Genomic DNA, 125,559 nt, shown 5'->3' with positions numbered 1-125,559 from the left:
ACTTTATGACTGCTGTCATTATAAGTATGAAATGTCTCGACAACATTGCATGAGCTCTGTACTATGTTTGTAAGTGTAGTGACGTTGTTGTTTTACTTTTTAGAAAAACTGATTTAGAAGAACTTCTCTGGAACAATATTTGGAGAAGTTGGAGCGTTTTACTTACATGTTAGTGATAAAATGCTTATCTCATATCTCGTACACTATCAACCCCCTGAAAGTGTTTATCACAAAGTCACATTCCATCTTACTGTGCCGTACAGTTAGATCCGTGTCAAGGCTGAATAGAACAATAAAAAATATATATGGGAGGCTCGGGTTCGACTTCACAACTACCCTACGGGAAGTCGAATTTTGAAGGTCGAAGTGTGGGATGTATTAAGTTTATTTTCCTTTTCGACGTTTGAAGGTCATTACGTAGGTTGCGATTTTTTATCACTAAAATCGTTTTTTTTTGTAGACTCTATACATGCTGTCAAACTAATGAATTACGCCATTTTCTAATTTCTTTGCAGGCTCTGTATGCTGCCAGTCTATAGAACAGTTAATTTTAAAGAAACTGTTAGCGAGATATTAACTTGAAAATATTTGATTTTTTTCCTCCTTTCAACATTTTAATTCGTTTTCTTTCTTTTGTCTTTTTAACACTGTATTAAAACAATGAACCGAAACCGTATCGGATTAACACCTTAAAAATACTAATTATAGTACAATTAACACCTTACGAAATAGTGCTTGTAATTAAGCACAATGCGCTATCTATGCTCTACTCGCTACGGGTATCGAAACACGGTTTCTAGTGTTGTAAGTCTGAATACATACAGCTGTACCACTGTAGATGGGAGGAAGTCATGAAAACAGTGAACGAGAATCAACCCGGATCATTTACAACTGTATTCACTGTACTGGATTAAACCAGGAATTTTACTTTATCTAATAATAAATGTCAGGAATTGAAGTACAGAAAAAAGTGAAAACAAACAGTTAGGTTCGTTTTCGCAGGCTTTATAAAAACAGACTTCGTTCGGATAGTTTAGTAAGTACTGTAATTAACAATGTCTTGTGGTTTATCTGATGACCCATTAAAAACTAACCTATGAATTTTGTATCTCCTATGCACGTGAAAATACCGGCACTGAACGCAGGTGAACGACTTGAAAGCTGAGACTTGATGTCCTGTTTTAAATGATAAGACAAAAAAACATATTACATAAAATAAAAACTTTAAACTAGGAGAAAGGAGACAAAATAGTGCTGAAAATATTTTTATTGTTAAATTAACTGACACCAGTTTGTGATTCCTTCTGGCAAAAAAAAAAATTATCTTTTTAAATCAATAGACCCGACATGGCTCGACTCGTAATCTGAGGGTCGCGGGTTCGAATCTCCGCCACACTAAACATGCTCCCCCTTTCAGCTGTGGGGGCGTTATAATGTCACGATAAATCTCACTATTTATTGATAAAAAGAGTAGCCTAAGAGTTGGCGGTGGGTAGTGATGACTAGCTGTCTTTCCGCTAGTCTTATACTGCTAAATTAGGGACGGATAGTGGAGATAGCTCTCGTGTAGCTTTGTACGAATTTCACAAAACAAACTCTCTCCTTATTGATAAAGTAGCTAAAGCAGAAATTAGGAACAACCCTCGTATAGCTTTGCACAACATTCGAAACAACCATTACAAAATATCCCTGGTGGAATATTTTAAACTTAAATGAGTACATCTATTTTTTTCTCTTGCAGTATATATTACTGGGGCAGAAAACCTTTTCCTTTTGGTGTAATATGCCGAAATCATATATAATTTATGTGAGTTACTTCTTAAGGAAACCTCCTACTGGTAAACTGGATATTTCCCAGCCAACATTTCCTGTGGTTGACAATATTCAATATCCTTTTAATTATTTTAAAATATTTTAATATATTTTAATTATTTAAAAGTTGAAATTATTCGCATCTGTAGTTCTCACTGGTTTATGTTAAAGATATGATAAAGATGAGTATTACATCAATAAAAACATGAGCGACAATTAACCACGAATGAATTTATTTGTTCCTCATTTACTATAGATTAAATTAGAACCCGAATAAATGCAAGTCTTATAGTAGACGCTGAAGTAAGACAAATCGTATTGCTTTGTGCGTAACATTTAACAAACAAACAAAAACTATAAAAATAAACTGAGAAAAACTGAAATCTGTACACAGTTCTGTGAAAGGATAGTAGCACTTTCTGCCGATAGGCAAACTATTCACCTTTGCGAGATGTACACTGTTACTATTTGTTTCTGTCACATTTAGTCTGGGATTTATCTAACACATATTAACGACATCAGTTTAAAACATGTTTGTGTGTTATATAAGTGAAAGAATTAACCTATTTGAAAATGTTAAATATTTGATATGTCTCTTTCATCTATTCATTATAGAGCAAAATTGTAGTCTACTAAAATCATCGTATATTGCTATTTTCAAACAGAAGAATGTCGAAATGTTGGTGTGGTGCCCTCTAGTGATTATGGCTTAATCATATGATGCTATCTAACAAAACATCATCTGGCTTTGATGACGTAATCATAACTAAAGTGCGAATATTCAATATTATTTGTGTATTAGTTAAGACTTTAATTAACAAATCCTTAATTCAATATTATCAACATATGTATCATTTACATCTAATTATTCAATTGACCTTTAATCAATAAAACCACAGTTAGACATTAATTTGCATATGCATGTGAAATGTGTATTACGTCATAATTTCGTTTCTTCAGTGTTTTGCTAACTATTTAGACCATATGCTTTGTATAGCAAATGTTCTTGTAACTACCATAATCATTTATGTTTAATGTCGCACAAGTTTGTGTTTAGACTATTTGTATTGTACAATAACACAAAGTTGTGTTAATTTACAACAGGATGCTTTTTATAGTGTATGAAATTTTAACAAGTTTTTACTGGTTTGTGTAACATCATATCATGTGTATTTTCCAAAACTTCACAGTTTAACGTTCCCTGTAAATTAGTGGTATGTCTCAGGAGTTATAACGCAAAAAAAAAAAAAAAATCAGGTTTCAAATATCACAGTGGACAGAGTAACAGTCATCTCCTTGTGTGGAGTTGAACTTAACAACAAACAAATAAAAAAATGCATGGTTTATTTTATAGATTTTAACGTCGTTTATTGCATTGAAAGCGAATGTTGGTCTACATATTTCCTGATCTTAATAATATTACATAACAATGATATGAAAATATTTCATATTCATTTTCGAAGCTGCTTAAAACTTTTCAAATTACTTTCAAGCTAATAAATTTTCGAAGGAGTGTTAAACGTATTACACAATTTGAAATGTTTATAAGAAATTAAAACTTAAAACTATTATATATATCTAGTGTCAGCTGCACGGGAATAATAGTCTTTGTGTAATTTAATATTCATCTTGAGAAACAAATATTTCGACAGAGAACAAATTTAAAACAAATCTCATCATGAAGGATTATTATTAAACTTTCTAAACTCCTAATACAGTGCTAGAAACAAGATAACATTGAACTGTAGATTTAGTTATAAATAAAACTAAGATATAGATTTATCTTTGTGTATTTTAGTAACTGGTATTGGTAGAAGGAAAGAGGATTTACACCAGAAGAACAAATGATTACGTTTGACTTTTTTTTTTTATTAAGGAAATGTATGTCATGAATCTTGTATTTACGTAACTACTTCGTTTCTAGGCTTAACCACAATTTTATAAAGAAAGGGAACTCCAGCAAAAGAGACGGGCTGTGGGTCTAAACGTGCAGATTCAGCGCCATCTGGAAGGGATATCTGACACTGTTGGAGAAGACGAACGATAATAAGAAATAGATTAGCCATGGCCAGTTTTTCTCCCAAACACATTCTACGCCCTTGTCCAAACGGAACGTAGCTATTGATACGCTCGTTTCTTAGTTTGTTGTTTGTTAAGAAACGGTCTGGGTTGAAAATGTCGGGATCTTTCCAATATTTGGCGTCTCTGTTTTGTGCCCAGAAATTGAACAGAACCATCGTATCTTTGGGTATCTTGTAACCATCTAGAAACAAGAGAAGTTCCACAGTTACCGCGTAAAGCACAATAGAAAAGTAAAGAGAATATGACATAAACCGATAAGTGCTTTATGTATTATGTAATCATAGAAATAGTGAAATCCATTAAATAAAGAGCTTTTCCAAAAGTTCGGATATCCTGATTCACACAACTTTTACGTTTTATTAGCAAAAACAAAGTAAAATAAAACTTTGGATAAAAAAAAATGTTCGTTTATATTCAATCTGAACTGAGATATATATTTTTAATGTTACAAATTACATATGTATCTGCAAAAACGTATTGTGCGATTAAAACGCACAAAATGAAACTGTTTCAGTGTAGTGATGTCAATAAATCTAATGTTTCAACCCTGATTAACAGCAAAACGTCCAGTTATAACAGTTAAGTGTAGAACGAATTGAACATGACTTCTGACACTGAAAACTGGACTCGTTCTGTTTTGTTGTACTTCTCTTTATGGATATGTTTCACAACGGGTGGAGACGTGTGAAGGGTTACTATAGTTACTTCGCTTGTCGTGGCATGAAAATATGTATATGGAACATACATTAGAAGTTGGAAAAAAAGACTGAATAGAGACCATTGCAGTAGATGGAAATGCAATTGACCAGACGATGTTATGTGTTAATAGCGTAAATATTCAGTTAAATTTATACACGTGTGTATGAACTGAAACCCTCATTCGCTTTTAAACAATTCTATTTAAGTATAAGAAATGCATGAAAGCTTGATTTTTCATTATAATGGCTACCAAGAACAAAAGCCATAGGTAATCTATAGTCTACATAGAACGTTTTTATCTAATGTCTATTTGTGAATTTCGGACAAAGCTACTCGAGGGCTATCTGTGCTAGCCGTCCTTAATTTAGGAGTGTATGACTAGAAGGAAGGCAGCTAGTCATCACTATCCCCTGCCATCCTTGGGCTACTCTTTTACCAACGAATAATGGGATTGACCGTCATATTATAACGTTCCCACTGCTGAAATGGCGAGCACGTTTGATGCGACAGGGTTTCAAATCCGCGATACTGAGATTACAAATTGAGCGTCCCTAACCACTCGGCCATGTCAGATCTCGAATACGTTTCTGAAGTGAATAAACATACTTAAAGATACTTGTAACAATAAGGAATAAAAGTTCAAAAATTGAAGAAAATAAGGAAATGTACTTATACGAAAAAAACAACAACAAAGAAAAGGAAATTCATCTACTCAAGTAATGTTTTATATGTTTAAAATATTCAAATAAAGAACGTTTAACTCAATAGCAAAACGTTGCTTCACTTAATATTAATTTATAACTAGGTGGCACTGCTGTCCATCATATGCTACAAACCGATTTCAAGACATTGGCTGTACCGTTCTGTAAACTAAACGACAATTGAAATGTTTGACGATTGATATTTAGAATGATCCAATCGATATATTTTGACAGTTGAAATTTTGCGTGTCAAATAAATTATACAATGTTAACAACATATAAGCAGAAATAAGTGCAACGTTCACATGAACCTATTCATTACAACGCAAAAATCAGGGGTTCTATTCCCTATGTGGACACAGCAGATAGCCTGATGTGTCTTTGCTATAAGAAAAACACTCTTTAGTCATTCGATTTTCGTCCAACTAGTTTTGGAAATGGACACTTCGTCGATTCGCATTAGTAAAGATGCTTTACTGCTGGGTGGCTGGCCCTGACAGCAGCACTAAAGGGATATGCTTGTTTGGTGATGGAATTCGAACCCGCAACCATTAGATTGTGATCCGAGCGCTCTAACCACTAGGTCCTGCATCACAAATATGAATGCACTAATCTAAATAAAACAATAGATTTAACATGTGAGCATTTACTTTACCCATAACTTCATTATGTGTCTATATTCTGATACATTGAACTCCAACGGATACAATGTATTCCCACAAAGACGTATTATTCGGTGTATTTTAGAATTATAATGATATCTTTATTTCTGACATAATATGTTGGAAGTGGTTTGGTAAAAGTGAAATACTTATTTCAGTGTCCACCGTAGTTCTGTGATCAAGACCGAAAGGAGCCACTGTTCCGAAACGCAAGGATTCCATAATGAAAGCACTAGTGTATGGACACAGATGTTTGTCTTCCTGGACAGGAGCACGGTTACCTAAATAGGAAAGATAGGTTTGTATGTTATCTTTTAATTTTCAAAATATCGGACCCGCGTTCTTGTATAAGTTATGTTAAAATTTCATTATATAATGAAACTAATACAGATATCAATACGTTTTATAAGGCACACTAAATGTTTTAGTAAATTAAAAATAAAATAGTCATCTTAAAAATAAAAAGTAATAAACGCTATCTATTGAACTTTCAGTATGGAGATCGTGCAACATTTTTTGAACATTTGCTAAACTACCAAGAGGTGGCACTTTAATGGTAAATGCAATGTACAATAGCTGGAGAACTAAGTAGCACAGAGAAATGTCCGCAGGATTGCTAAGCTAGGAACAGGGTTTCCACACCCGTAGTGGACAGAGCATAGAAAGCCCATTGTGCTGTGTTTTTTTTTTTTAATCACAGAGAACTTTAAACCCATTCAGTGATATCTTATATACAAGTAGAGTATTAACATATACTAACAGCTAGACGTTGATGGTTCGATTAAATGCTGTGTCTACTTAATGTTTCTCCTTGAGAACGTTTACTGCAAGCAGCTAAGATACACTTTGATAGAAAATAAACATTTTGGCTTCTGTCGTTGCAAGTGAGAAAAACAAATGTATGTACCCTGATTTTGTTTATGAAAACTGATTGAAACTGAAAATATCAATTTCAACTGAAGAAATTTCTTACATGGAGTCTGTTTAAGTTCCTGTGAATTATGCAAATGTATATAAAGCCGTTCATCGTTAATTATGTAAAAATATCTCAACCTGGCAGTTATGAGACTCGGCGGTAAGTCTGGTAGTTTAGAAGGCTAAACATCTTGTTTCGATACCCGCGTTGGGCAGAGCCCAAATAATCTATTTCTCATCTTTCTGCTTAACATAAAAAACATTACGTTTTCAAAAAAACAACTTATTTAACAAACAAAAATAGGTCAGAATAAAAACTGTTCATGTTATCTTACCTAAAGCACTCTCAATTTCCTCATACATTTGTTTCTGGATATTCGGATAGTTGCCTAGCAATAGGATCATCCAACGCAACATCAACTGAGAAGTGTCTGTTCCAGCTGAATATGAAATAATAAAAAAAGATCTTATTTAAACCCCGTTATTCTAAAAGTAAATAAAACCTGAGATTAAAAAGTATATACTCTTCAAATAAGCTAACTTTTGTATTTTTATACATACATACATATATTGTTTTTCCCGGCGTTGACGCACCCTCATTTTGATTACCCAATTTTTTTAAAACATAAACATCAGAATAAGGTCACAGCACTTCCACCAATCTTAACAAGATGTTTCATGGAGGGGCCTGGCATGGCCTAGCGCGTAAGGCGTGCGACTCGTAATCCGAGGGTCGCGGGTTCGCGCCCGCGTCGCGCCAAACATGCTCGCCCTCCCAGCCGTGGGGGCGTTATAATATGACGGTCAATCCCACTATTAGTTGGTAAAAGAGTAGCCCAAGAGTTGGCGGTGGGTGGTGATGACTAGCTGCCTTCCCTCTAGTCTTACACTGCTAAATTAGGGACGGCTAGCACAGATAGCCCTCGAGTAGCTTTGTGCGAAATTCCAAAACAAATGTTTCATGGATTGTTTAGTGACTTGTGGAACATAAATCCTCTTGTCCACTTCTCGTTTTATGCGAGCTGTGTGCTTGTAATATCTACCTTTAAAAGTGTATATCTTATTTTACCGCTAGGGAGTTAAAAAGAGTGCCGGTATTACAGCATCATGTGTACAGTGACATGTTTTTGTTTATTTATTTGTTATTTAATACTAAGTAACTTATACATTTCATTCTGGGTCATATTGTAAAGGGGTTTGGATTACTGTCTAGTATCGAAACGCTTCCACTAGGCTTAGGTTCAGGTTTATGAGCAACGTAACCTTCAATTTTGCAAACTTCTTTTGGTGGTAAAACAATGCCAGAAAATACGGTATATAAAGATGTGTGTGACATCAGATACTCTCCTAAAAATGCGTGTTCGTCTTTCATCATTTTCATTACTAGACAACTGTTACATTCTTTGGGTAATCTCAAAACAACCTTATACAGAAGATCAAACTAATATGGTAGTATATACACATTTTTGACTCATAAAACATGCATTACCCTATAGATAGTGAAGTATATACTTTTATTTTAGATTCTAACTTTATTGATGTTACTCGTTATTTATATATATATATATGAGCCCAGCATGGCCAGGTTGTTAGGGCACTAGACTGGTAATCTGAGGGTATCTGGTTCGAATCCTTATCACACCAAACATGCTTGCTCTTTCAGCCGTGTGAATGTTATAATGTGATGGTCAATACCACTATTCATTGGTAAAAGAGTAGCCCAAGAGTTGGCGGTGTGTGGTGACAACTAGCTGACATCCCTCAATTCTTATACTACTTAATTTGGGACGGCTAGCGCAGATAGCCCTCGTGTACTTTTACACGAAGTAAAAAAACAAGCAAACAATATATGTTTTGTGTTTTTTATTTCTTACGATAACAACAGCACCACGAAAGACTGCTGTAATCAGCTATTTTCTTTATAGACTATGTTAATCACCAAACAATGTTTGTATCCGATTTAGTTCTAACAATTTATAAAACAAACTAAATTTGTCAACATTTTTTTTATTTACGCATTGTCCAGGAACATCAGACTGTAGAGGGTAAGAGGGGGACCTGTCCCCCACAATAAGTAAAAAAAACTGCGTCCAAACTTTATACATTAGCTGTAGGTTTCAATAGGAATCATCATTGTCTACTCTTACCTACAAAAAGATCAGAGATGACTTGGATTAGGTTTCCATCCTTCAAGTATTCAACACTACTTTTTCCTTCCTTCTCTGCTTCTTCTTTTGCAGCCAGAACAGCGTCTGTGAAATCTCGCACAGTGTCTGGTGGATCAGAACACAATATATGTATACTGAAGATCAGGAAATTGAACTATACAGAACTACTGTAGGTGTTCTTGAACAAAGCAACAGTGTACAATATTAGTATGTAATTCATGTAAAAGATAAAAGGTTCATTACAGCTTATGCATCGAACATTTCAAAATTCAATTATCACATAGTTATCTTCATCGAACATTTCTTGAACTTCAATTGAATGTGTGTGTGTAGCATTTCTTCAACTTCAGTTTGTATGTGTGTAACACTTCTTGAATTTCAATTTGTATGTGTGTGTGTAACATTTCTTGAATTTCAATTTGTATGTGTGTAACACTTCTTGAATTTCAATTTGTATGTGTGTAACACTTCTTGAACTTCAATTGAATGTGTGTGTGTAACATTTCTTGAACTTCAGTTGAATGTGTGTGTGTAACATTTCTTGAACATCAGTTGCATGTGTGTGTAACATTTCTTGAACATCAGTTGCATGTGTGTGTAACATTTCTTGAACATCAGTTGCATGTGTGTGTAACATTCCTTGAACTTCAGTTTGCATGTGTGTGTAACATTCCTTGAACTTCAGTTGCATGTGTGTATAACATTCCTTGAACTTCAGATGCATGTGTGTGTAACATTCCTTGAACTTCAGTTGCATGTGTGTGTAACATTTCTTGAACTTCAATTGAATGTGTGTGTGTAACATTTCTTGAACTTCAATTGAATGTGTGTGTGTAACATTTCTTGAACTTCAATTGAATGTGTGTGTGTAACATTTCTTGAACTTCAATTGAATGTGTGTGTAACATTTCTTGTACTTCAGTTTTTATGTGTGTGTAACATTTTTTGAACTTTAGTTTGTATGTGTGTAACATTTCTTGAACTTCAGTTTGTATGTATGTATAAAATTTCTTGAACTTCAGTTGCATGTGTGTGCAACATTTCTTGAACTTTGTTTCCAATGTTTAAGTAGCATACCTACAGATGTCAGTTATTAGACTAATGTTGCAAATGTTTAAATTGTATTTTTCTTTGATATTTGATGTTTGCTCAGTGTTTTTAAGTAGTAAAATTAAAGCCTTACTTTTAGGTATGTTAATGACTTTATTTCTTTCAATAATCGTGAAACGAAACATAATTAAGTTAAATATGTTAACTGATATCCCAATTCAACCAACTAAAAAGGTCGATTAAATAATTAAAAATAAAGCCCCTAGTCATTATTTACAGTTTAACAGTTGATTTTCTAATAGTTTATTTGTTAGTGTTATTTTATGTAAAAGACGGGAACCGGAGCTTCAGATGTTTGCCCCCTCTATTTTTTAACTCTACATAATTTTACCGAGGATTTTATTATTTCACAAATCAAAGACATGCTAAGCTTTTTTTCTACATAATACATTCATGTTGAGTGGAAGCCTTATTTAGTAAGTTAAAACATGCGGAAACTTAACATTTGTAGGTCACTATGTTTTTATGTGTAACCACAATTAATAATTATGTAAAATGATGGGCTGGCATAGTAATTGTCCCAAAATAATCTTTGAAACAAAATATTTCAGAATGCATTAAACATTTATACTAATGAAAATAACGTTATAGAAGTAATAAACTGTTACTATTACAGGCTGACATAGCACTTCTTGGTTTTGTAACTGTTAACATCTTTCTAATGAGATAGTAATATGAGAGGTCGAATATGCGACATACTTTGTGTTGCTGTAGTTATCTGGTTGTACAGCGTTTCAGTCGCAGATTTTCCAAGTTTAACACAAAATTTCACAGCAAGTCCTTCAGGTCATTCATTCTGAAATCCGTCAAACGAAAAAATTGCACTTCACTTAAAACCGCGTAGCTAATACACAAATGAAGATATCTGCAATCGGGAAATGGCGTCGTAATCAGTTGATCTGTGCAAACCTAGCGACACCAAGCGGATTCCCCTGGAACCAACTGGAGCCGCGCAATTCAAACAGTCCGCGTAATTTTTGAACAGCCATCGTATATAAATAATGTTAGCTTTCAGCACGACGATTCATTTTCAAACCTCAGTATAAAGATCGCTTTGTTACGATCATAAAAATGAGTAATAACACACAGTTCACTGACGATTATGACAGCGAATAATAACATAACACTGTGTAAGGATCATAACACCGAGTAATAACACCAGATGTTATTCTCTGTGTATGCAATAAAAAGACTATGAAATCAGATCAAAATAAACACATAACATCTTCTGCACGCTTTATTTTTGTATGGTTCAAAGTGAACCTGTATCATAATACTATGATAATAAAACATTAACTAGAAGTGCATTCTAAAGTTGCGAAGTAGCCGCTGAGACAATCTGATAAATGTGTGTGTTAACATAAATTAAACAGCCAAATTGTAGTTGTTTTTCCGACGGTAACTGCTTTAGTTGCCTGTTGAAACCGTACATTTGTTAACATTATCCCTACAACAAATTTTAAAGAGATGTTATCTTCCTAAAGGTAACCGCTGTAGTAGTTATATGAAACCGTATCTTTTTTACTCATTATTCCTACAACAGTATACTTATGATAATAACATAGATAAACATTCAAAACCTACCTGAATGTGGACCTAAACATTAAGTTTTGAAAGTACTAACAAATTAATTCATGAAACACGTTGTTCAATTTCGTGAACACCTCAGCGAGAAATGTTTATTGAAATACATTCTTTTGTTTTTATTTCTCATTGGAATCAATAAAAGAAAGTGGGGAAAATGAAGAAACTCCAGCGACTTTTTACTCCATAACTGACAAAACTCCGAATTTTAAAATATCTGAAAACTAAGGCTTCCATGATTAAGTTATTCAGAAGACATATTAAAAACAAGTTAAACTAACTTTTTAATAAACTACATATATACAAACACAGAATTGTACTGATTTTGTATGATTCCTGTACTTGATTGTGGGTGGAACTCTAAATCTTTTTAAACTTAATTGGTGTGTAACACGAACCTCAGAGAGGATTCTTATTAAGACATAATAAGTAACTTACCTGTTTTATACGATTTCTTATGTTCCACAAATTCTCTTTTCAAAACAGTATTGTATTCATCCATGGCTTTCTTAATTTTCCATTCTTTATGGAAGGTGAAAATCCTCAGGAGTGGAATAAGATCCCCTGGAATACCGCCACCGAACTCAATCAAAATTAATTCATTTGGTTCTTTTAATTTTATAAAGTCTTGATCAGTTTCTTCATACCTAAAACGATCAGAAGTAGAGATTGTTTCATTTAGAAATTCGAACAAATCTACACAGGGGCTGAGCGTAGACATCTTTAGTTTTAAACTGACAGACTAAACGTAAAGCCACTAGCCAATAGCATCCTGTACCAACTCTTGAGATATTATTGTCTGGCCAAATTCATCATCACTTATATAGCGCATCTCTAATCGGAAAGTGCGAAACGCGTTTCGAAACAATGGGTTGCGAACCACTTGTTCTTAGATTCACACCCAGACACACAAACCACGAAGCTATGTCTTACCATCATATGAATAGAATCTGCAGAACTGGATATTCACCACTTTAGAAGTTTTCTTGGATTTTATGTAGTCGGAAAATACTGAAGACATTTTTGCATCTTGTTGAATTAAGGTTGGAACTATTTTTGTTCTAATAAGGCTGCTAAACAAACAAAAGAAATGCAAAAAATATATTAAACTAAGAACTTTAAAAATGATTTATACAGCAATGTATTGTAAAGTTTATACAGCAATGTGAAGTCCAGCTAAAGATTTGTCTACTTTTCTTACAAAATGTTTTAATTATTATGTTTTTACTAATAGTTGTGATATTTCTTTAAATGTATAAACTACTGTCCCCTCCTCTCCACTCTACGACAGGACACAGATAACCTACTGTGTAGCTTTATAATTGAGAACAAACAAATAAATATATTACGTTCATTACGCAGTGGAAATACTGACTTCAAGGAACCTGGATTGGCTTTAAAGATGTAGATTTCTTATCGTCTTACCTTTTCCTAAACGCTGAGGAAGCTATGATGTTATAAACCAGTAAGTAGATGTGAAGGGTAGGGTCAAAAGGCACTTTTTCCTTCAAGCATCTTACGAACGCTGGAGTCCACAACATCTCGTACAAGTTCAGCTAGTTCTTCACTTATGGCGTATTTCCTAGTGAGTGAATATTCAAACAATAAACAGCTGACATCCATGTTGATATTAAGATAAAGAATGAAGTCATAGATTGTATGGATTCACGTTAACAACCAGTTTTCTGTGAGTTCTTTCTTCGCTGGATTAGAAGCTATAGATAATTACTGTGAAAGAATATTGTATATATGTATATATATATATATATTCTCCAACGTGAATATTATATCTATAACATGAGACCACCTAGAAAGCAGCTTCCGAACTCATCTAAACATAACCTATTTACAACAAAATGCTACTGTTCCTAATCATAAGATGTGTAGGTAATGACATTGTGCGTGAAAAATGCGCATTAATCACACCTAAACATATAGTTTTCTCTAAAACTTTGAATTTTACGCCATAGTTGAATTGCACTGATTAATCTTTCAATAAAGTTAACATATTTGTTTTATGTTTTTCTACAATTAAATATAACAAGTACGAATTACGTCAACGTCTTATCTAACTATAACACTGAACTGTACGTGTAAAGAATTTGTCAGTTCTGAAGGCACTGCCTTCAAATTTTCTACACATATATCGAATGTAACTTTAAATTACAGTTATGTACTTTAAGGCGGTTTGTTTGCTTTGTACACTTTGGAGTTACACTTCGATTGACGAAGACTGCCGATATCTCTCGGTAATATATAAACTCTTTCACACTGACACTCTTGACGTCACACGAGGCAATTCATTTTATTTTACAGTGGGAGAAGTATTCGTTGACATAAAGTACAAACTAGTACCTTTTTATTCCCATGAAATAAAACAAACATATAATTTGATTATTTATTTATTTAATGTCTCCCGATGTAACAGCGGTGTGTGTATGGACTTACAATCTAAAATCCGGCGTTCGATTCCCTGCGGCGTACACAACAGATAGCCTAGTGTTGCTTTGCTCTAAAGATGCACACACATTTCTTTAATGTTTTAGGATCTGTTGTGTGAGATTATTGTATTTTGTAACGTAATCAATCGTAGGTTGGTTGAGACTGCTATTTCGTTTGTTTAGGTCTAGCACACTTGAGTGTACAGACTCGCTGGAACTCTTGCGTGATTGCACATTGTCCTGCACACGACTGTGTACGCCATTATTATTTTGTTTAGAGTCCGGTAAATCACAGTTAACACCTGTAATAACCATACCTGCATTTCATATTGAGGATGCACTCTTTCAACGTTAAAATGTATGGGACGATCTCTTAAATGCTTTATGTAATTCGTGATGTCCTAGTTATTAGATGGCCTGTATAAATTACAGCTATTTTTAAAACACCAATCCAACATGAAGTGTTGGTTTCCATATAGCACTCTACCAGCACCGTGAATTATTCACTAGTCCGTACTACTATTACTACACAAAGGAAAAAAAAATCCGTTTTTACTTTGTGACATGATGCTCATGTTGGTTATAATATCACAAAGTTGAGAGTTCAATTGATAATACCATGTAAATAATAAACTACAATGTTATCACAAAGTTGAGAGTTCAGTTGATAATACCATGTAAATAATAAACTACAATGTCACGCCTTTTATATAGATGATTGCTTTTAGTGGTAAACCAAGTTATATAAAAACAGTAGAAATTATTATTTCATTTATGGTAATGACGTTCTTACACTCACGTGGAAGTGATCTTTTTGATCGTATATTTTAGACTGCCCTCTAGTGTGAATTGAGGTGCTGTTACTGCTATTCCTGTAAGTGAACATCTTTGCATTAATTCAGTTTGTATATTTATTCGACCGAGAACTTAACTCACAATTTTGAAACTTGCGAGATCAAACTAGGATACCCCAAGACTGTCGTTACCTCTGTGATGAAGCTCTCTTACAATAGTGGGCTACAACGTACCTGGAAGGGCATTCATGTATGTTTGGAATAAAAAATAGGTTTTAAAGCTAGTCGAACCCAAATCTTGTATCGTATTTTCTGTTCTTGACTCGCCTTTCGCACTGGATATATCGGAACGCTATGTTTGAATCTGCGTATTTTCTATTAGATTATGTTTTCGAGTAAAGACCCCTCCCCTTGGGACAGCTAAAGAAGTACTTATGGATAACAAAGAAGTTTGATCAGTACATTGGGATGTTTTAAAATAGTTACATTTTAATGTTGTGAACTTCCTTGGAACTGAGAGTTACATTTAATTATTGTTGAACTGTCTTGAAACTGATTGGTACATTTAATTGTTGTTAAGTCTCCTCGGAACTGATAGTTATATTTTAATGTTGTTAAGCCTTCTTGGAAGTGATAGGTATATTTAATTGTTGTTAAGCTTCCTTAGAACTGCTGTATAGCAACTTCACAAACTTTTGTTTCGAAAATACAAAAAGCCATTTTTATTTCTCAAATCGGAATTTTTGTGATTTCTGTTTAAAATAATGTACATGATTCACATTTTGCTTGATGCTTATTTAGGTTTTTAATACACAACAAAATTAATATTTACAATTCGTTAACAGACTTGTTTTCTACTCTAACGTCAACTCACCTGACAGCTGAGTGCGCAATCTTTCGTAAAACTTCCCATTCTGGAGAATAATCAGCAAACATAATGTCTTCATTTTCCTGCTTGAACATTTCACCTATCCCACAAAAATTTGACGATATAAACTACATAGGTTCTTAACAAAACTAAACACTTCCTATAATTATAAAACAAAACCAAAACCATAAACAGTTAATGATAAAGTTCCCAGGTGTACGAACTTTCATCATCTTAGTACACAGAGAATTAAGAATACCCCTAAAGTGGAAAGTTATATGTCTTTAAGTATGTCAGATTATTCTGTGTAATTTTATCTTCGTTGATTATTTAACCTGTAAACTTTTAAAAGATGCAACTTCAAGTAAATAAAAACTGACCTACTTTAATTCTTGCACTTTTCTAGTTTACAAATTAGTGTTATCGCTATCTTGGACATTTCAGTATTTGTCAGACATTAGTGATGTAAAAGAAACATGTAACATTTTCTCCTTTATCGGTCATCATTTATTAGTATGGCAAAGTTTTAGGCACATTTGACACTAAGGAGTAGTGTTATGAAGCTATGGTGAGATGACAGCTTACTACTGAAGACACAATTATAACTGGATATTACACTCTCTCTGTTTCTTTATAATCGTCTATAGAGATCGTTCCCTGAGATTAGGCTTATTCGGATTAAAGCTACGTCAATGTGCCTCACATCTCTTATGCAACTTTACCTAAACTGACTTAGGTATTGAATAAACGACTTCTGAACGCACACCTATCAATACCAGAGCCACAAAAGTCTATTGGAGTTGCACTCAGGGAGAGTAGCGTGGACATAACACACGCGTGTTTATCACCTGACCTCTTGATCTAGAATCGCCAACACTGTTGCTAATCTAAATGCATCACCATGACCTGTAAATATATCTCTGAATGTTCGGTGTTTCTTGATATTAAGCTGTAGAGCTGGGTACAACGTTTTCGCATAACCTGGGTAATCAACAGTAGAATTGTGTGAGGAATTTTATACAATATTTCACATCAAACAGTAGCTTTAGTTACAGATTTTAATACATTTTGTACATTAAACCACTTGCAGCAGTTTTACATTGCATTAAACAAGAGAACTACGTGAAGTTATTTCTATAAGGCAGTGAAGCAATGTGCTGTCTGTTTATAAACTTCTGTTAACAAGCAGCAAAGTTACGTGTAGAGTTCTGATTTCGAGCATTAAGGTTAACCAATTATATCATCTTCAGACTTACCCATTATTGTTTTATTTCTCCCGATGACGTCATTTTTCCTTATAGTGAGGGCTTCACGTGTAGCATCCCAATTGTTAACAACGATAACAGGGCGACTGCCAAACCACAATGTGAACACAGGACCAAACTTCTTCTGCCATTCGATCATTTTGATGAACTGTGGTGTGTCATCTCTGAATGCTGCGAATTAAACAGTAACGATTTTTAAGTGAGTACGAGAACAATAGTCTAAGTATTTCTTCACTTATTAGTATTTTACATGAATATAAGAAAGATAGTCTAAGTAACTGTTTATTATTAGTATTGCATAGCATTGTAATTACCTTTTGGGCATTAGATTTTTCCCACAAAAACAAGGCCCTATGTTTCTCAATAACAAATGCTCAACTTCAATTAATACAATTGAACAATGTTTAGATAATAATGTATGGATGTGACAGACAACTATCGTGTAGCAATAAAACTGCATTTAGTTCTTTATACATACATAACTATGTATTTGATTAGCGTAAAGTTTGTAAGAATCTATACCGGAACAACGTGAGCAGAGCTATTTCGTGGAGAATGATATTTATCAAGACACATATGTTGTAATGGTAAAGACGTGGAACAAACGGTTCATCATCTGGTACTTCCTCCTCTTGTACCTGGTGGAGCCTAGTCTGTATTACGGATTATGTTGATAAAGTTCTCTATATGTGGGTGATTGTTGTATTAAGTTGTTTCGCAATACCTGGACGTAAACAGATTAGTTGCAGGCTCCCATCGTACAGTTCCTAAGACTATTGAACATAGTTCTTATCTCGGCTTTTTGAATCCAGAGGTAAAAGCAGGAGGCTCTGTTGTACCTTTTATGCAGTGATAGGTTGGGAAGTGCGCCAAGTTCCTCTGTCCCTCTAAAGAATGTGTTTATCATAATGAACACGATCATGGAAGGTAATTGGCTGAAAGGAATTTGACTTCTAATGAACACGATCGTGGTATATCATGGAAGGTAATTGGCTGAAAGGAATTTGACTTCTAATGAACACAAGGTAAGTATTGCTGACGTACCATGACATGACAGCCTCCACATATATATGGTCTCTGGTCGTAGACTTGAAGGACTTCTACCCATTTTATCTGTTCTGTTGACATCCATCAATAAATATTATCGACTTCCAGAAGTACAGTAGCTAGTCAGCTATCTGTTTTACCCATCCATATCCGTGAAAACTCTCTATAGCTGTGATCAGAAATTTCTCTTGAAGCAGCTCGTCCATAATAGTTAAATTTATGAAGATTTCATAAGATCCTCTCCACGATTTCTTGATCAATCACTATAAATTTGTCATACAATTAGTGAGTGCTGTCGCTGGTGATGTCATGCCAACAGGTTGTTTCTCCGATATAGTTTTGTTTGTTTGTTTGTTTTGGAATTTCGCACAAAGCTACTCGAGGGCTATCTGTGCTAGACGTCCCTAATTTAGCAGTGTAAGACTAGAGGGAAGGCAGCTAGTCATCACCACCCACCGCCAACTCTTGGGCTACTCTTTTACCAACGAAAAGTGGGATTGACCGTCACATTATAACGCCCCCACGGCTGGGAGGGCGAACATGTTTAGCGCGACGCGGGCACGAACCCGCGACCCTCGTATTACGAGTCGCGCGCCTTACGCGCTTGGCCATGCCGGGCCCTTCTCCGATATAGAAGTCGTGTAATTGTTGCACTGTGTCTTATAAATGATGTTGGCGTTATGTTTGTCAATGTAGTTTTTACATAGTATGGGCTTTAGTTTTGTACCTGGTTTTTGAATAAATTTAGTGTTTACTGAATTTATTATTGTTTGTTTGTTATTGACTGTGTTGTTGGTCTAGGTGTGTGTGTATAATTTTTTCCAACGGTTTTTGTTGATAAAGTGTTGTTTTATTTGGTAGATTTCTTCGTTAATTTTATCAGGTGAACATAGTTTTATGGCTGTCTTTATTTGGTTTCTTATTATGTTGAGTTTTTGTTTTGTTTCACGTACTGAGCCCCTAGAAATGTATAATGGGTGATTTTTCTGTCGATTTCTGTTTTGAATTGTGTGTCGGTTCTATGAAACGTTGTTCTGTAGTTTATTTTAATTAAAGTTTAATACCCATACCAGCTATCTCTAGAATACATTTTTATTTCAAATGGGGTGCTCGTCATTACAAATAATTTACACTAAATAGTCTTGTATATTAAACAATTTATATCATTATTAATATGAATTAGACGACCTAATATGATTTATTGCTTCAGTTGAATTAATAATTATTAATAAAGAGGTTACCCAACATACCAGGACGTGTCTTAGCGCAATAAAGCAATAATAATTACGAGTATGAATCATCCAAGATGGCTGCTCCATCTTTAGATCAACCGAATGTGACGTAATCCAGTATTATTGCAACAACTCGCGATACACTTAAAATGCCTACGTTAGCGAGTATACAACACGAAATTATGCTGGGATAGTATCAAATATGTCTATTTGAAAGTTTAGGGTCTCTCGCTGGATATAGACTCTGATGAACCACACCGTATAAATAAGTTGCCACATGCGCAAAATGTTTCTGTCATTCATAACACCTGTCCATGTTTTACACAAGAAGTTGTATTGCATTATCAGAATTTAGTGGTAGTTCACTATTTTTTACAGTTCTGAGATCAATCAGATAGATATCTGTGTACAAGCACGGCATATATTTTTTATCTCAGAAACAGCAAACAAAATAGAAATTGTTTTCTTTGCTTTGGGTTTGGCCTTATCATCTGATCTGTATTTCAAGAATCGGGTAGGTTCTTCGTACAAGGACAGAACTGTTAAAACGAATGTGTGAGTGTATCTAATCTAATCCTAATACACACACACAACAAAAAAGGTGAAGCTATAAGTGATAAAAGAGTAACTTATAAACAACCTTGAAGATAGTCTGTTTCATTGGGTACACACTAACGAGTGTAAATGTTTATTGTAACAACAACAAATGAACAAAACTGAAACTGTTAAATGGCAAGAATAAAGTTCTCGTTGTTTGTTTGTTTGTTATCACGTAAATAGGGGTATGTTGATATATATATCTATCTAGAATCAGAACACGTTCTTGATAGGGTGGGCGAGTCCTAGTGTTTAGCATGCTGAGCTGCGAAAGGGAATGTCCAAGGTCAGAAGAGCGATATGACATTAAACACATATCACATTGTCATCTGTGTGAGCATCACGTGACAGGCAATCTCGTTATTCATTTATGAAAAGCTGTATAACATGCTGCGGATGGTGCTTGCTGGTTGTCCTTCATCTTATCAGTAGTTCTATAATAGGGATGGCCATACCTGAGCCATAAGAGTCTCTAAAGTGACAGTTTAACCCATGTGTCATTGAGGACGAAACTATTATTAGTTATTCTCAGTGCTGAAGAAACTATCAAGGTATTATTAGTTATTCTCAGTGCTGAAGAAACTATCAAGGTATTATTAGTTATTCTCAGTGCTGAAGAAACTATCAAGGTATTATTAGTTATTCTCAGTGCTGAAGAAACTATCAAGGTATTATTAGTTATTCTCAGTGCTGAAGAAACTATCAAGGTATTATTAGTTATTCTCAGTGCTGAAGAAACTATCAAGGTATTGTTACTTATTCTCAGTGCTGAAGAAACCAACGTGTACAGTTTGATTCATCAGCTTCATAGCTTCATTGAACTCAAATTTTTGGACTGATTTCACAAAGTTAATTTGGGGAAACAGTGATGGATCTCCATGTAGGTATGGCACAGGGACAAAATGGCGGCCAATGTGTAGCATGTGAGAATTTTGGATTGATTTCACAAACTTAATTTGGGGAAACAGTGGTGGATGCCCATGTAGATACGGCACGGGAAAATATTGGGGGGGGGGGCAATATGTATATGGCGTATGAGAACGGCAACGCTATAGAACACGCGCAAACAAAAGCGCTTGACCATTGATACACAAAACTACTTTTAAAGTTCGTCCAATTTTTGTCAGGAGCAAGAAAACGGAGAATGAAATTCGCCCATTTTGTGCTCTTATTTTTCATATTATTAGTTTTATTTAAACCAAACAGACGTTCTAAAAGGCAGAGATTTCGAGGTTAGCGTGCTGCACTACAATACGCCATTTTGTATTTGCTGAAAATATACAGTAGCTAGGCTAGCGCCACCTATAACATATATACAAGCAATTAAATAAGAATTCTAAAATATTTTAATTTGATGTTGGAATATTTTGTTTGTTTTTGTTTTTTGAATTTTGCGCAAAGCTACTCGAGGGTTATCTGCGCTAGCCGTTCCTAATTTAGCAGTGTAGGACTGGAGGGAAGGCAGCTAGTCATCACCACCCACCTCCAACTCTTAGACAACTCTTTTACCAACGTCTGTTGGGCCCTAGATGTTGGAATGTCTGGCACAAAAAGAACAAAAACAAGAAAGAGGTGCTAATGTTATACTCTGAGAAAATTCATCCTCCACCCACTCACCCCTGCGTTGTGAAATTACAATAATGGGAGGGTCGTGGAGTGAAGAAGGAATTTGCACAAGGTATAACATTATCATCTCCTTTTTTCCTTTTGTTCGTTTTGCACAAATCATCTTTACATCTGATAACAATCTTTAAAATTTGTATTTACTTATATATAAGGCCCGGCATGGCCAGGTGGGTTAAGGTGTTCGACTCCTAATCTGAGGGTCGCGGGTTCGAATCCCCGTCGCACCAAACATGCTCACCCTTTCATCCGTGGGGGCGTTATAATGTGACGGTCAATCCCATTATTCGTTGGTAAAAGAGTAGCCCAAGAGTTGGCTATGGGTAGTGATGACTAACTGCCTTCCCTCTAGTCTTACACTGCTAAATTAGGGACGGATAGCGCAGATAACCCTCGAGGAGCTTTGCGCGAAATTCAAAAACAAAAAATAAACTTGTATTTCAAAGTAGTAGTTTAATATTATTTTGTTTTATTGTACATTTACAGAAGAAGATGAAGGTGAAACCTTGTATGTTTTATCAGCTAGAACGTCTCTAACGTCCTGAAGAAGTTAAAGTTCGTGAACTGGTTGTGTTGGCGCTAGCTGTTAGACCACAATTAAAGTAGCGTAAATCCAAACATTTTCCAAAAGTCGAATCTGTATATATTAGATAATAAGGTATTCAGGTTAGTATATCGGCACCTATGCAAATCCTACTAAGGTGTACTATTATAACAATTATTTACTTGGGAATGCGTTGAAAATCTTTTGTTAAAATTCTAATTACTCTCAACTCTAATACAAATAAAAATAGTTTCTAAGTTGTTGTTATTTCTTTACAAATATAACTCACAGAACATGTGCGTATTTGCCAAATATTTGCTGATCATCTGCTGTAATAAGTTTATCACTGTTGGTTTGTTAATAGAAATGTACATGCATGCTTAGGTGACTAAAATATTAGTCGGTTTACACCACATAGTGTCTATAATCGTTTTCCACTGGTTATAACTCTGATTAAATACATAAATCTCGTAATAAAATTACAGAAACCAAGAAAAGTTTTAAATGTTTTAGTTATGCAATGATTTTTTTCACCAATATGAATTTTTCTTTACCTTAATTGAACATGAGGGATCAATCAGGAGTGAAATATCCGGCGAATAGTGAAATCTAATTTATCTTTCATAACTACCTACCACACTACGCTTTGTTACGTATCAGGTTACTCACGATAAGGAGTGAAATATTTTTTATCATTGAGTACAAATTTATAATACTCCATGTCAATGTTTCTCAACCTTCTCCAGTATTATTTACCACTATAGGTTTTTCACAATCTCCAGTTCGAGAAAAAGAAAGTTCCGAATTGAAAAGCCAAAATTATTTATATTGATTTAACTATACACCAAGCTACAACTAGAATGACTACATCATAAAATAAATCAGATTATAATTAGAATAAATAATAACAACTAATTACTTCTCTTTGTTCTTAAATTTGTCGTGTAATTGATTATAATCATTTAACCTGATTCTAATCTCATTAACCCATGGGTTAACTTAACCAGTCACCCAGTTGAGAAGCATTGATCTATACATAGCAGATGACCCATAACGAATTACCCAAAATGAGGAATGAAAAGCAATGATTATTTTTATTTCTTTATAAATGTGTACCTACATTGATAAAAGACACTTACCCAACAAATTGCCCACAATGGGTAACGGGAAAGGTCCTGGCGGATACTTCATTCTCTTCACAAAGTGTCTTATCACAATGAAGGTCAACAAACCAACAAGGGCCGTGGGAAGCCAGCCCATGTCATTAGGTAGTTTAGACAATATCTGGGAAAACATCTTTCACTGAAAAAACAACAAAAGTGTTTTTTCAAAGTGTTGAATGTTGTATTTAAAATGACGGCGAATCTGGTTTAAATTGTGATGTTCATAGTCAGCATTAACACTAAAATATACTATGTAGACGACCCCTGAACATTGTTACTTAGTTATCACAGAATCATTATACCAGTTGTTCGTGCTTCTATTACGACTTTCATAACTTGCCCATTCAGTAAGAACTGTTTATATGTTTGTTACATAAAACAATATTCACGATAACACGTAAGAAGATTTTGACATTTCTATTTTTTTCTATTGATTTGTAAAAACAAAAAATATGTTACAAAATATCAAAATTAGAATTGATATCACATTATTCTTACTTCTAATTCTATCCAACGCCACTTGGTGGTGTCCAAACATCCAGTGAAGATCTCAAGGCTGGTATGTAAAATCAATCATGTAATAGTCCATGAAATGCTACACAGTTTGGTCACGTGCTCAATATAAAGGCCAATGTAATTATCTTCTCATTGTAAATAAACGTCGAAAGTGGCGCCACTTACAAATCCGTTTTTTTTTTTCACTTCATTCTTACTTGCTTTAAACAATTGATTTCACTTTACATAGTTATCAAATTCTCTTGGAAGTAATTTATTCTAAGTAAAAAATTTCTGAATGTAATGGTTTCTTAGCATACTAATCATAAGTATGTAACGCTTACCATTTATCTTCATAAAAAAGCAGAATTTGAACAGACGTTTCAACTAGTATGTTTTTTTTTTGCAAAGTTCTGTTGCTAATATAAATATATACACGAATTAAGCATTTGCTATAAACCACACACACTAGTGCAACGTGTAATGCTTTAATAAAAAAAAGCCTATTTGTTTTGTTTTTTTTAATTTCGTGCAAAGCTACTCGAGGGCTATCTGCGCTAGCCGTCCCTAATTTAGCAGTGTAAGACTAGGGGGAAGGCAGCTAGTCATCACCACCCACCACCAACTCTTGGGCTACTCTTTTACCAACGAATAGTGGGATTTACCGACACTTATAACGCCCCTACGGCTGAAAGGGCGAGCATGTTTGGTGCGATCGGGATTCGTACCCGCGACCCTCGGATTACAAGTCGAACGCCTTAACACGCTTGGCCATGCCGGACCCAAAAGCCTATTAGACGATGCAAAGTATTGTCTCGTTTTGTAAGAAACAATGGGAACTAATTTGGTTATTAATAAAACCACTTGTTATAGTTTCGTACACAGCTAACCGTCCAAAATTGTGAATTCATATCCAGTAAGAGGCAGCAAGTCAATATCATCCACACCCAGTTTTTAGACTACTCTTGTAAGACCCAGTTGTAGAATCTTAGAGTAATTCCTATAACGTAATTGGAGTATATTTTGGTTTTTCTTGTAGCACCAAGATGTGAACCGAAGAATCAAAGAACGACAACAACAACTACTGGGTCGCCCTTGACTCAAACCTTTTTATAATTTATTTTTTGACTACTATCAATAGAAGTGTTAAATGTCTCAACAAAAGTACAGGTGCTTCTTGTCTTCACTCCTTTAATTAATACTTGTGGGTGTAATAATGTGTGTTTTTTGGGAAAACAAATTATTTAGAAGAGTTTCCCTGGAGTAATATTTGGAGGGTTTTACTAACATGTTCATTATGACTTGTTTATTTTTCTTCATCTCGGACACTTTCAAATCCCTAAAAGGGTTCATCACAGAATCCCATTTTTTCTTGCTGTGCCGCGTATTTGCCTTTCAACTTAATAACACTCACGTAAGTGTTCAATTAGGAAGCTAAAAATATATGAAAGGACCGGATTCGTCTTTACAACTACCCTACGAGAATCAGGAGTTTTGAAGGCCATGTAGTGGGATGACTTTTAGTTATTGATAAGGATTTTTTTTCTTGTGTTTTTTATATGCTGTCAAACCACCTAGTTGTTTGTCGCTGAGTTAAATGTTTTTTATTTCCTGTAGGCTCTCTAGATGTTGCTAATCTCAAAAAATAGTTTGACAAAAATTATCAACAAGATGTTAACTACTAGATATTTGAATTTTTTTTATATTTCTTATCCTTCAAATTACTTTAGTATTTTGTTCCACTTTTCATATTTGTTTCTTTCCAGCTTCCACTGCGCATAGCCGGGGCATTCTTTTCGGTGCCTCGGCCGTGAAAGTGGGTTTTCTCTGGATACTACTGTTTATCTTTTACAGCAAAATTCTACAACTGTTATTTCTTATTGTTGTTCCAGCTCTGAAAGCGACCGTTCCGCAAACGTAAAATAAACCATAAGAATTGTGGTTGCGTTCGTCTTTTTATGATGAAAAGTTCGTTCAAAAACAGTTATCGTGCTGCTATCTAGTGATCAAGAAGAAAAACATAACAGTTTCTGCAAAAAAAAAAAAAAAAAGATTTTGTTTGGTTTTCTTTTATTTGTCACCAGTGTTTGATGGAATACTAAATTTTATTAGAAAGCGAAATCAAACCTTTAAAATTAGATCAATGAAATCCCATTAACGGATTGCGCTTACATGTATCGTTTGTTTGTTCAGAATCAAGCACAGAGCTACAGAATGAGCTATCTGTGTTCTGTCTACCACAAATATCGACCCCCCCCAGTTTCTAGTATTGTCAGTCCGTAAACATACTGCTGTGGCACAGGGTGATCGAGTATTGTGTGTTCAGTGTACTCCTTTACACTGCCAGTGAATGTGATGATATATAATTGTGTTTCTTCCTTTTCCTGTTTTGACTCAATGTCACAGCGGAATGCCTGCTGAATTAAAACACTAGAAACCGGGTTTCAATTGCGTGGTGTACAAAGCACGGATAGCCCGTTGTGTAGTTTTATGTTTAACTTCAAGCAAAATAAAAAAAGTTTCTTGTTTGTGTGTTTTTTATCGTCCTAAGTTATAGCTCTTCCCGCTCCGTTTCGTTTTTATTTTAGTTTTTAATATATTCCAGTGAAAAAATCTTTAATACGAGTCTTAACACCGTACTTAACCAAAACAAAAGACCATGTGACAATTTTTCTTTTTCTCAGCAACACGAGATATCCACTACAAAACGACGAAAGGCATTTCTCGTTCACAGAAGCCATTAATTAAGATATAAATTCTTGTACATCAAACGTTTTATTTCTTCGTAATGAAAATCTCTTAAAGCCAACATCATTGGCTCTGTCTGGAAATTTAAAATTTGAATGTATAATTTTAGTTTCGCGACACAAATCTCACAGGTAAGATGGAAGACTTCGTCGTTAAACTCGTGCTAATGAGTAAAGAAATGATACAAGCGATTCAAACATATTCATTATTTTTAGCATGATAACAAATTATCTGATGTCTTATCTTCAATTTGAGCCTTAATTTTTAAAATGCCTACAACGAGGCAATTCTCTCTAAACATTCCTCTAGCGTATAATCTATTAGTGGACTGTCTGATCTTGATTAAGATGCGGCATGTGACCTCGCGCTTTAAAAGTCCTGCAATGCAGTCTTTTTCAGTGGCAAGATATTACTTTGGTAACAATGTCAGGGTGTTTTTACAGAGTAGAAGATAAGATATAACCTATGATTTACACCTTCATATATGTGGTGCTCAAGTGTATTGATAAGAGGCTGAATACACTTGGAGAACATACAGAGAGGAAGCTAAACAGGAAATGTATGCCTGCTTTATTGTATGTATTGCGTAGAATGACGAGAAAAGGAACAGTGGCGAGAAGTCTCGATTTAATACCACAACAACAGTTATTACTGATAACTTAAAACAATGAATCTATATTTAAATTTAGGTTTGACAAATACAATTATTCTTAATAGCTCCACCATAAACATCTACAGCAATCTATAAAACAGATCAATTAATACAAGTTCCAAGTTATTTGTTGCAATTACAGGTTTAAGCCGGTAAAACATACAATAAAAGATTTTTCAAGATAACTTTTGCGATAAAAATAAGAATAATACTATAGTTATCTAACAGATGGCACTGCAAGATTAATATTCGACTATAATAGTTTTTTTATTTCATACATCACGACCCTATTTATGTATACTGTAGATTTACTAATTTATAACGCTACAGTCCAGTGTTCTATTCTAGGTGATGGTCTCTAAGGTGATTTTGTGTAAAAAATAAATTATTCTTGCAACATGTATTTTACAAAATGTTAACATTGGTTTTCTGCTTATCATTTTGCTTCTCGATTCTACAATTAAACATTAACGTTTTGTAAGAACATATCTCGGAGGCAAAGCTAATGAAAAATCACAGAGTTAAAAAAACATTTAATGCACTTTCATTGGCCACAAGACGTTTTTAGAAATGTTTATATTAAGTTTTGCATGGACTGATAACTTGATGTCAAGTTGTTCAAAAAACAAGAATTTTTTTTTGTTTTCGAATTTCGCGCAAAGCTACTCGAGGACTATCTGCGCTAGCCGTCCCCAATTTAGCAGTGCAAGACTAGACAGAAGGCAGTTAGTCGTCACCACCCACCACCAACTCTTGGATTACTCTTTTACCAACGAATAGTGGAATTGACCGTCACGTTACAACGCCCCCACGACTGATAGGGAGAGTCGAACGCCTTAACCCACCTGGCCATGCCGGGGCCCCGCCGATGAATAAACAAGTAAGATCTTAGGATTGTTATTATTTTCCGTATTCTGAATCGATTTTCACTTGATTTTATAATTTTGAGTTTTCCTTTGTAAGAAATATTGAGACGACTGAAGGTAAAATCAAGAACACCAGAAGTATAAGTACAAGACGATTGGGTTATGGTTTACATAACCCACTTGTTAACGCTCAAAATAATATTGTTTTTATACCATTAATTACTGGTGGGGTCCACAAGTTGATTGAATTTTATACTTTTCCCTATATAAAGAAGTGATCCGATAATAGTATGGAAACCCTAATTTTCCTCAGCAACAATTAACACGGTTGCCTGCAATAAATGATTTATTTTTTGTGCGATGTATAAAAATTTCAAAAAAAATGTGTTAAAAATGCTGATAATTGTAGGGTGTTTCGAAAGTCGAATCTAGCACGCGGTGTATTAAAATTAACTCGTAATAAAAACAAGCCACCTACATGCATCAGAACTAGAAAACCACAATTAACGAATATAGCTAATCTATTGTACTATTCTTACTTATAACGATAATCTATTGTCTCATCAGTTTCGTGGTCTTGCTGTTAGCGATATTTTCTGTTGTATTTTTAATATCTCACAAGATTCAGCTAGCTAAAGAAATTTCGAATTATAAGTAATTATATTGAGCTAACAATGTCAAACAAACTCTATAATAAACAATATATAATAACCAGAAATCAAGGAGAATAAAAAAAGACATAATAAGAATTCTGATAAATATTTTGTTAGTGAAATAAAGAACGAATAGAGCATATTGTATTTACAGAAATGACAAACTGTTAATTACTGTCAGTTTGCTACGTACACTATCATAAATTTCCTGTTAGTCCGGCATGGCCAGGTTGTTAAGGCACTCGACTCGTAATCTTAGAGTCACAGGTTCGAATCCTCCTCACATCAAACATGCTCGCCCTTTCAGTCATGGGGGCGTTATACTGTGACGGTCAATCCCACTATTCGTTGATAAAAGAGCAACCTAAGAGTTGGCGATGGGTAGTGATGACTAGCTGACTTCCCTCTAGTTTTACACTGTTAAATTATGGACGGCTATTGCAGATAGCCCTCGTGTAGCTTTGCGCGAAATTCAAAAACAAACAAACAAAAACTTGTTTATTCATCTGCGAAATATTCTTGCAACGAATCAGAAATAAAACAATTACGTTAAAACGTGGATAGTAAGCACTGAAATTAAAAACAATATGTTGTAATAAAAGCACGAAACAAAGATTTGATGATCGTATCTTTATGGGCTTTATCGTGGTAAAAATAACGCAGTTTTTACTGGAGGAGATAAGTATGTCACCATACTAGGAAAATTAAAGTCGAAGATCTAATTCGAAAAACATACTAAATTCTACGGATATCGTGTGTCGGTTCAACTCTAGGTGTCATCACTTCTTGTAGGATGATTCGATCTGCAAAGCTGTTTCATGGGAATGTTGTATAATGCACATATAACTTTTTGCATACATGTGGGACTGCTTTACGAGCTGTCATGCCGCCCAGCGGCTCAGCGAGAAGTCTGAAGGCTTCTAATGCTAAAAGCTGGATTTCGATACTCGTGGTGTGGAAGTGCACAGATAGCCTTTTGTGCTTACCAACCACATCAAAAAAAAAGTGCAAAGTTGACCCAAATTTGCAGATTTATCGCTATCTAGCGCATATACGTGACACTGCTGAAAACGTTTTAGACATAGTGAACTTTTCTGTCAAACACGTTTTCAGACTTTATCGAACGGAAATTATTTTTTAATTCGTTTGTTTCCAGGTTTTAATTATTTTTAAATAACTTGTTCAATATAAATCTAATCTAAAAATTAGGGAATCTTTCCAGTATGCGATTTCTGTATTAGCAAATTAGAAGAAAAAAATGTGCATTTTATTATCTCGTAGGCATCTAGGACGAAAATTATGTCTTTATAAGATGTTTTAAGAAGCTATACTTGAAGCGTTAACGAAAAAGAAAAATATAATTTTTTGTAAAAAAATAATTAATTTATTTTTATCAGTACATTTTGTTTAATAAATCCTTTTTTACTGTGAATCAAAACAGCTTTTGTCGAGAAAAATCTAACTGCCGAAATATTCCATTTCTTAAATGAATTTAATTTTCCTCATTATTTTTAATTCTATATATACATTGTAATCACAGTTAAACTGAATTTCAACTTCAAAAAAAAAAAAACGTCATAAACATTGGTAAGTAGTTGTGATAGCTATTTACTGTAAAATGATAAACCCCGTATTTTTATACTTACTAAAAACTGAGTGGCCTGGCATGGCCATGTGGTTAAGGCACTCAACTCGTAATTGGAGGGTCACGGGTTTGAATCCCAATCACACTAAACGCGCTCGCTGTTTCAGCCGTGGGGACGTTATAATGTTATAATCAATCCCACTATTCGTTGATAAAAGAGCAGCCCAAGAGTTGGCGATGGGTGGTGGTGACTAGCTTTCTTCTCTCTAGTCTTAAACTACTAAAGTAGGAACGGCTAATGCAGATGGCTCTCGTGTAGCTTTGCGCGAAATTCAAAACAAACCAAACCCAACTTAATGACAAGTGGCGTCATCTGCTGAGATTACATTGCTGCTTTTCCTTATGGTGATGTCAAGTTCTTCATGTTTACGGCAACTCCATGGGTCGTTCTTCACAATGGCACTTTTATGGATGAAGATATCTTCTCCAATACCTTGGTCTTCTACCTCTCTGTTGGCATTATTATCAGTTGACGTTGCTTTCACAACATTTTATTGGAAATTTGGGAACTTAGATATTGAGTTAGCCAGTGCTCATCCCAATGAAAGGATAACCACACCTGTTTATTATCTTTTCCATTTAGCAGTTACCACAGGTATCATGCTTCTTTTACGATCTCTTCTCTCAAGATTTCTAGTACGGAAATGGATTTCTGACACCTTCTAGTCGAATGTGTTCGTAACAAATGTCTAGGTAAACAGAAGCTATGTGTATTCTATAACTCATGCGCGGTCTCGATACTTAACAAATGTGTTATTGTTGTTATTTAATAGTAGTAGTTGTACCAAAACTTTTTATGTAAATTTCGTCGAAATCCGTTTGGAAAATACAGTGGTTGAAAAGGATATCGTAAAGTGTTGGTATGCAGCAACTGAAGCTAAATCAACACAATTATTTGTGTGATTCTTAATAAAAGTTAGGATCTGACGTGGCCAAGTCGTTATTGAGCTGACATATCGTAAAGTCCGATATTTGGGACGTAATATATCACCGCACACGTTTCGTATCTCGAAGTGTGTGAGCACATATGTGTGTGTGGCAGTCATTCCATCAGTTCGGTTAAGAGTAGCCACATCACAGACTACTAATTTTAGTGACTTAATTTTCTCTCTGCATGGCTAGCGCTCTAAATTATTGAAGGCTATAACTAAGGTAAAATAAGCTAAGTTCAGAGCACTTAGTCATGGTGGCGACCTGAGGCTTTACGGAAAAAAACAAACATAGTTAAATACCTCAATAATACACAAGGTAAGAAAACTAACTCTTGAACTTTGGTATGTTTATTTCATTGAAAAGAAACTAAACAGGTTTTTTTTTTTTAATGCGATTCACTTAATAAGGTAACAAACAACAAACGCGTGGGAAAACTGCAGGATTAACTCCAATGTATCTTACACATGTGTTACACGGACGGCTCTACGGTTATTTTAGCACCTGACGAAACAAGCTAGCATGTTAATAACAACAGAATCGCACCATGTTTACGGAATACTGGTTTTCAATATTTTTGTTCCTGACTTCAACCCTTGTTCCGCAGGAACCAATAGCAAGACCAGAGATGAGATTTCACAGGTTCACTGTATGAGCCTTCACAGTTTAAAAACTGGTCAATCAGGTCAGTTGTAATTACTCTTCGACCTAATATAATTGGTCACTGAAATCATGTTCACTTCATCCAACCTCTCTTAACTGGCTGTTAATTTAATTTAGTGAACTTAGTTTCGAAAGGCTCCTTTCGATCATATGTAACAGAAACCGTCCAGAGTCACAACTCTGCAGACTTATAACATTAATAACCAAGTTTCAATACCTATTTTATAGCTGTGCTCGTAACTCTAAACAAACAAATTAAAATAAAAAACACACAGTTAAATGAAAGCTCAATTCAACCGACATATCTGATAAACGTCATGGAATGAATCATTGTACAATCAAGCGATGGTGAGTCTCGTAGGAAATTATACTTTTCACATAGTTCTCATTGGCTGATGTTTGAAATATTATAACCTGTAAACAGCAACTGTTTGTGGTTTTATTTATAATTAGTAATTCAACGTTTTGTTCCTGCTGTGGTGTGACTAACAGTTCATAAAGTTGGACTGAATGCAAACCTCATATTCTCTTTTGTATCGATTCAAATTGAACTTCTGAACCAGACTGTAAGGGTAACCGGATACTTTCAGTCCTTGACCTGAATGAATGGACTCGTCTCTCGCTGTAAAACGAACGTTTTATTCCTAGACCTGAGTGGCTATACTCTGGTATCTAACTGTAGTATGTACTTTCCTTCCTTGAGCTGAGTGGCTAGATTATTACGTCTCACTGTAATGCACACTCTCAGTCCTTGTTGTGGGTAGTTAGACTCTCGTATCACACTGTAACACGTACTTGACTTTCAATCCTTGGTCTGGGTAGCTAGACTCTCATGCCACACTGTAACATGTACTTGACTTTCAATCCTTGGTCTGGGTAGCTAGACTTTCATGTAATACTGTAACACGTACTTGACTTTCAATCCTTGGTCTGGATAGCTAGACTCTCGTGTCACACTATAACACGTACTTGACTTTCAATCCTTGGTCTGGGTAGCTATACTCTCGTGTAATACTCTAACACTTGTTTGAGAAACTCCGAATGTTTCTGCCTCTTGGCTAATTTTCAAATCTACGTCTTTGATAGTTTAGAAAGAACGCAATCCAAATTTATGGAAGGTTTGTTGTTTTTTTTAACAGTCATCAGAAACGTCTTACCCCCTTCCATCCCAGTAGCACAGCGATATGTTTGCAGACTTACGACGAGAGAAACCGGGTTTCGATACACATGGTGTACAGATAGTCCATTGTTATAATAACAAATATATACATCTTCAAGCTCTTCTGGACCCTAATCACTGTCACCGACCTTTATAAACCTCTGCAATACTAGTCTTTGTGATGTGACCACCTACACGTTTAAAACTGTACTTTATCTCGACAATAACTTAAAGAAAAAGAAAACATAAGACTGATTATATGTTTATTTTTTCGCTTTTGACGTATAAACCAATAAAAGTACGTTTCAACTTTTTGACCCATAAATAATGTTGCATATTTCACTAGATTTGCACAGTTATGTTCCGTTACAAACGTAATTTCCTTTCACACACATTATTCATAAATTGTGTTTTAATAAACACAACCAAACAATTGTTTATCTCCATCTTCTAGCTTTTCCTTATTGCTCTCAGTTGTAGTATTAGATGCACCTACATCAACGTGTAGAACTCTTGCAATTTTTTGACAACAGTCAGTTTTCGCCAGCTGATGGTTTGGAACTATTTGATAATTTAGTTTTGACGTCCAACACACATATCATTCGCATTAAGAGTCAAACATCTAAATATGCTGTCTTTGTTTGTAAGAAAATTAACTAAACGCAATCATGACGAGCTTCATAACGGTGCGAAAATATTTAGTTTGTTTCCGAACTTTGCTTGTTTTTCGACAGAGCCACATTGGGAAATCTGTTGTGGTTATCGCGGGGAATCGAACTTTAGCATTGTAAGTCCTTAGACTTGCCACTGTCCCAGAGGACTGATCGAATTTTCCCCAGGTTATATTTACATTGCCTAAGAGAAACATGACTTATACTCCTACTGACCCCAGCAAAAGCACAGTGAACAATGACGTCTTCTTTGCTTTAATGTCATGTGGTCTTTGACCGGCGCTGACCATTAGGGTTCACACACACACAAAATAAAATATCTTATTTACCAATGATTAAACACAAATGTGAAACATGTTTTACGATCAAGTATCATGGTTATGGAAAAGATTAATACCAACTTCCCAAACACAGGTCTCCTAATTTTGCTAACGTTAGTAATGTGATATTGTCGTCACATTGTAAATATTTTATACTAGGTTTTCCATTGTTTGTTAAGAAAGAACAAAAAGAACTTCTTGAATTTCTAATGAATTGTATTTGATACTTGCCAAAGATATATCATTGATAATGGTATCTTCACTAAGGAAGGGATTAGGTAAAGTCCAGATTGACTATAGGATTTCTTATTCTGTGTGGAGACAACAATGTATTAGCTAGACTCAACTTTTATCTGTTTTGGTTGTCTGATTGACTTATTTTACAAAATTCACTCCGTATTGACTGGTACCGAACTTTCTTTCTCGACATGTAAACTGACGACTCTGGAATCTTAACTACATCATTGCAAAATTATTTCTTTTACCCCACGTAAGTTTAATTCGTGTTTTGCTTCAGCCAGTTTTGTGACAACTTTGAACACTTCTATACATCCTCGAATCCATTAATTACAATATAATTGTTATTATTCCCGTACATTTTTAACCCTGATATTATGCTATAACTTATTACTTTCATCTATGTTACATATCCACCGGGATCTAACTATATAGATACTAAATACACCACTGGTGGCGCTACTTTAGTATAAAACTAATGAGAAGTGAAAAACGAAACAAACAGGAAAAACAAGATAAAAACTCATTGCATTGTTAAATATAAATTTCACATATTTTTTAAGTTGTTATTATCACAGCCTTTAACAAAAAAATAAAAGAGGGCGTTAAATTTACTGACTTTTACGGACGTTTTATTACTTGCTCAGGCTTTGTTTCTATAAATGTTAAAAACCTGGGCTTTAAGAAATCTTTGTGTTCTTGCGTTCTTTACTAAAGTCTCGCGATGTTTAACCAAAGCTTTCTAACTCTTATAGCTTACAATGGTTCCTAGCTATGGCACGTTAATTTTTCTTCAACCCCATGCCTCAACCATCATTCAACGTTATAACAACAGTGCCCTACATCTTTCATTTTTAATAAGTGAACTAATCCATCAACCGATGCTTAGAAATCCGTATATTGTCGGCTCTTTCTGTAATAACAGTTAGTACGCAGACTCTATTCATCATGTACTTGAGTTATACATATATATATAGATACATATACATACCTTATCTTTTGAAAGTATCAGAGGCTCCCCTGTTTCCACACCTCTCACCCATTGTTAAGCTTTCCAGCCCCGTTTCATGGGACCTTCAGAAGACTCTGGGAACACACACGCACACGTACAGGTATGCATATATATTAAGTTGTTCATGTTTAAAAACTGTCGTTCACTTGTATTCCAAACGTCTCGAAACAGTGATATTTACCAAAACGCCATTTTTTTAAAAATATTCTGAGTGAGTCCGGAGACGCTCGCCTTTATAGTTTAATCAGTAGTTGTAAGTCACGGTTAGAATATTGGATTTTCATTTGGTGATAAAATCACATTTGTCATAACATCTCAAACTATTACAAAAGTGCTTTACAGCGAATCTAGCTGGAAACATCAAATTTGTTTTGAATCATCTTACAGCTAAGAGAACGCATCATTTTTTGTTTTACTTTTTAGGCGGAAGCTTACTTTTTGTTGTATTTTGGTATTAAGTAATACCATTAAGTAATCTCCTCTCACAGTAATCTGAGGGTCGCGGGTTCGAATCCCCGTCGCACAAATATGCTCGTCCTTTCAGCCGTGGGGGCGTTATAACGTTACTGTCAGTCCCACTATTCGTTGGTAAAAGAGTAACCCAAGAGTTGGCGGTGGGCAGTGATGAGTCTCCACGTTTCTTTGGTACAGCTTTATCTAGCGCAGATAACCCTAAGGTCGCTTTGCGCGAAACTCAATATCAAACAGACTTTGGTATTAAATACTCCTCTCTTCTAGCTGATTATCCTTTGATGACACATTATTCCTGGCTTATTATTGATGTAGCGATTGAGAGGTGACACGAAAACGAGTCATCATGTTTGTCACGTAGCTGGTTTTTTTCGCTGCCGAAAACTTTGCCTAAAACGTTCCAGATAAAAATGAACACTTGATGTTATTAAATTAGTCTTGCTACACAAGCTTTATTAGGTTAGTCTTGCTACATAAGCTTTATTAGGTTAGTCTTGCTACACAAGCTTTATTAGATTAGTCTTGCTACACAAGCTTTATTAGGTTAGTCTTGCTACACAAGCTTTATTAGATTAGTCTTGCTACACAAGCTTTATTAGGTTAGTCTTGCTACACAAGCTTTATTAGATTAGTCTTGTTACACAAGCTTTATTAGATTAGTCTTGCTACACAAGCTTTATTAGATTAGTCTTGCTACACAAGCTTTATTAGATTAGTCTTGCTACACAAGCTTTATTAGGTTAGTCTTGCTACACAAGCTTTATTAGATTAGTCTTGCTACACAAGCTTTATTAGATTAGTCTTGCTACACAAGCTTTATTAGATTAGTCTTGCTACACAAGCTTTATTAGATTAGTCTTGCTACACAAGCTTTATTAGGTTAGTCTTGCTACACAAGCTTTATTAGATTAGTCTTGCTACACAAGCTTTATTAGATTAGTCTTGCTACACAAGCTTTATTAGGTTAGTCTTGCTACACAAGCTTTATTAGATTAGTCTTGCTACACAAGCTTTATTAGATTAGTCTTGCTACACAAGCTTTATTAGGTTAGTCTTGCTACACAAGCTTTATTAGATTAGTCTTGTTACACAAGCTTTATTAGATTAGTCTTGCTACACAAGCTTTATTAGATTAGTCTTGCTACACAAGCTTTATTAGATTAGTCTTGCTACACAAGCTTTATTAGGTTAGTCTTGCTACACAAGCTTTATTAGATTAGTCTTGCTACACAAGCTTTATTAGATTAGTCTTGCTACACAAGCTTTATTAGGTTAGTCTTGCTACACAAGCTTTATTAGATTAGTCTTGCTACACAAGCTTTATTAGGTTAGTCTTGCTACACAAGCTTTATTAGATTAGTCTTGTTACACAAGCTTTATTAGATTAGTCTTGCTACACAAGCTTTATTAGATTAGTCTTGCTACACAAGCTATTAGATTAGTCTTTAGCTTTATTAGTCTTGCTACACAAGCTTTATTAGATTAGTCTTGCTACACAAGCTTTATTAGATTAGTCTTGCTACACAAGCTTTATTAGATTAGTCTTGCTACACAAGCTTTATTAGATTAGTCTTGCTACACAAGCTTTATTAGATTAGTCTTGCTACACAAGCTTTATTAGATTAGTCTTGCTACACAAGCTTTATTAGATTAGTCTTGCTACACAAGCTTTATTATACACAAGCTTTATTAGATTAGTCTTGCTACACAAGCTTTATTAGATTAGTCTTGCTACACAAGCTTTATTAGGTTAGTCTTGCTACACAAGCTTTATTAGATTAGTCTTGCTACACAAGCTTTATTAGATTAGTCTTGCTACACAAGCTTTATTAGATTAGTCTTGCTACACAAGCTTTATTAGATTAGTCTTGCTACACAAGCTTTATTAGATTAGTCTTGCTACACAAGCTTTATTAGATTAGTCTTGCTACACAAGCTTTATTAGATTAGTCTTGCTACACAAGCTTTATTAGATTAGTCTTGCTACACAAGCTTTATTAGATTAGTCTTGCTACACAAGCTTTATTAGATTAGTCTTGCTACACAAGCTTTATTAGGTTAGTCTTGCTACACAAGCTTTATTAGATTAGTCTTGTTACACAAGCTTTATTAGATTAGTCTTGCTACACAAGCTTTATTAGATTAGTCTTGCTACACAAGCTTTATTAGATTAGTCTTGCTACACAAGCTTTATTAGGTTCGTCTTGCTACACAAGCTTTATTAGGTTCGTCTTGCTACACAAGCTTTATTAGATTAGTCTTGCTACACAAGCTTTATTAGATTAGTCTTGCTACACAAGCTTTATTAGATTAGTCTTGCTACACAAGCTTTATTAGATTAGTCTTGCTACACAAGCTTTATTAGATTAGTCTTGCTACACAAGCTTTATTAGGTTCGTCTTGCTACACAAGCTTTATTAGGTTCGTCTTGCTACACAAGCTTTATTAGATTAGTCTTGCTACACAAGCTTTATTAGATTAGTCTTGCTACACAAGCTTTATTAGATTAGTCTTGCTACACAAGCTTTATTAGATTAGTCTTGCTACACAAGCTTTATTAGATTAGTCTTGCTACACAAGCTTTATTAGATTAGTCTTGCTACACAAGCTTTATTAGATTAGTCTTGCTACACAAGCTTTATTAGATTAGTCTTGCTACACAAGCTACCATAGCTTCGTAACAGCTTTATTTTATTTGGTTCTTCAAGTAATATATTATTCCCATCATCTATCCACCTCCTTTCACGTTTTAAACCCCTATCCACCTTCTTTCATGTTTTAAACCCCTATCCCTCCTTTTTTCCAAGTTGTTCACTCACTGTTTTGTTTTCATTATGCACACTTTCCGTCACAGAGGTTGACTACAATGAACGACGAGCACTGTTTATCTTAAGTCCTTCTTGATGGACCACGAATACTGTTGATCTTCCCGTTTCGTTCTTTAGATCACTTCCTCGCACTTTACTTTCTAGCGTTATTTCTGTATCCTTTTCTGGCTTCTTACACATATCCAAAGTATACTGCTCTCCTACAATGCATTTGAGATTATACGAGACCTACAAGTTGTTTTTGTCTCACAGCAAACTAGACAAATCATTATTGTTTTAAATTATAGAACACATTAAACTCGTACACAGGAAGAGTTCAGTTTCCATAATCTCTTTTCTGATTGCTTTACATTTCTGTTCTATCTGCCCGCCTTTAACTAGATGCTAAATGAAGAGATTTCTCAAAACTAAATTCTTCTGTTATCACTAAAAATTGACAGTTTTCTACTGATGCATTTCTGTTGAGATTTTTTTATTATTTTCACACTTCGCCTGTAAACTGTATTATCAATGATGGTACAGATTTATTAACGCTAAAACCCGATTCTTTGCAATAAATATTTTGAAACTACTCTTCAGAAATCCTTTATCATAATATCCAGCTTTCCATAAATCCAATACAGACTGTCTCTCCACCTAAATTCTCATGAAAGAAGCCAGCGATGAATGACTTGTGTAGTACGAATCTTCTTGCACGATAAATTAATATTTACTGTCCATCTGTGAATCACGTTTTGTTTTTCTGTGGAATTGTTCGTCCAAAAGAAAATTAATATTGGGTGAATTTCACAGATTAAGTTTTTCACATGAGCCAAATTGTAACTTTTGTAGAATTATTTCTTTGTTCGTATTGGATAACTGTGCAAAACTACCCAAGAGCTATCTCCGTTAGCTGTCCCAAATTTTGAACTGATGGAATAGAGGGAGGGCAGCTAATCAATAGCACCCATTGCAAACTCTTGGGCGTCTCTAATGGGACAGTCAGATTCCACTGTCACTCTAATGATGCGTCCACTGACCCAAAGTGTGGAGCACCGGTTTGCGACAACGAGATTCACAGTCCAGCCCGCCCAGCCCATCAGAGAAGAGAGCGGCATGTTGAACTTATGACATCATAAACACAAATATTATATAATATCCGTAAGAAACCAAAACGTAGAGTCCCTCATTACCTTCCAACTCTTCATATTAATAGAACCGATAGACCTTATACCTAAACTTTACAAATTATCCTGGAATGAATGTAATTTATTAACGTAATTCTCTTACGTTTGTACTTATAAATATCATAATGCATTGTCTCGTTTCTTAAATTTCGCCCAAAGCTGCTCGAGGACTATCTGCACTAGCCGTCCTTAGTTTAAAACTGACATATTAGAAGGTTTGTTTTTGTTTTTTAATTTCACGCAAAGCTACTCGAGGGCAATCTGCGCTAGCCGTCCCTAATTTAGCAATGTAAGAGTAGAGGGAAGGCAGCTAGTCATCACCATCCACCGCCAACTCTTGGGCTACTCTTTTACCAGCGAATAGTGGGATTGACCGTCACATTATAACGCTCCCACGGCTGAAAAGGCGAGCATGTTTGGTGAGACGGGGATGCGAAGCCGCGACCCTCAGATTACGAGTCGCACGCCTGAACCCACCTGGCCATGCCGGGCGCCATATTAGAAGGAAAGTAGCTAGTTAGAAATCATTCATCGCTAGATCTTTGATTACACGTCTGTCATCGTAAAGTGAGGTTAACCGACACATTACAATGCCCATAAGGGTGAAGGGGAAGAATATTTTCGTTGACAGAATTTGAACTCGCGACTTGCAGATTGCGAGTCAAGTGTCCTTGCCACTAGATAAGGTCCATCAGTCAGGTCCACCAGTTAGAAGACCTCCTACTTAAGAACAATTTTTTCATGAAACTGTCTTTTCTAACGCTCTAATAATACCTGTCATAAAAACGAAGCATACTTTATTCAGTTGTTTGGTCCCTGCTGTGCCACAGAGATTTCCGTCAGACAGAGAGCGTTTACGTGAAATAAAGTGGTCAGGTTGTTGGAATAAAATATAGACGATCTACTTCAAACTTTGGATTAAAACAGCTGATATCAACGAGGTCATGAATTAGAAACTAGATGGAACTACACTCTGTATTATGTAGGTAAATATAAAATTTTTAAGTGCTGGAACACACTGTGACTGAAAACAGCTGTTTTATCTTGAGAAGTGACTGGCGTGGTCAAAGATAGCTGGGGTCAAAGAAAGTTGTTATTGCTGTGGACAATCGGATCTTTCCGTGAATTGGAACTTCACAAGAAAACATTTGCCTCAAGCCTTTAAAGGTCACCATGAAACATTCGAAGAGAAAAGTTAGATATTGGTAGAAACGTCCGGTCAGGAAAGAATAATTAGGTCAAAAACAAGGACAATATTCACCGGAGATGACCATATTCTTTTATCCACAAGTTACAAGTGTTATACAAATAAGTCATTATCCTGCCTGTTAGATAGAAGAAGGGACTTATTTGACGCCAGCACTAAAATCTCGTTGTGTCGGCTGAGAAACAGAGGATATTATTGATTTACTGTAAACTTTTATTACAAAAAAAAACATTGTACACTACATCTTCACGCCTGCTACTCGTCTGTTCATGAATCAAATTTGCTCGAGCTAATCACCTCGCGTATAGGTTTGTGTAAAAGAAAATTAACTAGTTGATTATTTTGGCACAAATTGGCGTAGTAATAAGTTAAACTTTAGATAAAGATAATTTTGTTGCGAGTTTTAAAAACACGCAAAACCTTTTGTGTTTTCTATACATGCGTGCGCGTAGTTTCTAGAGTTTGTTATATATAGGTCTTCCGGTAGGTTAGCGGTAACTCTCCGAACTTAGAACGCTAAAATCCACCGTTCGATTCCCTGCGATCTACAGAGTGTAAATAGGTCACTATGTATTAATAGCTTTGCGCTTAAACAAGCAATATATATATATATATAGTATCAAAAATAATTTAGCATCGAAATGTCTAGACATCCAAGTTCATAGGACTATATACACTAATGGAGGAAAGTTAATCTGATAACAACAGAAGTTTTTTGCTACAACTCTCGATGTGTTTCTTTGTCAGATTTTCACGCATCACTCGCATATCCACCTCAGTGGGCTTTGTGAATGTTGTAATCTCTCGTTACAAGCGTCCATCTTTATATAGTTAAACCAATTGTTGAACGTATACGTCGTGCGGTTTTCAATGAATGTAATTCTGATAACATGCAGTATAACCACTTCTAGGAACCACGTATAAAAATAACTACCAGAAAGGAACAGCATTCCAAATATGGGACAGTGTTCATTTGGTAAACATAAAGACATGTATGTATATATATTTATACGTGTATTATATCGTTTCTTTTTGTGATAACAAGTTCATGTTTTGTGAAAAGACATTCAATTTTAAATGAGTGAATGTATTGCTGAGTTCCTTCACACCCTAATCTTTGGTACATCTAACTGTCAGAGACAAGGCCTCTCTGCTTTTCCATATTCAACAAGCTTAAAATAATTTTCTTCATGTGGTTTGCAAAGTACATGACTTTAGGACACTGGCCAATCCATAAATGCCCACGGAAATATTTCCAGAGAGGTAGGGGCAAAACATGTATCTAGGATATTAGATTTTACAGTGCAAATCAACAGACTAAGAGAACGTGTTGTGTGTGCTTCAACACAAATATATATTTAAAGCTTTGACAAAAATTACGAAAATTGTTTAGTTTAGCTATGATGTTACGTTTACATCATAAGATGTACAATATTTAGTGAAATGTAATAGGGTTTTACTTAAACCTTTAATAACTTTTTTTCACTTATAATCATAAAATGGTTGTCTTTTTATTACAAGCATAGTTTGTGTTTTTTTACTACACTGACAAGGGATTTCATTACGGCCGTAAGAAGGGATCTTATTACTGACATAACATCTTATAAAGGATATCATTACGACCATAGTAATTATTTTCGTTACAACAGTAGCAAAGGGTATTCATTAATCTCATACTAAGCATACCCTCTAACCTTAAGGTTGTTAAGGCACTCGACTCGTAATCTGAGGGTCGCAGTTTCGAATCCCGGCCGCACCTTTGAGCGATGGGGGCGTTATAATGTTACGGAGAGTCCCACTATTCGTTGGTAAAAAAGTAGCTCAAGAGTTGCCGGTGGGTGGTAATAACTAGCTGCCTTCCCTCTAGTCTTACACTGCTAACTTAGGGACGGTTAGCGCAGATAGCCTTCGTGTAGCTTTGCGCGAAATTCCAAAACCGTACTTTGGGATAGTGAGGCGTTACAAAAGTGACAATAAAATTCCACTATTCGATTAACGTAGTCCAAGAATTGGCGGTGAGTGCTGTTCACAAGCTAATTTCCCTATAGTTAATTAATCCCAAATTAAGAGCGACTATGTATATATATTTTTCATAGCTTTGAGTGATAATAAAAAAACATCTGATGAACACGTTGATATATGTGTGGATTTCACCGCTAGTAAATAGTATAAAAGTAACTGGTTTTCATACAGATGTATTTATTATATATGTATGTGTGTGTATATACACACATGAAGTATATACTTGTGTTATGTACTAAAAGTTATCTTACTACACATGGTCATTTTGCCATCCTGGCCCTGATGACAATGTGTAAGACAACACTTAACGTACAATGCCACAGACCAGTCGATAGAGGTAAATACTAAGTTGTACCAAATATACCTGTTTAACCAGACTCCGGTGGTGATTATACATTGCTTACACCTCGAGAAACCTCTTACAAACACGTATTACATGAGAGAAATATTAAATAGGCGTGTATGAAACTAGAAAGTTTTCTTCGGGTTGGTCTAGCTAGCTTTGTCTGAAACAGCTAGTAAAACGAGACACTCTCAAGAAACTGGTTTTCTCTGAGCATGGAGTAAGACTGGATAAGGGCATTCGTCCGAAACGCTATGGATGAACAGTTCTGATACGTACAACAAGTTGATTTTTCCACTATCGTCATTGTTCCTGGTTTGAAGTAGTTTAGTTGTATGAACTTAAACAAATTACATTTTGTAAATACCATCATGTACTCGAGATTGTTTTGGATTAAAAGAAAAAAAAATGGTTGTTAAATCCTTGAATTGTGAGTTATTCAAAACACGTGTATTATATTGTAATTTATTGTTGCTCTTTTGAAATTTTGCTCCACAGCTAAAGAGGACTTTATCTACGTCCGCATAGTTGACCCTAATTTTCAACTGATAGACAAGAATGCCCACCGCCAACTCTTGCGCTACCTTTCTCAAACAGAATGGTGGGATCCCACTGTCACTCTTATATAACAACCACGACCTGAAAGTACGAAGTGGATTCAATGGGATATGCGAGCCATAAACCTAGAGTCAAGACAAGCGACAACTGAGCCACGTTCAACCCAAGACGTTGTTCTTATCATCTGTCAGTTTGTAAGTGTTATATTTTTATAGATGTTTTTATGTTTTATTTCACGAATAAATACAAAATCGTGCGCTCTTAACTTTTGCTCCAATATAGCAAAGTTAATCGACTATTTAGCGTGTTAAAGCTTGGTTAAATCATTGCTATAATAAATACCCAATTGCTAAAATAACTAATATCTAAATACAAACATACTTCACGTTTTTAGCTGCAGTTAGAATACTTGGTTGAATAACGTTACGTTTACAGTTTTACATTATATTAAAAAGGATCTTTAAGTAGATGTATTTAAATTGTACTAAATTATTCAGTCGCAACGTCACTGCAGTACTTCCAATGAAATGTTCAAACCTGTAGTTTAGGTTGGAGTCAAAGCCGCGCGTGGCGCATGCTTTACGTCATTTGACGTGTAGCTGTGACAGACGAGTGCGGTTGGTTATGGCGTCTGGTGCAGTTTTGTTGCTTTCGAGAGATTGGTTTGGTTTTTACAGACAATTGAAACGCTTTTTTCATAGGGTATTGAATAAGTTAATTTATCGATATACGATTATCTTGCTCTCCTAAAAGCAGCTGGAGAAAGCAAAACTTTTTAGAACATACTCACTAATTTGGTCTAACCGTTATTGACTTTTGTGTAGCTCTAAGTATAGCGACAAACAGGTCTCTCGTCACACTGATGTGATAAATTTGTCATTTAGTTTTGTTTTGTTCCAAGACCTCGTATTTTGATTGGCTTCCTTATTCGATTTACGAAGTTTGCGGTTGTTGTTCTTGTTGTTGTTGTTTTGTTTTTTTTGTAGAAGCGTACCGCGCATATCTGTCACTCCCATAAGCAAGGAGTGACTTCTTGTGAATTTGTGACCAGCAGGCGTGGGAAGGCCACCTCCACAGGCTCCCCGGAGTCACAGACCTTCGTAGGTTTGACTGTTAGCATGTTTACAGCTGTTTATTTCAAACCCAAATCTGAAGAATAAACAGTTGATCAGTCTCTCTATACTGGTGGTTTCTCGAACATTCTTACAGCCTTGTTCCCCGCTCATGGAAAATATAGCTATGGCTCAAGTCAACGCTACTCTTCCAAGAAGTAGGAAAACACCTTACAAGGTACGTACGTTCACGTGGGATGACGCGACAGTTCTCGCCTATATAAGGTTCCTTTTTTACTATGACAAGTAGGTGAGATGATTATATATTTATGTGTGTGTTCGGGTAATACAACTGTTGCAATATTTTCGCATAGTTAAAAACCTCCTTTACTCATTCCATTTATATAAGTTTAATATTCAATTATTCAATACGACTTATAAATTTAGTATTTAAGTGTTATTTTACGTTTATTAGGTTTCAACAACATGTGATTTCTGAACACTATTTTATTGATACTTGAGTGCTTGCGTTGCGCAGACAGATTAGACGTGAATTACGCAATGGGGTAAGGAGCTATGTAATAATCCCTTCTCTACTCCAACGGCTCTATAATGTAGAAACTAGAAGATAATTGAACAACAGAAACTACTAACGTTTGCAGTAAAAAAAAAAGAAACACCAACAGTATATTCGTTTTTAGTATTAAACTTTCCAAAAAGCGAAGAATAAAAGTATATTTTTTAATAACCAAGAGATTTCATGAAACAAGAGATAATAGAAAAACCTAAAACTGCATGATCTTGGACAATATCAGCTCTTAATTGGTCAGTGAGGTCGATAACACTATGTAACAAAATTTTTACTTTTTCTTGTTTCCGGGCAGAAAGTGTTATTTTCCAATTGCTTATGCCTAAAGTAAATGGAAAAGACCTATTTTTCTCTTCAAACTTTGCTTTTGTGACCTGGGAACGTATAACGAAAACATGATTGGATACTATATTTGGGGGCTGATACGTAAAAGTGATTTACATTACAGTCGTAAATCTCGAAAAACTACCCACTTCTAAACATTTTTGTATAACTCTAGTATAAATACATATAAATCTTGATTCATATGTTGTTTAATTCAGACCTTATGTAAATGAAAATGTGCAAATTTATCCGTTTTTACATAGAAAATAGGTTAATTTCTAAATTTCATTATCCAGGTCACAAAAGCAAAGTTTGAAGAGAATAATGGCCACTTTCTGTATTTTTACAACATAAGCAATTAGGAAATAACACATACTATCCAGGAACAAAATTTGTGTTACATAGTATTATTGAGAAAGCCGCCTAGCTTAGCAATGAGATCAGTTTGATGTAGATCTAACTGTACGTGCAGTACTCGTTTTCTCAGATATATATATATTGAGATCAGCTTGATGTAGATCTAACTACGTGCAGTACTCGTTTTCTCAGATATATATATATATTGGGATCAGCTTGATGTAGATCTAACTACGTGCAGTACTCGTTTTCTCAGATATATATATATATTGAGATCAGCTTGATGTAGATCTAACTACGTGCAGTACTCGTTTTCTCAGATATATATATATATTGAGATCAGCTTGATGTAGATCTAACTACGTGCAGTACTCGTTTTCTCAGATATATATATATATTGGGATCAGTTTGATGTAGATCTAACTACGTGCAGTACTCGTTTTCTCAGATATATATATATATTGGGATCAGTTTGATGTAGATCTAACTACGTGCAGTACTCGTTTTCTCAGATATATATATATATTGAGATCAGCTTGATGTAGATCTAACTACGTGCAGTACTCGTTTTCTCAGATATATATATATATTGAGATCAGTTTGATGTAGATCTAACTACGTGCAGTACTCGTTTTCTCAGATATATATATATTGAGATCAGTTTGATGTAGATCTAACTACGTGCAGTACTCGTTTTCTCAGATATATATATATATTGAGATCAGCTTGATGTAGATCTAACTACGTGCAGTACTCGTTTTCTCAGATATATATATATATTGAGATCAGTTTGATGTAGATCTAACTACGTGCAGTACTCGTTTTCTCAGATATATATATATATTGAGATCAGCTTGATGTAGATCTAACTACGTGCAGTACTCGTTTTCTCAGATATATATATATATTGAGATCAGTTTGATGTAGATCTAACTACGTGCAGTACTCGTTTTCTCAGATATATATATATATTGAGATCAGCTTGATGTAGATCTAACTACGTGCAGTACTCGTTTTCTCAGATATATATATATATTGAGATCAGTTTGATGTAGATCTAACTACGTGCAGTACTCGTTTTTTCAGATATATATATATTGAGATCAGTTTGATGTAGATCTAACTACGTGCAGTACTCGTTTTCTCAGATATATATATATATTGAGATCAGTTTGATGTAGATCTAACTACGTGCAGTACTCGTTTTTTCAGATATATATATATTGAGATCAGTTTGATGTAGATCTAACTACGTGCAGTACTCGTTTTCTCAGATATATATATATATTGAGATCAGCTTGATGTAGATCTAACTACGTGCAGTACTCGTTTTCTCAGATATATATATATATTGAGATCAGTTTGATGTAGATCTAACTACGTGCAGTACTCGTTTTCTCAGATATATATATATATTGAGATCAGCTTGATGTAGATCTAACTACGTGCAGTACTCGTTTTCTCAGATATATATATATTGAGATCAGTTTGATGTAGATCTAACTACGTGCAGTACTCGTTTTCTTAGATATATATATATTGAGATCAGCTTGATGTAGATCTAACTGTACGTGCAGTACTCGTTTTCTCAGATATATATATATTGAGATCAGCTTGATGTAGATCTAACTACGTGCAGTACTCGTTTTCTCAGATATATATATATTGAGATCAGCTTGATGTAGATCTAACTACGTGCAGTACTCGTTTTCTTAGATATATATATATTGAGATCAGCTTGATGTAGATCTAACTGTACGTGCAGTACTCGTTTTCTCAGATATATATATATTGAGATCAGTTTGATGTAGATCTAACTACGTGCAGTACTCGTTTTCTCAGATATATATATATTGAGATCAGTTTGATGTAGATCTAACTACGTGCAGTACTCGTTTTCTCAGATATATATATATTGAGATCAGCTTGATGTAGATCTAACTACGTGCAGTACTCGTTTTCTTAGATATATATATATTGAGATCAGCTTGATGTAGATCTAACTGTACGTGCAGTACTCGTTTTCTCAGATATATATATATTGAGATCAGTTTGATGTAGATCTAACTACGTGCAGTACTCGTTTTCTCAGATATATATATATTGAGATCAGTTTGATGTAGATCTAACTACGTGCAGTACTCGTTTTCTCAGATATATATATATTGAGATCAGCTTGATGTAGATCTAACTACGTGCAGTACTCGTTTTCTCAGATATATATATATATATATATAAATATATACACACACTCTTTTTTTTTGTTTTCCATCTAACAGTATTGGTAGGCTGTAGCACAGAAAGAGCATTTAGAGATACGAAATCAGGTCTCAGCCAATCAGATAGTGTGAATCACTGTCTCTTATTGCTCCTTCTGTTGCTAAGTGACGGAGCTCTAATGGAAGGCCAATTAGCACAGGTACAAAACATGGAATTTTACGTTCGTGATTGTATAACCAGTTCTTTATCCTCAATTTGTTAAGCTTATGATAGACATCGTGACTGTAAATAAAGAACTAGCTTACAATTAATGTAACTGTTTAAAACAATAAAGTGTGCGTGATTATTGTTACATTCGTGTAAAAGGTCTTATTAAGTACAATGTGAAACAAGCCAATGAGACAAGCGCCAATGTGCACTATTGTACTACTGAATCACTTCTCACTCTCAGTGCCACTGCTGTCGCTTTGTCTACAATTTCTTACAGCTTTTAGACTTTTAGAGCGTAAAACAAAATGGTTCCGTAAGCGTATCGAGCTTGTTCTGAGTCGAATAATGCGTCTCAGTAATTTTCCCGCTATAACTTTCATTTCCACATTTTATTTTCCTTTGGCCTGTTTAAGGCCGCGATGTCCAACACGGTCGCCCACTCGCCACATGTGGCGAAATGGCGATTAACTTGTGGTGAATTGGTGCTTTACTTCTATTGTTTGTTTGTTTTGAATTTTGCGCAAAGCTACTCGAGGGCTATCTGCGTTAGCCGTCCCTAATTCAGCAATGTAAGACTAGAAGGTTTGTTTGTTTTGTTTGTTTTGGAATTTCGCACAAAGCTACTCAAGGGCTATCTGTGCTAGCCGTCCCTAATTTAGCAGTGTAAGACTAGAGGGAAGGCAGCTAGTCATCACCACCCACCGCCAACTCTTGGGCTACTCTTTACCAACGAATAGTGGGATTGACCGTCACATTATACACCCCCACGGCTGGGAGGGCGAGCATGTTTAGCGCGACGCGGGCGCGAACCCGCGACCCTCGGATTACGAGTCGCACTCCTTACCCGCTAGGCCATGCCGGGCCAAGAGTGGAAGGAAAGCAGCTAGTCATCACCACCCATCGCCAACTCTTGGGCTACTCTTTTCCCAACGAATAGTTGGATTGACCGTACCATTATAACGCCCTCATGGCTGAAAGGGCGAGCATGTTTGGTGTTACCGGGATCCTAACCCGCGACCCTCGGATTACAAGTCGAACGCCTTAACACGCTTGGCCATGCCGGGTCCTGTTACTTCGAACACCTGTGTTTTTATAAATGTAATTATTTCTTTCAATAAATAACTGAAAACATTATTGTGTATTTATCTTCCCCTCTATATCTATAAAAACACAGTTATTTTTTTTGTCCTGTAGTGAAAATGTTAACACGTTTTCCACGATGTTGGCGATTGTGAAAAAACTGTTGAACACCGCTGGATTTTAAGGCTTTGATCGGTATATATTTGTTATTATATCACAGTCTGTGTCTCCGACATGTGTCTGAATTGTTATGCTACTTACTTTCTGGTACTTTTTAAAAATAAAATATTTTTTGCATATGTCTCTAGCATTATAATGAAATTTTATTGTATACAAATAATATTATTCTATTGTATCTAAGATATGCATGTTGCCTTTTTATGTAAGGTTTAGGCCCGGCATGGCCAGGTGGGTTAAGGCGTTCGATTCACGATGGTCACGGGTTTTAATCCCCATCGCACCAAACATGCTCGCCCTTTCAGCTGTGGGAACGTTATAATGTGACGGTCAATCCCACTATTCGTTGGGAAAAGAGTAGCCCAAGAGTTTGCGGTGGGTGGTGATGACTAGCTGCCTTCCCTCTAGTCTTACACTGCTAAATTAGAGACGGCTAGCGCAGATAGCCCTCGAGTAGCTTTGCGCGAAATTCCAAAAACAAACAAACAAACAATTTAACGTTTAAATAAATTTCCTGCATTCCAAACATTTTTAATGGCACTTTCCACCCGCCGATGGTAAAGATTAAACTAAACTTAAAGCTAACGTTTTTAAACTTATGTAATAACGGTATAGATTCACATACCTACATACACATAAGCTAATTTAAACTAGCGTAAAAGGAAAGTAATTTCAGGAAATAAACCCCAAACCACGATACAGAGGAGACACAGTCTTTTAGTCTTAACCTCTATTCAAACGTGTTACTTGTGGAATGTGACTGGAATTCAAAAATTAGGAGCAGATATAGGTGTCCGGGCATGCGCAGAGCATGATCTAAGTTAGAGTTTCACAACTTTTCTTCTCCTGTTTCCCACTTTATCGAAAACGTGGTATTTTTCCATCCTCGCAAAAACGTAGAAGATGTTTATTTTTGTTTTTCACACACCGAAAACCGATCGCTTTTGTGTAATGAATTACTGTACAATAGCAGGATGCGTGAAACCTTTTGTACGATCCACAGTATGTAAACTTGTGAGGAACTATCCTTTCTTTAAATATTTTTGGATTGTCTGTTTAAATAAATACCATAATAGCAGACGTGGTAGTAAAATTAAATCATTTTTAAACGTATACTTTACAGTTGTAAACTAGAATAATATGTCAGCTTCAAGTGAGAAGTACCTTATATATCATCTGATTTCGTGATAGACGTCACTCAGGAATACCATATGAGCGTTACAGATTTAGTGTTACATTTTCTCGTGTGTTAAAACTTCAAAGTGAATACTTTTTGTTATTTATTGCACCAAGACAGTAGTACTGCACGAGATTATTCACTGCCTCGTATTCCCCCCTGCATTGGGCGCGAAAGAAGGGAGAGGGGTCTGAAGTAGGAATGGAATGTTGATAACACCAGAGTAGGGGAAGGCGGAGTTAAGTGGACAGTTAGGATACTGTTGTAAGTGTATATTTCTGTCTCCTAAAGAGCTCTCATTGCAAGTGGTTGCCAGGAAATGACTCAAACAGGCGATAGAGTGATGGGGAAGGTAGCAGCACTAATAAAAATGGAATGAAAGGAAAACGGAAACCAATCGGTCGCTCAAGCAATCGTGATCGAAATTTCACCTGTAATTCGCCAACAGATAAAGAACTTACATTAAATATTTAATGAATCTCAACATCGATTAATAAAAATTCAGTCTTCTGTTTTATATAATCGATTTATTCCCATTTTACGGAATACATCGATACAAAGGATCACGGTATTAATTTTTCCTTTCTTTTTACTCAGCTTTAGGGATGTTTTATTCAAAAACATGTAGCGTATGTTATCTTAACGTGTGATAATAAGACCAAATAAGGATGTTGAAAATTGAACAAATCTGACCAGATCGGCGTGTTCTGATGCCACATTATGCATATAAAATCAACATAAAAATATTGAACTGTAGAAATTAACTCCAAATGTCTTTATTCATAATTTGGTTAACGTTATCCTGTACTTCAGTTCTTGGTGATATAATGTTAAGATGTTAAGCAGTTGTTGATGATACCTTGTGTGATATAATGTTAAGATGTTAAGCAGTTGTTGATGATACCTTGTGTGATATAATGTTAAGATGTTAAGCAGTTGTTGGTGATACCTTGTGTGATATAATGTTAAGATGTTAAGCAGTTGTTGGTGATACCTTGTGTGATATAATGTTAAGATGTTAAGCAGTTGTTGGTGATACCTTGTGTGATATAGTGTTAAGATGTTAAACAGTTGTTGATGATACCTAGTGTGATATAGTGTTAAGATGTTAAGCAGTTGTTGATGATACCTGGTGTGATATAGTGTTAAGATGTTAAACAGTTGTTGATGATACCTAGTGTGATATAGTGTTAAGATGTTAAGCAGTTGTTGATGATACCTGGTGTGATATAGTGTTAAGATGTTAAGCAGTTGTTGATTATACCTAGTGTGATATAGTGTTAAGATGTTAAGCAGTTGTTGATGATACCTGGTGTGATATAGTGTTAAGATGTTAAACAGTTGTTGATGATACCTAGTGTGATATAGTGTTAAGATGTTAAGCAGTTGTTGATGATACCTGGTGTGATATAGTGTTAAGATGTTAAACAGTTGTTTATGATACCTAGTGTGATATAGTGTTAAGATGTTAGCAGTTGTTGATGATACCTGGTGTGATATAGTGCCAAGATGTTAAGCAGTTGTTGATTATACCCAGTGTGATATAGTGTTTAAGATGTTAAGCAGTTGTTGATGACATACCTGGTGTGATATAGTGTTAAGATGTTAAACAGTTGTTGATGATATCTAGTGTGATATAGTGTTAAGATGTTAAGCAGTTGTTGATGATACCTGGTGTGATATAGTGTTAAGATGTTAAGCAGTTGTTGATTATACCTAGTGTGATATAGTGTTAAGATGTTAAGCAGTTGTTGATTATACCTAGTGTGATATAGTGTTAAGATGATAAGCAGTTGTTGATTATACCTAGTGTGATATAATGTTAAGATGATAAGCAGTTGTTGATTATACCTAGTGTGATATAATGTTAAGATGTTAAGCAGTTGTTGATTATACCTAGTGTGATATAATGTTAAGATGTTAAACAGTTGTTGATTATACCTAGTGTGATATAATGTTAAGATGATAAGCAGTTGTTGATTATACCCTAGTGTGATATAATGTTAAGATGTTAAGCAGTTGTTGATTATACCTAGTGTGATATAGTGTTAAGATGATAAGCAGTTGTTGATTATACCTAGTGTGATATAATGTTAAGATGTTAAGCAGTTGTTGATTATACCTAGTGTGATATAGTGTTAAGATGATAAGCAGTTGTTGATTATACCTAGTGTGATATAATGTTAAGATGATAAGCAGTTGTTGATTATACCTGGTGTGATATAGTGTTAAGATGTTAAGCAGTTGTTGATTATACCTAGTGTGATATAGTGTTAAGATGTTAAGCAGTTGTTGATTATACCTAGTGTGATATAATGTTAAGATGTTAAGCAGTTGTTGATTATACCTAGTGTGATATAGTGTTAAGATGTTAAACAGTTGTTGATGATACCTGGTGTGATATAGTGTTAAGATGTTAAGCAGTTGTTGATTATACCTAGTGTGATATAGTGTTAAGATGTTAAGCAGTTGTTGATGATACCTGGTGTGATATAATGTAAATAAGATGTTAAGCAGTTGTTGATTATACCTTGTGTGATATAATGTAAATAAGATGATAAGCAGTTGTTGATGATACCTAGTGTGATATAGTGTTAAGATGTTAAACAGTTGTTGATTATACCTAGTGTGATATAGTGTTAAGATGTTAAACAGTTGTTGATGATACCTGGTGTGATATAGTGTTAAGATGTTAAGCAGTTGTTGATTATACCTAGTGTGATATAGTGTTAAGATGTTAAGCAGTTGTTGATGATACCTGGTGTGATATAATGTAAATAAGATGATAAGCAGTTGTTGATTATACCTTGTGTGATATAGTGTAAATAAGATGTTAAACAGTTGTTGATTATACCTTGTGTGATATAATGTAAATAAGATGTTAAGCAGTTGTTGATTATACCTTGTGTGATATAATGTAAATAAGATGATAAGCAGTTGTTGATGATACCTAGTGTGATATAGTGTTAAGATGTTAAACAGTTGTTGATTATACCTTGTGTGATATAATGTAAATAAGATGTTAAGCAGTTGTTGATTATACCTTGTGTGATATAATGTAAATAAGATGATAAGCAGTTGTTGATGATACCTAGTGTGATATAGTGTTAAGATGATAAGCAGTTGTTGATTATACCTAGTGTGATATAATGTTAAGATGTTAAGCAGTTGTTGATGATACCTAGTGTGATATAATGTTAAGATGTTAAGCAGTTGTTGATTATACCTAGTGTGATATAATGTTAAGATGTTAAGCAGTTGTTGATGATACCTAGTGTGATATAATGTTAAGATGTTAAACAGTTGTTGATTATACCTAGTGTGATATAGTGTTAATAATATGTTAAACGATTGTTAACTCGCATATAGTGTGTAATATTCTCTTGATTTTGGAAAAAAAATCAATTTGAGAATGGTACTGTATATAACTGTGTATAATGAGATGATTAAAAACATTGTAACCATTGAGGTGAAACTAGTAGATGTTGATGTTGTTTTTCTTCTTTCTAATCAGCATGCGATAACACCGAATACATTTCGTTATATGTATATAGGACACATTTAAAAAGTGTGAAAACGACTTCAAAGATAATCAGAATACATCAATTTTGGTTAAAACAGCTAAATTATTTCAAGGAAGCCCCCGGTAGCACCGCCACGGTGTGGTTTCGTCACTTATTTCCTTTTCCTTCAAAAAATCGCCCACTTTGAGATGTCTGTCTCAATGTATTGACGTATTTTTAAATTGTTGGGCAATCAAATCAAACCCGCTAACTATGATAGGTCACTGCTGTTTATTGTTTTACGAGCTGGTCTGTAATTGGTTAAAATTATGCGCACCCTCTGGTCGTACCTTTGCCACTTAGATAACACTATGTAACACAAATTTTGTTCCTGGGTAGTATGTATTTCTTAATTGCTTATGTTGTAAAATTACAGATAATGGGCATTATTCCCTTAAAATTTTGTTTTTGTGACCTGGATAATGAAATTTAGAAATTAACCTATTTTCTATGTGAAAATGGGCAAATTTGCACATTTTCACTTACATAAGGTCTGAATTAAACAACATATGAATCAAGATTTACATGTATTTGTACTAAAGTTATACAAAAATGTTTAGAATTGAGTAGTTTTTCGAGATTTGCGACTGTAATCTAAATCACTTTCACATATCAGCCCCCAAATATAGTCTCCAATCATGTTTTCGTTATACTCTCCCAGGTCACAAAAGCAAAGTTTGAAGAGAAAAATAGGTCTTTTTCATATACTTTAGGCATAAGCAATTGAGAAATAACACTTTCTGTCCAGGAACAAGAAAAAGTAAACATTTTGTTACATTGTGTTATTTCTCAGTAGTTTCTAAAATCAGGGGTGTACACCAAGTGAGTTATTCAAAATTAATCAAATTAAAGAACTTGTGCTGCAGTAGCCCTGTTTTCTTTTTCAGGTCATCTTTATGAGTCCGATCGTGATTTGCTGCTTCCTTCCTTTCTTATCTCACGCGCACAAGATACCCAGACGATCTGGTCACGTCTGGCCTTTTTGTTTTCGTAACATCAGTAGTGCTTTGTTCAGACACCGATGGGTCTGATTGTCAAGAAAAATTAGCGCGCCATACAACGTTTTTAAAGCAACGTAACTCCCGGCTGGTAGTCGAGTTAAATAGCCAGATATCAGCGTGTAGTGTGTAAAGCTTAGTGATCATATGCGAGTCTGCTGTATTTTAAGACCACAAAAAATCGATAATGACTTGATTAGAAATGCAGAATGACAACTTCAAGCGCCTCTGGTGTTCTTTCGTGTCTAGAACTAATATTAGCTGCGAATAAACGTTGGCACTCGCTAAAGTGAACGATGTAACTCCGGTGTTCGTAAAGCAAGTTTTAAATAATTAATAAACTCGGGTAGTCCGCACTCATGCACACACATAACGGTTTCTCTTTGTGTACTTAAAAATAGCTTCTTCTAACTTACTGCTCTGAGACCACAGGAAAAAGCTCGACGTCATGTGATGTTGAAAGGGGTCCTTGTGTACTCTAGCGGCCATTTGTCTCAAGAACTGAGCTACGTTTAATGTCCCTATTTCCTGTTATAGCCTAGGTTTAAAGTACATGTACATATGGATTTGAGATTCGTGGACATGTACTTAGATAGTAAGAAAAACAAGAGACCGGGCCTTAGAATGTGGAAGCTTTATTACTTGCATTCCCCCTCGATTGCCTCAGGTCTCCCAGTTTTTAGTGGGAAGAAATATTTTTACTTGCAATTTCGTTTGTTGTATTTTAATACATATTTCTAATTTGTGGCTAGAACACAAGAGGACAAATAAATTGAGTTGTACCCTATACAATAAATACTACATCTTTATCCTACTTTTAGCCACGATTTAAGTTTTTGACCCACCTAGCCGATTCACTTTCAAAACTATCAAACTATTACAGTTGAAAAACAAAATAAAATTACAGGAGTCGAATCTCAAAAATTTGCTCGTATTTTCAAAACCAAAGTTAAATAGTACCTAAAATGATTACATATTACCTTAATTCTAGTGTTATAAGATATATATTTAATGTTTTAACTTAAATGTTAATTAGAGGGAGCTGCAGGTCATAAATTAGGCTTAGAAAGTTTTAAAGATTTGACGTCAGGTTTTATATTATAGTTCATTTGAAGATACTCTATAAATACAGAGTTAACGAAACATCGAGAAGATAGGGAATTGTCTTCTAGTTGGTAGAGTGCATCAGCTAATGTGTTAACCTGTTTTAATAATTAAAAAATATATCAATGAAAGAACAACGTTACAACACTAGTAAAACTGCCTGTTATCATGCTAGATTCTATAGTTTTCCTCTTCTGGTGAGCGTCAAATGATATAAAAAACAAAGGAAATGCATAACCTTAACTGTATTCATTGACTTAATAAATATCATTGACAATTAGAAATATATATTAAAATACAACAAACGAAATTGCAGGTAAAAATATTTCTTCCCACTAAAAATTGAGAGACCTGAGGCAATCGAGGGGGATGCAAGTAATAAAGCTTCCATATTCTAAGGCCCGGTCTCTTGTTTTTCTTACTATCAAGTACATGTCCACGAATAGGACATGCATAACAAGGAAATGCATAACCTTAACTGTATTCATTGACTTAATAGATATCATTGACTATCTACTGGCAACACTATGTAACAGAAATTTTACTTTTTATTGTTCCTGGGCAGAAAGTGTTATTTCCCAATTTCTTACGTCTGAAGTAAATGGTGAAGACCTATTATTCTCTTCAGCCTTTACTTTTGTGACCTGGGTAATGAAATTTTCAAATTTACCCATTTTCCGGAACATTCCAGGAAGATTCAGTGCTGAGTAGCTGATAAAGAATTTTCTCAAACTTACAAGAATTTTCAAGAACTTTCTAGAATGTTGTATAACTTGCAAGTCGCAAGTCAGAGGAAGTATCACCGACATTTTTCAAGCTTCTTCACTCGTCAAGATGGGCTCTGCTTCTGCCACAATGTATCTGGTCTGTGCGAGGCAATTGGAATTGACCCTAACCCGAACGAGTGGCGCCTCATCATTGATAGCTCATCCAGAAGCCTCAAAGCTGTGCTGCTCCATAACGGGAATAAGTATCCGTCTCTTCTCCTGGCTCATTCGGTGCACCTCAAAGAGAAATATAACAGCGTCAAGATCTTGCTAGAAGCCTTAAAGTATGATGAGTATGGCTGGATGGTTAACGGAGACTTCAAAATGGTGGCATTCCTGATGGGTCTCTAAGAAGGCTTTACCAAGTTTTCCTGGTATCTTTGCCTTTGGGACAGCAGGGACACCGCAGAACACTACAACAGGAAGCACTGGCCACAACGGACCGAGTTTCTGTGGGGAAGCACATTGTCAAGTGTGAGCCACTAGTGGACATCCAGAAGATGTTGTTCCCACCATTGCACACAAAATTGGGTCTTATGAAACAATTTATCACAGCTCTTGATAAGGAGTCTGCAGCCTTCAAGTACCTTCGAGACTTCTTCTCTAAGCTGTCTGAGGGAAAGGTCAAATCTGGTGTCTTTGTTAGACCACAAATAAAGAAGATCCTGGAGTGCACAGAATTCTACAAGAAGCTCAGTAGGAAGGAAAGAAAAGCTGGGGGCTTTTTGGGCAATCACAAGGCCGAAAATTATGTGCAACTGGTTGAGACTCTGGTGAAGAACTACAGCAAAATGAGCTGCAGGATGTCCCTGAAAGTCCTTATTCTTGACGCTCTTCTTGATAAATTCAAGGATAACATGGGAGCATGCTCAAATGAGCAAAACGAGCGCGTTCACCAAGATATACTGGACTTTGAACGCCTCTACCAAGAAGCGTATAACAAAAACATCATGGGAGACTATATTTGGGGGCTGATACGTGAATGTTATTTACATTACAGTCGCAAATCTCGAAAAACTACTCACTTCTAAATATTTTGTTCATTTTTGTATAACTTTAGTATAAATACATGTAAATCTTGATTCATATGTTGTTTTATTCAGACCTTATGTAAATAAAAATGTACAAATTTGTCCTTTTTTACATAGAATATAGGTTAATTTCTATATTTCATTATCCAGGTCACAAAAGCAAAGTTTGAAGGGAATAATGGCCATTTTCTGTACTTTTACAACATAAGCAATTAAGAAATAACACATACTATACAGGAACTAAATTTGTGTTACAAAGTGTAATATCTATTGTCGTCGCAAGCAGAACAAAAAGAAAGTTCAAACGTCATTATAATCCAATTAAACTTGATGTGAGTGATAGCCTTTTGTAATACGCTTAATTGTCAGCAGAGGTATTACAGTTTCGAAACCAAAATATTTCACATTTTAAAATAAAATTAATAAAATACTCTTAGTGTCTCCAAATTATTCAAATTGTCCCTCTAGAGCTCAAGGTGTAGGTAGTTTCGTCACTTCAAGTTAAAGTTTTGGGGTTTATAACTGAGCAAATGCGAAAGTATTGGAGTCTTGAACTATGCAAAAGCATCACTTACCGATATTCAAATATATATAATAGATGTAAAAACAATGTAAGTATTTTGATCCTATCGATTGATCTGAAAACAGCTGTACCTGAAATAATTTTAACATTAATTTGGATAACAATATGAAACGACAGGGTTATTATTTAACATGTCTTCTCTGTATTATAACTGTAGTATTCCTTATTCTTGCAGTAAACGTACCTGGTAGCATTGTGTGTTAGAAAGGCTTTTCATGATGATTTAGTGTTCTCAACCTGAATGTCACGTCATTCGTAGGTGGGCTAAACGTCCAGGTAAGAGATACCTAGATTTCAGGTATAGCCGTCGCATTTTTAAAATAATACTGGCAGTATGGAGGACAACCAATCATAAGGCTTTTACTAGCTTTGAGCCAAGTAACAGGGCCAACTTTTTACTATTATCATGCGTCTGCAGCTGTAAATGCGGAGCTTATTGTACAACATCACGTCTCGAATCTTGGAACTTTCGATATGCAACCCGGAATTTCCATAAGGGACTTACACCGTCTGTTTTTGGTCTTATTTACTAGTAAGAAATTAAAAAACTAATTCACTGAAATCGTTCAAGCATTATTTAATTTTAAAACTCGCGTATATACATACACCTTCACAGACAGCTGAACACAACAGCACTACGCCATGCGTATCCAAATCTCTGTAAACCAGGTACAATCCTGAAGATTTTTTCTTTACTAACCGGTTTTTAAAACGAAATTAATACATTATATTAACTTGTAAACAGCGTATATGTCTATAGTTCATGTAATAATAATACAAAGGTAAAAGTATCGCTTCTTTTCAAAACATCTCCTTTTGCGACTGAAGATCAACAGCGTAAAATTATGACTACATCTGCACCCCCTCAAAAAAACAAAACTGTTGGTAATGCCCGTAACTGTTATAAAAACCAGAATAATACAGTGGATACTGTAATGTGTACTGTACACGCGGTTTGAGGTACAACTGTATTTTTTTTCTGTGATAAAAGCTTGTGGTCTCTGCTACCAAGAAACAAATGGTAACAATAAGTATTTATGTAGTAACAAGTTTTAAGTAAAATTTAGTTTTGGGGCGGGGAGCAGTATTAGTACTTTGATAATAAATAATGTTTGGTGTGCCTTACGTGACGACTTTCTTCAACCACACATATACATAAACGGTTCATTGATTTAAATGGTCACGTATCAATACACTGCTATCGGTTTAACTTAAACATCAGTTCTTGATACGACACCCTTGTCAGAAAGTAAGAAATCATTAAAGTCCAAAGCTCATATCCTACCAACTAAATGTATATTCAAATTCATTGTTACTATACTTTCTTTCTTCAATGATATAGTTATGGTCTTTGAAAATAAAGTTTACGAACAGCTCGATATTTATTTCAAAGGGCCAGGCATTGCCTAGTAATCAGTGCGCCTGACTATCAGTTAGAGGTTCTGTGGTCCTGTTGCAACAAACATCCACTCTGAACTCTGTGGCTGTGAGTATGTTAGGGGAGTAGCAGTCAAATCTCACTGTTTGTTTGCAATATCAAAGAGTTGGCAGTTGGTGCTGTTGGCTAGTTGCCCTTCCATTAGTTTTCCAATAAACTACAGAGATCAGTTCATACTGTTGAGCTGGTCACGAACTGACTGCGTGGTCAATGTTGATGATGGCATAATAATTCAGTATAGATGAAATTTTATCATGGTTATAAATATGCATGAGAACGAAAGTTTAAAATATACCCAACAGAGGTAGAACACGATGATTAATTATATGTAGGGTAATAAAAATCATTCTGTGTTTATTTAATTACAATCGCTGATTATGCATTTATTACCGAAACTCATTTACGACTGGTAGAATTTAAGTGAATAATTATGCACGATGTAATAACCCAGATCAATCAGTCCATGCTTAGTCATAAAGAGTGATCATATTTAGTGTTTTAACCCACGTCATTCTATGCTTGATACAGTTACAGACAGTGACTATATGTATTGTTTTAACCTCAGTCATTCTATGCTTGATATATTTACAAACAATTATTATATGTAGTGTTTTAACCCAAGTCATTCTATGCTTGATATAGTTACAGATAGTGAACATATGTAGTGTTTTAAAAACCACGTCATTTTGTGCCTGATATAGTTACAAACAATTATTATGAGTATTGGTTTAACCCCAGTCATTCTATGCTTGATATAGTTACAGTGGGCGATTGTGCATGGGGCTTTAACCTAAATATATTCGATATAGTTCTTGAAGTTTCATTGTATGAAAATGTTTCAAGGTTATGATATTATCTAATCGGTATTAACATATCTAAAAAAAAATGTACGACAACTACTAACACATTAAAAACGGTCACGCACATTGTTAAAATAATATATAAATCTTGCACATACGATATGTATGTATAACACGTGTATGGAACACTCCATAAGCTATCGATTTTAGCGCTGCTGTCTAGAATGCGTAAGGTTAAACAAAATATTATTTGGCACTAAAGGTCAATGACATTTTTGAAATTTTTGCTTGATGTCAAAATAACAAAATAAGGTAAAAAATACGTGAAGCATGACTGAACATTTTTGAACTATGGATAAAATATTAGAAATATAATGTTTTTCTTGAGTTATTTCTAAAACTAAAAAGAGTGAGTGTTTAACCCTTTACAAACGTTTATAAACTTCAAGCATTCCCGGTAATGAATGTTAAGCCTAAAATATCTCACTTACTTTGTTATATATAAAAAAAAAAAAAAAAATTGGCCTGGCATGGCCTCGCGCGTAAGGCGTGCGACTCGTAATCCGAGGATCGCGGGTTCGCATCCCGGTCGCGCCAAACATGCTCGCCCTCCCAGCCGTTGACGGTCAATCCCACTATTCGTTGGTACAAGAGTAGCCCAAGAGTTGGCGGTAGGTGGTGATGACTAGCTGCCTTCCCTCTAGTCTTACACTGCTAAATTAGGGACGGCTAGCACAGATAGCCCTCGAGTAGCTTTGTGCAAAAAACCAAACCAACCAATAAAAATTTTTTTTTCTTATTTTAAAACTAAATACGTTATGAAATTGGACTCGTCTCTCAGTGATTTTTTTTTTATTGTATGTGTGTGAAGGTTAATGGACGAAATGTTACCTCGGGGGATAAAATAATTAACATTCTTGTCACTGTGACTCATCGCGCGCGAAAAGTTTGTAGTACATCGCGAGGATGCCATTCTTATGGTAGTCAGTGCCACCTGGTGTTGACTTAAATTATTAACGCATTAAAACATTATTGGGTGAAAGATAGATGTATTTATTTTAGAAGACAAAGCTACTTATTGGCTAATTACATACACTAATATATTCATATTTTTTCCCCTTGCTGTCTAAGGTTTTCGTTCAAAATATGAAAATATCACACGGCCTAAGATACGTTCAGGAACTAATAGCGCAAATGGTTGTAATGTATGTTAAATTTTTATTTTCTCATTCACCAGAGGTGAAATTGAAAAGAGAATCTGTGACGTAGAGGTTGAATGCATTTTTTGATTGGCTGTACTTTCTACTTTGGACTGCAGTTTCGCTTATTCAAAGCTCATCGGCACATCTGAGATCAGCAAACCAAAAAAATATCATTAAGTTTCTTGGTTGCTTCTGGTTGGTGAAGTAAAACGGACTCAAAACCCCATAAATAGTAAGACAAGTGTTCGTTCTGGAAGTTTAATTGGAAGATATGTGAAGAATTCTTCCTTGGAATTATGATAATTGAGATGGAATTGATGGCATACAGTGGAACTTATAAAGGAGATCGAATCAATAAACTACAACTTAGAAAAAACGGAAGTTGAATGAAGAAAGAAATATGAGTTTTCATATCTGATATCATCACTGATATTGATGTTATGTGAAGAAACATTGATATCTTTACTGACTGATATTGATGTTATGTGAAGAAACATTGATATCTTTACTGACTGATATTGATGTTATGTGAAGAAGCATTGATATCTTTACTGACTGATATTGATGTTATGTGAAGAAACATTGATATCTTTACTGACTGATATTGATGTTATGTGAAGAAACATTGATATCTTTACTGACTGATATTGATGTTATGTGAAGAAACATTGATATCTTTACTGACTTATATTGATGTTATGTGAAGAAACATTGATATCTTTACTGACTGATATTGATGTTATGTGAAGAAACATTGATATCTTTACTGACTGATATTGATGTTATGTGAAGAAACATTGATATCTTTACTGACTGATATTGATGTTATGTGAAGAAACATTGATATCTTTACTGACTTATATTGATGTTATGTGAAGAAACATTGATATCTTTACTGACTTATATTGATGTTATGTGAAGAAACATTGATATCTTTACTGACTGATATTGATGTTATGTGAAGAAACATTGATATCTTTACTGACTGATGTTATGTGCATTGATATCTTTTGACTGATATTGATGTTATGTGAAGAAGCATTGATATCTTTACTGACTGATATTGATGTTATGTGAAGAAACATTGATATCTTTACTGACTGATATTGATGTTATGTGAAGAAACATTGATATCTTTACTGACTTATATTGATGTTATGTGAAGAAACATTGATATCTTTACTGACTTATATTGATGTTATGTGAAGAAACATTGATATCTTTACTGACTGATATTGATGTTATGTGAAGAAACATTGATATCTTTACTGACTTATATTGATGTTATGTGAAGAAACATTGATATCTTTACTGACTTATATTGATGTTATGTGAAGAAACATTGATATCTTTACTGACTGATATTGATGTTATGTGAAGAAACATTGATATCTTTACTGACTGATATTGGTGTTGTGTGAAAAACTACTGATATCTTTACTGACTGATATTGATGTTATGTGAAGAAACATTGATATCTTTACTGACTGATATTGGTGTTGTGTGAAAACGACTGATATCATCACTCACTGATATTGGTGTTATGTGAAAACCACTTATATCATCACTGACTGATAATAGTGCAATGTGAAAAGTCACTGATATCATCAGTGACTAGTATTAGTGTTATGTGAAAACCCGTTTGCACTGCATATTTTTTCCTCATTACCAGTTTGTTTCAGTTTCTTTACGCAAAATTCAAAAAGGGCTAGCTGCTCATATCTGTTCCGAATGTTTTACTGATAGACTAGAGGGATAGTAGATAGTTAAAAATACCCGTCTTCAAAACCTTTTATGACCGAACATTGGTATTTGACTGTCTCTCTTATAGCACATTCACGGCCTAGAGTGCGGAGCGTGTTTAAGTGGCAACAGTTCTAGACTTCCACAGTTAACAACTAGACCATGATCGGCGTTCGTTTTCCTAATTTTTCCATTTACTCCACTACGGATTTATAATCACACTTTGTGAAAACAGTTTTTGAGACTTATAAGGGAGCCTCTCGTTTGGTGCAAAACTCCTCAGATGGCTGAAGCTATGCTGAAAATGCTAAATATGAACAACAACAAACATAATAGTGTTCGGATAACAACACTGTAACACTGAAAACTTTGTGTAGAATTCAGCGCTCGGACTGAGGGGAACTTTGTTCCCATCGTTAAAATAAATATCAGTTTCAACCCCTATGTCTGCTAAACAATGTGCATGGTGGAATATTTTGGGAGTGAGACTTTACTGGTTTGGTCTTGATGGAGGCACGTGTGTACACCTACAGTTGTACTGATTCTCTCTCTGTGTTATCTAGTTAACGGCTGGTAAAGTTGATTTTTAGTTTGCTCTTCACGTTTATTTCATGTAGAGCTATAGTTAAATCTTATTTTAATGGAATTATTAATTGCATCAATAAGGTAGTTAGTTTACGGTACGTTATATACGTATATATTGTTATTGTTACAAAGGTAACTCCATGTTAAAAGGTCAGAATACGACCTCTAGTAGGAGTTATCGTTCACTTCTCTTACCTTGAAAGTAATTAGATGGAATACATTTACTATGAAAATTTTAAAAGAATGTAGTTTCTTTTGTTGACATGAAATCAAACGGTTAGAGAAATGGTAATAGTCTTCGGATAACACTGTACACTGGAAACTGTGTGTGGAATTCAGCTCTCGGACTGAAAGGAACTTTTGTTCCAATCGTTAAAATAAATATCACATTCGATCCCTGTGTCTGCAAGACAATGTGCATGGTGGAATATTTTGGGAGTCACATTGCAGCACAATTAATGAAACACATCGAAAGTGAAGTATCTGCAAAACAAACATAGTAACAAAACTCATACTGACACCGAATATTTCTGTGGTCGAACGTTTACGGTGTTATTAGTGTTTTGTAAAAAACAAAACGTATCTAATATAATGTATTTTCCAAATTCACGTGATGTTATCTCGAGCTCCGTGTTTTTCTCGGGATTTTGTATTGTTTTGTTGAAACCCGAGTTTTGTTGTTATCCTTTTATAAATTTTGATTTTCCTGTACCTTAATCCTTAATGTTCGTGTTCGTGTTTCGGCTTGTCGGCAGGCAACACTGTAACACAAGATATGAAAATAGGATAAACATTTGATAAGACTATTGGAGAGTAAAATATTTTTCATATCACTGAGAAGGACAGCAGAGTACTGGATAAAAAAAAAGTCGGGATACACAGAGAAGTATTCCTTAGGCATCGCTAGGGATATGAACACAGACACCAGCGCTTAGTGGTAAGTTTCAAAATGGAAATTTTCAGTTGTATTTGTTGGTATTTCCCGGTGTGCTCCTCTCACCCAGAGCAATACACACGTTCCGCGAGAATATCCGACGAATACCATGACAAATTATAGGTTCGTTACTTTCCCATCACTAACCGGGTTCGTTTGCAAGAAACCTACATACAAGATGTACAGAACACGAATATTTAACGACAGAGATATAATCAAAGTACAAACATTTGGATGTGTGGAACTGGCAAAGGAAGAAATGTGAAAAGAATGATTATGGATCCTCTCTCACAGTTCAACGTAACCTCTCCTAGTGAGTAACGTGAAAAACAGAGTTAAAATCTAAAATAAATATAATGTTCGTTTAAAACAAAAATTAAAGCTAAATCAGTAAAGTTCATTAAAACTCTAAGCCTTACCAAAACAAAGATAAGTTACAAGCTTAACCAAATACACATTGAATCAACCTATCAGAAGAGAGCCTAGCTTTTAACTGCAATAAAATAAATAAAGTCAGGCTGCTACATACTCCTCGTCATTTGGGGCCATATTCTTTGGAGCGAAGAAGCAGGAAGTTCAGGGCTATTATATGATTTCCCTGAAAGAAAAGATGATTCTCTATTTCAGCACATCATTAGTGACGTTGCAATTATTTTGTTCTTGCAAAAGAACACACTAAGTAACCAGTTACTGGGTTCTAGTCCTGTGTACAGCTAGAGCGAGGAATTGTTTACATGAGCGACTCTCTTTGTATAAACTGAAAAAAACAAGAGCATGAAATTTATATATTAACTAGCACGTGATGCGGTCCTGTATCACATTAGTATTGTTCATATCACGTATTTGTTAACATTAATATAAAAAATCAAATGACTATTCGTATTTCTAAAAATATGACTTCTCATTGGTCGAGTTAACAGAAAACAGAAATGCTAAGAACAGGCATGTTTTTTAATTCCTCGATGTTAAAACCCCATCAACTCCAAGGATTTCGCCTCAACCCAGCAAGTCCCTAGTTGAGCCATAAACCTAATATGAACCTCACAAATTAATTATAATCAGCAACCGTTTTGTCGATTAATGGATAATTTGTTTATTATCACTTCTCTCGTTTTACAACACCGTTTATTTACATCTTACTCAATGTATTTATATTATTGAACTTTGATACACACAAATAAATTCAGGTGTGAGAGTTATTGATTCCCTATTTCCTCCGAAAAAAAAACCGAAGGCAAAAAGCAGATTATTATATTATATTATATTATGTGCCCGGCATGGCCGAGCGCGTTAGGCGTGCGACTCGTAATCCGAAGGTCGCGTGTTCGCATCCCAGTCGCGCTAAACATGCTCGCCCTCTCAGCCGTGGGGGCGTTATAATGTGACGGTCAATCCCACTATTCGTTGGTACAAGAGTAGCCCAAGAGTTGGCGGTAGGTGGTGATGACTAGCTGCCTTCCCTCTAGTCTTACACTGCAAAATTAGGGACGGCTCAAGTTTCTCCTCCTGGTTGGGGGTTGTGCGGTAGGCTAACAATCTGCTCACTTAAAAAACCATCCTGTTAATGAATCCGCAAGCGATTGCGACCCTATGTTCCTTCATGGAATCGAGTGGCAGCATCATATTATATTATATTAACATTATTATTATATTAAACAAATAAATAAAATTGAATGGGAAGAAAGAATTGAAGTGTTGTCTTACTGAGTTCTACTGTTCCATGTTATGTCTTACTGAGTTCCACTGTTCCATATTATGTCTTACTGAGTTCCACTGTTCCATATTATGTCTTACTGAGTTCCACTGATCCATATTGTGTCTTACTGAGTTCCACTGTTCCATACTATGTCTTACTGAGCTCTACTGTTCCATATAATGTCTTACTGAGTTCCACTGTTCCATATTGTGTCTTACTGAGTTCCAGTGTTCCATATTATGTCTTACTGAGTTCCACTGTTCCATATTGTGTCTTACTGAGTTCCACTGTTCCATACTATGTCTTACTGAGTTCCACTGTTTCATATTGTGTCTTACTGAGTTCCACTGTTCCATACTATGTCTTACTGAGTTCCACTGTTCCATATTGTGTCTTACTGAGTTCCAGTGTTCCATATTATGTCTTACTGAGTTCCACTGTTCCATATTATGTCTTACTGAGCTCTACTGTTCCATATTATGTCTTACTGAGTTCCACTGTTCCATATTATGTCTTACTGAGTTCTACTGTTCCATGTTATGTCTTACTGAGTTCCACTGTTCCATATTATGTCTTACTGAGTTCCACTGTTCCATATTATGTCTTACTGAGTTCCACTGATCCATATTGTGTCTTACTGAGTTCCACTGTTCCATACTATGTCTTACTGAGCTCTACTGTTCCATATTATGTCTTACTGAGTTCCACTGTTCCATATTGTGTCTTACTGAGTTCCAGTGTTCCATATTATGTCTTACTGAGTTCCACTGTTCAATATTGTGTCTTACTGAGTTCCACTGTTCCATACTATGTCTTACTGAGTTCCACTGTTTCATATTGTGTCTTACTGAGTTCCACTGTTCCATACTATGTCTTACTGAGCTCTACTGTTCCATATTATGTCTTACTGAGTTCCACTGTTCCATATTGTGTCTTACTGAGTTCCAGTGTTCCATATTATGTCTTACTGAGCTCTACTGTTCCATATTATGTCTTACTGAGTTCCACTGTTCCATATTATGTCTTACTGAGCTCTACTGTTCCATATTGTGTCTTACTGAGTTCCACTGTTCCATATTATGTCTTACTGAGCTCTACTGTTCCATATTGTGTCTTACTGAGTTCCACTGTTCCATATTATGTCTTACTGAGTTCCACTGTTCCATATTATGTCTTACTGAGTTCCACTGTTCCATATTGTGTCTTACTGAGTTCCACTGTTCCATATTATACATAGATATCATCGGCTTTCTTCCTGTTTCACATAATACATTGTGTTCCTGTTTCAACAGGATATTCACACGTCGTCCATTTTTGTTTTTTCATACTTCCTCCCGTGAGAGAGCAATAAATTTACGGATTTGCAACGCTAAAATCCGAGCTTCGATTCCTTGCGGTGGACACAGCGAATACCCACGTGTGATTTTGCTGTACAACAAACAACTTTAATTCCTACATTAGTTTGATTTTCCAATTATACAAAGTTTATTTTTCATACTTGCATGTGTCAGTGTCATATAATGAAAAGTTAGATACTATTTTAAAGACTTTCACTAGTGATGATTGATTTGTTTTGTGTAATAAAAAATTGCTTTTGTTAATGTCCCAACACAAAGGAAAGAAAAACATGACACCCTGGGTTATAGACTCACGTCACGTGCATAACAGCTGAATGGTTTAGGAACCCTCTAAGCCTAAATAACATATACGTAATAATAAAGACCGTGCGTGGCTTGGTGGTTAACTAAACGCACTATGAATTCAAAAAGTTCTTGAACCGCGTCCTTTTGTCGGAAAATCATGTCCTGTGTTTTGTGAAGGTAGACACGTTATCAAAGTGATGGTCCAATACCGCAAGCTTTGGTGATGGGCACTGTTTACTGGCTTTCCTTCAAGTGCTGATGATTCATGCTGCTGTTGAAGTTTATACCGTATTGCATACAGTGTATTGAAACGCCGAGTCTTTCCTTACATATCCTCAAGGAGCATTCATCATTTCCTATAACCCTGATTTATACATGCTCGTCGTGTAATATTTCAGTCCTGGAAACCATAACAGGAAAGTAAACAGTTACTATTACTACTGGACATGTTACGACTGTCTATGCGTTTGTAGGCTGTATGTTTATGGAGACTTTGTGATTGGTTGGATGACAGTTTAAACGTAGCAATTCAGACTAAAACGTATCAATGATTAATAAGAGTCAACAATGATTTATCTTGTTAAACAAAGAAAATTTTCTCGTCTAACAACGACATAATCGCCTGCCATTGGATAGTGGAAGATACGTTAGGGTCTTTAACTGGTGTTAACTGTTTTAAATATTTTATACTATATTTTCTTTATTTTAATATAGCATCGTTAAGAACAGTTTGTTCAAACCATTCCTTTTTAACGCTTTATACTGATCACAAGTTTGATTTATAATTTCCATCATCATACAGTAATAAAAGAACATACGTATGACAAAAATCTGAGTGAATGGTGAATGTTAACCATTCCGAAATGCATACTAATCAGAAGTTGCTAAGGAGCAGTATTTTCTAGTAATTCGTTTATTAGATAAAACTATTTTTTTTAATGATATTTGTGCAGGTACTTTGTTTGGCACGTACCCTGCAATTATCAAATGCTCTTAAGACTGAGTAGTCAAGTATGGTCGTCATAATATAGCAGAAAGTGAGTCACTCCTGTTCTTGGAAATTCCAGAGTGTTGGAGGCATCTTGTGATTCTTTAATTAGACAATCGTGGACCATTTCAAAACTTCCTAGACCCATTTTGTAGCTTTACTGGTTCATGCAGTGCATTTTCATGCTACGCTGGCGCCACCTGAGCCTACAGGAGTTTTCAAGTGGAATAGAGATGTCCCAGAGAAGGGATTTTGATGCATTATGAGTCAAGTCAAAGTGTAGTCTCTAGGGTATGAATTCTCTTCGAGGAGACAGAAGAAGTATATAGAAGAACTGGTGATTGTCAGTAAAGAGAAACAGCACATCAGCGGGACCGATACCTTGTTACTTCAATAAGTAGAAGTGGGAATTTGAATGCAACAGATCTTCAGAAAAGTCTCAGAAGTGCTCTTCGAGTTAACGTCTCTTCAAAGTCAGTGAGAAACAGACTCCATGCAACCGACCTGGAAGCAAGAAGGCCAAGTGTTGTACGAGTTCCAATGAAAGTCGGACATCGATAGTGCAGGCTTAAATGGTTTAGGGAACATATAGACTGAACAAAGGCTCTTTGGTCAAGTGCTTTCTTCAAACGAGTCCAGATACTATCTGGAGTATTATGGCGGACGCACTCGAGCGTGGAGACGACTTAATGAGAGATATACAGATGTGAATGTGAAAGAACGTGACCTTCTGGAGGTCAGTCAGTGATGGTGTGGGGTGATATTAATTTCAGTGGTCATACAGATTTGTAAATCACTCAGAATGACAGCTTGAACGGAGATTAAGTACAGAGAGGAGGTTTTGGATCTTTTAGTGAGGTTGTACGCAAGAGACGTGCGATCAGTTTTCATTTTAACGGATGACAATGTGAGAGACTACACATGGCCAGGTTGGTGATTCAATACCTGAAGGATGAGAGTATCGAGAGAATGGACTGGCGAACATGTTCATCTGACCTTATTCCCACTGGACACACTTCAGACAGACAACAATGAGCAGTATTGTCTTATCTAGTTGCGATAATCAGCGCGGAGGAGCTTATAATTTCCCAGTAGTGAAACAATATACTCCAATAGATAGATATTCACCAGCCTGATTCAAAGTATAAGATGTTATCAGGCTACCAATAACGCGAGAGGACGACGCATCCGGTATTAAGCTGAAAACGGAACCCCGTTTGTTGACTATGTGGACACACTGACATTTTCACTATCAATCTTCATTTTGGGGGTGACTCAGATATCTGGACATTAATTTTTTTATTGTCTTCAAAGTCAATTGAAATCTTGTTGTCGAATACAAATAAACATTCTTTCACTAAATTCTGTTTAAATTTGTTTGTTCCTTGAAATGTTAAAATTATAATATGGTCTCTAGCAGACTTTAAGTAGTACAGTAACAAATCTGTAGAAGGTTATGTTTAATAATTCCAGTCAGAAAACCGTTAAGGAACAGAGACTGACGTGTTATGATTTTCCTAAACCCATGTTTGTACAACTCTAGCTGTTTCAAATATAACAACTTATTGAATTGGTCATATATCGCTTCATCAGGTATTTCCGGATTCATACCTGCGAAAACAAAGACTTAAATCTCATAAGAAATACATTCTGACATAATAAATGATATAAGGACTGAATCTTACGTTTTTGTTTCTTCGCTTTATATATATATATATATATATATATGTATGTGTGTGCGTGCGTGCATCTAATTAGTAGATTATCCAAGTGACTATTATTATTTTAATACATTTTTGTCTGTCGAGAACTGTTGCGTGCTTGTTTGTTGCATTTTTGCGTGAAGCTATTCGAGGGTTATTGCCCCCCAGTGGCTCAGCGGTATGTCTATGGACTTACACGCAAAAATCCGGGTTTCGATACCCGTGGTGGGCAGAGCACAGATAGCCCATTGTGTAGCTTTGTGATTAATTCAAAACAACAACATCGAGGGTTATCAACGCTAGTCGTCCTTAATATTGAACCTGGTAACCGAGAGAGAAGACAAATAGTCAACAACACCCGCGATCGACTGTTCGGTTACTTTTTACTTTTATTAGACTTAAAAGTTGGATCCGACCATATAATGCACTCGTAACCCCAAAATGTGGAGCGTGATTTTTAAATTTTTTTTCGTGGTAACAGGGCACGATGTTCATTTAGTTGACAACTTCCATCACCAACGTTTGTGCAACTCTAATAGCATAAGTAGAATTTGATCACTATTCTTGTAAAGCATCCGTATCCTCAAAGTGCGGGCATGATTTTGCCACAACCAGACGCGACTTATGGAACACTCGGATTCCCTGGGCCACCCCCGGCTTTTAGTATTTTTTGTTATTTACACGTTGTTCAGGCTTGGAAGACGACTAAGCTGTTCAGCTAAATAAATAGGATATCACGTGAGCCCACATCATAGCGTTTTGTGTGTTTTTCTCCTTTTACGAGTAGGGATATCATCTTCCGGAACGAATTTTTCGATTTTCTAATACGTCACGCTAATGTATGTAGTAAGAAGATCGAACTTTCACATAAAGAAAAATGAAATAAAAGTAAGAAAAATAATTAGCGACATGTGAATAACATGTCGAGAGAACAAAATAACAAATAAACATATTTTGAGACACCTGAACACATTCTGTTGTATCTAGTAACAATATAGAACATCGGAATTGGCACTACATACAGTCTGACCTCATTTTCCAATATAATTTTACCTTTTTTTCATGTGTGTGGGTTTATCGTGTTGTCTTTTCACACCTTTGATTTGAAATCCGTGACATACAAATTAAAATGAACTGCAAACAATAAACAAACAATAATTATTAACATTGTAACACAAGTTCTATCACAACCATTAGATTTACTGGTTTTAACGGCTCGACATGGTCAGGTGGTTAAGGCGCTCGATCCGCAACCTGAAGGTCGCGGTTTCGAATCCCCGTTACATCAAACATGCTCGCCCTTTCAGCCGTGGGAGTGTTACAATGTAATGGTCAATCCCACTATTCGTTGCTAAAAGAGTAGCTCAAGAGTTGGCGGTATTTGGTGATGATCAGCTGCCTTCCCTCTAGTCTTACACTGCTAAATTAGGGACGGCTATCGCAGATGGCCTTCGTGTAGCTTTGTACGAAATTCGACAAACACACAAAACAAACTGGTTTTAACAGTTTCGCCACATTTAGGTGTTAAATTGTGACTAGATATCTTGTTTACTGAATAATAAATGGCCAAGCACTTTAGGATATGTATATATTAATTCCTAACTTGTCGCTGCAATGGTTTCGTAAGGAACTTGCTCAATATTACAACTGTGCAAGGATAGAAAACTGTTGTAGATTTCAGAATACCATGAAATTACTGAAAAGCAATAACGTGTTATCAGTCTGTAATCTTTGTGTAACAGAAGTCCAATATAGAAGGATAAACTCCAACATAAGTACAGTGTGGAACAATAAACTACAATGTAAGTCCAGTGTGGAACAATGAGCAATAAACTACAATGTAAGTACAGTGTGGAACAATAAATTACAATGTAAGTCCAGTAATGAACAATAAATTCCAACATAAATCAAGTGTGGAACAATACATTCTAACAGTGTGAAACAATAAACTCCGATGTAAGTTCAGTGCGGAACAATGCATTTCAACGTAATACGTTTCAGATGAATAGTATTATGGATGAATTTATTCCACTAGAAATAAAACTTTTCTATGTAACTATTTTTTTGAAATTAACAATTTTATCATATTTGTTTTTACATACCTGTTTCCTTGTTTGCAACCAGTGAGCCGTCTACATAATTTAAGAAAACTCACGCATGAGATTTTAGAATGCGTAATAATTTGACTTTAGAAACAACACAATAAAAAGTGCTATTGTTATTTTAAGATGTCATTAATTCCAGGTGGCACTATTTTCTACAGTAAACATTTCCACTACTGCCATTTTATTGTCAAACTACATCCAATAATTATAATACCTTTTACAAAAACTTGCTCACTAGAAAATTACGTTATTGAAAACATCAACTCAAACCTGTTTCTGCCTTTGATATACAACTAAATTATGATTACATTTCAAATTGTGTTTGTGGAGAAACAGCGTTTAGGTTTTAATGTTTTTTAACATGTTGGATTTCGGGCTTGTGTACAACAGACACTTATGCTATGCAGTAAAGATGCTATATCCTCGAGAAAACCGAGAGATAGAGCTTGAAATTAATCGACGATATATAAATACAGAATCTGGGTTCGAATCCAGTCACTTTCAGATTTAGGGGCGTTATAATTATCTGGTCAATCCCACTATTATTAGGTAAAAGAGTAGCCCAAGAGTTGGCGATGGGTAGCGATGACTAGCTGCCTTCCCTCTGGTCTATTACTTCACACTTAAGAGATGGCCACCACAAAAAGACCTCGATTTACCTTTGCGCAAAATTCAAATAAAAGCCACTCTTTAGCCATGTCTTCAGCTGTACACAATCTACTAATTTTTTATGTAACTACACGTCATCCGAAGAACACTGTCTTCTGTCATTGTAAAAGTAATCGTATGCGTAGCTTTTACAACTTAATCCCAGGGTTCAGTCTTTGCTGTTAACATATCATAAATAGCTCTTTGTGTAACTGTGTGTATAACCAAACAGTCTGTCAGAAAATTTGAGGTGCTTGTGACAATACATGCACCGTAATTATAAATAATAGTCTGTTATTTTCTATTGTCGCACTATTTCTAAAGTAACGTGTCCTCCCTACTCTCTGTGCATGGACTGCCCCAGAAAGCACGTGACCCAATAGAACACAGACAAGGCCTCGCTTGTATTTTTCAATTTGACGGTGGTTTGATAGGTTATTGGTGGCATTTGTTCGTGTTAAGTGGTATACCTTCGATACGTTTAAGAAGTGTTTGTTACAAGAGTGAATTTTTAAAGAATTATTGACGCAAGACTGTTTGTGTTCCCGGCTTTAATTGTTTTGATAACCAATTTCCGCGCGAAATACAGTAATGTTTAAGTTGTAGATTTGTGACGTGCATGAACTAGACGTCTTGTACAGCTACTACAGTAATATTTTCCTGGTATATACATATATATATAAACATACAGATATGGAATGACGTCATCATATTTGTTTCAATTAAGTTATCAATTCTGAGGTAAACACCATCGCTGTTATGTTTTTCTAGTTAAAAGGGAAAAATAAATTATGGGTATAACATGTGACAAAGCGCAGTTTTCCAGTGGTTTCTTAAGATGGGTAGTTTTTGATTAAAACTGCTAAGCGTGAGAGACAGATGCCTCAGAGTCACGACAGTAGTTAACCAAGAGCCATGCTTTCGTCGTCTACGACGGCCAATTTTACCTTGACGTCAGCGTCCAAGGTCGTTCCTCGGCCTTCTTGCTACCCAAATCTGGTAAGATAATTTAATCTGTGTCACAACAAAATTTAGTTTTTTTTATATATTAATGTTTTAGTTTTAAAATAGAGAACCACATAAAATTAACACTCATACGTGGAAGTATAAAAAAATATTACTTGTTCATTTTATAAAGAAAATTTATTTACACTATAATATATATTCTTTGTCTTGGGCCTAAGATTAAATCCTTTTTTCCAGAAAGCATTTTTAGGCCTAAAACGATGATTGAAATGATCGACATTACTGTTTATTTGAATGTATACAGTTTTGTTGTTTTCAACTTTTATAAGTGTTATTTTTAGTTTACCTTTATGTCTCAAGATTGTAATCATATTAAAAAGTCAGATAAGATGTCGAGAAAAGCTGATTATCACCTATATTTAGCCCTAACTCCGTCGTATAACACTTTTGTGTTAGAAATTTGTGTTTAAAATTTTTATTTTTTAAGTTTTTTTTTTATTTCACGCAAAGCTACACGAAAGCTATCTGTGCTAGTCGTCCCTAATTTAGCAGTGCAAAACTAGAGGAAAGGTAGCTAGTCACCACCACCCACCGCCAACTTCTGGGCTACTTACTCTTTTACCAACGAATAGTGAGAATGACCGTAACGTTATAACGCCTCTACGGCTGAAAGGGCGAATATGTTTGGTGTGACGGGGATTCGAACCCGCAACCCTCGGATTACGAGCCAAGTGCCTTAACCATCCAGTCATGCCGGGCCTTTTTAAAAAGTTTTTCATGTACGAAATTCAAAAACAGACAAACACGTATAAAAAAAAACAGGAAGTTTTATTTTGATATTCATTATCTTTCAAACGGCCCAGTGGCTCAGCGGTATGTCTGCGGACTTACAACGCTAAAAACCAGGTTTCGATACCCGTGGTGGGTAGAGCACAGATAGCCCATTGTGTAGCTTTGTGCTTAATTCAAGAGAACAACATCATCTTTCAAACGTTTATTTTGAACGTTGCCGACATTAATGAAAGGAAAATATTAATAAGTTTTATATATAAAATATAATGAGGTAAATACTATATATTTAAAGCTTTAGAAGAGTTTTTTTATTACAGCATTTCTGTAACAAAATGGCCGCCTACAACAATATCTTGAAAAACAAAAAATCAAGTTTACGCCCACGTTTCAGCGATATATATTTGCGGACGACTTAGCTACGCTAAAAATTGGATTTCAATACTTGTTGTGGGCACTGCACAGATAGGCCATTGCATTGCTTTGTGCTTAACTACAAATAGCGCATGGTTATCATGTCTTGTGTTTGAAGCGTCTGTGTTTCAGACACCAGAGGTGTCATTGCACCCACTACCGGGCTTTAAAGTGCTAAAAATAACCTTTAAATTCATATAATATGCTGACAACCTGTTGGTATCTCAGTGTAATTTTCAAACAAACGTCGTACTAGTTTACTCATTCTCATAAATTTGCTCATTTTCACGCGAACAGAAGTGACCCACCGTGGGCTGTCTGTGCTCTGTATCGAAACCCAGTTTCTGGCCATGTGAGTCTGCAGACATACTGCTGTGCCCCTGATAGTCAACCCATGATTAGTTGAGAAAAGTTATCTTAAAGAAGCGTCATATTAGTATTCAGTAACCAACATTTTATATGTATCTTAACTGTTCAGTATCTCAAATAAACCTCTCTGAAGTTCCCAGATGCAGTTTTATCACGACAGCTATAAAAATTATTAAACCTACTTAAGCGCTTAAACAGATTTTTAAATTTTTGTTTCTTTCAGAATTTTCCCGTACAGCCATATAAGCGCGTTTGCGGATATCTCTAATTTTGAACGGATAGATCAGAAGGTTTCTTTGTTTTGAAATTAAGCACAAAGCTACACAGTGTGCTGTCTGTGCTCTGCCCACCACATGGTGTGAATCCGCAGACAAACCGCTGTACCACTGGGAGGGGGGATATTAGAAGGAAGTCATACAGTCAACAGCACCTATCGTCAACTCTTAGACTGTCTTGACTGATCCTCAGATTCAAAATGAGGGTTCGTTAGCCCCGAGACAACGCCAGATTCAAAATGAGGGTTCGTTAGCCCCGAGACAACGCCCAGCCTGCTTTTTACTGATTACTATTTTTTAAATAGTGCGATTGCATAATAAAAGGCGACTTCTCAAAGCATCTTGTACTCGGTCCTAACAAACTTTTACATAGATTAAGTAAGCTGTAACATAGACTTTGATTAGCCTATTTTCATTAACATGTGATGTTTCAAGTGTTTGTGTTTTTTCGTGTATGCTAATTTGTTATACCTTCTGATTAAAAGTATCTAATTCTCTAGGTCAGAACTAAAAAGTAGCCTATTCATTAAAGGAGCTAATTTTGTATAACAAGCTGAAAATAAGTACATTATGATATTATAACTTAATACACAATAAAATCAACGTTTGACTTCTGGAACTAAGAGGAGTCATACAAACCAAAATGCATTTATCCAGATACAATAATTCGATTATCCTCTGCTCATTACAATTTTAGTAACGATGGTGAAATGGGGCCGTGAGGGTGTCTGTGACATGAAACCTTATAAGTGATATAAGAAGCCTAAAATAAAGACGCAGTGTTGGATCACATAGCCTAAAGTCAAGCGCGTGAAATTTATCATGAAAATAAATATTTCGTTTCAATTTTAAACCTAAATTGTATTATTGTTTGTATATCGAAATATATTTGTGTTAACTAAGAAAATTGTGTATCTATCTTGTTGGCAAGTATCATAGATGTGATACATATTAACATTCAATTAATTTATAAACTTAAATATTCCGGTTATTTGAAATAGTAATACGTAACGTACATAACATAATAAATCGGTGACTCGTCCGAAATAAATTATAATATGTAATAGTTATAAAATGTAAGGTTAGCTTATACTATGGGATGGGGGTCTTAGAACATGCGCCATTAATTTTGACAGTCTATATGCTTGTAACCCATAGTCATCAGTTGCATACCATAGATCTTTATATCAATAATACATTGGAGTTTCGACCGAAATTTATAGGCCTGAATCTATATGCTAACTTGTCAATGGAAAATAATTTTAGTAAGCATAAAAATTAGTAATAATAAAACAATAATAACAATCAAAACTATTATAACTATAAAAAACAACAAAAACAACTTGTTTGTATTTAGATACAATTGTTCTGCTGACGTGAAACTAGTGTGCTTTGTATTTATTGTGGAATGAAGCTATTGTTCACTGGACCATAAACTTTAGTCAATGAAGCATTTGAAACTTAATAGTATAACTGTATTTTATATTACCTTTGCCTATACCAATTTTCAGGAAAATTGGTTCCGTTATTTTGTCATATTATTAGTAATAGAACGATCTGTTTTTCTTACGGTTTCCTCAGGCTATAATATGTGAAATTCTTTAAGAACAGTCTCTACATACTTGTATAAAAAGTTTTAACAATTCAGTTTTATGTTGGAATCCTTTGAATGTGGAGATTTATAGTTGACATGTATCTAGAAACAAAATCTTAACTGTTTATATCAGGCTAAACTTTAACACTAATAATATTTATCATTAAAACAGGCCAGAACACCTATATAACATATTAAGATTCAGGTTGGTATTTGTTTGTTTTTTACTGCAAATGAATTAAACTTTGTTTTATAACGTAATGTAAATATTTGTGAAGATCTATTGATTAGAACTATGCGACTTGGATAAAATGCTGTTAGTTCTGTTACGCATAAGATTCCACACTAATGTTTCTTGGATGACGTGTATGTTAGGCCTTCCGGACAACTTCATCTCAGCTCCAAAGATATAACAGTTATATTTTAAACAGCAGTAACATAGATTTTCAGTATCTTGAATTTTTGGTAAGGTTTAAACAACAGTAAAAGTCAGAACTTGGTCTCGTGCATGATGCAATCATTTTTATATCGGGGAGGGCTTGGCAAGAAACTGACCGTTTTACAGTCATGCACTGTCACCATTCAATCGATTGTGACAATCAGTTTGTGAGATTTCCCTGGTAATTTTCTGTAGGTAAATGCCGTTTTTTATGACTATCATCATCTGAGCGTATTAACAGTGGAATTTTACGCATCCTTTGATCTATTTGGGAAAAGTAAGAGATACTGTGAGTGGGTTAAGTCGTTTACGAGAGGAAGTAATTCGTGATGACTAGAAATCCGCTTGAAGTAAAAATGTATCCTCAAGACGGCTGATACGGGTACTAAAACTTTAATTAAAATAAAGTACAGAACAGTAAAGAATACATTTATGAGAGGCGTTCAGAGAGAAAATGGGATTTTATTTCCAGTAGACCAACCATATCCAAATACAAGTGACAAAATTACGCCAAAGGTATTAACGATTTATGCAATTAGACATTTTCAACATAGCCTACCTTCACCCCAGTAGCTTAGCGGTAAATCTGAAGGTTTATAATGCTAAAAAACAAATAAAAAATACGGGTTCCGATACTCCTGGTTGTATAGTTGCGCGTAACGACAAACGAACAAATTAACATAGCTCTTGCTAAGTGCGACAGTTTCTTTATTATTAGTGAAATATCTCGTTTGTAATAGAAAAATGCTGGAATGATGTGAAAAACCCGTACAGCTGATTTAATTACCTCAGTTTTCATTGTATATTACTTAAAACTGATGACACGTCTACCATTTTGTAATCGATCGTGATAAATGAGATCTATTACAAAACACGTGCCCCCGCTAGCGGTATGTCTCCGGATTCACAACGCTAAAATCAGGAGTTCGATTCCCTTCGGTGGGCTCAGCAGATAGCCTGATGTGGCTTTGCTAAAAGAAAACACACACACACAAACACGTATAGGATGCCGCTATTAGCGGACGAGATTTGACGTATAATACAAGTAATTTGTTGGATGCATTTACAAGTATCTAGAAGCTATCATTTTGTTTCTGGATAATCCAGGTATTTATTTACCAGTGTAAATATGAACACCTGCATTTAGAACAAGTATATTCAAGCGACTTTAGCAACATGCCAAAACAAAGTGTCTAACAGTGATTAAAATTACAGAGAGAATCATTATTTATTTTGCACATTGCAAGTGTCAAAAGATTGGTCGTGTGAAGATGTTTAGCCGCGGCTTATAGAATGGCTCCGAGGTGTGTGTGTTTTTTGGTTTTTCTTTCTTTCAAGTACAAACTTTTGTTTAACTCATAGCTCTGTCATCTCTTGACCGTTTAAGATCTGATTGGAGTTTTGTACTCAGGAGGTCAAACCATTTGAAGTTATGTATATGAACATACCCAAGGTCTCATAGATTTTCTCTAATCCGGTCTAAAATAATTTTATTTGAGGGTAGACTGATAGAGATCCTGATAAGTAATAAAATTGAAGCAGTTATTGCACGCCCTACTTGGCATTGCCGGCACATAAACATACAGCTGATAAAGCTGAGAAAAAGATATCGTTGATTAATTTACTCTAATCTTACCTAAAAGAATTTCAAACGCCACGGCTATTAATGATTCTCCCTTTTATAATTGTGTTAATCACTAAATATCTCGACCTGTGGTCAAAGCCATTCACTTTAGAGGCTGCTGCGAGGTATAATTGTTTGTTTGGGTGTTCCAAGTTCGTGTATATTGTAACGTATACTGTTAAAATCTGGCTATTTCTACCAATGATTTCATATAGCTCTTAAAATACAACAAAGGTTTTGTTCTATCATTTAAACACTACTTGTACACTCGGTGTTTAAATCTGCATGTCAGTCAGTGAATGCCGGGAATGCAGCATAATTCCTGTGCGTCAGTGTGATTGGTTTAGGTAACTTTAATTTAATTGTTCAGCACGGGTGTGTATGTGTGTGTGGGGCACTTATACTGAGGTCACGTAAAAGGGCAACAAGTCTTGATCCGGTTTGTGTCACAGTGTAATCTGGTATAGTTGTCTCCAGTCTTGATTTGGTTTGGTTTGTGTCACAATGTAATCTGGTATAGTTGTCTCCAGTCTTGATTTGGTTTGGTTTGTGTGACAGTGTAATATGGTATAATTGTCTCCAGTCTTGGTTTGGTTTGTTTTGTGTCACAGTGTAATCTGATATAGTTGTCTCCAGTCTTGATTTGGTTTGGTTTGTGTGACAGTGTAATATGGTATAATTGTCTCCAGTCTTGATTTGGTTTGGTTTGTGTGACAGTGTAATCTGGTATAGTTGTCTCCAGTCTTGATTTGGTTTGGTTTGTGTGACAGTGTAATATGGTATAATTGTCTCCAGTCTTGGTTTGGTTTGTTTTGTGTCACAGTGTAATCTGATATAGTTGTCTCCAGTCTTGATTTGGTTTGGTTTGTGTGACAGTGTAATCTGGTATAGTTGTCTCCAGTCTTGATTTGGTTTGGTTTGTGTGACAGTGTAATCTGGTATAGTTGTCTCCAGTCTTGATTTGGTTTGGTTTGTGTGACAGTGTAATATGGTATAATTGTCTCCAGTCTTGGTTTGGTTTGTTTTGTGTCACAGTGTAATCTGATATAGTTGTCTCCAGTCTTGATTTGGTTTGGTTTGTGTGACAGTGTAATATGGTATAATTGTCTCCAGTCTTGATTTGGTTTGTTTTGTGTCACAGTGTAATCTGATATAGTTGTCTCCAGTCTTGATTTGGTTTGGTTTGTGTCACAGTGTAATCTGGTATAGTTGTCTCCAGTCTTGGTTTGGTTTGTTTTATGTCACAGTGTAATCTGATATAGTTGTCTCCAGCCCTAATCTGGTTTGTTTTGTGTAACAGCGTAATATGGTATAATTGTCTCCAGTCTTGGTTTGGTTTGTTTTGTGTCACAGTGTAATCTGATATAGTTGTCTCCAGTCTTGATTTGGTTTGGTTTGTGTGACAGTGTAATATGGTATAATTGTCTCCAGTCTTGGTTTGGTTTGTTTTGTGTCACAGTGTAATCTGATATAGTTGTCTCCAGTCTTGATTTGGTTTGGTTTGTGTGACAGTGTAATCTGGTATAGTTGTCTCCAGTCTTGATTTGGTTTGGTTTGTGTGACAGTGTAATCTGGTATAGTTGTCTCCAGTCTTGATTTGGTTTGGTTTGTGTCGCAGTGTAATATGGTATAATTGTCTCCAGTCTTGGTTTGGTTTGTTTTGTGTCACAGTGTAATCTGATATAGTTGTCTCCAGTCTTGATTTGGTTTGGTTTGTGTGACAGTGTAATATGGTATAATTGTCTCCAGTCTTGGTTTGGTTTGTTTTGTGTCACAGTGTAATCTGATATAGTTGTCTCCAGTCTTGATTTGGTTTGGTTTGTGTGGCAGTGTAATCTGGTATAGTTGTCTCCAGTCTTGATTTGGTTTGGTTTGTGTGACAGTGTAATCTGGTATAGTTGTCTCCAGTCTTGATTTGGTTTGGTTTGTGTCACAGTGTAATATGGTATAATTGTCTCCAGTCTTGGTTTGGTTTGTTTTGTGTCACAGTGTAATCTGATATAGTTGTCTCCAGTCTTGATTTGGTTTGGTTTGTGTGACAGTGTAATATGGTATAATTGTCTCCAGTCTTGGTTTGGTTTGGTTTGTGTCACAGTGTAATCTGGTATAGTTGTCTCCAGTCTTGATTTGGTTTGGTTTGTGTCACAGTGTAATATGGTATAATTGTCTCCAGTCTTGATTTGGTTTGGTTTGTGTCACAGTGTAATCTGATATAGTTGTCTCCAGCCCTTATCTGTTTTTTTTTGTGTAACAGTGTAATCTAGTATGGCTGTCTCTTTCCCATTTAATCCTGCACCACACTCGTACCTTGATCTGTGTACAGTTTAGCCTTTGCGTCTGTCAGCTTAATGGTAGTAGTGCTTTATTCCGCACGTGTGTAGTTTAGTCCAGCAGTATTAATAACACTCTTAGAGTAAATTGCATTGCAGTGTATAATATAGCTTATGTTTGAAAAGAGTTGAGTCGCATCAAGGAAGAAGCTCAAAGAGCTGCGCCCAACACAAGTTGAGATTGATTGTGTTTAGGATTGTTATCTCATATCATTTTTTAATGCTGTGTTTAAATAGTGTTGTTGTTGTTTTTTGGGGGATACTACAGTAACACACGCATATTTATAAAATTATCAAATTAATATCACGTCGACAGGGATGTGCCAAATTTATACGAATACGTAAAAAACATGTTTAAAGCTGTGAATGTTGAAACTATGAAACCAAATTTGGAAATTACCTGTCAAAATTAATACACATTTTGATGTGTTCGTGAAGTAAGCGTATATTTGCGTTTTCTTTTATTGTGATGTTAGTTTTGTTTTGAGAAACCTGAAAATGATTACCTCTCATCGCTTCGGTTAGAACATTAACCCGTTCCCATGGTGAAATCGATAAGGATAGCTGTCTCTTGGGATCTGGCTTTGCGCCAGCTTCCTGTCTATAACTATTGTAACGCACGTGCAGATCTTTTACCTCCAGAGAAAACTTCAGAGATGGCAGGTAGCAGTAAAGAAGAAGAAGAAAATATATAAATAACAGGTTTTATACAAACCGAATCCCGCTGTGTAAAGCCAGCACTGATAGGCGATTCAAGTTAATAACGTATTTATTACGAAATTGTTCCCGGATAGCGTGTGCTAATTATATTAACTATTGCATGTTTCGCTTACAACTGAAGATACCTCTCATAGTATAGTCAGTCACTCAACGGTCAATAAAAATTAGTCAATGTCAGTAAGTTGTCATAAAAATATTCAAATTGACCATCATTCCTGTGCTATTATTCATATTTAGAATACCACAATTACCACTAAATTTCATAGACAAATAATTTAAATCTTACGTAGATTTAAAACTAGAAACTGTTTTTTGTTTTGTTAGAATTATATTTTCTAATTCCTCGTTAATGTTTTAGCTAGATTTTTTTCAAGATGTTTTTGAAAATAATAAGCGATTTGAACTATGTTGTGAAATGTTAACTTTCGCGTAAAGCCACTCATGGCTAATCTGCATCAGTCATCCCCGATTTTGAATTGTTACACGAAAAGGAAGAGAACCAGTCAGCACCCACCGCCGATTGGAGGACTACTGTCGAGTAGATTAATTTCACCGTCACTCTTACAACTTATCCACCGTTCCAAAATGCGGGATCGGCATCGCCAGGTGGTTAAGGTGCTCGACTCGTAATCCATGGGTCGCGGGTTCGAATCCCCGTCACACCAAACATGCTCCACCTTTTTAGTCGTGGGGGCGTTATAATGTGGCGCTCAACTCCACTATTTGTTGGTAAAAGAGTAGCCCAACAGTTGTCGTGGATGGTGATGCCTAGTTGCCTTCCCTCTAGTCTTACACTGCTAAATTAGGGACGGCTAGCGCAGATAGCCCTCGTGTAGCTGTAGCTTTGCGCGAAATTCAAAACATACCAAACCAAAATGCGGGACTTTTTTATGGTTGTTGTTTGTTTGTGGCAGTAACTGGTCGCGAAATCGGGATTGTCGAATCCTTAGTTGTTACGCTAACCGGTAGGATGGTTATAACGTAAGTCGGCTTTGGTTTGTTTTGAATTTCGCACAAAGCTATAAGAGGAATATCTGCGCTAACCGTCCCTATTTAGCAGTGAGAAACTAGAGGGAAGGCAGCTAGTTATCACCAGCCACCGCCAACTGTTGGGCTACTCTTTTACCAACGAATAGTGGAGTTGAGCATCACATTATAACGCCCCCACTGCTGAAAGGGCGAGCATGTTTGGTGGGATAGGGATTCGAACCTGCGATCTTGATGTTGCGAGTAAAGCGCCCTAGCCACTGGCCATGCCACTAAGTCTGTATTTACATATTGTTATTAAATAGTATTATAGTATATAATTTATAAATTTATGGTATTCAGTAGCTAATGGTGACCCCTTTAGGTCACATTTATAAGTATTTTGGTTAAGGTGATAGTTGACATCATACAAATATTGAGTGGTTATAATGACAACAAATAATCAGTAGCCCGAAATCATAGGCAATATTTGTTATACCCCTAGTTGGTCGTTGTATAATATTGAATAATTAATTAGGCGTAATTTCATAAAAGGTTCACAACACCCAAATTAATATAAGTTACTATATCTAATTATAACTAGCATAGCTATAAGAGAAAAAATGTAAAAAAAAAGAACAAATAATTGCGACAAAAACGCGAAATCAATGTTTGCAGTCGACATGAGAAAATATTTATTATTAAAAATTTTATGCAAACTATGTGACTATGTGTTCAAAAGTTTACAATATTTACAGAATATGAACATTGCAAGAAATCATACGTGCTATTCTTTTATGTTTAGTTACGCGCTGACAAAAAAAAAAGCTGCCCACGAAATGTTTTGTAGTGGATAATACATATTCTACAAATTATTATTACTTGAAACTTGAGACTTACAAAATGTCTATTTTTTTCTCGATGACGAATGTCAAGAACCAAAATGCTGCATAGTTTGATACTGCCGAGTGTCTTCCGGTTGCAGGTTTTCAATGAGTTTCTGTTTAACGGTTAAAAAATATTGGAATGATATGACTTATTCTGCGCTAAAGTAGTTTTTGAAACATTGGTAGGTTCTCGTTAAATTGGTCGTGATTTTCTGCTACTAACCCATCAATGGTTGCGAGTGTTTAAACAAGCGCTGTTAACCGTTACGTTGTACTATTGTTTTTCTTTATATCTATTCGAGCTTCCCAAAACTTTTTTATCGCTTCAATTCTTAATCTAAAGGTCTTAAATTTTAAGAATTTTGGTATAAACTCGTACACTTGATACTTATTCCAAAAACTTAAGCTTAGCTTACATTTATATATAACTTAAGTTTCTCTTATTTTCGAAATCACTTGATAATTCTTTGTCATTTCTTTCATGCATGACGTGTATTATTAAAAGAATTGAAGCAATATAAAGAAAACCCCCGAAAGTTGTTGGAAGGTGAAATTAGATATAAAGAAAAAAAATGTTACAGATCAGAAAAAAACACTAGATGAAGGAAAATGTTATATTGTTTGGTTTTCTGTTTCTTTGTGACAAGCTGTAAATTAATTTATTTGATGTGTCTTTTAAGTATTAATAGATTATTACGCAGGCGATTACTGAAATGTGATGATGCTTAAGGCTTCCTTGATACTGAAATGCTGTACAGTAGTGTTTTCTGCATCGTATTTAATGTATGATATATCAGTATGTAGTGTTATGCGGTTTCGGTAAATTGTTTGTTGTTACTAAGCGCAAGGCTATACAATTGCGCCATCTCTGCTTTGCCCAACACAGGTATCGAAACCCGGATTTTGACGTTATAAGTATTCTACGGGCGTATCGCTGAACCACTTAGATGCAATAGCTCTAAGAATGTATATGATTTCAGCACGTAGTTTATGTGTGGTTCATGTCCTTAAGTCATGTTCCTAACGGCACACAAATAGAACATTAAAAATTGTCTTACGTGATTGCTGTCGTTAATGTACCTTAGTTACCTTGTTGTTCTGCGATTTTCAGACACACTCGCATGGAAAGCGTTACTTAGCCCTTGATCTATAACTTTGTAACGTCTATCTAATAGAAAGGCCTCAACGCTTGCGTGTGATTTTCAGCAAAGCGAGGTTGTTAATAGTAGTGCGTGCTTCGAAAAATATTAACCTAAGTTTGTAGAAAAAAACCAACAAAAACATCGAATTATTACGTGTTATTCTTTAATCAGTCATCAGAGAGGGAAAACACTAGATGACGTGATAATTTCAATCTTATTCAAAATATTTTAATTATGGTCCTTATGACGATTGTTAACAATTTGCATGCTAACTACACAAACCAACACCAAGAGCGCCGTTCTGTGTAACAGAAAGACGATTTCATAACTTTCTCACATATAATTTAAATACATGCCTATAAATAACAGGATAGAAATAATACATTATAATTAATACTATCAATGAAGGTAAACATAATTTTGCATCACACACTGATATTGCACAGACGTATTTGGAAGTTAATAAATTATTAGTTAAGCTTTTATTTATGTTTTATTCATAAATCATTTACAAGTTGAAACGTCATGTGTTACTTGATAAGTGATGCCGATGTATCATGTTCAAGTAGAAACACGACGTGTTACGTGCTAAAGAACACCGACAAATTTGTAGAGTTAAATGCGTGTTACCTTCTCAGTTTACAAGTAAAAACACCATCTGTTACATGATAAAGTAAAGAATTTAATGATTAGCCCCATGGCACTTCCATTATCGTTACCAGGTATATATTGTACGATTTCATCTGGAGTTTCTATCATGCTTGTTTACAGTCGTATTTTATTTTTGAGTTTCGCGCAAAGCTACACGAGGGATATCTTCGCCAACCGTCCCTAGTTTAGCAGTGTAAGATTACAGGGAAGGCAGCTAGTCATCACCACCCTCCGCCACCTGTTGGGATGCTTTTTTTACCAAAGAATAGTGGGATTGACTGTCACATTATAACTCCCCCCTAGATGAAAGAGTGAACATGTTTAGTGCGACGGGAATTCGATTACGCGATTTTTAGATTGCGAGTCGGGCGCCCTAACTAGCTGGCCATGTTAGGCCTATGCTACAGTCTTATGTTGCTAACATGTATGATCATTTGATCTATATAATTTGTGTGCATGTTCTATACTGTTGGTGATGCTAATATGAGGACATTTTTAAAGCATCTAGATTAAATACCGAGAAAAGTATACTCATAATCTCAATTAATATTTGTATTGAAACATATGTAGAATTAAACAACAAAGTTATCATTCTATATATGTACTAATATTAGAACAGTAGAATCGATAATCAGGGAACCCACTGATTTTAAGTTGGTGAAGCAGACAGCTAAAAGACAACATATATTGAACGATAATCAGAATTATTTTAATATTGTTCTTGCAAAGGCCAATGAAAAATGACTCTTAAGAATAAGTGAAATACTGTTAATAAATCAAATCCAATCGAAATTAAATGAAACGAAAATTATATTGGGCTACTTCTAACATTACGTATGTCGCCACATGTCTTTTCCATTTTGAAAGGTGTGCTTTCGTGTATGAAGTCAAACTGGTTTTATTTACACACGAGCTACACCTTGTAACCCAATTCTAGTATTGATAACTGTAAATGACAGATGTGGACTCCGTGATCAAGTTCTAGATTTGAAGACTTAAGTGTCAGGGTTTTATTGGAAATAAACGTTAATGAAAGTATACTTGAACACTTATCAGACAATTGTTATATCTTAAACAATGGCTGTGTTGCAATTCAGACAGGATAATCAAAATAAAGATATTTATGCATACGACATACTTTAAACTATGTCCCCCGTTCGTACAACGGTAAGTCTACGGATTTACAACTCTAAAATCAGGAGTTCGATTCCCCTCGATGAATACAGCAGATAGCCCAAAGTTCTTTGCTACAAAAAACACAACACAGTTTAGACTATTTTAAATGGTTGTCACTAATAGCTCCCAATAACTCAGCCGCAAGTTTCAAACAAAAAACGTGTTTGTATTTATTTATTTGTTTGAAATTACTAATAATAAACATTTTAAAACATCTTAAACATTTTTATCGTATCTCATTTTATCAGTTACTTCCCTGAACAAGATATATTTGGTTTCTGGGATGTGTGTGTGTGTATTATTACTTGTCGACTGTTATTTCTCACCTCATGAATTAGTGGGTAATGGGTAATACTATCTGTTTCCCGAGAAAATTGGTGAAGTAATACAAAAGGCCTAACACATTATATTAATTTTTTTTTTCATTGCGATAGGCACTAAGTGCCATCTTTACTAGAGGTCAATACACGTTCCGGAGGTGATGGGTATAAGATCTCTCTCTGGTGTTTGGGTATATATATTTTGTATACCCGGGAGGGTCAGGTACACCAGACCTCTTTCTCCTTGGCTATAAGCAGACGCTCTTTTAGTTTGTTTTGAATTTCGCGCAAAGCTACTCGAGGGTTATTTGTGCTCGCTCTTTTGTTCTCGAATTTAAGAATATTATAGACTGGAACTTTCGTTGTGAATTTGGTGATTCTGTGTTCCAAAACATGTCCAAAGTAGTTGTAGTTGTTTTAATACACTCAAAATTAGCCCAAATACAATAGTTGAAGTCAATAAAAGTAATTTTATTGCATATTCGTACAAATTAAATTGAGTGGCGTTACAGACCGAACATATTTGTTGTAATGAAATAGGCGTTTTTACTTTCATTTACTTTATTGGTAAAACTAACTGGGTACGTACCTACTGGTTGATGTAGTTTTAGGTTTAGCAAGTGGCGAATGTCTTATCAGATTTACATTACACTGTTCTACTGATTTCAACGTTTTATCCACAGCTCTGCTGTTTTGAGATGTCTTTCTTTCTTCTTATCTAATCTATCTCAATTACTTTCAGTACTCATTGATAACTGCCATGTTTTTAGGTATTTATTCTAAGATTGTCGCAGCTGTTTTTCGGTAGTTAGTAAGCCAATAAAACTTCATTATTTTCACGTAGTCAATAAAATATATAAACGTTCGCGTAATTATCAAACCTTCCGTACTGTTAGTGTTAGATTAATCATGGAGAGTCAAGTACTGGTAGTGTTAGGTTAGTTAGTCATGGAGAGTCAAGTACTGGTAGTGTTAGGTTAGTCATGGAGAGTTAAACACTATTAGTGTTAGGTTAATCATGGAGAGTCAAGTACTGGTAGTGTTAGGTTAGTCATGGAGAGTTAAACACTGTTAGTATTAAGTTAGTTATTAAAGCATTTATGCTCTTGAACATATACTGAAGTACCCCTAACCTCGGGACCTGATACATATTTCCTCCAACCTTCATGTAGACATTGAATTATGTTTGCTTTCGGGTAAGTATTGAGTCCTTTCTGCCATCAGGTAAGACCATATTTTCTAGTTGTCACTGAAGTTTATTTTGAATTTGAATTTCGCGCAAAGCTACTCGAGGGCTATCTGCGCTAGCCGTCCCTAATTTAGCAGTGAAAGACTAGAGGGAAGGCAGCTAGTCATCACCACCCACCGCCAACTCTTGGGCTACTCTTTTACCAACGAATAGTGGGATTGACCGTCACATTAAAACGTCCCCACGGCTGAAATGACGAGCATGTTTGGTGCGACGGGGATGCGAACCCGCGACCCTCAGATTACAGGCATGTCACTGCAGTAGTTTACTCTCAGGCGATCAACGAGGCCTTCTTACCCTCAGCCTCAGTGGAAACTTTCTTACTAAATTACTCTCAGTTATTAAAGAACTTCAACGTGTACTAGTTCTCGACCTTCAAGATGTAATGAAAGGATTCCTACCCTTACTATCCTTAACGAATCATTCCTACTTATAATAATAATACGACTATTATTCAACGGACCCTTGTTACATTCATAGATTTTCTGCCGAGTAGTGTGTGTGTTTTCTTATAGCAAAGCCACATTGAGCTATCTTCTGAGTCCACCGAAGGGAATCGAACTCCTGACTTTAGCGTTGTAAATCCGAAGACTTACCGCTGTACCGGCGGGGTGGACATGTCGGGGAGCCATTGAATTATTGTTAATTTCAGGTTGTAATTGGTGAACTGTAGAAACAATGCATTGATCACATGGCTGTGAGAGTAGGGAAGTTATTACTGTAGTGTAAAAGTAGAGACACAAAACTGTGTGAACATAGTTATTACTGTAGTGTAAAAGTAGAGACACAAAACTGTGTGAACATAGTTATTACTGTAGTGTTGAAGTTAAGACACAAAACTGTGTGAAAGTAGTTATTACTGTAGTGTAAAAGTAGAGACACAGAACTGTGTGAACGTAGTTATTACTGTAGTGTAAAAGTAGAGACACAGAACTGTGTGAACGTAGTTATTACTGTAGTGTAGAAGTTAAGACACAAAACTGTGTGAACATAGTTATTACTGTAGTGTAAAAGTAGAGACACAAAACTGTGTGAACATAGTAATAACTGTAGTGTAAAAGTAGAGACACAGAACTGTGTGAACGTAGTTATTACTGTAGTGTAAAAGTAGAGACACAAGACCATGTGAACAGGAAAACAAAAACAAATAATTAATAGATTATGAGAATTAGAAAGTAATGTTCGCTGAACTGCGAATATGTGTAATATTAGTGGCCTTACTTTGTGTTCTTTTAACCAAATTCTAGAAATGTTTTAGTGGCATACACAGTAATGACGGTAGTTATTTTGATTTCCAGGATAAGTTTAGAAGCTTTATTATTTTCCAGTATACTAACATTAATTGGTATTAGGTTTATAGTGAGAAATGTAAACAAATTTACTGTTTTGCGTGTCTATTTCGTGCATTATCTATCTGAAAAAATAACTGTAAAGCAGCACGTATACATTTGTAATCACAATTTAAATCCATGACGTATCAACTCGAATTAAACGTAAATTTTGTAGTTTTTTCCCAAGGTTTGTTTATTTTGTAAATAAATATAACGAATTAATCAAGAAAAAGCCATAATATTATTTATATATATATATATGTTAGAGCAAATTACGTTCAATGTGCCTGCAAGAATAATGTTTAATATTTGATGAATTTAAAAACAGCTACATGCTAAATCATTCCCAGCATAACAGTAATTCAGCTTTTTTACGTTCGTGGAAAGAATGACGGTCCCCGACTTCGAAATGCAGGGTCTTCTCTTTCGCTAAAGTCCCGACAATCAATATAGATGTCCGAGACGTAGTAATAAAAAATAGAGGCGTTACTCGTATGCTGTATCACAAGAGCAATGTATTGATCAAAGAGTAAGTTAAGTCATGCCTCAATGTCGCCAGTAGGCTAGTCACGTCTTTCTTTTTTAACTTGAGTTGTGGTTCTTTAAGTAAAGTGTCAAATTCGACTGTTAACCCTAACTAGTTCCAAGAAGTATAGCACTTAAGAGTGGGCGTAGTGCTGGAAGGTATAGGTAATGTTTACAGGTGCCCTCTTTTGTCTGTAATTTCCAAAATTGAATACGCCACCTACTGAAATAAATTAAAATGATGGTCATCGTGTATAACATAAGAAAGAAACACATCTTTAGAACGTTTATACTTTTGACGTGGCACGTGGTTAGGGTTAAGATAAAGGTGGTTACTTAGTTTATTAGGTTAAACATAACTTTTTATACTGTCATATCTGCTGATGCAGTGTTTTATTTGGATTAAGGTTATTGGTATTGTATACTTCGAATTTAAAAACTTTATAAAGTATTTGGAGTTTGTTTTTGTTTTTCTAAATTTATCTTGCACTATGTAGTTGTAGTATATCGAACCAGCAAATAAGGGATTTTTATCTAAACAGGCAATGCTTGCAATTTTGAGGAACTTTGTCAAGATTCCCACGTATTACCTCATACTGACTGTAGTTTTGTTAATACTGTCTCAGTGTCTATATGCATATATACAAACAGGACTTATATAAGATTTCTCTTAAATTAATTCATGAACACAAAAAGGAACTGACCTCAGACTTTATACTTGATGACAGAGCTGGCTAAACCACATAAATTTTTTCTCCTGTGGCGATATATTTTAAGATGGCGGAATATTTTATCTTTATTGTGACAATGAACCCCTTGTCAGTTTCTTGTGAGTTAATTACGTTGGCGACGTTTTGTCTCTTACTCTTCAGTATAGGAGCAATACTAACCGACAGCTATTTATGTTATATAACCTTTATCTGTCATAGATAAAACAAAACATATACATAAGCTTACACTTAACCTATTGGGGAGAGCCACATCTGAATTATTTACATAAAACTCAGAATGTTTCTAAATTACACAACAATCTAACGGTCAACTTTAAAAACGGGACCAACGCCGAACTATACGTATTTGATCATAGGGTTAAGGAGTCAAAACGTAAAGGCATAGATTTGTCGATCAGTTGTAAGAACTTATGACTGAAAGCAAAGAATATATGTAATAAGATGGCGAATTACAATTATCGCTTTTCATGTCTAAAAGGAAGTGTTTTATAAGTTGTAAAATATGTGCTGAAAATCTTGAACTGCTCGACATAAGAATATGGTGAGTTAAACGCGTTAACTGAAAAACGAAAATATAAGGGATGTAGTTATATAAAGTAGATGATGATGTTCTTCAGAATGTAAATGGATATGGTGTTATTCTTGAGGATGTATGTGGAGTAGATGATGTTATTGTTAAGGATGTGTATGATGTTATTACTAAGGATGCAGATGGAGATTATGTTATTCTTGAGGATGTATGTGGAGTAGATGATGTTATTGTTAAGGATGTGTATGATGTTATTACTAAGGATGCAGATGGAGATTATGTTATTCTTGAGGATGTATGTGGAGAAGATGATGTTATTGTTAAGGATGTGTATGATGTTATTACTAAGGATGCAGATGGAGATTATGTTATTCTTGAGGATGTATGTGGAGTAGATGATGTTATTGTTAAGGATGTGTATGATGTTATTACTAAGGATGCAGATGGATGATTATGTTATTCTTGAGATTATGTATTCTTGAGGATGTATGTAGAGTAGATGATGTTATTGTTAAGGATGTGTATGATGTTATTACTAAGGATGCAGATGGAGATTATGTTATTCTTGAGGATGTATGTGGAGTAGATGATGTTATTCTTCAGAGCATTTAATCGTTTACTGATTTCATGTGAACTTCTCAACAAACGGCACGAATATAAGGAACTGGAAGTCAATGTTGTTCGTATTATTTAATCGGGTTGTTTGTAGATTATATGGTACTAGCTGGAGTTATGTAAGTTCGTGATTAGTGAAAGGCTATCTTAGGACATAAATTTGCATCCATTATAAAAACAGCAAAACACAAAATTTAAAACCGTAAATTTGCATGTATGTCCCCGTGGACCCAACAAACCTTCAAACCAAGACAATATTACTTAAGGTTAGCAGAGATCCGCAAATATTTGCGGTCAAACTGGTACCTTGATTTCAACAGTACTTCTTCAAATACAAGACATCTAAGATAATGTATAGTAATTCTAATCGCAACTACTGAAATATATAAGTTAACCTGTTCTAGCTTCTTTATCGTTCTTTAAGTTACTATTAAGTACGGCCTATATTCGATAAAGAGATAACTTAACACGTGCACGGTTTTTGCTTTATTTTACTTATGGAAAATTTAAATAAAAGTTTAGTTTTTTTAATTATGAGTAGAAGTTCAGCAACTGTTTAATCTAGGCTTCATTTGAAGGATTAGTAGCTTTTGCTTCACCCGTGACAATCGAAAGGAAAGTAGTGAAATATTTAAAAATTCACAAGAGCTTATAAACGTTTCTTAACCTTTTCGCAAATTGCTGTGTATTAAATTACTTCAATTCTGAATTCCAAGTTGTAATAGAAGTACATTTCTTTGGGTATTTGGGGTCATGAGAATTTTCCATTGTTCGTGAGGCACGTTGTGTTACAAAGTTGCGTCAACTAATGTCATTTGATTGACCTCATTTTAAGTCAAGCTCATTTTGTTGAATTATGTAATTTCTTGTTGGGTTTATTTACTTGGTCTCTGTTGACTTCTTGAGTTCATTTTTAGTTAAGTTATATCTTTTTATTGATTTCATTATAAGTTTAATCCTATCGTTTTATTGGATTAATTCCAAACGTAGTCATATGATCGTAATGATTTTAATACAAGTTTAGGCATTTCGCTTTGTTGAATTCGTCCCGAGGCATGTTTTTATTGGGTTTATTCTGAGTCTAGCCGTATTTTTTATTGGATTCATTCCAAATCTAGTCGTATTGTTTTATTCAATTCATTTCAAATCTAGTCGTATTGTTTTATTGGGTTCATTTCAAATATAGTCATATTGTTCTATTGGGTTCATTTCAAATCTAGTCATGCCGTCTTGCTGGTTCCCTTCATTTCAAGTCATTTTGAATTCAGTTTATTTATGTTTTTCTTACTTTAGTTTGACCAGAATCATGTGGTTTTAATGAAGACATATTTAGACCATTGACATGTAATTATGATCCTTAAAGGTCACATTATTAAAGTAATGATAATTACAAGTCCTACTTCAACCTCCACCACCATATTCAAGTTGTCTGCTGTACAGACCAGTTATTTCATAGCTAGTCAATAATACACCAAAATGAGTTGCTGTCACTTGTCTCTGTTTGACTAGTTTTCGAAGACCTACCGCTCCTCATGTTTGAATTTTTCTGGCTTCAAAGAGCTCTCACCATTTGTTTCTGAGTTTATCTGTTTTCCATAAGCAACCACCACAGAAAAGACGGTTCATCCTTATTCATGTTTTGAGTTTAACCTTAGCCATATCATGTTGTTGTGTTCATATTAAGTAGAAATATAATTTTTAGTTGGGTATATTCATTTGATTTACAGTTCATTAACCAATTTTAATTAGGACATAATTATCTTTTTATGAATTTCAGAACTGCTTGGCCAAAGCTCTTTATGACAATATAGCTGAAGCACCAGACGAAATAGCCTTCCGGAAAGGAGCCGTGCTGACAGTGTTGGAGCAGAATACCCAGGGCCTAGAAGGATGGTGGTTATGCTCACTGCGAGGTCGACAGGGAATTGCTCCAGGAAACCGTTTACGCATTCTCCCTGGAATGTACGATCCTTCTGGAATGGGTTTTGCAGGGGATGGTACTGCTCTGCCGGAAAACACATCTACTTTACCAGGGACATTTCCAGGTCCAGGGATAAGGCATTCCAGACGGCGAAGCTGGCATGTAAACCCTAATAAGGTAAGAGTCATTTCCCTTACTCTTTGTATATATCGTTCTAGGTACATCAAAGCATTATGTCACTTGAAACGTTCCATATAAATATCAATGGATATTCTGTTTCGTTTCTTAAGTGTTTACTTGTTTAGTTCCGACGTGAAACGAAAGAGGACCGAGTGATGATGTAAACCTACAAAGTCCAAGTACAACAATGAATTAATCATTATGTGTATTCATTTTCTTTTCTTTTTTTGTTCTGACGACGTGAACCTTGCACAAATATGCATAAGTTAAGATATGTTAACGAATTTAGATGATTTTTTTGGATCTTTAATAATTAATAATTGTTTTGATTTTGATTTCTCGTTTAAAAAAAAAAAGAAGCCCACTTCGCCAATGGTTGATTTTTTTCGTTGTTATTAATTTGTAAGCCACAGAACAACGCCGTACTCTTGTCCAAGCTTATATATTTAATTATATACAATGAAACAAAGGTTGTTTTGTTGTGTTATGTATTGTAATGGCTTGACACAAAGAGGGCTTGTGAAGTTTATAACTGAGCTTGAGCATAGACGACTCACATTTTTGGGAGGGGTGTTTATTTTTGTATATGTTACTTTATAAAGACGCTTTGTTTAGGATCACAGTTATGCTATTTCAGTGTATAAAGAGGCTTTGTGTTAGATTTATAACAATTGTTTTTGCTGTATAGGCTAGTAACTGTGGTCAAATTTGTCGCGTGTCAGCAACGTACAAATATGAATAGATTAATATTTGTTGGCCATAATTGAGCTAGCTTCATCATCGGGGCCCGGCATGGCCTGGTGGATAAGGCACTGGACTCGTAATCTGAGAGTCGCGGGTTCGAATCCCCGTCACACCGAACATGCTCGCCCTTTCAGCCGTGGGGGCGTTATAATGTCATAGCCAATCCCACTATTCGTTGGCGGTGGGTGGTGATAATTAGCTGCCTTCCCTCTAGTCTTACACTGCTAAATTAGGGACGGCTAGCGCAGATAGCCCTCGTGTAGTTTTGCGCGAAATTAAAAATAAAACAAACAATCTTCATCATCGGAATTCGGTTCGTGTTTTCGACCAGAAAGGGTGAGGTTCAACGATTACCTTTTTCCATCTAGCAGGAATTTTTATTTATTTTTACACTGTTACTGAACCCTATGTAATAACTCTTGTTACACTGTTGTATTATTCACGGTATATTAAACGTCGTCCGCTGTTCGCAGTTTTAATAAACTTACTCTTTCACGTGCCACGTCCAATTCATGGAGTAATATTAATTCATATGTTTTCATTAGCTTCACTTGTGCATAACCATACTATTAATCCGTGCTTAGAATACTGTTCTGTTTGTTTGTTTGTTTTTGAATTTCGCACAAAGCTACTCGAGGGCTATCTGTGCTAGCCGTCCCTAATTTAGCAGTGTAAGACTAGAGGGAAGGCAGCTAGTCATCACCACCCACCGCCACCTCTTGGGCTACTCTTTTACCAACGAATAGTGGGATTAACCGTAACATTATAACGCCCCCACGGCTGGGAGGGCGAGCATGTTTGGCGCGACGGGGATGCAACCCGCGGCCCTCAGATTACAAGTCGCACGCCTTAACACGCTTGGCCGTGCCGAGCCATACAGTTCTGCTTAGCATTCATTACCAGATTACGATTGCATACTATATTGGTATTAGAAGCCATTGTGAAGATGAGATTGTGATATAAGGAAACGGGTTGTAGTATCGAAATACTATGTTTGATTCTCCTTAATGTGTATATTTCACACATCAGCGAAATGTTGAAAATAAAATCCAATATATAATTTGGAATGTACCAGATATGATAAAACCGTGAACCAAAATACAACCCGAGATATTACTTTCTCTAACTGGGTCAGTCTTTAGGGCTGGTTTGCTTTTTCAATTCGCACAAAGTTACCCGAGGACTGTCAGCGCTAGGGGGAGCCAACTAGTACACATCACCCACAGTCAACTTTGGTAGACCTAAACATATACTTTTATTCCTCAATGTTCAGGTTTAAAGTAGTTAAAGAGATGTTTACTGACCACAACATAATCAGCTGTTTAGTAATGTGATAACCTTTTATCACTCATGCATATAATACCAACAGTTAGTTAATATTAGCTACTCCAGTGTCCAATATAGACCAACAATCTTTTAATAAGATTCCTTTAGTGAGAAAATAAAGTATCTGTGATTAACACTACTCTGCTTAGAATAATGAGAACACCGTATCAAGAAAATGAACACCTCTAGCGTTTATATTATTATCGTTATAATTCAAGTATCAAATAGCAATAACAATCCTTGTGTATTAAACTGTTGGATTATTGACAACAATAATGCTGTAACATTAAAATATGTTGGGTAACACTACAGTAATAACGACGTCAACAACTTTAGGTACTGTAATATTAATAATCCTTAAATATATTATATTAAGAATAACAACAATTCTTGAGTAACACTACTGTAACAACGACATCAAATGCAGGTATTGTAACATTAACAATCCTTGAGTAACAGTGTTGTATCAAGAACGCTAAGCGTTACAAGTCCGAATTACATGACTAATGTGTGTTATTCCCGTACGGTGGAGATTTTGACTTGGTGAGCTCCTGTTACGTAACAGCATTCGATTACCAAGTTCTGTCCCTGTGCGTTAATAACAGTCCACAGTGATATTTCTCATGTGCATAAAAATAATAAAACCAATTGTACGCGGATATGTATCGTAAGAGTAGCCGACTACAGTATACTACATTCGTTCTAATAAGAGGTTATTTTCGAATGTACCTACGTTTTTTATGATGTAAGGCAACCTTATACTGGTTTTTCGTATCTCACGCAACAAAGCTTATAGCAGTTGGTAATCTATTGTTGTTTACAGGGGAAATACCGTTAACAGTATTTGAATGAAACAATGCATTCAAATATTTATAAACAGGAAGACAATATAAGTATACTTAAATAGCTATACTGTTTGATAGGTTGATTTTTAGTTTCGATCTAAGTACATAGTTTTCTGTAACCAGAGATTAAAGTAAATGCCAACAGTTTGTATGCATTCGTACTTTAACCTTTGTTGACCCTGTAGCGACTGTTGTTTGTTTCTGTCGTAGCCAGTAGACTGGCTATAGACGATGCATCACCACCTTCTTAACGTAAGTGACTGCAGATCGATGAACGTCATACGGACCTACCTCTGTAAACGGTCACTTACCACAGTACAAGCTGACTTGTTAGTCTCGGTGATGCTTTAAACTCCCACTTGGTGGCGAATTTGATGTGTTAAGAATGGAAGTTTGGAAGTTATTGTAATTTTCATAATTGTCCAATGGCAGTCCAGATCTCAGACAAACCAACATTTGGGATTAAGAATTTGTTCACTTTTCTTGTACATAGCAACAAAAGTGAGGTAACAAGTTGTGTTTGTTCAGGACACTGGCATAATATGTAAGAAAGATTTTTTTATAAATGTGACGAAACGAATATGAGTGGTATTCGTAGCTAAACTCACGGAGACTTAGGCTTCACAGTTAAAGCTTGAGGTGTGGGAAAGTGTGGAGTTAACGTGGGTGGTGAGGTGATAAAAGACAGGGAACTCAAGTAAACTTAACCAGAAAGTTGGGGTTGATACGGTCATAGCATATTATAACTGTTGTGCCATCTGGTATTTGTCTGTATAAATTATAGGAATTAACAAAGACAGTGTAAACTTTTGTCTTCACACATCATATCTCCCGCTTTGCTTTTCTGTTTATACATTAGATAGCCTACACGAAAAACGGTCAATGTTTGAAAAAGAAAATGAACGCAAAACCTTGTGTTGTAGCCTGTAACAACGGCAACATAAAATGTAAAACTAGAAAGTCTTTCATGTAACATTTAGTTATACTCTTACGGTTAGACTAGTAATGAACTAGTTTAAACTTCTATACTTTCCTGATCTAAACGGAAAATAGTCATTAGTTATAAATTGTCTATCATTGAAATATTTACTTCTAGGAAGGGCACGTATTCACGTTTGCTCGTCTTGTAACACGAGATTCTTTCTCAATGTGTTTTGTATTATAGCGAACCTCATCGTATTGCATAATTTCGTTAGTTTCTGTGGTTTTGCGCAGTCGAACTGATCTACGATAAGTTTAACATTCGGATTCACTCAGTGTTAGCAATGTTTCAGAAAGTTAAAGCGAAGCTATTTTAACGAAACTATTTTTATGTTTCTACTTGGTCGAAGTATAGATGTCTTTCATTTATATGAGTCATTTGTTAATACTACTAAAGAAAATAATAGTTATTCCAAATAAACTGTCAGCGTAATCCCAACGAATATTATTTAAACCGAAGTGCTGGTCCGATCCGAAAGTCGATATATTTGGTATACAATTGTATGAAGAAGGCAAACTTCGTTACTACATGCTCCACCCCACAGGTTTGGTATCACTGTGTAGGAGAGTTTTTTTCTCACATTTCTAGCGTCTGTAATGTAGTATTTTTTATGTATAAATTATCTAAACTGCCGGGATAAATCTTCTCATAGGCAGCCTTCTAAAAATCGTGGAATTTGTTATTCATTCTAAAAAATGTTTGATGTCAAAATCAAATGTCTGATGAAAAATTGTTCACAATTTTTTTTTGAAAAATAAAAACTATTTGTTTTAATACTCATTATTATTAGAATGTTTAAGAAAATAAATTAAAATTAATCTCGAATATTTAAAAGTTAGTGCACAAAGTTTAATCAATGCATTTTTGCCATTGGCAAGAAGACTGACGAAGATGACGTAATGGTCACGAGGCAGAATTAATCATGCACGTTATTTTTTATTTGTTTTCTTGTTATAACTGGAGATGGTGGTGGGTACTACTTGGTGGTTACGGCGCACTTTCAATCGTGGGGTTCGTAATCTGATGGTCGCAGGTTCGAATCCCTGTCACACCAAACATGCTCGCCCTTTCAGCCGCAGAGGCGTTATATGTGACGGTCAATCCACTATTCGTTGGTAAAAGAGTAGCTTAAGGGTTGGCGGTGGGCGATGATGGCTAGCTGCCTTCCCTCTAATCTTATGCTGCTAAATTAAGGACGGATAACGCAGATAGCCCTCGTGTAGTTGATAATTTCACAAACAAACAAACAATCGTGGGGACGTTATATTATGACGGCCAATCCCGTTGTTCGTTGGTAAAGACTAGTTCAAGGATTGGTGGTGAGTGATATGGACTAGTTGTCATCCTTGTAGTCTATCACTTCTAAATTAGGAGTGATTAGCGCAAATAACCCTTGAATAGCTCTTCGCAAAATTTAAACAAGCAGACGAAACCCGTTACAACCAGAACACTTTACAAATCCATTTCTCGCTAATTCTTTCGCTGCTTATATAACCTGTTCTTTATGTTTATGTGGCATTTGAATATGTCTCTAAAGTCTATGTTACTGTATTATAAAATTGTATTTGTATTTTTCCTCAATTACTTACGTTTACTAAAATAATTCGTATACTAAAGAAATTCTTCTATTACTGTTCCGTCTACTGTAAAATAAAACTAACAGGATGTGAAAATACTTCCCTGTACCTTAATATTCCTATAGCTCTTCCGCTGTGTTATCTTGTTTTGTCGGAATACTCGGCGGTGTGTGCATTTATTTAATATATTAATGTGTTTGGAATGAGCCATAAATGATTTGTTTTATGTTTACATTTAAAAGTTATTAACTAGGCTAATTTTAGAAGTAAGCTCTGAATGCGGTAACTTATTGCCCTGTGGGTGGTGTTTTTATCGATAAATATTTATGTGTCTGTTATACCTGTTAGAGGTACGTGCATTAAGCCCCTGTTCGCCGATGGGACTTATAATGCTGCTTTCCGAGGCTCGATACCCCGCTGCGAACAGAACACAGTTAGCTCATTATATAGCTTTAAGCTAAACAAACGGCTTAAGCCTACTGACGTGTTATAACCTCCATTTCATTGTAGATTTTTCTCACAATATATTGTAATGCTGCTCAACTTTCGCCTGTTCTGAAAATGCGCGAACACCTCACTATCTAAATGCAATACTTTATTTCAATGGATGTAAACGAAAGGTGGCTGTAAATATAGTTTAATAGACATTTTAAACATTTATCAAAGTTAAGTCGTAGAATAACATTATAAGTTTTTATTAGTAGTATTGAGAATTGTAAAATTTAGTCCTAACGAAATTAAAGAAAAAAAAAAAAAACGTACACAAGTTACAGTGTTAATTTATCTCTATGTCGACTATAAGATGCGTTTAATAAAGACTTAACCCATGTTAGGCCTCATACAAGTTGACTTATTGACACCAGGACGTTAAGTAACCCTAATCTTGACACTGTCCTATCGAATTAATTTCTCTGTTTTTTCTTGCTGAAGCTATTTTTGTTCTGTTGTTGTTTCAACACTATACAAATTGTCACTTATTTAACGTGTCCACATACAGAACTGCGCACGAGGCTGATCATCGTATTTGTTTTAAACGGTTTAGTGTATAGTATAAATGGCTGACTTATTGACGTAAAAGTGTAAGAAAAAGAGTTGTTTTATCTTTGCACTGTTCCAATCTTTTATCGTCGTAAAATTTAATATAAAGAGATTTATTTTAGCATAATAATATACAGCTGGATTTCCTACAGTTGTTTGGTTTAATGGCAGGTGAATTATTCTGGGTTAAAAGTATTTAGAAAGAAAGGTTGCTTGCTGGTAAAGTCAATGGAAGAAAATCAAACGATCAGCGTATATGTTAATGTCACAATAAATTGTTTATTTTATTAGTTCGGGCTTTCCTTGTAATCTGCTAAAAGACAGTGAGTTTAACTTAATTAATTAGAAAGTATTGATGTTTTGTCAGTTTGAGCCTTGAATTTTATGCCATACGCAAATCCCTTTATTCGAAAAAGAGACCCGTAGACTATAAAATTGAAACGCTATTTTTAAAATGTAAAGTAAGTGTAGCATACTGGGTATCGGTGTAGCAATTCGAACGTTAGCCCGCAAGAAAGCACAAATATCGTTTGGTACAAATGTCTTTCAATACCAGATGATTAGTTTCAATTGTATAGGGATGAACATTATTGTACAGAAAAGACGTATGAGAACACTTTATTGAAATCTTACCTACTTTATCAGACATTCGATCAGCTCTTACCTTGACTCACAACAGTAACGAATGACTGAATTACCTTGACTCACAACAGTAACGAATGGCTGAATTACCTTGGCTCACAACAGTAACGAATGGCTGAATTACCTTGACTCACAACAGGACATATACCTGTAAAGCCCCGTAAATTTTGATGCCTCAGTTTAGCCCGCATAAAGGTTGTGTTATAGAAACCCACATTTCCACATCTGTTAAAAATGTGTCAGTATATGTGATATAAGAATGAACTAGCTTTCATTCGCAGAAGCTTGTTACAGTTGAAATTGGAATGTTGGTTAGTGGTGCCTATTTATGGTTCTTACTCTTCCATAAAAATGGAAGAAGTTACAAGGACAGAGTCGAACAGGAACAGTGTTCTTATAAAATGCGATTAAACTGAAATATGGTTTCCTATTAAGAGCTCATTATAATCATAATTTTTTTGTTTTTTGTGGTTTTTTTTAATTTCGCACAAAGCTACACGAGGGCTATCTGTGCTAGCCGTCCCTAATTTAGCAGTGTAAGACTAGAGGGAAGGCAGCTAGTCATCACCACCCACCGCCACCTCTTGGGCTACTCTTTTACCAACGAATAGTGGGATTGACCGTCAACTTATAACGCCCCCACGGCTGAAAGGGCGAGCATGTTTGGCGCAACCGGGATGCGAACCGCGATCCTCAGATTACGAGTCGCACGCCTTAACACGCTTAGCCATGCCGGGCCGTTTATAATTGTTTTTTGTGACTTTTTGGCCCCTCAATAACCACTGTCATTTAACATTCCCTTAAACAAACGAAACGTTGTTCGAAACACGAACGGTTCATCTGTGAAGAATGCTTCGCAGAGAAACGGTAAATGGAACATACTGTAGCTGTGTTGGTGTTTGTTCTTTTAACCAGCCTGTGTTTTTGTTTTTGAATGAAGTGCTTACTTTTTGTTTTGTTTTAACTACATCGTTATCCTTTTGTTCTGATTTATGAAACAGACTGTTCTATTTTACTTGGCATCATTTCGATAAAAACCAATAATCTACTGTGCAGTTAACGAGATATTTTTCTGTGTGGTGTTGATGGATGACTTACTTGTGTATGCTTTTTCTTTGCCATGAATGGTATATAAGCCACGTGTCTCGGAAAGGTTAATGTTGCTAGCATTCCCTGAACTTATAACCAAACTAGAACATTTAGACACAAATCCGTAAGCTCAGGAAAGTTTTTATCATTTTTCCCCAACTGTTGCGAATACACATGGCAACGTTTTTACCAAACTATAATATGCTTATAAAAATTATAAATTTGATTTCGTGGTAGAAAGAAGAACGTGGAAATTGATATAAAGCGTTGTAATCTTGTGAAATTAAACACTTGTTTAAACTTTAGAAGAAACTAAGTGTAAAAGAATGAACTAAAATACAGCAGCAATTTATAACCTGAAGTTACCTTCAAGCTTTTAAAAACTGTACTTGTACGTTTAAACTTTACTTTTTTTTATTCGAGCTCCCCCCCCCTCCTCAACTGTACGTTTGGGACTTTGTGATATTAACTGTCCTTGCAGTACGCACAGCACAACCGATGTTGCAGTTTTGCGCTTAACAACAACATAAGTTTATTTCCATTTTTAATTGTTTAGCTCACTCAATAATTCCACCCCTGCATATTTACAGTTCTACTTCGTGAAAGTAGATTTATCCTTTAACATTCCTTCTTAACTCAGCCGACATTTTGTTTGTGTGGAGTTAGTTTGTCTGAGGACTCGATATTTCCATATACACATAAGTTAAACTGCATGACCCACATATCCTATCGACCATTTTAAAACTTTCATCGAACTTTAGTTTTCATACAGTTCAATAAAAAACAAACAAAAAAGTATCAGTTTTAAGTTAAAGGAAGCATTTAGGTCACAGCTTATGATAACCAGTGAGGCTACTTTACCGGCTTTTCTGTTAGATTTAATGACCTTTATCCGCAAAAACGTTATTCTTCATAAGGATAGTTATGTAGCTTATGGACAGGAGACGATATGACATGGGTTGTAGTAGATCAGTTCATCTGTTTTGTGTTAGGTTTAAATATTTCTGTTTCTTGTTTTTAGTGCAGTTATGGGTGAATAAGTTAAAGTAGATTGTATTTAGTTGTCTGTAACCTATTTGTATTTGCACTACCAATTGTCTCTTTGCAATATCTTAATTTATTGTCCAGGTATTGGTTGTTTTCATTCATTAAGTTCAACAATGGTGATCTTTATTTCGGCGTTTTTGTCGGTGTCTACCATTATGCAATTATTATTTTTACTAGTTCTCCTTATGCATCATCATCAGTGGGTATCCTTACGTAGGCGGTGACTTTTGTTAATAACCTTACGTGGGTAGTGTTAAGTGGATAATCTTTAGTAGTTGCTTTCATGTGGCTAGTGTCAGTATTGGATATTATGTGGATCGTAACTGTTACTCTTGTGGAGGTAACCTTTAATAGTTACTCTTGTATAACTGTTAATTGCATTAGTTACTGATCTACACATTGTAAAATATTTCCTCTTTATTTACAAATTGGAAACTTTAGGACCTACATAAACTTATTGTAGCCTGTTCATCGACGAGTAAGATTTGTGGTTGTTTCATAGATGTAGGTAAATGTTTACAGTAATTCAACTCTCTAGCTCATTCCAAACATGTTAAACAATTGAGATGTGGTAATTGTAAGATGAAAAAAGTTGATTAAATCCGCTACCATGCTGCTAAAATTAATTGAAGCTAATATAGATGAATCAGATTGTTGCATTGATTGTTATCTTGAGATAACCCTCATCTGAGCACTAACAACGTTCGGGTAAGGTTTGGATGCCGGCTGTTCTTCTTTAAGAATTTAAGCACCTCACCTCTGCCACAAGAGTGTGCCCCACACTATTACACCCTCTCCAGTTACTTGCACTGTACGAAGAGAACTAACAGAAAAATTGGTTTAGGTAGTTGTTCCTGTGGGGTTATTATACCTTAAGTTCAGAAAAGAATGTAACACAACCTGTAAAACTACTTCCCACAGCTCTAGCCATCCATTGTTTAAAATACGTATTTTAAGCAACACTGAAGCCGTGGTTTACTCTTGTATCCTGGACAAGTGGTTTTCAGACTGGTTTATCACCTGTCGTGAGTACGTTCTTATAAGGTCTTTAAAGTGGTCAGTCAGAGACAATAAATTCAGAATACTGTTAAAGTAAATAAATATTTAGACACAGCTTAATATCTAGTGTACATTACAGAGTTTTCTAACCGTCTTTTTTTCAGTCTTTTACTATTGTTTGGAAGCCACAGTTTCTTCTTTTAACGGACGTATTTTTCTCTCAAGCATCCATTCATTGTTCATAGAATTTGGTTATGAGTATCATTGATCAACTGTTTCAAAAAACAACATTTAAGAACGACGTGCTAGAAGGTCATTCATTACAATATATGGAGTAATATTATTATAAAAATGGCTACATTCTTTCGTATTTCATTTATAACCTGAACGACTAACGTTGAAACTGTTGTCATTTGAAGTTTTAACAACTTGTGTATAAGAATGTATTTCGTGGTCCAAGTTTAGGGTATGCATTCATTTCAGATCCAATGGCCAAATAAAATGAATTATTTCTTGTGACCAGATTGTTATTGTAAAATGTGTTTCGCGTTCAAATGTTTTAATTAATAATTTATCGTTTCTATTCAGTCTTCAAGAAGTGTAATTGGCATTGTTAATTATTAACAATTTGACTGGTTGGTTGTCCTACAAAACACAGACTTTATCGTTATTAAAAATTAGCAACTCCTGTGAAAATCATTAGTACCAGCGAAATATTTTTAACATTGAACATATTCATACTTGAAAACTCAAGCCCACGAGCAGAAGTGGGTTGTATTTCAACCATTGATAAATATAATGAACCTAAGCAGAATAAAAGTTTTATATCTGCACTTCATTTATGTAACTTTTATCTCCGTTCAATAAAACAATCTACAAAACAATTTGATAGATATTTATTAAAACGAAATTCTCAATTAACAGTTCTTGAAAACTCGAACTATGACAAGTAGATCTTCAAAGTCGAATCTTGTTTGTTTGTAGCTAAGCGAAGAGATACACTATGGGCTGTCTTTGTTCTGACCAGCGTGGGAATCGAAAATATATCTTAGCAAATAGAGAAACGTTTACTACCTAACTGACACATTGACGAATATATCCTCTAAGCTCAAACCTTTGCTACCTGAAACTAACAGATTCTAAAAACACTAAACACTTCACGAAATTTGAAAAGGTACTTCAAATACCTGATCTGTTTTATTTGTTTGCTCTTAAACAAAAAGCCACACTGTGGATATCTGTGCTGTACCCACCACGAGTATGGAAACTCGGTTTCTAGCTTTATAAGCTATACCATTGAATCACTAGGGAACAAGATCAAACTTACTAGAAGAAATACTGGCAAACTCAGATTTCGATCTTTCTTAAATCCTGTTAAGTTGAACTAAAATGTTAACCCTATTTTATGTAATATCAGTTTTTCAGCTGAAGTATTGATTTACAGGGTGTCCGAAAATGAATATACCCAAAATGTAGAATAACTTTATTGTTATTTGAGACAACAACAAAATACGAATACAAATAGAAGCAGTAGGTTTGTAAGTTTTGTTTTGTTCTTGTTTCCTTCACGAACGATTACTGTAAATTCGTATCTACACATGATACAATAGTTCTATATTCCACAACTCCAATAAAACTCTTGGCTTGTTACAAAGAGCTATCCTCCAACAGGATGGAGCACCACTCCTCTTTGTTCGAATTATTAAAGTGTTGTTAAACCAAACTTTACCAAATCGCTGGATTGGTAGAGTAAGACGTATGAAATGGCCTGCTCGTTCATCCGATTTAAGCCCCTTTAGATTTTCGTTTCTGTGCTTTTTGAAAACAAAAGTCTGCTATCACAAACCTAAACACTTCTAAAACTGAAACATTGTACTTGTGATAATATCTGATTCATCCTTACTGCTGTTTGGAAAAATGTTTTCTCAAAATTTGTCTGTTTTTGAATTTCGCGCAAAGCTACAAAAGGGCTATCTAGGCTAGCCGTCCCTAATTTAACGGTGTAAGACTAGAGGGAAGGCAGCTATTCATCACCACTCACCACCAACTTTTGGGCTATCCTTTGACCAACGAATTGTGGGATTGACCGTAGAATTATAACGCACCCACGGCACGAATGTTTGTTGTGAAGGGGATTCAAACCTGTAACCCTGGGTTTACGAGCCGAGTGTCTTGACTACCTAGCTATGTCGGGCCTTTTCAGAATTTGAACGCAGAATAAGACTAATTATAGTGAATGATGGAAGACATGTAAAGTCCATTAATTATTAAAACCAAAACTTACAAACCTACTGCTTGTATCTATATTTAATTTTTCTTGCTATTTCAAATAACAATAAAGTTATTCAACTTTATTTTTGGTACATTCATTTCGGACACCCTGTAGAATAGTTCTAAAGATTGTTTTTGTTCCACTGAAGACATAGTAGTGAATATTTATCTGTTTCTTTCACTCCTTTTTTGTTTGTTTGTTTTAGCGCAAAACAGTAAAATAAGCTATCTCCGTTTTAGTGTTATCATCCTTTCCTTTCAGTGAGCCAACGCTGTGTTTTACACTGATATAATATTTGCATGTGCCGTTCAGTGACTTTGGAAGTGATGGTGGTGGGGAGAGAGGCTGTTAGCACTGTAATGATTTTTCTAATGTTTCCCAAATACCACCCGACCTAATCACCTCTTTAAGCTTTTTTTAAAGGCTGGTTACTGCGCCCGAAACGTCAGGGATATGTGACCTGATCGGAAATCAAAACTTGCGTTGACAGCTTAGAGTGATGGATGTTATAGTGTCCACGTGAGTGCAGCTGGTAATTTCTTGAAAAGCATTTTTGTTACCGAAAAGAAACCGACGAGTACGTGTTTTTTGTTTATACCAGGACTCGTATATTGTACAGTTGAAAACTGTGGTTTTTCATATTCACACTCTCTCATCCTTGTTCTTATGCTGGTTAAATTTTATGAGAAATCATCATAAACGGTAATAATAAGACACATCATTCCCGCTTTGGTAAGCCTACATTAATTTCAATATGTTGTTTAAAACAATCAGTTTGCCGAGATTATGTTTAGCAATGTTAAGGTACGTGAAACGGTATTTAATCTTACGATACATGACTTTTATTTCATCTTTGTAAACACGGCTTGTTTACAATTTTTTAAATTGATTTATTCCAAATGATAACAGTATATCGCAACAACAACAATACTAATGCAAATAGTTATTTGTCAATAATTATGGCAAATAATAAAAAGAACAAGCCATAATTCATTCTAAACGTACGGTAGAGCAATATTCTAAAAATATTTTTTAATTCTTGGATAAAAACTGAGGTCGCAGCATTTTCAGTGGGTCAGTCTACTCTTGTAGCTCATTACTGGGTGAGTCTACTCTGGTAACTTATTATTCGGGTCAGTCTACTCTGGTAACTCATTACTCGGGTCAGTCTACTTTGGTAACTCATTACTCTTTTCTAAGGATGGTCTTGGGTATCTTTAATTCAGAATGTTCCTGCCAGAAATCATTGGTAGTGTCTGTAATGATTTCGAAGGAATTTTTCATCATTTTATAGTGATACAGGTTATTTGAGAAGCTGATATTTTTCAACAATTTCTGTCAAAAACACCTTTTGTTAGTTCATGTTTCTAATGTTATATACAGTTACCACTATCAGTTAAGCGTCAAACCTATCATCAGTATTTTCATGAAGTTGATTATTTTACTTTATTTATTATTATTCTTTATAGGTTGTGATGCCTCAGAAAGTAGGCGATGTGTATTTGTACGACGTTCCAGTTGGAACGAGGGTAACCGAAGAATATGATGTACCTACGACACGAGCACGTGCACCACTTAACCATTCATTACCCTATGATATTCCTCCTGGATCTCAAGGTTTGTACTGAATGTGTAAAATATAAAAACAAAGAAAGCGCGTGAAGGTCAACGTAAAGAAGGGTTAACGCTTTGTCTGAAGACACGATTTCGAACTTGCTTATAAGAATGTTTTAGTCGTATTGTTTTTTATTGTTACTCAAGATGTTCAAAGTAAACAATGGCCATGTTTGTTAATGTCGGTTACCAGCTTGTGGACCTGCGTCCCCGAATTGTAATTATTGGTTTAACGCGAGTTGAAGTTCAACTAAAACCGTTGGCGTACAATCCCACTGTTAATTAGGTTATTACACACTGTATTTAAAGCCTAGAGTCAAAAACCTTTCTTTGTTAAATCTCCTCACGTTTTTGGCTTTCAAACAGCTTTTTACTGTTTAACGAAATGTGTTGATTTAGATTTAAAGGAATGCCTATCAAACTATTTGGTGTTATTTTGTGTTTGTAAATAAGGGTAATGTTTGGTAGACAAGTAGATATGCTAAGAATACTCTTCAAACGGATAAAAGTAATTTGTTTTATCACATAATCCTATCCAGTAGCTACGATTGGTCATCATGAAAAGATACTTTGATTAGCTGTAAACCGGGTTAGGTCCCCCCAAACGACAATCGGAAGCTAAATTACTATGGCTGTTTTTTGTGTGTTGTTTCGTTCGATGGTATAAACAATTATTCAGGAGGTGTAAAACTTCATTTTCTTTCATTGCTAAAGGTAAATACTTAATTGTTGCAAAGTGTTGTGCAGTCATTTAAAATAAGTAATAAGCAGAGCATTGGCATCTAATGATATCCAGGCTTACATGTTTTTCTGTCTTTTTTTTTTTTAGTAACGGTGATATAGTGCAAAATAACGTCAAACCATACTTAAATGTATTATTTGAAATATATGTAATTTTTATTTTACATTCTCGGTAAAGTATTCATTCAAGTTTTGATTGTGATACAATTATACAAAATTATTAATTTAAGTATTGATTATAAGGGAGTTCATTGAATTTATTTATTCGAATGTTTAGCATAATACAGTTCATTGGATTTATTAGAGTGTTGAATATAAAAGTGTTATTTGAAAGCATTAATTCGAGTGTTAAATAGTGTTGTAAGCTATATTTTCAATGCTGTAACTTAGCTGCTATTTACTTTCTATCATCAACAGGAGAAATTATATTAAAAATGTACACCTACTATCACTCAACCTAATTCCTCTGTTATGGCATCTATAAATTGGTCACGTGCCAACGAATCCATCATTTTACTTGGAGCATCCTGATAAGATAGTTGGTCAAGCCTTTCCAAATTCCTTTCAAGTTCGGTCCCTTCTTCCCTCCATACCTTGTTCTGCAACTTTGCTCCGGATATTTCTTACCAGTGTGCCCCTCCAAACCTGTCGGATAAAGCCGTTACCATTTCTTGATAGCTGTTATGGCTCTCACCTGGGAGGTTACATAATGTTGTTAAAGTTGACCCTTTTAAATGGGCAGCAAGATAGACCATCTTGTTGTACACTCTTTCGCTCGTTAAATTTGAAGATCATTTAAAGCTGAGTCTAATATTTTTTCTAAGGTATTTGTCCATTGTAGTTCATTGTTTTTTCATGCTGAATTGGCAAGTTTAATTCTGGGTATTAATTTGGCGACATACCTCAAGTAGTCTAGGAAGGTGTGTTTTCTTATTGCAAAGCCACATTGGACTGTTTGCTGAGCCCACCGAGGGGGAATCGAACCCTTGATTTTAGCGTTGTAAATCCGTAGACAGGGCTGGAATGTTTGGGTAGATTTAGAAACATATGTGGTAGGTTTAATCTCATCAGTTATTTTTTCCAATATTGTACACTGTCATTGAGTTCTTTTTTGCCCACCTTCATTTTTTTTTTCATTGCATCCTTGGTGTATTTTGATATCCCTCTGTATTTGCATCTCAGATGTTATCATTATTTTTATTTAAATAGTGTGTATTTTTTAAACTCCTTTTTAAAATTTTGGTTTCTCTTTGTTTTCTTCACCATTGTTTTATCATCTCTGACAAGTTTCCTACCTTGCTTTATTCTCTGTGGTTATCTTCAATAGCCTAATGTTACTATTACCAATATTTAAAGTTTCAAGTTTAATGATATTTCTATTTTATTTTCACTAAAATGATCCCACTTCTGACACAAGTGCTGCAACATGCTCTTTCTTAGGTTGGGTCCTTTTGGATTATTTGGTAAAAATAATGCCAGGTCCATCCCACGTGGTCGGCATGGCCTAGCGCGTTAAGGCGTGCGCTTCGTAATCTGAGGGTCGAGGGTTCGCGCCCGACTCGCGTCAAACATGCTCGCCCTCCCAGCCGTGGGGGCGTTATAATGTGACGGTCAATCCCACTATTCGTTGGTAAAAGAGTAGCCCAAGAGTTGGCGGTGGGTGGTGATGACTAGCTGCCTTCCCTCTAGTCTTACACTGCTAAATTAGGGACGGCTAGCACAGATAGCCCTCCAGTAGCTTTGTGCGAAATTCCAAAACAAACAAACAAACAACTAATGAATTCGTTTATTTTTCTGTTTAGGTATTACGTTTCTTCAGGCTACATTCACTTGAACATAAGTATAAATTCACAAATAACGTTTCAACAGAAACTCACTCCTTCCTAATGGTAGTAAGACTAACTTGAAAAATAAACTTTTAAAATTATACGACTAATAGATCGAGTAACTGAATATACGCAACAAATCACAGAAACCACTGAAAACTTACACTAAATATTTCACTGGTTTCAATAATTTCATTAACTACTTATTCGTACTTATAAATAACGCACCCCCATTTCTTGTATGTAGCAAACAAGTGAACTTCAATAATTAAAAATATATCTTACAACAATACAGTCATTTGAAAATATGCTTTTGAATGTTGAATATAATAGAATTATTTGCTTTTATATTCACCATAATTTAATATTTTCAATATTTTCCGATATCTAGCTGGAAGTTACGACACCCCACCGAGTCCCCGTGCTGTTGTAATTCAGTCAACATATGACGAACCACGATCTAACGCTCCTGTCAGTGTGGACTCTGATGTTTATGACGAACCTAGGCTTAGTTATCCGGAATCAAACACGTATCACACCCCATCGTTGGGAAAGATTCACGATTACGACGTACCAACAGCTGAGAGCTGTCGTGAGCGAAAAATATCTCAGATAAGCAAGGCTACTACGTTAGATGCATATGATGTGCCTCTTTCAGGTCGCTCCAGTGGAGTATCATTGCTTTCGACCAGTTCTTCCTCACTGTTATCTTCCACCAGTGGCCATTCAAGTCTAAACGCATCACTGTCCTTATCCAGTTTGTGTGGATCAAACAGATCCAGTATGGAACCCCAGTTTAACGACGTGTATGATATTCCCCAAAGTGATCCTCGTCGGGTATACACAAGTAGTAACGTCGGCACGACACTTCCTTCACGCAAGCAAACAGACCTGAACGATACAACTCCAAGTACCCAAGGTCCCCAATCATATGATCTGCTTCCTACGCCGAGAACCGCACAAAAATTACACGTAGAAGGCCCCTACGATGTCCCTCCACAGGTTACCCGAGACATCAGCCCATGCACCCCCAAGACACCTTGCGATGAAGTGAGCACAGTGCGAAGGTTATCAGCTATAAGTACAGGGGATGTTTTGCCACCGCTAGAGGGCAAGGAACTCCCTCTGGCGTTGGACGCCGCCATGGAGATGTTAATGAATCGTCATCAAGAAGTGCAAGCATGTATCAATAAACTCTTCAGTTTTATTAGCGCCACATGGCGGAAGCGAGAAAATTTAGAGGCTAAAGTTTATGATATTCAGATCACATGTCAGAAACTCCGTAATACAATGAGTGAATTTCTGGACTTCACTTATGGTGCGTTAGCAAATTCGGTACATGCAACCGACAAGACATTAAGTTATAAGCTTTTCAAATTGATTAAACCGTTAGTGGATTCTAACACAATCGTAGAAGCTACCACACAGTCGCTGGATGACAAAGGTTGGCTAATCACGGGTCTCATCTCTTCAGAAGAGCCTGGAACACCAGATGAGCTAGATCAGTTAGTAGCTTGTGCTCGTGGACTTACTGAAGACGTGCGTCTGGTGGCATCATTTATTCAGGGAAATTCATCCCTAATCTTCAAACGTTCAACGTTGCTCATAGATAATAAATTCACCTTCAACTCCAAGGCGGGCAGTCAGCTGGTTAGTACATTGGCCAAAGGTTATCATGTTCAGGAACGACCGCTTCCTTCACCTCCTGTACATATAACCAAGGTAGACGACGAGTTTCGGCCTGAAGGAAAGGAATGGATGAACGATTATGATTATGTGAGTTTAGAATCAAAAGCAACAGTGGAGAGAGAAAATGAAGAGATCAAAGCAGCTTTGCCTTCTGAACTTAGGCAGTCCTTCGAAAATTTAGTGAAACAGTCAGAAGTTCCAGTTCAAGTTAAGGAAGATTGCAAGTCCATTCCTATAGAAAATTCATCAGGTGATAGTTTTCACCAATTGAGCCCTAATGATCGTCAGCTCGTTCACTTTTATTCAGCGCAGGTGGAGATACATATGCTTCACTTGACAAATGCTATCGACGCTTTTTTGACAACCGTGAAGAATAACCAGCCGCCTAAGATTTTCATAGGTCATAGTAAGTTCGTGGTGATCGGGGCTCACAAGATGATTTACATTGGAGACACTTTACATCGGAATGCTAGCAGTTCTGAGCTAAAAACTCGTGTAATGCAGAGTTCTGATGCCCTGTGTGAGTCTTTAAAAACTCTGGTGGCCAGTACGAAAAGGGCTGCCCTCCAGTACCCCTCGGTGGTGGCAGTCCAGGAGATGATAGACAGTGTAGTTGACGTATCCCACGTGGCCAAGGCTCTCCAGGTGACCATCACACAGGCAGCCTCAACATTCTAAATCTATCAGCTTGTCACACTTATACAAACCTAATATATTAGGACACTAAGTGAATTAGTAAATAGAATTTCAGGGAATATTGGGCTTTTATATTTAGTATGTTAGCCTTTATCTGCTCATCTTCCTGTTTATTTTGGGGTTTTTTGTTGTTGTTGTGTTTTTGCAATGTACGTCACACAGTTAACACATGGTACTATAGCGTGGTTAAAACCCGAAACAAAGCTCTAGACAACGGAAAGACGTCTCTGTTTATGTGTAACGGTTCTTTAAAATCGGATCGTGATTTTAGGTAACCCTCATTATTCGTGTGTTATGCGATCTGAAATCGACAACACGCAAAGATAGAAAGTTCATGTTTCGCGTTTTGAATTGTATATTTCTGAAGAAGTTACTGTTTGAAATTCAGTAAGTGGAAGAAGGTTCTTATGAGACTCGAGCTATAATTTGTTTCTGTTTTCTTTTGTAATGCTTATCTCAAGTAGCTTTAACAAGGAGTAGTCCTTGTCTTTCTGGTTTTGTATTATGTAAATGCAAAAAATGTTACATACTTGAGCTAAAAGGTGAAGTACCTTTTTTATCAAAAGGTTGTTTTTTTATACTCACATACTGTTTCTTGTGTGTAAACTGTAAAACTTTTTTCATGTTTTGTGTTTATTTTAAACTGCTCGGCAATGTTTTATTTTTATTTTGCTGTAGTAACAGTAGTAATGTAAAGTACACACGAACATGTTGATTCTTATTACAGAATACAAATCTGGTGTTTTTCAGTAATAATAATTGTTTTTTTCATTCACAAGACTGATTATGTGTGTTAAATGTATAGCGTTTCCTGGTTTTTTCTTTTCCCATAGATTTCATAAACGAACATTTCTGTTTTTTTGGGGGAAAAAATATTAGTGTATAATTTCTAGCCACCTAGAAGCAATATTGAATAGTGTTTTTTTAATAAAGTCAGATATGATAAATTTCATAAAAATACTTAAATTCTTTTCGTTATTTGAGAGTGAGGTTCATAGAAACCAATTTACTGATACTCTTAAAAGTGATGAGATAACATATACATGTTTGTGCAGAATATAAATAAATATTGTAGTCTGTCAATGATTCAGAAAAACTATGTATACACACTTTATTTTTAATGATAAATGATTTGTGAAATAGTCCTACACAAGGTCGAACTCGAATCACCATAACGGTAGGCCAGTACTAAACTGTTTAAGTAATTATTTACATTAAAAATATTTCACTGACCTACATATGCTACGAAATAATTTTGAGCCCTTGTAGACCTGTATCATAAGTTACGGATTGTCAGTCCTTCTCAACCTTTTGCAATATTATCCGCTCCTATAAGTTTTTCGGGATAGCTCACTCACCCCAGTTAAAAAACAAAACAAAAAGTAAGATAGCAGATATAATTATCAATACATTTAAGCCAAAAATCTTTAGACGGCAAACAGAAATGAAAGTCTGAAGTTAAGCATGTTTTGTATTGTGTGTTTTCTAATGTTAGTTAAGCGTCAAATACGAGATTTTAAAATATTCAAAAAAACAACACAATAAAACGAATATTTAAAAATATATGAAGACAGGAAGGTTAAATCTAAGTAGAAGATATGTGTGGAGAACCAGATGTTTTCCTATCGTTAACTATTCGACAGCCCTACTTTACTTACTGTTTTTGAAATAAACTTTGTCACAGAACGATGTTTGATAATAAACACAACCAGATGTCGAAGGTTCATTTTAGGAACGAAGGCAATACAGAACGTTTTATTATAAAAATAATACGTTAAATTTGTTTTGAAACAAACATTTAGAAAGGACCCGGATATAAATGATAATACTCATTCACCCTAATTCATTGACCCTTGGGTGAACCGTTCACCCAGTTGAGAAGCTACAGATTCTTGACCAACGATCTGTAATGCATATTGGTCTAAACTCTAGTACTGGTCTACTGGTTCGGGAAGTCGAAATCATTCCCTTGTATGCCAGTCTGTTTCATAAATCATTAATTCTTCAAATATAATATGTGATTAATGTGTGTTTTTATGTGCATGTTATACGATGTTCATTAAGGAGTCGCTTTGAAGTTAATCCTATGTTTAATACTTGTTACTGAAACTTGGTGATACATCTGTGAATATAGACTGGTGTGAGTGTTATTGGATTATTTCCTGAGCTGTTACAAATATTCTCCCCTTTGAACAAGATTTATCCCACAGTTGCAGTTTTAAGTTATCAAACGTATGGTGCGAACCAGTGGTAACTGTCCAAGCACCATTAACAACGAAACCATTCTTCATTTGAAAATATTTTGAACGTACACTAAGTGATTTCTTTACAAAAGGATTTGCTGGTTTCGTAATTAATATTGAACATCACATGCATCAAAAGTAAATACGAGTCCACCAGTGGGTCAATTTTAATTGGTAACTTACAAAGTTAAAACTTGGAAATTCAATTCCACGCAGTAAACACAATACGAATAGTCTATTCTGTGACTTTAAGCTAAAACAAATAAGCAAGTACGATATATTTTTTATTGTTTTGGTGGTATCTAGTGGCTTAAAATGTATTTAATATATATAAATGTGTATATATATATTTGATTTTTCGCAGTAAATTTTGGTTATTTCTAAAGTTTCGCTGATGCAGCCTGGCAATATAATAGTATCTAATAAGAGAAATAAAACATGAAATAAATAGAAGTAAATATTTATTTCTAACCAAGGTCGTTATATCTTCATTATACAACTAGAAGAACGTGTAATGAAGTTGCCTAAAGTTTAACTCTTTGTATATCCTATTTATTCTGAAAATATGAAGTTGGTTTGTATGTTTGTTCCAATTTAAACTAGCAATGCACATTTATAGATGCATCGAATATCTTGGGTAAACATATTATGTCAGGACAAACTTTTAAATAAGCCTGAATTTTCAGTCTTCCTCGCAATGTTCCATAACCGTACAGGTGATCAGAAAACGTGTTTCCAAACCGTTAAACAGTATATTAAATACGTTGGATTATATATGTATATATAAGCATATGGTTATATAATCACAGGTACTACAGAACTTCTGCAAATCTTGTTTTTGTTCAGAAATTGTATCGGTGCCTCTTGTAGCGTTTCAGTTTTTGAAGTAGTGTACTTTTTTGACTGACGAAAGCGGTTCTTTTTAGTTCCACATTTGTGAAATACCAATCACGTTTGCTGCATCGTTTCAAAATTTTCTTCTTGTTATTACACATTTTTTTTTCCAAACTCTTATCAGTAGTATGAAAGGAAGCATTTTGTTACTAGAGGGAGCTATAAGTAAAAAGTAGAACAAGTGTAGTTCTTTAACCTTTTTTTTGTTTTTTTTCAGCAGTAGTTATTGTAAATTTGTTTTCTGGATGTTCTTGCTAAGAATATTTCTCCTGTAAATTATCTTATTTGGTTTAAATAAAGCACCTTTCTAATGACAGATTCTGAGACTGCCACTGAAATGTAACACCAGAAATACGGAATTGTTTATGTAATTATACATCGAAACCTAGAACAATGACACTTGTATGTAAGGTATCTAAACCTAGAACAATGACACTTGTATGTAAGGTATCTAAACCTAGAACAATGGCACTTGTATGTAAGGTATCTAAACCTAGAACAATGACACTTGTATGTAAGGTATCTAAACCTAGAACAATGACACTTGTATGTAAGGTATCTAAACCTAGAACAATGACACTTGTATGTAAGGTATCTAAACCTAGAACAATGGCACTTGTATAATTCCGAATATTGTTGTTTCATACAAAAACGTTTAAAGCAATAATTTGAAAAGTATGGTATGTGAATTTTCACACATTTCTACGACTGTCATAGTCCTCGTTAAGGTAATGACGTATTCCTGGAAGAGCTGAACGAAAAATCAACAACATACCTATAACATCAGAAGGCCTCAAATTTGTGATAAAAATCACATCACATTTCTTTTAATATATCCATTTCGAATTCAAAATCAAAGGTATATAAAAATAGCGTCTATAATCTGTTTTGTCTCCCACAAGTTAATATGTTTGTTGTTTTTTGAATTTCGCGCAAAGCTACTCGAACGCTATCTGCGCTAGCCGGTCCTACTTAAACAGTGTAAGACTATATGGAAGGCAGCTAGTCATCATCACCCATCGCCAACTCTTGGGCTACTCTTTTACCAACAAATAATGGGATTGGCTGTCACATTATAACCCCTTCACGGCTGAAAACGCGAACATGTTTGATGCGACGGGAATTCGAACCCGCGACCTTCAAATCATGAGTCGAACGCCTTAACACACCATGCCATGCCGAGCCACCCAAGTCACTAACAGCAAAAAACAAAACAAAAAGTATTTCGTTTGCTACCAGAACTTGTCAGTTAACTTGAACAATAAGAGACAAAGGATTGTCAGAAACTGTTTATTTATGCACTGTAATTGTTTTGTTTTCCACATTCCTTGTGCAGTTTTGTATCAAAAATGAACAAATAGAAAGAAACGTCGGAAAACATCTACTATTTACGTGTTATTGATTTTCAAGCATATTAGGCCTAACTATTGGTTTCTAATGCTTTGTTAACTTCCTACGTTTAAATGGTGACTTTCAAAGTACCATAGTGCGTACACATGATTAGTGTTTCATAGAAACGTTCGTTACTCATTTGCTCAGCGACAATGAAATGCTCTCTAATTAACCAAAATAGACAAATTAAAGTGAACACTATCGGGAGAAGTAATGATTGTTTTGTCATAAGTTTTAGGTATATCGGTTAATCATGCCTCCAGGCACTGCATGGCCAGGTGGTTAAGGTACTTGTCTCGTAATCCGAGGGTCGGGGGTTCGAATCTCCGTCACACCAAACATGCTCGCCCTTTCAGCCGTGAGGCGTTATAATGTTACGGTCAATTCCACTATTCGTTGGTAAAAGAGTAGCCCAAGAGTTGGCGGTGGGTGGTGATGACTAGCTACCTCCCCTCTAATCTTACACTGCTAACTTAGGAATGGTTAGCGCAGATAGCCTTCCTGTAGCTTTGAGTGAAATTAAAAACAAAACAATCACGCCTCCCCAGCTTTCACTATTTAAAAGGTTACCTTTATTACACCGTCACTTTATGAACCAAAGGCTGTTTAACATATCTGGTCCCGGCAAGTGAATTTCTGTTCTTGTGTTATAGAATTACTTGTAAATTATCTTCAACCATATACAGGAGACAACAACTACACAAATAATTTTGCCAGTGTGTTTTCAACGATCATTTAAATGTTCATTTTAGAGTTAAATCCATACAGCTAATTCTATCAGCCTTCAAAAACTTGGCCTCGATTTTGAAAATTTCCTAAACCTGTATTAGAAATAATTCCTTACTCATTATATCAATTTTCATGTAAATCTGTCAAGACAACCAAATGCCCCACTCTCGCTACTGTGAATAATAAAAAAACGAACTCATTTTACGACTCGTTCGAAAAATAATTCCAGTTTACATTCTGTACGAGTCAATGGCCTATTTCACGTTGTTTCTTTAAAATGGTTAAACATAGAGGCATATTTAATGGCTAATATGCTAACACTACTAAAATGTATAAATTAATAAATAAAAAACTGAAGTACGCCAGTTTAATTTAACGACGCTTATGCCACCTAACTCGTTAAGACCGGGTGCTGGAATAATACCAACATTATTTTTCTTATTAAAGCTCCCTCTATGAACAAGCTTTCGAAATGCTTCACCAGTTCATCCAAATAATGAACAAATGTGAGCTTGGTACTAGAATTTTTCACAATGAAATCCATACTTAATTTTCCAAGTTGTTTTTTGCGCTTAAGGCTGTAGTTTTAAAACAGTAAAGAGAAGGTTAACCCACTTTCAGATCTGCCTTATAAAAACATATTTTCTAGAGAAAGCCAATCAAACATTTTACACGACGCTAAAAATCAAGTTTCGATACTTGTTGTGGGCAGAGCACAGATAATTGCTTGTATAGCTTTGTGTAAAAATTATAAAACGAAACCTTTCTAATATGGCTCTTAAAAATAAATTATTATCATAATTCGTATTCCACACAGAAAATCTAACCCCTTATCTTAATCATCTATTCCATCACTGAATAAATTGAATTAGCTATTAGATATAAAACAAAAAATAATGGAGTTACATTAATTTCTATCATCTGTTTGTAATCATCGACCATTCTCTTTTGATTACTAGTCAATCGAACACTTTGTTTTAGGGGAATCTAAATACCACTAGTGTTTTTAATTTGTTCATTGTTACTCACGGTGCTATGGCTATCTATGTTATGCCCGCCGGAACTATTGAAACCCAACTTTTAGTGATATAAGCCCTCCAGCTTAACGCTGGGTCACTGGAGGCTATGCGACAAGTAATGATGACCTACGAATTTAAACGACTAATAATCCATAACTTTGTGAATACGTAAAATTTAAACGAAATCAAAAGAGGTTATTAGTATCTCCGCTTTTTCTCTTCTTTACATGAAGGGTAAGTTTGGTTCCTTATAACGCTAAAATTCGGGGTGTTGTTCGGTTCTCACAAATAGCCATTGTGTAGCTATGTGCGTAGCAACAAACAGAAAGTGACTATCGCTGTGTTAAAGTGTTAAATAATAATTAAAAGTAAACCATTGTATTGTATTTTCTTCCTTTTTTCCTCTAATTTTAATTTAGAAACCTCTTTCTGATGTAGCAGTTTAACAGGAAATCACTAATATCTGACAGTAACAATTACTTTCTGTTGGAAGGTTGTCTATTGTTATTAAAAATGTTTGGTCCCTTTATTTGTTTCTTTGTTGTTGTTTTAGAAATTCGCGCAACCCTACACGAGAGCTATCTGCGCTAGCCGTCCCTAATTTAACAATGTAAGACTTGAGGGAAGACATCACAACTTACCGCCAAATCTTGGGTTTACTCTTTTACCAACGAATAGTGGGATTGATCATCACATTATAACGCTCCCCCAGCATGTATGGTGTGATGAAGATTCGAACCCGCAACCCTCAAATTACAATTCTTAACCACCTAGCCATGCCGGACTTGGTCCATTTAAGCTTGTAACAAGCTTCCCGTTCACTGCTCCATCCATTCACTTTGGAAATTACTTCAGACTGGTTCTTATATGCCTCCAATGATATCTTGTCATAGTCTGTTGATTAGGTAATGTTGTTGAACTGATCTGTTATACTCCAAACCTTAAGGAACTAATGGCGGAATTATCCAGAAATTTCCTACAGTCACAGGTGGCACAACAGTAGTGGTCACAGCTGTAAACAATATAAGTTCTCCTATTCCATATTATAAATATAATGATATTTAGTCTAATATTTCTTCATCATGTGTACATAGAATTTAGTTTGTTTTATTCTTCATTTTCCAATTCAGTTTCCAGATAATTTCTTTTTAAAGTGGTGTACTTTTGTAGCTTTCTTATGGTTTCTTTAAATGCAATAATCCTTCTACACTTTATTAATGTCCTTTCGTACTTTGGTTGTGTCCCTTTCTACTTTTGTTTTTGTCACAATACTTCTTTAATTACCTCGAACTCTTATTTAATCAAAATAATTAATCTTAATTGTTCTGTAAATCATAAGTTTCATTGTTATAATTCCTTTTTTATCTCATCTCTTTCTTCTAATTTTCTATCTCTTTTTCTTGGTTTTCTCTTAACTTTGAATCGCTGTTTTGTTATTATTTTCATATTTTCGTAATTACTGTTCAGTTTTATATCTCATTTCGAGCACCTGATGTTTTAACGTTCTGATATTAATATGGAAATGTTTAATTTTTTTTCACTTCTTCTGAATCTATGGAGTATTTATTTACATAATTCATGTTCCAGAAAATCGTTGACATTATTATAGCTGCACTTGTTCAATTGTTGCTCTTTAAAGACAATATAATACCAACCTTACGTGTAGCTGACGTTGCTGATAGGCTACATGTTGTGCAAGCAGCTCAATGAAAGCAGTATTCTTCATTAGTAGGACAGCTGATAACTGAAATACGACTTCATCTATGCTGATTGATAATAACCAGTTCTTCGAATAGTGCTAGCCAGTATGGGTAAATACAAGTAAGAAATATTACATTTAAATATTCTGTACGATATCTTAAGTGAGTTGATTGATGGAAAAGATATTCAAGAAAAGAACACTAATTAATCAGTTAACGAGTGACCACATAGTATCCTAGAGCAAATGCACATACTACATTTGTTTATTGATTTAAATAAATATTGTTTTAATTTTTGTATAACAATCATGTTTGAATTAAATCAAAACATTATTAGTAATTAATTCTTACATCATAAGATGGACTTACCTAATACTCTTTGAGTAAATCAATTTAGCTTGAGAATGCCACAGAGTAGGTATTGAAAGAAAAATGTTTATACCATGACTAGAGGTTGAATCTGGCATCCTCAGGATGAACAAATTGCAGAAATTATGAATCACTTTTGCTGTTGTAACAAATGATTTGCTATTCTGTGGGAGAGTCAATCATCAAATGACTTGAGCCCAAGAAAATTGAACTACATGAGTATATGTAACAGAAAGAAAAATAGTGTATCTGCGTTCTCAAGTGGTGTTTTATGGTTTACCGAGAACAAAGTATAGTATAAGTATAATATTTAATGTACTTATATATACTACACATAAATGTAATTTTTTCCTGTCCAGACAGCAGGCAGCATTAACTTCAAACGTTATTTTGCTAAATATGGGCAACTGGCTATCAAAGTTTATGCTGAAATAACTGTAAGTTCCGTAAGTAAAATGGAACTTCCTATTGCTACTGCTATGCCCATCTAACCTCGATCAAAAGCAAGTGTCCAGCTATCAACATTTTGGAAATCTCTAGTTGAAGGTTTTCCATCAATATAGACTTAGCGCAGCATACTTAACTCTGTGGCTTGTTGTTTGATTGATTGAATATGCCAGTATATTTGTGATACCAAATGGCTGAATGAACTCGTCACAACATGGTAAGATATCCAGCTCTAAAATATAAAGGATACCAAATAGCAAAGTTACACATTCTTTTGAGATTAGTGATTATTAAAAAGAAAATAGGTATGCCGAGGTTCTTGTGAATTTAGATGAGTAAATGTTGTAATTTTTGTCGATGCTTTTCCCTTTACTTAAATAAGCGAATGTCTGGACACGTTGGATTGTTTCTGTTGGTACAACACTTTAGATCTGGCATAAGATTACAGGCAAATTTAGTTGGGCAATGAGAACAAGTCTCAGGTTTCTGTAATCAGAACAGATTGCTTGTATGAGTCACACATGATGCTATTTGAATTGTGAATGTACCTGTTACTTATGAAGACCTAATGGAGCTTGTATTAAAGAGGAAGTAATGGAATAGATGTTTGGTCTATCTAAATATTTTGATGTTTGATTACATATTCAAATATGAGGCCGAGTAGCTGAAAACGGTATTCCTGCAGTAAATAAAATAGGCTTTAACATGAAGCCAGTAAAATATAAGCTAATTTGAACATTACACTTTCAGTCTGGACTTTCACTACCAAAAATCGAATGTTTAACTATTTTGACTCTCTTTATCTTTGACTAAGTAGTGGTTATCTTGCCTTGTAGTTAAGTTCCAAGTCAAGAAGATATTCTAAACTGTACGATGAAAAGTATACCCAACCTTTTTCCAGAGCAAATGAGAGTACTATACTGCTGAAACTTGAACTTAAGAAGCTACACTATCTTTCACCAAGGTTGAACCTGTATATAAAGATTGGTTGTTGGCTGATGCATCAAACATGGGAGAATTCATTAAATCTATTTTCACACTGGTCTAGAAGTTTACAGGAGCCAATCAGATTTCATTGGCAGTAATATATTTGGCAGAAAATAAGCCTTCATTAGACATACTAGTTGCAGAGGAAGCAACATTGAAGTGGGAGCCTAATAGTCTCCATGCTACATCTCATAACGCCATCAAACGAGGACCAGTTGCTAACAAGGAAGAAATTGAAT

The 125,559-nt window shown here is 35.2% G+C and overlaps 2 protein-coding genes across 6 annotated transcripts; one reads left to right on the top strand and one right to left on the bottom strand.

Annotated features, from left to right (window-relative positions):
• Positions 1-3,154: 3,154 nt before the first annotated feature.
• Positions 3,155-23,962, bottom strand: LOC143250315 (cytochrome P450 1A1-like). Its single transcript, XM_076500767.1, has 10 exons — positions 23,806-23,962; positions 23,284-23,446; positions 17,093-17,272; positions 15,843-15,936; positions 13,226-13,315; positions 12,172-12,380; positions 9,019-9,144; positions 7,207-7,311; positions 6,106-6,237; positions 3,155-4,075 (listed from the first exon to the last, which is right to left on the bottom strand). Exons 2-10 carry the CDS (start codon positions 23,438-23,440, stop codon positions 3,714-3,716), a joined length of 1,455 nt encoding a protein of 484 aa, XP_076356882.1. The 5' UTR covers positions 23,441-23,446; positions 23,806-23,962; the 3' UTR covers positions 3,155-3,713.
• A 19,664-nt stretch (positions 23,963-43,626) lies between these two features.
• Positions 43,627-118,991, top strand: LOC143250779 (breast cancer anti-estrogen resistance protein 1-like). 5 transcript variants are annotated; one of them, XM_076501756.1, is made up of 4 exons: positions 43,627-44,147; positions 96,090-96,410; positions 110,444-110,591; positions 113,547-118,991. In XM_076501756.1, the coding sequence occupies exons 1-4, from the start codon at positions 44,064-44,066 to the stop codon at positions 115,520-115,522; spliced, it is 2,529 nt and encodes an 842-aa protein (XP_076357871.1). In that variant the 5' UTR covers positions 43,627-44,063; the 3' UTR covers positions 115,523-118,991. The 5 variants fall into 5 exon arrangements, with proteins under 5 accessions (XP_076357871.1, XP_076357872.1, XP_076357870.1 ...); XM_076501757.1 differs by lacking the exon at positions 43,627-44,147 and adding an exon at positions 44,534-45,243; XM_076501755.1 differs by lacking the exon at positions 43,627-44,147 and adding an exon at positions 75,077-75,669.
• Positions 118,992-125,559: the final 6,568 nt, after the last annotated feature.

Source organism: Tachypleus tridentatus, chromosome 5, assembly GCF_004210375.1.
Source record: "Tachypleus tridentatus isolate NWPU-2018 chromosome 5, ASM421037v1, whole genome shotgun sequence".
NCBI classification, from domain to species: domain Eukaryota; kingdom Metazoa; phylum Arthropoda; class Merostomata; order Xiphosura; family Limulidae; genus Tachypleus; species Tachypleus tridentatus.
The sequence above is the reverse complement of the archived record's forward strand: the minus strand, read 5'-3'. Positions and strand labels throughout refer to the sequence as shown.

Bases quoted from the DNA above. Each gene is read 5' to 3' on its own strand.
- LOC143250779 (XM_076501756.1), top strand. From the start codon at position 44,064: ATGCGAGCCATAAACCTAGAGTCAAGACAAGCGACAACTGAGCCACGT. The intron at 44,148-96,089 runs GTAAGTGTTATA...TATGAATTTCAG, and splicing joins TTCTTATCATCTGTCAGTTT to AACTGCTTGGCCAAAGCTCT. The intron at 96,411-110,443 runs GTAAGAGTCATT...TATTCTTTATAG, and splicing joins GGCATGTAAACCCTAATAAG to GTTGTGATGCCTCAGAAAGT.
- LOC143250315 (XM_076500767.1), bottom strand. From the start codon at position 23,440: ATGTTTTCCCAGATATTGTCTAAACTACCTAATGACATGGGCTGGCTT. The intron at 13,316-15,842 runs GTGAGTTGACGT...TTCACTCACTAG, and splicing joins ATTGCGCACTCAGCTGTCAG to GAAATACGCCATAAGTGAAG. The intron at 6,238-7,206 runs GTAAGATAACAT...TTTCCTATTTAG, and splicing joins GGAAATTGAGAGTGCTTTAG to GTAACCGTGCTCCTGTCCAG.